At 44.7% G+C, this 121,896-nt stretch overlaps 6 protein-coding genes and 2 non-coding genes across 15 annotated transcripts; 4 read left to right on the plus strand and 4 right to left on the minus strand.

Moving 5' to 3' along the window:
* The first annotated feature begins 6,512 nt into the window (after positions 1-6,512).
* Positions 6,513-38,937, plus strand: TMC2 (transmembrane channel like 2). Of its 2 annotated transcripts, XM_019285363.3 has the most exons (20): positions 6,513-6,791; positions 7,105-7,152; positions 9,092-9,488; positions 10,221-10,373; positions 12,500-12,590; positions 13,516-13,597; positions 13,855-13,961; positions 15,782-15,880; positions 19,106-19,248; positions 20,722-20,869; positions 21,301-21,489; positions 22,968-23,147; positions 23,960-24,112; positions 26,106-26,234; positions 28,402-28,469; positions 28,935-29,174; positions 30,919-31,044; positions 35,451-35,529; positions 37,105-37,225; positions 38,318-38,937. In XM_019285363.3, exons 1-20 carry the CDS (start codon positions 6,746-6,748, stop codon positions 38,569-38,571), a joined length of 2,853 nt encoding a protein of 950 aa, XP_019140908.3. In that variant the 5' UTR covers positions 6,513-6,745; the 3' UTR covers positions 38,572-38,937. The 2 variants fall into 2 exon arrangements, with proteins under 2 accessions (XP_019140908.3, XP_039406103.1); XM_039550169.1 differs by lacking the exons at positions 6,513-6,791; positions 7,105-7,152; positions 9,092-9,488; positions 10,221-10,373 and adding an exon at positions 12,173-12,381.
* A 13,477-nt stretch (positions 38,938-52,414) lies between these two features.
* RPSA (ribosomal protein SA) lies at positions 52,415-57,131 on the minus strand. The gene is made up of 7 exons (XM_039548270.1): positions 57,055-57,131; positions 56,641-56,808; positions 55,506-55,624; positions 54,036-54,281; positions 53,068-53,196; positions 52,654-52,822; positions 52,415-52,559 (listed from the first exon to the last, which is right to left on the minus strand). Exons 1-7 carry the CDS (start codon positions 57,122-57,124, stop codon positions 52,465-52,467), a joined length of 996 nt encoding a protein of 331 aa, XP_039404204.1. The 5' UTR covers positions 57,125-57,131; the 3' UTR covers positions 52,415-52,464.
* On the minus strand, positions 53,707-53,865 carry LOC120409848. The gene has a single exon (XR_005601669.1). It is a non-coding gene; the product is annotated as a small nucleolar RNA SNORA62/SNORA6 family (small nucleolar RNA).
* Positions 54,788-54,949, minus strand: LOC120409837. The gene has a single exon (XR_005601658.1). It is a non-coding gene; the product is annotated as a small nucleolar RNA SNORA62/SNORA6 family (small nucleolar RNA).
* Positions 57,132-57,539: 408 nt separating the features above from the next.
* On the minus strand, positions 57,540-71,007 carry SLC25A38 (solute carrier family 25 member 38). 3 transcript variants are annotated; one of them, XM_019285620.3, is made up of 7 exons: positions 70,885-71,007; positions 68,823-68,944; positions 68,107-68,191; positions 67,421-67,600; positions 66,824-66,992; positions 66,041-66,207; positions 57,540-57,785 (listed from the first exon to the last, which is right to left on the minus strand). In XM_019285620.3, the coding sequence occupies exons 1-7, from the start codon at positions 70,957-70,959 to the stop codon at positions 57,732-57,734; spliced, it is 852 nt and encodes a 283-aa protein (XP_019141165.1). In that variant the 5' UTR covers positions 70,960-71,007; the 3' UTR covers positions 57,540-57,731. The 3 variants fall into 3 exon arrangements, with proteins under 3 accessions (XP_019141165.1, XP_010397116.1, XP_039404205.1); XM_010398814.4 differs by lacking the exon at positions 57,540-57,785 and adding an exon at positions 61,463-65,179 and having other exon boundaries at positions 70,885-71,002; XM_039548271.1 differs by lacking the exons at positions 57,540-57,785; positions 70,885-71,007 and adding exons at positions 61,463-65,179; positions 69,719-69,872.
* Positions 71,008-72,063: 1,056 nt separating this feature from the next.
* Positions 72,064-77,205, plus strand: LOC104688992 (C-C chemokine receptor type 8-like). Of its 2 annotated transcripts, none has more exons than XM_019285615.3 (3): positions 72,064-73,027; positions 73,950-74,018; positions 74,930-77,205. In XM_019285615.3, the coding sequence occupies exons 2-3, from the start codon at positions 73,965-73,967 to the stop codon at positions 76,007-76,009; spliced, it is 1,134 nt and encodes a 377-aa protein (XP_019141160.1). In that variant the 5' UTR covers positions 72,064-73,027; positions 73,950-73,964; the 3' UTR covers positions 76,010-77,205. The 2 variants fall into 2 exon arrangements, with proteins under 2 accessions (XP_019141160.1, XP_010397118.1); XM_010398816.4 differs by lacking the exon at positions 72,064-73,027 and adding an exon at positions 73,439-73,863.
* Positions 77,206-85,603: 8,398 nt separating this feature from the next.
* Positions 85,604-97,691, plus strand: CX3CR1 (C-X3-C motif chemokine receptor 1). 4 transcript variants are annotated; one of them, XM_010398820.4, is made up of 6 exons: positions 85,604-85,856; positions 87,218-87,289; positions 92,336-92,448; positions 94,026-94,103; positions 96,032-96,073; positions 96,188-97,691. In XM_010398820.4, the coding sequence occupies exons 5-6, from the start codon at positions 96,046-96,048 to the stop codon at positions 97,105-97,107; spliced, it is 948 nt and encodes a 315-aa protein (XP_010397122.1). In that variant the 5' UTR covers positions 85,604-85,856; positions 87,218-87,289; positions 92,336-92,448; positions 94,026-94,103; positions 96,032-96,045; the 3' UTR covers positions 97,108-97,691. The 4 variants fall into 4 exon arrangements, with proteins under 4 accessions (XP_010397122.1, XP_010397121.1, XP_010397123.1 ...); XM_010398819.4 differs by having other exon boundaries at positions 96,032-97,691; XM_010398821.4 differs by lacking the exon at positions 94,026-94,103.
* Positions 97,692-107,933: 10,242 nt separating this feature from the next.
* On the plus strand, positions 107,934-111,777 carry LOC104688994 (C-C chemokine receptor type 4). Its single transcript, XM_010398823.4, has 3 exons — positions 107,934-107,991; positions 108,416-108,647; positions 109,906-111,777. The coding sequence occupies exon 3, from the start codon at positions 109,922-109,924 to the stop codon at positions 110,990-110,992; it is 1,071 nt and encodes a 356-aa protein (XP_010397125.2). The 5' UTR covers positions 107,934-107,991; positions 108,416-108,647; positions 109,906-109,921; the 3' UTR covers positions 110,993-111,777.
* Positions 111,778-121,896: the final 10,119 nt, after the last annotated feature.

Below are 121,896 nucleotides of genomic sequence, written 5' to 3' on the forward strand. Positions count from 1 at the left end.
TTCTAGAAAAAAAAGTGATTTTTTTTTTTTCCTCACTGTCTTGGGGTGATCTTATGATGTGTATCCCATATTGCTGCCTATGCCCAGAAATTAATTCCTGTGCCTTTCTATGCCTCTAAACTGAGCCTGAGAGGGGGAAGGAAAAACTGAGCAAAACTTTTTCAAAGCAGTTTGCAGCTTGTTCAAGGTCACACAGAGATAGCAATTGGTTTTCCCCACTGCGGCAGGGGAGGGAGGAAGCACTTGGTTTTGCTGCGCCCAGGACAGTTTTTTTGGCCAGTGGTTCAGCTGCTTTGTTCTCTGGAGAGAGACTGAGAGTTGAACTTTTCCTTCTCTGGAATTCCGGATTTTCTCCCTTTTCTACTGGACTGCCTGATTGCTGTAACATCAGAGCACATCGGGAGGACTTTCCACCAGGCACAGAGGGCCTGGCCCCGGCCCAAGCCCCAGCTCCGAGGAGACCAAAGGGAGGGCTCTAACGCTTTCCCAGGTTTTTCCTCTACAGCGAAAGATTTTACCATTTAACATTATTTTCCTTTCCCGTGTGTTTGTTAAATAAATAGTTTTATCTTCTTCACTTTCCTTCGAGGAAAATTTATTTTTTTTCCCGAACCTGGTGGGGGAGGGGTGGTTGTGCCTTCTCTCAGAGGATATATTTCTAAATTTGGCCAAACCAGAACACCCACAGAAATCATCTCAGATCCAGGACAAAAGAAGAGGAAATCTAGCAGCAGCAACCCCTCCGTGTCTGGAGGGGCTGGACAGGAGCCAACATAAAAGGATCAACTCCTGTGAAGGGTGTTCTTCTCGGGATCTTACCATGCTGTGACCTTCATTTATGTCCTTTCAGGCACCTCCTACAAAGCTGAGGGGACCATGCTGAAATTTTCCTCCATAATAGCAGCAGTATAAGGTAGGAAAGGAGCCAGGCAAAAATGTTCCTCAAAAAAAAAACCCCTCCTACCTTAGAATCTGAGCAAAAAACATGGTCTCTTCTTGGTTTTGCACATACATTCTCTAAGTGACAAGTCTTTTCATATAAATCCTTAATGAAAGAATCATTCTCCATTTAAGTCCTGCATGAGTGTGTTGACTCATTTCATACTTTAGATTAGTCCAGAAGTTTGTTGTTTTAATAATTTTCTGTTCTTGTCCTTGGAAACTTCACGAGAACTTCATTTTTGGATTTAATTTACTCTGCATAAGTGGGGTAATACATTGGCAAAAATCTTGTGTTGCCTCCATTCCCTAAAAGGAGTGTGGGAGTTGGGTAGGGGTGTCTGTATCTGGTTAGAAATCAGAACAGTTTTTCCAATGCCACTTAGTTACTCATGCAGTGCCAGGTTCAAAGGATCATGATGCATGCCATTTTTTGGATGAACAGGAGCCTGTTCTCCTCAAAGCCTGTCCCCATAAATGTCAGCAATGAGGAGGGATGATACAGGGGCAACACACACTATCAGTGGAAGACTATGGAAGACTGAGGTGCTCTGTCCTATGATTGGTCTGACATTCCAAGATATCTCTCTGAGGCAGCACACCGCCAGGCCCTGCCGGTGCACATCCTCTCCCTGTTTTGGTTTAATTATTCCTGGCAGGACACCTGAACTAGCAGTTCTGTGACAGTTCTTCAGCTAAAAGAGGCTAATGGCTAACAGAGCTTGTTGTGTTCCTTCACAGCAAATTCCCGACTGTGTCTTGAGGTTATGAAATATCAGCAGAAAAGTAATAAAAAAGCAATAGTTATGTCCCTGAGGACCTTCTGCTTCACACCCTGGGCTGGGATTACACAGATAAAAGTCATTTTCATGGGCAAAGCACAAGACAACAAGGAACTGACTTGAGCATCCCCAACACCATTTAACCCTACCATTCTCTGGGGGAGCCGGAGGGTTATTTTCAAACTCTGCAAAGAGCTGAAAAATTTCTTTCCCAGATTATGTCAAGATAATGAGGCTTTCTTCCCATGTGTTTGCAGTCAATGCCACAAGTGAGCCCTTACTTACTGAGCATTTCCATGCTGCTCTGTCAGAGTTCACTCCAGATCCTGGTACCGAAGTACAGCATAAAATTACAGCATTGCAGAGATCACGGGAGGGCAAGGATAACCTCTGCATAGATATATGCTCAGGTTAACATGTAGCCCTGGTGGATTTTCATGGTTTTGTAAGAAATTTGTTTTTGTGAAGTTAAACTCTGATATGGTCAAAAGTCAGGCTGGATCACAGCCGAGCTGAATCCAGTTTTACGAAGCATGCCTGAGAGACCTTGGAAAACATGATTATGGTTGGTTTGGGTTTTTTAAAATAATTTCATTTTCTTTAACAGTTCAACAGAACCAAGTAAGCGTTTGGAAGTGATCTCTCACTTTTAAATGTCTCTCTCAAATATAGCATTAAAGTTGGCTCTGGCAATTCACAAGTTTTAAGCCCTCATCAAAATATCCACACACAGGTCAGGTATTAATATTATTGCTTGAAAACCCTCTAAAGTAAAGATTACTTATAGATGAGATGAATATTGAATAAATGTAATCCGTGGATTAATTAGCTAAAGCCCTATGTTAATCAGAAAGCAAGAAAGGGAGAAACACTAGCTCATTAAGCATTTACAAGTATGTTGTATGTGCTTCCAGGATTCAGTTACCCTCTCTCCATAACACAACTGTTTTTTATTTAACACTTGAAAGTGTGTGGGACACCCAATGTCCTCCTATGCTAAAACTGCCAAATTATACAGTGTCAGTCATCATCAGTGTGAGGAGAAAAATAATAAATAGTACACTAAAATATATTTGTGCTACAACTCCATAAATTGCACACACATGACATTTACATAAGTAATAGTTGAATTTGTGGCTGTGCATTACTTATTCACACCTTGTGTGGAATAACGCAAGAGGGAAAAGACTCATCCATTAATCTCCTCCCCCCAATCTATAATCCTAAGAAATCCTAAGCCCCGCAAGACACTTTATCCTCTTAGGGAAATCAGGCTCATAAACTGAGGATGGTGGTGTGCTTGGTGCTGAAGAACTGCTGATGAATTCCTCATTGTATGACTATGCAAGTTCTGGTGAGCCCTGCACGGACCTGTCATCTGTTTGATGGACACACACAGAGACATGGAAAGTCCTCGTGTGCCCCCTCCCTCGCAGCCCATGAGATGCCTTACTGCTCTCCCAGGCCTGCCATGATGGGGTCTTGCTGTAACATTTTTGTGTATATTTTTCCTTTAATGGAGCACCTTCTGCCATCAAAGACAGGTGTCAAAAGAATGTGAAGTACATTTTTCTTACTTCACACACAGCATTTTGCAGAATATCCCACCATAAATTTTTTTCCTCATGAATAATTCAATGTTGCAATATCTTTTCTTCTTTGGCCAATGCTATTCAGTGTCCACAAACTACAAGCAGACTATCACACAGGCAAAACCAGCCCAGAGGTATGGCAAGATCTCCACCAGCCTGATTGTGGGGGGAAGTTACAGACTTCTCTGCACTTACCAAAAAAACAAGGCAAGCAAGGCTGGCAAGACAACCTAGCCCTTTTGCACTTTTTCTTGGTCTCAGCTTTCATGACACCACTTTGTTGTAATGAATCCCACTCCTCTCCTCCCCAGGCTCTGCTGCCCAGCCTTTCTCTGCATCACAGCCTCTAGCACTACCTGGTCCACCCCAAAAGTGATGGTGCTCTGCAAGTCTGCCACATGTTCCCCAAAGGACATGTACAACAAAGAATCAGGATTCCAAGCTTTCTCATCATGCTTGTGTGACTTCACGTCAGCCTCAGGGGGACCATCACTTCCAGAGGAGTCAGACAGAATCAGATGGAGTAGGTTATTTATTTCTCTTGAGACTCTGAGGCAAAGGGAGCAGCATATCATATGCAAAGGGTCTGTTACACCACAGGCTGAGTTGGAAAGATAATGTAGGGATTTCTCCTTAGGGGTAAGTTCTTGGGCAGACACTTTAATAACACTCTTCATTAGGAAAAAATTGCCATGCTCCCTCCTCTCCATGGGATGGAGTCCAATGGAGCCAGAAGCATGAAAAATAAAGGTGAGTGCAAGAGTGAAATGCTGCCATCCAGCCTGTAATAGTATCGTTTTTTCATGGCCAGTCCTACTATCTTTGGCAGTATAGGTACAGAGAAGCAAAGCAACAGCCAAGCAGAGCTTATTGCAAGTATGCTCATCCATACTGATGTGTTGCTTCATGGGAACTATGTAAAACAGCCCCTGTTCCTGCTCTGTCCCATACACTGGCACCCCTCATCTGTCACTCCCACTGTGAGAGGAGTGCAGAGCAGTCTTATCCCCCCATGTGGCAAGGGGTGCCCAGGGCCTCTGTGACTGCTGTGGAAACACCACACCTTGCCCCCACTGCTGTGAATACATTGTGAAATCAAAGAGCAGGTGTTTCAGCTCAGGGCAGGAGACAGAGGTATTACCTGGCCACACGTTCTGGTAGTAAAATGAACTTGCAGTCCCCATCATTTTTCAAAATCATGTACTTGGTACCTATGGGTATGGCAAGTGGCACAAGCAGGCTTGGAGCCTGCAGCTGTCCCAACTCCAGTGCAGATTATGGGTGAATCAGTGGCTCTCTGGTGGGGTAGAAACCAGGACACTCAACTCTGCCAAAGAGATGCTCACATAAGCAGACCTTGAGCATGCAAAAAGCATCTGAGCATGCCTTGGTGGAAAGAAGGGGTAAGGTCCATGAAAGGACAAAGGGTAATGGTTTTAAACTAAAAGAGGGCCAATTTAGCTTGGGTACAAAGAGAAAGATTTTTAACAATGCGGGTGGTAAAACACTGGCACAGGTTGCCTGGAGAGGTGGTGGATGCCTCCTGCCTGGGAACAGTCAAGGTCAGGTTGGACAGGTCTCTGAGTGACCTGGTCTAGTCAAAGATGTCCCTGCTCATGCAGCGGAGTTGGAACAGATGGCCTTTAAAGGTCACTTCTTGCCCAAACCATTCTGTGATTCCATGAAGCAGAAGCAGTGTTATCACTGAGTACAGTATTGGAGGGGTAGAGGGTGAGGTGTGATGAGCATCCACAGCCCTTTTGCCTCCTGCCACAAGATTCTTCAGAAACTTGATCTTCGTTTAACTAGAAGGTCCCTAGATCCTCTGTTTGGGAAAGAGATGCTTGGGGCTGAGGCAACTGAAGTATCCTGCAGAAAATCTGTTCCAGTAGCCTCCAGCAGCTGGAAATTTCTCCTTTTTTCCTCGAGCAGTATTAATTCAATGACCTAGCCATCACACTGGAAACAAGCCACATCAACATATAGAGCTACAGGTGAAACTCATTCACTGGGAAGACCTTCAAAAGGCACTATCACTGTCTTCAGACCCAGTCAAGCTCACTGGTGTAGGGAACACACAGTGAAAATGCCCTGTGCAATGAACTTGTAGGGTTAGAGTTGTTAATAATGTATGGACATATACCATACATTATGTATTAAGCTCAGGAGAGCTGAGCTAAAGTCAAACATAGATCAAACAATCCATGGGATTGGACTTAAAATACTTGAAAGGTGCCCTTGGACCCAAATTCAGTGAGCAAAAAGCAGCAGAGAGAGGTTCAGGCTGGCACCTCCTCAGTCACTACACCTGATCCAAAGCCGGAGTCATCAGCACGCGCCAGTGGCAGTAGCAGCTTCAAGCTGATCTCTACAACATGTCTCTCTTTTGGGAGGAAAGGAAGGAATTAACACTCTCCCTGTTAATCTCTGGAAAAAAGTCATTATGCCAGGTCCTCGAGGGACACCTGTGCAAGCCAAGGGTCTGCAGCACGTGTGTGCTGCAGATGGTGTGAGGGTAAGCTCTCCCTTTGGGAAACCAAGAGAAACCCCTTAGGTTTGCCCTCTGAGGACGCTACAGCTGAGGCAGACAGTGCAGGTTTTACTCTGGAGACCGCGCTCAGACAAACCTATTCTTGGCCCACTGAAAAACAGCAAGCTGCAGCATGCAATACAATACTTTGTGGTACTAAAGGACCTTCCAAATGAGGGTCTCACATTAATTAATTAAGCCTCAGAGCACCTAGAAGGAAAATCTATCCTATTTTACCAGCAAGCGCAATGAGTATGCAAAGGTCACAGAGAATAGAGGAGCAAAGGAAAGAGAGATCCTCGTATCCTGACTCCTGACTCCTTGCTGCATCTATTAGCTCATGAGTCCCCTCCAAGGGACACACATGTAGGACAAAAGGTGACCCACAGCTGTGTCCCAAGGCGCACTGGCTGAGAGATTTAATAAGATGCAGGAGAATGACTAACGGGGTTACACAGATTGACTCAGGTCAGTAAAGAATATGGCATTAAGAAAATTGATCCTTTGAAAGCCTCCAGCCACATGCTTATGTCAGAACCAGACGTGACTTGTCTCTGTGTTTCATACGACACCACCAAGTACCCACCAAAGGGCTTTCCTTCATGTTTAAATAATGAAATGCAATGTAATGCCAACAGGTGCTTTTTTCACAGGGAGAAGGGAGAAGAAGGGAAAGTGTTTGGGTGGGCTGAGGCAGAGCCCAGGTTTTTTCCTGCCTCTCCCACCCCTCCCTGTTCTCATGGCTCATGAGCAAGAGGTCGCTGACAGCTGGACAGGCCCATCTGTCTGCAATGCCGAGGAGACAAGCACATGGGCACTGGAAGAGAGAGTAACCTGTGTATGACTGGGGTGTGTATGCAGCGTAGCGGCTACGGTGTCTGTGCGATAGACGGGAGGCTGCCATGGGGAAGAAAAAGAAAAGTGCTCTACAGGTCATCCTGGAAGATGGTTGGTATCACTGTGAGATTATTTCAGTTTGCATGCTGCCTAATACTTGACTAAACCTCTTGGGGCTTCCCGAGCACACCATTTTGCGTCTCTCAAAAATCATACAATTTCAGTTTGCTTGGGCAGGGAACTTTTGTCAGTCTGCCAGACTGAAGTAAATATTAAGAGCATTGCTGTAGGGAAAGAATATAATGTATAATCAATAAGGGACGTTCTGCCAAGCTCAGCTGGCACTTAAAGGCTAGCTGTGTAAAGCATCACATGTGTAAATTCCAGCAACAAATGCAATTACTCTTTGTTCTTTGTTTTGCAGCTGGAATAGAGTTTGACGGACAAGTTGAAACTGACACAGAGAGTGAAGGTAGGTAGAAGGTAATGTAGAGATTAACAAATGTGGTCTTGTTTGAAATACAAGAGGTGATACCTTTTCTTTTTCTCTCTGACTTGTGACTTGCTCTACGACATGAGCTCTTTCACGAGCTACTTGCAGGCAAGCAGATTTTTCCCTTGAGGTTTGACTTACAATAGTGATATGTATACCACCATTCTTAAGCATTCTGTCCTCTTTTATCCATGTTCCCAGAGTGGGAGGCTGTCAGAGCCCACATCACTTGGGAATCACCCCCTAGTAAATCAGGCACTGCAGTAAAGCACCACCCTGTGCAGGGCTGGGACTGCATTGTGCTATACTCAGGTCCTGTTTGCCCTCCCTGTAATGCTTGCTTAGACCATAATACACTGGGATCTTGATTAATCATAGCCACAAGAAGAAAATAATGAAAATGGATTGAAGGGAGACTTATGACTGTGAGGGAAATCAGGAAAAGGCCATGACAGGACTAAAAACGCCTTTAACTCTGCATGTATACTATAACTAAAGAGAGAGAACTAAGAGGTAAGACCATGACAGCACTGGAGAGGTGATACAAATGTCGCTGTTACTGCAAAAATGGTTCACAATTGTGTCTGTATTACTCACAGAATATGAGAAAGTAAACAGCAAACTACTGGGATTTCATTTTTTTAAAAAAACATCATATCCACCTTTTCCATATAGGCAAAAGAGGCAGTAAGATACTGGTAACAAATAAATGCTTCACATTTAACCTAACACTTGATAGGTTGCAAATAAGAAAAATATTAGATCATTAGCTATCCAAAATGAACATTTTCCCAAAGAGAGGAGGTGGTCCTTTGACCTAGATGATTGACCAAAATTCAGTTTAGATTGACCATTACATAATAACTGAAACCTTCCTAATGGCTCCTGAGAAATAGTTGGAAGCTTCTTCTCATTTCCAGCATCAAATGTGACAGCCACTGCCTACTAATTTTTTGCCACTAACAAGCAGAAACTATCAGCTTGTTATTAATTTCTAGCTTTTCACCAAACCAAAAATGCAAAAGCTCAAATTCTTTTTTGCTTCTGTTTTTCTCCCCTTTTAGGCTCCTCATTTTACACTCTGGATCCCATTCCAGCACAATATTCTTCTTCTGTGACAGTATCTCCAACTCTTTTCTTCAGCTAGAAATTTTGGAAAATTGGAAGCCAGATTACTCTAGAAAACTTTCTATTGATTTTAATAGACTTGGTAGTGAAAGAGGTGGAGAAACTTGGGGGTTTTGAATGTTGTTTTTTTCCTTTTCCATAATATTCTGTAGTTAAATCATGCTCCATTTCAATCCTTTAAGCTGGAAGCACTTCTGGAAAGAAGAGATTTTAGTTTGCAATGCCAGTAAGAATGAAAGATTTCTCAGAAACTACCTGGTATTTTTCTTCTCTGAATGCAGACCATCCAATATAAAAGAAAACTCCAAGAAACAAAACCAGATACTGCCTGTGCTGTACCTTTTCTCTCTATAAATAGAAGAACTCCATTCCCAGCCTTGAAAAGTAAACATCTTTCAAGGACATCACATCAACAAGCAAACTACACATTGTGTAACAGACTGCAATTTCTGTTTCCTTTGTTCTGGTGTGTTTACAGGTCAGAGAGATCTCTGTCTGTACTGTCTGATGGATGGGCTTTTGCATTTGTAACTAATTTCCAGTTTTCTTATGGTCACATACAAGTCACTGATGTGCTCAATTGCACTGTCTTAAATGGGAGTTGCACGACCAAAGAGTTACACCTGGTTCTTGGACAGGGCATAACACAAAGCCCATCAAGATCAACAGGCACATGCTCTTTGAATTTGCCAGGGTGTGAGTCAGGTGTCCTGGCTGCCCGTGCTTTTCTGATGAATCTTTATTCTGCCAGCATGGATTTCCCAATGTAATTGTCTTTTATCACTTGCAGAAGATGAAGTAAAGGACAAGACAACTAACAAACAACCCCTCAGGGAAACTGGCAGAGCAAGCAGACTTCAAAGCAAAAAGCAAGGGAAAGACAAAGAAGAGAAAGAAGAAAAAGAAGAAAAAGAAGACAAAGAAGAAAAAGAAGACAAAGAAGACAGAGAAGAAAATGAGAGCGAAGAGGAAGACAGTGGCAGCCAACAAAACAGAGCTTCTAGGAGAAAAAACTACCAAAGGAAAAACAGAGATGGAAAAAAGGCAAGAGAGGAAGGAAGCCGGAAGAAAGACAGAGGCAAAACGGCTCCGACCAAAGATCAAAAGGAATCAGAAAACAAAGAAAAGAAAACAACCAAGAGAGGGAAGGAGGGGGAGAACAAACAGAAGAAAGACAGGAAAAACAGGTAATTAAACAATCCCTGACTATGGTGCTTTGCTCGGACTTGCAGCTATACTGACATGCCAGTGGCATATGGATCAGAATGGCAAAACCAATAGACTGCAAGTAAGTTCCTGCTCTCCTAAAAGAGACACAGCAGTGGAAAACAGTTTAAAATGCCACACAATACTAAATGTTTCCAAGCCATTAGTATTTCTCAGCCAGGATCAGGTCTATGCATGTAGTGGAGTCGTAGTACCTACAGCCAGGGGTAGAAAAGCATGCCTAAAGAAGGTACCTTGAGAATTTGAGTCTAGACAAGGTTTTTTGGTTGGTTTATGGAAACATTCCAGTTAAAATGGATCCCCTGTGTTTTCATGTCTCTTCCCCTTCCAAATCTTGGTTGTCCCAACCTTCGACTTCTCCCCATATCTCCCATTTTGTTTTGAAGATATGAAAACCATTTCTCTGGAGCCAGCTGTAGCCCTGGTAGCTGTAGGCAATGCTTCTATAGCTGAAGTGTACTCCAAAGCATGACACTGAGTGAATTCTAATGCCTCCTCATCATCCTGGCAGGAAACAGCCCTGCTCTGAGTGCGAAGGGCACTGGCATGGCACTGAGCCAGGGGATGTTGAGGCACTGTACCCAGACTGGAGTAGGATCCCCAGGGCCAGCTGCACTCTGCCTACCCCAAGCAAGGCCTTCCCTCTAACCCCTGTAAGTTTTTCTGTGTCCCTTATTTTGTGTCTCTTCCAGTACTTCTTCTGCTTCCTCCAACTCATCTGACGAGGAGTCACTGTCAGAGGAAGAGCTCGCGATGCTGAAGGAGCAGGTGGAGCAAAAGAAAAAACTGATTTCCACCATGAGGAACAAGCCCTGGAGGATGGTGAAGAAGCTCTCGGTGCTCAGGTACCCATCAAAATGGGTACTCCCACTCCTGAGGTCTCTCCTGGCTTGTGTGTTGTGTGTTGTCAGATGCACTTTGTCTTTCCTTGAAATTACATATTTGCTGCTCCTGTAATACCCCAGTATCAGGAAAAGTGACCGGCAGAACCTGGCCGGCGTGTCTGCGTTCAAACAATCAGAGTTAAAATGTGGAATCTGATTTTCAGCCTCTGTAACCAAAGAACTGACAAAGTGCAAATCTGTTCAACTGATACCCATGGCCAGGTCATCCTACCCTCGTATTTAAAACCAAATGACTCACTACTGTCAGGCTACTTGTTAAAGTAAACTCCGTACCCTGGCTTGCTTATTCATGTCTTTTGTCAGACAGAAATCAGAGCAACACAGTGCCATGTTACTGCACAACCCTGAGATGGGGATGCTTGGAAAAAATGCTGTGTTAATTGCAGAGGTTTATGGAGCAAAGATAATTCTGCCACACAGCCCCTGATGAAGGTGGGAACAGCTCAGGCAGCAGCAGAGACCCCTTAGTGCAGGGCAATGGGGGACAGTGGAGCAGGGCAGACCAGGGAAATCAAAACCAATGGGTCAACAGGGAATGGCTCATAACAAGCCATTCCCATACTGGGGCAATGATTCAGCTCCCAGCTCTACTGGTTAAGGATCCTCTGAAACCCCTTTCTATCAGGAGGCATTTCAAAATAGCATTTCAAAGCATGCACAGACCTACAGCGAGTGGTGATGCCCCTGCTCTGTGTTTGCTGAGAGGTTGCTCAGAGCTGCAGGGACTGTGCTGTGAAGGCTGGCATTCACCATGTGTCTCTGCTCCTCTCTTTTATGCCCTGAAGCCCAAGACCTCTTCCATCTTCCAGTAAAATCAGAAATTGCGAACTCTGACAATTACTTCTGAAAATCTGGGTAATGATCTATAATAGGGAAACTGTATTAAAGCAGCTTTTCCACCTTACAGGCATACTATGAGCCTGAGCTCATAACAAATAAATTCTTACCACCCTAAAATTCCAAATTTTTTCAAGAAAAGAAAAAAAAAAAGAGCAAAGCAGTTATTCCTGATGCACTTTTTCCCTGTGGTGTAGGATCCTGACTAAAATTCTACTTAGGATCATGTTTGATAATGTACCTCCATAGCTTCATCTTATTCCTGAATTATAGCAGTCATTACTACCTACTAATGAACCTAAACAAAACTTTTGCATTGCTTGTGCAGGGGTCTCCAGAAAGGCTCTCAGCATGCTGTACATTCATTAGTTAATTTTGGTTGCATAAACTCAACCCTGAGACAAGAAATTATTAGCCCAGATAAGGGGTATAAAACACAAAGAGAGCAAAACAATGTGTTCAAGACTTAGAAATCTCACTTTAGGGTTTCAAATGAAGTCACAGGTGATTTTCCTAAGATTACAGGCTGAACTAGCCAACTATTTATGCCAAGTGGAAGTTTGTCTTTCCCACAGGCTTAGGATGGCAAAAAACCTCCCAGCTCCTGAAATTTAATCTCTTCTCATTGGCAAGGCCAATATACAATATAATTTTATTCATGAGCTAAGCATACTTAGCATAACAGCATCTACCTAGACTACTTTCTCTATTTCCCTTAGAAATCCTGTTGTAAAACTAATTTCATTTTGCAGCTTGATTTTACTCCTGGCTAGTGTACACTCATTCCTTTGGCACTGAGGTTATTCCCTTGGGGGGTTTTCACATCTCTGATACTTATCTAGGGAGGTGTTCATGGAGGGAAATTCTGCATCCTCTTGGAGCTTATTTCACTAGGCAATGTTATTTTCGTCTTGACCAATGCATCAGGAGAGAGAAATTATAACAAGCATTCAGGCTGGGAGAGCTCTGCAGCGAGAGAAGTGGGCAGGCTTTTAGTTTGCACCCAGGGAGAAGTACGGAGCAAGATGTGGGGCACATCTCTACATGAACATGAGAGCTTTGAGGACCTGGGTGGGTGTCTGAGCTCTACATGGCAGAGAGCAGAGAGCAGGTAAGGAGAGACACCAAGCCCCCACCTTTGTTGCTTCATTGCCACTGGTGCAGGCAGGGGTGAAAAGTTAAGGACCCCCTTGCTATTTTAATAACCTGCTTGTTTGTTTTCCAATTAGGGAGGCACAAGATTTCGTAGAGAAGTTTGAAGGAGCTCTGGGAAAAGGAAAGGGCAAAAAGTTGTATGCATATAAGATGATGATGGCGAAGGTGAGTGCTACAGTGATGTCAGGGAAAGGCTTGGATACTCAGTTACGTATTTAGCACATTTTTAGGTTTATTGACCTTTCTTTGGCAAAAGCAGCACAAGGAAATCAGAATCAAGGTTCCTACCCACATTCAAAAAAATAGTAGCTGACTTCAAATATATGACTATTGCAGAAAGAACAGGGGGAAATTTACCCCAAACTGAACCTCATTGTGACCTTTCCTGAAGCAAGGGAGGGTTTTCAGGAGCAGGGAAAACCATGGCTTTCCGGTTGCGATCTCCAAAACCTTGAGCTGTGAGAAAAGGTATCCCTAAAGGGGAAAGAGGCACTGCCAAACTGTTGCACTACCCTTAGTCCTGTAAAATTTCATCTTCTCCAGTGACAAGGAGATAATAGGGAGAATGATGGCTGTGTTTTGAGACTGAAGTTGGTAGCCAAGTTGCATGTTGTCATGGAGATTATATTCAGAAGTGCAAAATGGAGCCAGACTTGAGATTATGAAATCAGTGGGAGGTTAGCTTCTGGCCTGGTGAGGAAAGATTCCAGCTCAGAGTTTTATCAAATTAAATTTTGTTTTAAATAGAGTTTATTCTGAACCAATTCTTTCAATCCAGAGCCAGGTCTGAATTTACCACCCCTGTATAATCTGATGAATCCATAGCACAACTGCAGATTTCCAAAAGCCTGGAAAGGTTAAAATTCTTAAAACTCAAATCATAAATGTGAACTCTTGGGCATGGGGGGGTTTTGGATTGAAGTGAGTTTCTCAAATAGCCCAAAAGATAAGACCCAGACCAGAGTTCCTGCTTTGGGCTTTACACCCTCACCTAACCATGCTACCAAACTCTGATATTAGAAAGCCCTGCTTCAGAGAAGACCCCCTTTTCACATCTCTCATTGCTCGCTGCAATGTTGTCTTGTTTCAGAAATGGGTGAAATTCAAGAGAGACTTTGAAAATTTTAAAACTCAGTGCATACCCTGGGAGATGAAGATAAAGGAAGTGGAGAGTAAGTTGAAGTTGCTGTGCTGTGGCAGTGTGACATTTTGTAAGATCGCTTTGTCTTCATACAAACAATATTCCAGCTTCCTGGCCATCAGTGCCAAACAAGGAGCACACACCCCTGGCAGCTCCAGGTGTTGCTCTCTCCATCAGTTGTGGACACTGTTGGGAGGCTCATGGGAAATGTGTTGGGGAGGTTAAAGGGTAGCTGAGGACAGTTTAACCCTCCTAAACTCCTAACCATGAAATGTCTTCTGCTTTAAGGTCACTTTGGCTCCTCAGTTGCTTCCTACTTCATATTTCTGCGGTGGATGTATGGAGTAAATCTCGTCCTTTTTGGGTTAATATTTGGACTGGTTATAATTCCAGAGGTAAGTGCTTAGCTCTCCTTTCAGTAGTATCTTGCCCATTGCTTGACACAAACACGGCATTGACAGGACAAAGAAATGTCTTATAACAGGCATTGCTTTAGAAAAAGCCTGAGGACGATTGTTTACAAAGACTTACTGACGCAGGAGCAGAAGTTGCATTGGTATCAGGAGACCTAAAATGTTATCAAAGATCCTGCCCATCCAGCAGATGAAGCTGGGGCTCAACAATCTAATTCAAGGCTAGTTTTACATTTTGACTAAACTGAAAAACGTGACATTCCAAACCTAGACACAAGATCCGGTCTGCAAGAGCCACAAGAAATGGTTTTTGCTCTGAGAATAATTAAATACCCTCACTTTTGGGCCCTCTGAGGGGCATGACCATGGGGCAGCAGCCATGGCACAGCCCTTCAGGGAACCAACAATTTCCCATCACTTTGCCAACTAACATTTGCTTGGGAAATAACCCTATTTTGTACTTCCAATTCATATGATTCACAAGCAATTGTTTTATTTTTAGTTTTTCTATTTCTCACTCTTCTTGGAGAAGGAAAAGGATCTCATAGCCAACTTTATATGTTCGTTTATTGAAGAATTCTTTAATGTAGCCATTAAAGCTCTGGCTGAATTACTCAGTGCAGTATTTAAAGGCTGTGCAATCCACAGACAGTGGCATCTGTTCCATTCAGCGCAGAATTTTATGGAGCAAAAATGCAGTGCAGAATCCCTCCTGAGGACCATGCTTTTGTTCTCTTTAATATGCTTGCTCACAATATTGAAAGGGAAAGCTCAGTTTCCTTCCAGGATGAGGAGACATAACCATTAGCACTGAACAATACAAATGTGTTTGGTTAGGAACTCTGCATATGGCAGGAGCTTTCCTCTCTGAAGTGTGCACACTGTTACTCATTGCCTACTGAGCTGTTACGATACGGGGAGTAGCTGGGCAATAAACATTTAATCATAAATTATTTTGAATGTAATTAGACAGCCCTAAAAAAATAAGTGATAGATGATATGCTAGGACCTTGCTAGGCTATGAATGCTAATGAGATATTTTGGTATAGGCACCAGTCAGCTTGTAAATATAATAACTCTCCATAGCCCTTGGCATTCTCTGTCTGGACTCCAGCTGCTACTCCAGCTGCAAGACCTGCTTTGCATGGTGCCATCAGGACAGGCTGTGCCATGAAAACTATTCTTTGCATCTTTTTGTCATATATTTTTTTCCCCAACCTAATTGCCATTTACCTCACCTTGAGAACATCTTTCAATTCAGAACTGAAAAATACAAATTATATTTCAAGCTTGACCTGGTGCTCTTGACTTCTCTCAGAGGAGGAGCTCTGCATAACTAGATGAAGCTAATCCCTTTACTGCATTAGAACCATGAAGTTCAAGCAAAGAACTCCTTGATAAACTAAGGACATTTCAACTGGAGCTGTTCATGAAAGGATACAGTTTCCCAAAAAATACTTCCTGTGCAATGAATGCGGCCAGGGAAAGGGAAGTCCTCTGGTTATTTGGGTGAAATTAATACTAAATATTAACAATAAATTTTAAAATGTGTATTAATAAATATATGTAATACTAAGTATTAATATATGTAAGTGATACTAAATAATAATAAATGAAATTAATGCTAAGCAGTTTTTAAAAACTGCTGCTCTAGTATTAAGAAATGAAATATATATTGAAATCAACAGAAAAGGAAGACAAACCAAAAGCAAATGAGAACAGACTCGTTAAGAAATAAAACCTGTTAAAAACTCCTTGGTGCTTTATACTACATATGCATCACTGTTATTAATGTTCTCCAGGTCCTGATGGGAATGCCATATGGGAGTATGCCAAGGAAAACTGTACCCCGGGCTGAGCAAGCAACTGCTATGGATTTTTCAGTTCTTTGGGATTTTGAGGTAAGCACACAAGTGTTAATCATAAAAGATCAGTTGAATACCTTCTAAAACCCCTCAGAAGTTAGTGGTGCTACAAGGATGAATTTGTTCCAAGATAAGCCAGCAGAGCACCTATTTCTTCCAGAAGAAGTCTGGGAAGTCTTTGGTTGCAACAAAGCCTTGGCAGGTGCTGAGATTTCTGGCCAAAACAGCATGTACACATGCAGACACCTGCATATGGATTTGAGCCACTTTCATATACAAATGTGCTGGCTGGTATATGTCACATGTGTGTAGACACAAAAGCCATTTTGCTTCCAGCTGGAAAGGCAGCAAGCACCCAGGTGAAAGGCTGGAGCTGCTCCAAACCAGGCAGCCAGAAAGAGACTCCAAGCTGCAGACCCCCTTCACAAGCAGGGAGCACTTTGCCAGACCACTGAAAGTGATTGGGAAGGGGATTGCTCCCCACGTCCCTGCCCTCCCTGAAATATTTACATGAGCCAGAAGCAGGAACCAAAGTTTAGGACTTGCACCCACAGGAAAATCCCAAGTTTCCAGCCATCTCTGGGTGCTTGCCTGCAGCACCCATTCACCTCCCACCCCAGTTACTTTGAAGATTTAAGCCAAAGGGATTAAGTGGTTTTAGATGTTTTTAGCCCAAGAAAAGATATGTGAAAGGGGCGTAGATTTTCTGATGTAACAAATACCTTGGGATCTGACTTTCAAAATTGTTACTTCTGGAAATATTTTTTTAGTGCTTGTCAGCGCTGGCCCACATGCTACGAGCACGGGACCCACTCCTGTAATAAACCCCTTTGCAATTTCCTTAGCTTAAAAAAACCCCAAACAAACACCAACCTAATAAAAAACAAACAAACAAACAAAGCTACTTTGTTGTAAACCAGATTATTTAAACTAATTTATTAATAAGGCTTCAAATACTGGTGTCCAGGAACCTACCAGGGCCAGGCCTTCCTTTACCCTCTCATTGTCTGCTAAGGATCCTGTTAACTCTTCCTCTCCCAGCACTTTCCCCCACTGCCAGAATCCAAAATTCAGAGGTGAATTAGGGACATTTTTAATAGGAGTGTAAGGAATGAAAAGCTCATTTGAGCAGTGCACTGTAAAAATACAACTGGTAGCATTCAAACTCATTAAGCCAGAAGAAAAAAAAAAAGCAAAATAAGATTCCAAAACAAACAAAAAAACCTGACGGAGTGTTGATGAAATGCAGCTGCTGATTTTCTCTGGGAGACCATAAGTAATAGACCTATCAGTAAGGAAACTTGCCTCTGGATGAGGCTGTATTCTCCAGGAAGTGTTTCCTCCCATGAGATGCCAGTCTCCTGCCTCTGGCTTGGTACACACATCTACATTCCCCTGCTGTCACTGAGGTGTTGATCCTCTGAACCCCTCTGCCATACAGGTCCCCATCCAGTACCCATTCCCTTGCTGTCTGACATCAGGGAGCAATCATTCCAGCTTGAGAAGCATCTCCAGGTATGGGGCAACATTGTACACCAATACCCTCTGCAGCCAGGAGATGTTAAACGAAGCCCTTTGCAGAGGTTTGCCCTTTGAAAATGCATAGAGGCTTATTCCAGCATGCTCCACAGGAGAGGTGCAGGGCAGAAATATATATCAGGGTAGGCATAAATGAAGAGTCAATGCTACTATCCTGAAAAATACCTTTCAAGAGAGAGGAGCTGGAGAAATGTATGCTTTGGCAGCAAGGAGGTCACATCATGGATATCTAGAGGAGCAGAAAGGAATAAATCTCAGTTGGACACCAGACACCATGTGTCACAAATGGAGTTTAAAGAATATACAGGATGATGTGAGCAGAGAAACTCCTTTTTCAGTCCTTGGCATCTGATGAATCAAAAAGACAAAGGTTTGGAATTACAACCTGAGAAACAAACTTCACTAGTGCCTTCCACGGACCTTGTATTTTACAAGGCTTTTTTCCACCACACCTCTCCAGCAGACATTGTGTGTAACAGGCTACGAGCCCCAAGCAGCCATGCTGTGGTGTGCCAGCCACAGGCTTGCTGCACTGTTAGAAACACACCCGGAGTGGTCCTGGACCTGCAGCACTGCACTTTGTGAAGGGCAAAAAAGCAGTTCCCATGGCACCTGGGGACACCAAGGCTTTTTATGAGGTTAGGAGTAAAAAGCCTAGAGTTTTGGGAGAGCACAGTTTAACTGATTAACTGAAGGTGGTCAAACGCTTCAAGAAAGGCCCAGAAAGCTCATGAGATCTCCATCCCTAGAGATTTTCAAAGCTCAGCTGGACACAGCACCAAGCCATAACACTTCCTTTTGCAATTGGCTCTGCTTTGAGCAGGGGGCTTGACTAGACAGCCTCCACAAGCCCTTTCACATGTAAACCATGCAGTGTCTCTAAACAAGAGCCATTACACGGGCTCTGGTACGAGCTTCAAGTTATATCTTTTCCAAAGGCTTGATCAGAGGGGAGCATGCTCAACTATCATGGCCAGACTGATTAAGTACACTTAACTTAGGAGCTGAAGGACAAGGGACAAAAAGTAGAGAAGTACAATGTGCAGTGATAGACATCAACTTGGATGAGATATGACAGAAAAACAGGGAGAGATTGCTAATGCAGATTAGGTGATCTGCACGCTCGTTGAGTGCCTAACAGACTGCACAGCAAAAAGTACATTTACTTGAGACAACATGGTTGATACTGTGTCTGAGCTCCGCTTTCCACTGGAAAGTAATGCTTTGATTTCACTCTTTAGTTATATTTGCTCTGCAGGCAGCAGCTGGTAAAAGGAACTAAATCTGCAAGGTACTGAGCATCAGCTGCCTCCTACCTGAAAGGAAAAGTTTCATATCATGGTGGGAAGGCCCTTTGCTACAGCATTTCTACAAGATCTGAGTGTTTGATTATTGTCTTAGAGAAGCAGGTGAGCTACAAGCACAAAGAGAAATAAGGATGTTTTTCTGGGAGGGATGAAAAAGTGATGGATCAAAACTACATCTTAGTTTTAAGCCACTATCCTCTGACATGCTCATGCCATCTTCCCTCTCTTAGGAAGATAAACTCTTAAGAAGACAGCACTCAAAGGTGCCAGGGCAGCAAACAGACAAGAATGAGACCCTAAAAACTTTTCCAAGTTGATTTTCCTTGTTCTAAATCTTCCATTTTCTCTAGAAACCCCTTCCCTGCAGAAGAAAAGCTGCACAGCTCAAACAGGATTGCTTTTGCTTTACCTCCAGGGCTACATCAAATACTCAGCACTCTTTTATGGCTACTACAACAACCAGAGGACAATCGGCTGGTTGAAATACAGGCTGCCAATGGCATATTTCATGGTTGGGATCAGCGTGTTTGGCTACAGCCTGATGGTTGTTATAAGATCGTAAGTGCACCTGACATTGCTCCCTCTGCAAAATCCACCCAGATGTGTCTCACAGATGGGTTCCCCTCCATGGGCACCCAGACTTGGTCCAGCCTTGGCTGGATGGCAGGGGGAATGTAGGCAAAGGGGGGCTGTGTGCCTGCTGTTTTCATGCATGTAGCCTCCCTGTCCACCACCCTGGCTCTGGTGGGCTGGGGGGACTTGAGCACTCCCCTGCCTCGTCTGTGTACTCATGTGCACTATTTTGAACCTCTCCTACTCCAGCCATCTTCTTCCTTCTCCTCCTCTCCAGATCGCTTTAACCCTTCCTCCAACATTACTACAGGGCCATCAAACAGGTAGATTTCGTACATGAAGGAGGATTTTACTTGCAGTAAATTTCAAAGGTTCCTTTTGCATGCTTTCATTGCAAAATAAATATTCCTGAATGCCAACATGGGTCCCACAGATGGTGCAAGGGTTGCAGAAAAGAGCCAAGTGCTACTAGACTGTATTTGTTGAGTCCCTAAACAAATCAGTGCAGTTTAAAAGTGGCCACAATTTCTGTGCCCCTTGTGCACTTTCCCCAAACACCAGTGAGGCTCCCACAGCATCCTCAGGGTACTGAGGTTGCAGCCAAAGCACTTGTCAGTGCTGTAATGGTCTCTGCAAAGCTAAAAATAAAAAAATAAGCTCCTCTATCTCTCCCTGAAGGACACACCATTCTTTCTTTGGAAGAAAGAATAAGCCCATGGATTTGTATTGCTTGCTGAAGCAGGCCATATTGCTGTGCAGCAGAAAGAGCCTCTTGAGCCTTTGGCTGGAGTGGGACATGGGGATTTGCTGTACATTTGCCATGAAACTGAAGCATCTGTTGTCTTGCCTTCCTTGAGGGACTACTGCTAGGAACTCTAGGGGGACTTAGAGAAGGATTTCAGGGATCAAATAATAGAGAGGAAACAGCAGAAGCCATATCTGCTCCTATGCTGATTAAGAAGAATAAGCCTTTTTCTCTCCCTGCATGACTTGCTGCAAGCTCTTTGGCTCCAGCACTGTGCAGCAAGTGAAGTCTCACTAAAGCTTTGTGCTGCAGTGGGTGTAGTGGACAGCACCAGGGAGTTTTGACTAAATTTAACTAACTAAAGGTAGCCATAATCATATACTGCAGCCTAGGACCCGGAAGCACCATAAATAGACTTTCTTCATGCACCAGCTGGAGGAAGCAATCTTTAACATCCTTAATCACCTATGCTAGTTTTTCTCTATATCACTATTTTTAATAGAAGACCTGTGTAGCCCTGAAGACACCATTTGACAGTTCAGTCCTCCTCAGACCTAAAGTCCAATGGCCCATGTCACTCATTCCCAAACCCCAAGAATGGTCACCCCACTCCATCTTACCCACCGGCAATCCCAAGCTTTGCAAAGCTGAAGGATATGAGGTGGCTCTGTGGAACTCTGTCTGACCCTGCCACTGCACACGCCCTTACGCAGGATGGCACGCAATGCCAACGAAAGCACAGCAGATGGGGACGATGACAACTTCATTTTCAGCTGGAAAATGTTCACCAGCTGGGACTACCTCATTGGCAACCCAGAGACAGCAGACAACAAGTTTGCATCCATCACCACCAGCTTCAAGGTAAACTTGAAACTTAGCTTTCCCCTACCTGTTCCTCCCCAGCACCTACAAATGGCAGAGATTTAAGGGGAAATCTGGATACCTGCTCCACATCTCTCCATATGAGCAGGGCATGGTGCTGATCCATGGCAGCTCCAACTTCTGTGACCCACTTCCCCTAAATCCTTTTTTTCAGATGTTAAAAGAATTTGTATTAATTTGGAGTGCAGTTCTCTTGGGATATGTCAGGCTCTTTGCCATTTGATACCTTTCAGTCAAACCAGAACGCCTGTATGAAGCTTAGTTTGAATTTAACCAAAACTACCAAGTTGGATATAGCCAGAGTAGAAGAAGATTGCATTTCATAGGGTGAAAAAAACTTATGATGTCACCTTATGCTTGGTGCTTCAAGATATCCATTCCAATTTCTTGAGAACCCCTGTTTTTTTCAGGAGTCTATTGTAGATGAGCAAGAAAGCAACAAGGATGAGAATATCCACCTGAGGAGGTTCCTGCGGGTTTTGGCCAATGTCCTCATCATATGCTGCTTGTGTGGGAGTGGCTACCTCATTTATTTCGTGGTGAAACGCTCCCAGACATTTTCCAAAATGCAAAACGCTGGGTGGTATGAAAGAAATGAGGTGAGAAAGCTTTGCTTCCAGTTTTCTGCTGGGATAATTTTCTTTGAACATCAGCATAATCATTGCCACAGGTTGAGGACAGCATCCAAGACAGAGGGATTCCCTAGCAGGGCCCAAGAGTCCCCTTCAGTACCTTTGCACTTGTTGTAGCTGCAATGCACATTGATCTCACTGAAAGTTCCTAGGGAAAATTAACAATTCCTGCAGAGAAGGGAAAATATTCTTATAATAAATCACTAGAAAAGTTAATGGCTTTTCAGCACTTTCAACACCAACCACCATCTTAAGTTGTATATTAACACTTACAAACTCAGTTGTACCAGAAAGCTCTCTGGGTGTTAGAAATGTCCATAATTCATAACTCTAAAATCAAATCTTTGTCATCCACCTTGAATTATGGGAATAAAATTTTAGGATGTACAAAAAAATTTCAATTGTCGAAGTTTTCTGTGTCTGATTTTGGAATGAGAAGTTCAAATCTTTAAGCTCTTTCAACCTATGGAAAGGTTTACTTTCAATGTCTACAATATTATCATGTATTTATATTTCAAAGCCAAATTAAATTCAAAGCAATGCATTTTCACAATTCCTTCAGAGAACTTCAGAAAGATGGCACTTGCTTACGAAATGCTTTGATTTATCACTATGGAATTTTCCCAAAGAAAAAAAATCATACTTAAAAAAAAAAGTTTAATGTCTGACCCTTTCCTGGTGATAATGTGAGATCTGAATGAATAAAGTCCTGGGTACTGTTACTTCTCTTGGAAAGAAAAGCACAAAGAAGAGACCTGTGAATCAGAGACTCCCTGCACCTGTACAGACACAGTCCCCCACAGGCCAATGGGACCTGTAGGGCTTTAAAAAAGTTTAGAGCCTGTAAGTCATGCCTGAGCTAACCTTGACTGGCCAATGACCTCGTTGACCACAGTGCAACTTAGTATCTGGCATGAAAAAGAGAAGCAAAAATACCACTAGGACATATTATCTTGAGCTGCAAAACTGAGTTTTTGATGTGTTTCCATTCAAGTCTGTAAATGCCTACTGCAAAAGCAAAGGTGCTGAACGTGGAAAATAAACATTAGCATTGACTAATTATCTTTATGCACACAAGCCAAGACTTGTGCTTCCTCTGAAACTAAAATAAGAACGTTGGAGCTGATGCAAGCACTACTGTAAGGTACTTGAGGAACCTAAATATTCATGAGTCTGGACTGACAGGGAACAAATTCTTTAGAGCTCATCCCTTTGAGATAAGAGCAAAAGTGCTCCTGCAAGAGCAAGTTGTGCAACCCGGCCCTGAAGTCTGACACTGCTGCCTACATGCTAAGCAAAGCCAGAATCTGAGTTTGCTTTGACTCCCTCCCCTTTATAAATCCCTCAGAAATATCCAACCAGTTGCCAGCAGCTCCCACTCTGCTCAAAATGAGATAGTCACTGTTGTTACTATGAGCAGTTATCTCGTTTTCCTCACGTGGCAGGTTGAAATTGTGATGTCCTTGCTGGGCATGTTTTGCCCTCCACTGTTTGAAACCATCGCTGCACTAGAAAATTACCACCCCCGCATTGGGCTGAAATGGCAGCTGGGGCGGATCTTTGCACTCTTCCTGGGGAACCTCTACACATTTCTGTTGGCCTTGATGGATGATGTCAACGAAAAAGTAAGAGCTGAGCCAAAAAGCCACTGTCAAATAGCGTTTCCCAGAGCTGAGGGTGAACACACCCTGTCCCCACAGCCAGAAGGGACAATCACCCTCTTTGCAGCTGGTGTTTTCTCTGTCCCCAGTCCTCTTGAGCAGTGCCCCAGGGAGATTCACCAAATAGAGTCTCTGGCTTCTCCTTACAGCCCTGAAAAGGGCACAGTTTTTGTCTTCCTATAATCACAGCATGTTAGGGTAATTCTATTTTTTTCTCCATCTGACATTGTTTGCAATTTCTATTACTGCAGACCCCAAGGATACAGTTTATAATCCGCTTCCACTGCCTCCCCTCTTTAACATTATCCTGGTAGCGTGTTGTGGGCAGATAACTGCAGGAAAGGATAAATGTCTAACTGATCCACAGAAAAAATTACTCTGTTTTAGGCTGAGAAGAATTAGAGGAATCGAGGTGGTTTGCTCTGCCCTGAAAAATTATGAACTGTGCGAAGGAGGAGGACTGGGTAGAGGCTCCTTCTTCACAAAGTGGTCTTGCAGGAGGTCTGACTCCTCCACGTGCAGGGAGTAGGTTGCTTGCTCCCCAAAAACTCATGGAGCCTTGACCTGCTCTCAGCTGCTGCTGCCCTGCTCCCGGCAAAAGAGGAGTTTCTGTGCTATTGCCAGCACTGTAACTCTGTTGTATGCAGATGTTTATACATGGGGTGGTAACTGGTAAGGAGAAGGGAGGAATTCAGTGTCTTGGATTTCTTCAAACATGTCCACTGGGACTTCTATTTTCTGATGGTTTTGGCTGGGGGGGTGTCTCTTCGTTGCAGCTGGCGGAAGAGGATGTGGTGAAAAACATCACGCACTGGACGTTGCTTGGCCACCACAACTCGTCTGCAGGGAATGACAGCACTGTCACCCCACCTCCCCTTGACCCTGCAGATGTGCCCAGGGGGCCCTGTTGGGAGACAACTGTTGGCATTGTAAGAGATTCATTGCATAGCAAGTCTCTGTGTTGGTTTGGGATGGTCCATTTTTGTTTTTCTCGTTGATGCCTTTAACATTTCCAGGCTTGAAGTTTTCCTCACAAACAGCTCTTTCCCCCACTCTCATACAGCATCACCACGGCAATACAAGTCCTTGGTCATGGTTCTCAAGCCATGGTGGTGAAATCCTCGGCTTCAAGCAACCAGGGCATGCACAGCTGAGGCACTGGCTGTGAAGAGCAGTCTGCAGCCATGCCTGCACCATGTATTTTTCAGATCATGACTGTGCCTTGAAGCAAACCTCTCTTCTCCATTTATTGCTACACCTGTTCCAGAGAGGCTTTGGTGCAGGTGTAAACCCAAACAGAGGACATGCCTCAAGGGAACTCCTGGCAAATCCCAATCCATAATGCATCATGAGGCCATGGGATGAAAGCAGAATTAGGCAAAAGTAACCCCCTTGAAAGACAGGCAGGGTCCTCTGAGTTTCACCACACAAATTCACCCTGCAACATTTACCTTGCACCAAGAAGATCTGTAGCCAGATCTAAGCACAACTTAAAAAGTAAAAGCAATTGTTTACTGACTGAGATAGTTAGGGCTTGCCAAACTACAAGGCTATGCATTGCTGTGCACACCCAAGGGCTCTTCACAAGTCAAGAGGTTCTCAGTTGTGTGGGAAAAGACCAGCTACTGTCACCCCTCAGAAGAGGCTGATCCTTGGTGCAACTGTGCTGTCATTCAGCAGATCTTTGTTTTTCCCCTCCTTAGACTTTAAAAACCTTTCTTGTAAGTGCCTTTCCTTTTGCATCCTTGGGACGTGTCCTGGGGTGACTTTCTGATGCTGTAACCCCTATTGCCTCCTCTACGCCCAAACATGGATCCTGTGCCTTTCTCTACCTTTAAGACAGAGGGGGAAAGCTGGTGGAATTCTTTTGGTGGCCTGTATTCAGAAACAGAGATAACTCACCTGCTGCTACAGAGCCAAGGAAAGCACCTTCCTGCTTTTAGCCAGCTTTCGGCTCTGTTTCTCAGGAGAGAGACAGAGAGTTAAAATTCTTTGCTTTTTAGCTAGCCTGCTGGTTGAGGAAAGAAAAGTTTTTTTCCCTGCGACTTTGGCTTCTTCTTCTTCTCTTCTGGACCTTTCAGCAACACCAGAACATCACCGGGAGGCCCCACACTGCAGCCCAGAGGGGCCCACACCGAACCCCACACCCAGAGAGGGCAGAGCCACACCTACAAAGAACTCTAAATCTTCCTAGGTCTTCTCCTCAGCGAGAGGTCTTATTATTTAACATTATTCGTTCTTTTTTCCGTGCCTGCATGCACTTTGCTTGTTAAAAAATTTGGGGTTTTTTCACTTTTCTCCGAGGAATTTCTTTCCGAACCTGGTGGAGGAGGGGCTGCTGAAATCTACCTTCTATTAGAGGGACGTTAATTTTGAATGTTTTCCCCTAAATTTGTCTCAAACCAGGACAGGATGCCAGTTATTTCCACTCTATGAGTCTTCCTTCTGCCTGCACTTTTATCTTCTTTGTCTTGCATATCTCCTTTCTCTACACTTACACACAGTTCTTGTTTACAACTGAACAATTTTCTTAGGAGTCCACATAAAAGTTACAGAGCTGAGCCATACCAGAACTATGCACAATAAAAACGACTGTGGGCATATGTATATTTTACACCACCCTTACTGCAGCATTAGCATTCTGCTCCCACTTCCTGTGCTGCCACAGCACACAGTGCAGTCAAAAATGCCAGCAGCAGCTATCAGGTCTAACAGCTATAACAGAGCTCGTAGCTCCCAAGCACAGAGGTAAAGCTTAGGCACTGGCCAGTGTTAGAAAACAGGCGGGGATTTTGCTCATGGCATGTTTTTCTGAAGGTTACTGTCATATAAAGACAAATGGCTTAATAAAAAATACAGTCCTGAATGCGCTACTGAAATTATAGGAGTTAAATGGGTTTTTTTCCTTCTTTTAAATTGCAGGAGTTTGTGAGGCTCACTGTGTCTGATATCCTGGTGACCTACATAACCATTCTGGTGGGAGATTTCATCCGAGCTTGCTTTGTCAGATTTGTGAATTACTGTTGGTGCTGGGATCTAGAGGCTGGATTTGTAAGTATCTTATAGCCGAGTCAGTATCTTATAGCCAAGAAGATAAAAGCAAGTTAGGGCCATTTGGTCAAATGCTACAAATGGATTTGTTTTGAATGCTTCCAGTGGTCATCTGGTCTTGCCTGATAATATAATTGGTGTACATAGTCTATGCAGCACTTTTCTGAGTCTATCAGTTCCACCCCAGTAAGAACTCTACAAAAATGCACTTCTCCTCCCCATCTGAGAACTTTAAAACATGAAGCTGACTTTAAAAAGAAATAATCCAGTATTCATTCAGTTGTTATAATCCCAAAACCTTGGGCCCTTCTATATCCCTTTCAAAGCCCCAGACCTTCCTGTTCACTGCCCACCGTTCAGGCAGGAACCTGCTTTTCTCACAGCAGTGTCTTCTGATCACTGCTGGAAGCTGGTGTTTCTTCTGCTGCAGTGGAACAAGGAGCATTTCCTTCCCCTCTCATGTGTGTGTAACACACAACAGCACTGGACTCTTTGGCATTCATAAAGGTTGCATTACCAGAGCAGTCGGTACTGGAGCTGCACAAAACACAGAAGAAAATAATGGAGGGGTTGAGGGAAGTCCATTGATTCACACGAGAGGAGAAGGAACCAGATGGATTCAGATGGAGATGAAAACAACCTTGCAAGATTATGAGTGGATCAGTGCACCCACCACCTAGCTGTCATACTGGGAGAGTTCCCAGGAGTCATCTGGGGAAGAGCAAAGAGGAGGGCTTTGTGCAAGGAAGAGCAGGTAGGGCACAACAGGCATTTTGCTGCTTGTGGACCTCTTTGTGTTTCTTCTGAGGGAGGCAGAGGACATTTCCCAGGGTGGCCTAGGGAAGTCCTCCCAGCAGCCAAGCAGCATGAAATTACTCTCATTGCTTGGGCAAAGAAGGTTTGCTGACAGCCATCTAACCCAACCTCAGCATTGGCACCAGGACAATTTTAGATGTGTTTTTCTAATGCAGATAGTGAGCAAGCTTCTTGTTTAACCCAGCCTTCTCACACAGGAGTACTCAAGGCAGAGGACAGCAGATGCTGAAAGTTGTCTTTTTTTTCATGCAAAAAAGAAGCCAATATTAACCTCTAGCTAAAGATTTAATGTAGAAATGGACCAGAATCAAAAGAACAAAGAGAACAATGTTTACATCCATCCCTTCCCAAAGCTGTGAGCAGTCAGCTAAGCAAGACTCTGACTAGGCTTCCCTTGAGTTTTCATCATAAAGCACAAACATCTTCAACTTTATGAATTGCTGACAGTATTAAGTAAATGCAAATGGCATGAAAAGCACACATACCACGAAGGATATTCCAAAGATACAAGAACATCACTTATCATTTCTTAGAATTCTGTTTTCTGCATTGCAGTTAAAAAAAAAAAGTAGGTTTTTTTCGAGAAAACATAACAAGAAAATCTTTACATGTAGTTTCATCTGCCAAAAATCACCTGAATTTTGTGTGCACAAAAGTAGATATATATAGAAGAAATAGCTTCATCATAGGTAAATCTAACAAAATAATAATTTATAAAACAACGAATACTGCCAATAGATCAGACCAGCCTGTTCTGAACCTGCCACCATTAGCACCCACATCAGATAGGTAAAATACTGCTTTATATGGAACAACCTATCAGCTAGCGCAGAGTAAACTGTCACCTGATACCCATCAGGTCGTATATTCCCTCATATTTCTTTCCCTTTGCCCTCTGTTCCTGTTCTTCAGCAGCTTGGACCCAGGGACATGGACATAATCCAGCGCAGCATTTGCCCACCAGCTCCTAATTATCACTGCTTCAAGAGTCAATATTTTACTAGGGTAGAACTAGTCCATAGCCAGCCAGCAGCTGGAGTTTAAACGTAGTCCCGTGCCGTGCTCACAGCTGGTGTTATATTAACAGGGAGAGCGAAATACAGAGCAGCTCTAAGCACCTTCATATATCTTTCCAATTTTCAGCAAGCCAAGAGAGAAGCAGCAGCCCACAGCACAGTAGCTCCAATTCTGCTTTCCCCACACTGCTGCTGGTCATTCAAGCAGTGTGCACACAGCAGGAGCCCTCCCAGGAATCCCTGCTTGACAGCTTTAAATAAGCGTCATACACCCAGCAGAAAACAATAGCAGGTACCTCTAGCAACAACACACTTTCCTTTCTTTCCCCATACAGCCGTCCTACGCAGAGTTTGACATTAGCGGCAATGTTTTGGGTTTGGTTTTCAACCAGGGAATGATTTGGTAAGATATTTCCTTTTTTTTAGTCCACACACCCCCCTCCCCCCCCATTTTTAGAAAACGTGTTAGTGGAGTTAGAAAGCATCCAAGCCAACTAGATAAACCTTTGAGTTCTGGTTTTTCTGACTAATTGGCTTTCTGTGTTTAACTATAAAAGTGGGTCTCTCTTTGCTGGTTACCTTCACCTGACATTTTTCAAGCCATCTCCAATAAATGTTTGTCACAAACTGAAAAATTTTCTTTGTGACCCCTGAGAGGTCTGGTCCTAAGTGAGGGGGCCATACCATAACCATACCCTATGGATGCAGGTGGCTTCTACTGTGGGAGCAGAGGGGTAGCACCTATCAGCCCACTCACACTTCATTTGTGAACAAACTTGCCGCCAACGAACACCTCTTTTTCTGTTCTTGAAAAGAGTAAACCTTCCAGTCTGTCAAAAAACAGCACCTGTCCTCTTTTCCTTTTCAGGATGGGATCCTTTTATGCACCAGGGCTCGTGGGTATAAACGTGCTGCGCTTATTAACCTCCATGTATTTTCAGTGCTGGGCTGTTATGAGTAGCAATGTCCCTCATGAAAGAGTCTTCAAAGCATCCAAGTCTAACAATTTTTACATGGGACTGCTGCTGCTGATCCTCTTCCTCAGCCTCCTGCCTGTAGCTTACACCATCATGTCCCTGCCTCCCTCCTTTGACTGTGGACCTTTCAGGTACTACCAAAACACCAAAAAGGACATTTTTGTTCTCTGGTACATGGGATTATTTTCCTGTAGTTAGAAGGACTGGACTCCAGCAGAGATGATGAAATGTTTAAATCCTTAGCAATGTGAGGCAAAGGCTCATGTCCAGCTATGGGCTATAAACCATCAGCTGGGAGCATTGAACCTGCTCCTGTCTGCTGCTCTCCTCTGCTACATGATTTCCAGTGTTTTCCCAACACACACTGATGGAAGCACCAGAGAGCAGCAGGGGTGGGACAGCAAGGTGCAGCCCTCAGTAAAAAAACCCAAAAAAACCCAACAGGAGCATCCCTAAGGCTCTTTGGAACATTGTGGAAACAAAATGAGTCCAAAGTCTCCTTCACAGAGACAAGAACTCCCACAGCATGAGAGGCATTTTACATGTTGACTTTAGTTGACAAATACCAGGAAATGGATAGGGGTGAGCCTGTAAAATTCCTCCTTTTTTTTTTTTTTTTTTTTTTGGTGTTTGGGTTTTTTTAAATGTTGCAGGGCTTTTTTTTCTTTTAATTAGGACAGAATCAGCACTGCACAAAGCATTCAGTGGACTGGATTAACATGCCAATAAAGTCTAATTTGATTGAATAACGCCATTTCCTGGGCCTGCTGAATCTGACTCAGCAAGGAGCCAGCTTGGAACACATTGTTCTTGTAGATGCACTGTTTTAGGTTATCTGCTTGCTGACAGTGAATGACATCAGAAAGCTAAAAGACTCAGGGGAAAGGCAAGAGACCAAAATATCCTCAGTTCTATAACAAGGACAGGTGTCAACGAATAATGTCAGAAGATCTGACAAGTAACTTGTTGCACGCACACTATCATTTGAAGATGACTAATATGCAATGTGAAAGAGCTATTTCAATTCCCAATCAACCCTTCAAAAGCCACTCAGCCTGATTCAGACCCTTGGCAGCTCAACTGAAAGCTCAGCTCTCGTGGGCTCCTGGCAGTTGATGTAGTTGGGATACTGTTTATCCAAGTTTTCTTTATTGACTCTCACCATCAAGACAAGAGTTCAACATCATCCTGACTGGAATCCTGCAAGCTCCCAGGAGGCACCAAGCCTCAAAAGGAGGAATAGCACTGGGTTGGATTCCCAGATCCAGAGATGTTGGGGAGAGAAGAAGGTCAATTACGTAATCCAGCCCTTTACAGATTTGTTCTCCTTTCAAACAGAATACTCTCATCTGCTTTATCAGTCTTGTTTGAAATTACTCTTTCACTGAGTCTCCTATTAAGCAATAATCACAGCTTGCTATTTTTGTCATTACTTAGCAGCTCTTCAAGTTGCCTCATTATTTCAGAAAGCCGGAATTTGCATATGGAAAGTCATCTCTACCATGAAAAGGCCAAATTTAACAAGATATCCATCAGAAATGTACAGTTACTAGACCTTGTAGATTTTTATCTATTTCAGAGGCGTAAATAGTCAGGACTCATAAAGGAGTCAAGTGTGGAAATAAACATACTGACTCCAGGAGCAAGTTGGCCTAGCAAAGATTATTTGTATAATCAATAGGAGGAGGCAGGGAGGGAATGAATGGACCAATAGATAATTTAAAATAAAGGCATTTTAAACTCCTTGATGGCCAACAGCAAGCTGATGCTCACTGAAAGAGAGGTGAAACCTTCTGCTTAGCACCATGAGACTAGGAGCCATTTTGTCCCTCCAGGAGACACCTACACTCCTTAACTGGCTGTTTGTCTTTCCAGTGGAAAGAAAAGGATGTATGATGTCATTCAAGAGACCATCGAGCTTGATTTTCCAGTTTTTGTTGCCAAGATCTTCAGCTATGTGGCAAATCCAGGACTGATCATACCTGCAATTCTGCTCATGGTGTAAGTTTTCCTCGCAATATTATGTGCCTGGCTTGGGGGAGAAGGTTGAAAAAAAAATTCTGGGATGCTAGTGAGATTCTGGGATACATCTTCTGCTGAGATAACTGCATGGATTAGAGCAGACACATGCTCCCTAGCCCCCTTACCTTTGCCTAACCCAATTTCACAAAATTTAATTACCTGACCCAATTAAACACAACTTTGTAGATGGAATGCATTGCTGACAGAAGCCTTGTAGATATCAAAGCTGTTGCAGCTTCCATATGAGAAATTTTCTGTAGCCAGCAGGAAATAAATGGACAGTCTCAGCCTGGTGCCTTTTGGAGAAGCAATTCCTGTCACAGCTGGTGGTATTTAGAGCACAGCCAAGACAGGGCATTCAAAAATTACATGTTCCAAAAATACAAAGAGTTGTGAGCTCTGTTTGGGTTTGGGGGGTTTTACTTTTTCATTTTCCAGATAATACATCTGGTATTTGTTTTAGTGCTGTTTGATCATTTCAGCTTTGAAACCAGACTTAAATCCCCAGTACCTCCAGCAGTACTAGGATCAGCTCTCCTTTTTTTTGAAAAGATATTTTTGGCACTGTTCTTGAGGTTTTCCATAGCTATCAAAATGAGTAGGAGACCTGTGGCCAATTCTGTAGGCAGTTCTGAACACTTCAGACTAATCAATGGGAGACAGGGAGAGAGCTGGGGAGCCTGTTACATACAGAGCTTCCTATACTGACTCTTCCTGGGGTATCCACACACATTGGAGATGATCCTCTGGGCTGAGCCAGTACAGCTGCCCTAGGGCACTGTGGTGCTCCATTCTGAATAGCTACATGAAGGTAGTGCCATTAAATTATGTCAATTACAAGTTCCATACAGAATTTCTTATACAAACAACATGAGAAAAATCCTAATTAAACTGAAAATGGCATTTCACCGCTCTACCTGCCTCAAACTACTTACCCATTTTAACCTAAAAAGGATGATCAGTTACTGTAACTTCTACAGGCAGATGCTACATTTGTATGGATCAGATCAGGTGTGTGCAGGAGACAAGAAGCCTCACACCACATCCCCAGCATGGCCAAGCACATTATTGTATATTATTATTATTATATAAACTCTGTTCCTGTGGGCTTCACAGCAGCACTGCCAGATGCCATTGCAAAGACAAAGACCACAGAACAGCCCAAATGGGCCACCTTTACAAAAGGGCTGCAGGCCAGGTTTCTGAGGCTTTGATGCAACATTCAAAAAAGCTGATGGGAGAGAGTAATACCTTTGAAAAGAATGGGGTTTTTTTCCAGTGACAATCTCCTGCTCTTTTCTCCACTGACAGCTGAGACAAGTAACAGCACAAATCCAGTTTACTTGTTGAAGAGACACCTTTTATCACACCTTCTCAGTGCTGGCTACTCGCACACCACAGCCTTACCATCAGTCCATCTCTCCTTGAGACACCATTTTGTCTCTGCCCTGATTCCCCTCTGAGAACTGAGAGATACCTTATGTCCATGTTACCCAAAACATCTTCATTTTCCACGCAAATATACTGCCTGTATGGCCTGTATGTATCACATATTTGATTTCCAGTTGTTCAGCTCCTGAGAGAGTCACAGCCCTAAAGAACTGGCTTCCCCCATGGTGCCTGGACCAGTCAGACCTACGGCCCTTTGGCAGTGCTCTTGCATGCCCCAAGAGCATCAGGTGCCTTGCAGAGGCACTGTTTGTTATCTACATACTCACCTTGCCTGTGATAATCCCAGATACAATCACAGCGACCAAACAAGGTGGTTTCATAATTTTTAGTCCTTTTCTCCTTTTTGGTTGAGTCCCCAGTTTCCTGCCTTGTCTCTGAAAATCCTCAGCTTCTGCTGTGGTGCTGACAGGCAGACAGGGTCAGGCTGGAGCTAGTCCTTGTGCTGATCCCCATCCAGTTTTTCAAGAGATTGAAACCAGGGAAATGCAAAAGCTTTTTTAGTCCTGATGAGCAGAGAGCCAGAAGCTCCCAAAGCAGCAGGCAAGGCAACCTACAATCCAGCCTAAACAAAAATAGCCTCTACAAAGAGCAACAGGTGGATTGTAAATGGATGGTCTGTTGATTTTGTTGCAGCCTCTCAAAAAACCTGTTTTCCACTTCTATGGACTGAATTAAGTCATTTTCTCTAGCCATGAAAACCCCTTCTCTTTTTTCCACGTGCAATCCAAAACACATCTTCTATTTATTTCAGTTCTTAGCTCCTGGTCGCAAACAATGATGGGGTTCAGTGAGTGGCACGAGTGTCAAGCTTACTGTCCTGCTTCTAACTGCCCAAGGACAAGGGAAATAGGGAATAAAGAGAAAGAAGAATGAAAGATATTGTGTCCATGGGCACATAACCTAATCCCACTCAGGCTGAGAGTAGAATTTCAAGTTGTGGCCTGCAGAACTTCCTGGCAGAGGACAGAAGCATTTTACTGCATCAAGAAGGGGGAAAAATTAAAATTTCTATGCAGGCTAGAAAAGGACAGTGACCCACACTCTAACCAGAACTGGAGACACAGTACATCAGAGAAGAGGGGTGCCGTGGTTTAAGCCCAGCTGGAAATTAAGCACTTCCCATCTACTTGCTCAGTCTCCTCTCTCTCTCCCCCACTCTGGTGGAATGGAGAGAAGAATCAAACCAAAACTTGTAGGTTGGGATAAGAGCAGTCTAGTAATCAAAGTAAAATATAGTAATAATGGTAAATGATAATAATAATAGAAAGGGAAAAACAAGTGACACGCAGTTGCTCACCACCCACTGATGGATGCCAGACCCCCCCTTCCCAAAACCAGATTGGCCCCCATTCCAGGTAACTCCCCTGTTTATATACTGGGCATTATGTTCTATGGTGTGGAATATCCCCTGGGTCAGTTCAGGTCACATGTCCCACCTATGCCCCCTCCCAGTTTCTTTTGTGTACCTCCTCACTGGCAGAGCATGAGACAAAAACAAAGGTCCTTGCTGGACTTAGGATAAACAAGAATTAGCAAAACACAGAACACTGGTGTGTTATCAACACCATTCTTATTCACAGCCCTGATTACAAGGTAATATTTTCTAGGCAATGAGCTTGATAACATAGAAGAAATAAAACTATCACATCTTTACAGAAGAACAAAAAGAAAAAACAATTTCCAAGAGGATTTTCAGGACAGAGAGCCTAGATCACCAAGACTGAGTTTTGGGTTAATGTTACACAAAAGGAGGCAAATGTGTTTCCTCTAGACAGACCCCTGTAAAAAGCCTCAAGAAAGGCAATTCTAAGCACTGCTTCCTGATCTGACACCTGGAAACCAACATGCCAGTACATGGTGCCTTGCTGAGCTTAGGGTCAGGCACTCAGTTGATGAAATCCTTGAGTATGGTTTGAGGATGTTGAACGTGGCTGGAGAAACACAGGCAGGTTATGAACTGTTTGGAAACCTTTTTTCTTTCCCTACCTTTTTTTTTCTAAGAAGATTTTCTACTTTATTTTTAAAAAACGCAAACAACTACAGCAGTGAACTGAATGGCTGGTACTTTTCCTGGGAATGGCTTGGAGTTGCTGAACAGATGATGGTTATGATTTAGAAAAATAAAAGCACTCCACAAAAGCAGGAGGAGACATTTTTTTGCTACCAAAATATTACTGGCTGGTGAGTGTCAGAGGTGGTGAGACAGACCCAGACACTTGGGCATGTTTGAAAACACAGCCTCCCTGTGTGCCAGAGGCTGGCAGCCAGCATGCCCTCTCCCATCCCCGCTTGCCTTTCAGTTCCCTCCAGCTTGGCTCAGTTTTCCCCTGGCTTTGGCGTGCCCTTTCTGGAGAAGACAGGATCAAAACAAAAGCCGGTGGCTCTACTCCAATCTGGCTTCTGCTTGCCCTCTGTTCCTGTCTCTGCTCGCTCTCAAGGGCCCTGTCTGGGGACAGAGGATGCAGCTGGTCCTAGAAAAGGGGGAAGGAGGACTGTTCCTTGGGCACTGCTTTTCAAAAGAGGGGTCAAGGCCTTATTCCACCACTATTTCCCTGGTTTCCTAGTTCTTTCCTAAGGTCCCTGTGTTACCTGGTGGCAGTTGCATCTCAAGGCTGGTGCCTGGTTTCACCACGGTTGGTGCAAAGGAAGCAAAGGGAGCCTATGGCCAGCCAAGGTGGACGCACAAGGGCAGGGTGGTCATTTTTCTTCTGTTTGAGCAGAACTGAGCTACTGGATGGGCTCAGCTCATCTCAGCTAACCATACCACAGGCAGCCCAAATTCTTCCTAAACCTTGAGCCTCTAAAAGCAGTTCGGAAAAAGTTGGTGGAAAAACTAGGTATTAGAAGGTAGGCAAAAAATTACACGTTCCCTTCTTGTGAAACTTCCTCTTTCCCCTGATTCTATCACTACAGCACCCTGCTTTCTTTTCCAGCCTCGCCATCTATTACCTGAATGCTGTGTCTGAAGCATATCAGCGAGCCAATGCAGAGTTGAAGAAGAAAATGCAAATGGTAGGTATTGATCTGGCAAAGCTGCCTTTGAAATACCATGCACCTCAATTTTGATGTGTAGCATATGCTTTTAAATCCCTCTTCACTTCTGAACACAAGAAGATGATGTATTTTATGCTTGTTCAGTCCCCTCTGAGGGCATTTAATGTCTAGCTGCACAGAGTGGTCACATCCCATAACAGCCTGCTATTTCATACACCAGAACTACTGTTGGCTTTCCCATAAACTGTGTTTTCCATGTACAAAATTAAGTTACCTCGAAGTTCAGGCAATGCTTTGGTGTCTGAGATTTACCAGGAGCAATGATAAGCCCATGAAAACCACAGCCAGATTTTGTACAAGCTGAAGAGCAAAGAGCCATAATGAACAATATGGCAATTACATTTTTTTTTTTTTACCACTGATTCTCAAAACACCTTACAGAGGAGGCTGTTTCTGCTGTGCACGTGGGAAAAGCAAGATATAGACAGATGCAATGACTTGAACTAGCAAGGTAGGATTTGGGCCTCATGATATCCAGAACTGTGAGAAGTTGCAACATGTAGAGGACCATAACACAAGGGTTCCTGAACTAGGTCTGCCAGAAGGATACCTGCAAAAACAAGGCTCTGCTCAGAGAATGAGTCTTAATGAGAAACAGCAAAGGTGTCCTGGTACCAGGGCTTGTGCTGATCTGGCAACATCAGTTTCCTCCAGAGTTTTCTAGTTGTTGCTTTGTATGACATAGATGTGCCCAAAATATCAAGCCTTGCATCAGGAGAGGATGTGATATCGTCAAAGGACTCATATCAGCCATTTTACTGGCATAAGCCAAGGAAGCAGTCCCACATAAAGCCAAACATCTCATAAAGCAGAGATTGCTGCAACATTAAAAGTGAGGATGTGAGTGCTGAGAAATGGGACTCCATAAATTATATTTAAATGCTCCAATGCAGAGTTAATCACTCATGCACATGTCTTAAACTAAGTGCCTTGGTGCAAGAGCTGAACAAGTGCTACAGCACACTGGGACTTTGGGGCACTTGGTCTATTTCATTGCACAGCCTGGCTGTGATCAGGGCTAAAGGGATCACGCAGCAGGACTCAGCGCTATACAAATGTACAGATTCCTTCTACTATCTGGAAGAAAATCTTTTGCAGCACTAGTTGTATGCAAGTAAAGCCAAAGACAGCCCTACATTCCATCCCTATGCTGCTGTACCTTCTCCTTCTTCCTCTGGCATTTATCCCTGACACCCTCTCTCACAAGAAGCTCATATTTAAAACAAACCAATACACCAGAGAGGGCAGATTGGTAGCTGCAGCAACACACAGACAGCCTAACAGACCTAAACCATGTAATCAGCAAGTGCTTTGCCCTGAGAGGAGCAGAGCCATTGTTTTCCAGTCCTGCCTGGGATGTACTTTCTTTCCCAGAAACACTTGGTCACCGGACCAAGATTCAGCACCTTGAACTTGGTAAAGAGATCCATTCACCCCAACAAACACTTAGCCAGGAAAACATGACACCAGGTCACCATTTCCCAGATTACATCTGCAGTTTTTAACTAAACCAAATGGTTTTCATTGATGCAGCAACGTGAAGAGGAGAAAAACAAGAGAAACAACAAAGCCAGTACCAACCCTATGCTGCAAGATCTGGAGGATTTACTTACACCAAGTATGAAGACTGAAAGTCCCCCTAAACAAGCAGAAGGTAAAAATTAAACAATCTCCCCATAACACTTCTGAAAAGGCTCATTTAGCCACCAAAGTGACTGGGTAGGATTGAGAAACTGGAGGGATACACCTTAGCAAGGGATTGGATGAGTATAATTAGCACAGATTTTGTCCTCTCACATAAGTCCACCTGCCAATGGAAACCCAGGAAGGGCACACTTTTAGACTAGATTATATCTCACACAGGCTTGTTACAGTGGGAATTGTAATCCAAAATTATGGTTCACCCCCCAACTATTAGCCATGCTGGTCATGAAACCAGCAATTTATTCTGGGAGCAACATTTAAATTCCAGTGTTGTTTCTGGGCTGATGAGCTGAGTCAGACTTTTCCTTCCTGAGTTGAGCTTTTCATTGGAAAATTCATCATGAATGAGGCTGAAACTTTTCACAGGATTGGGTTAGGTCTTAGGGTAAATAAATGCATCATGTAAGCTCTGCTGTGGGGGTCCATGACTGGGCAGAAAGAAGCAGGAGGAGGCATTAGCACTCAGGATCTGGGTATTTTCAAAGAAAATGGATCCTTCAGGCTTGATCTCAACCAGCCACTTCCTGACTGCTAGAGCTTCCATCTCTCATTTGTGAAAATCACTTGAAAGATTTTGATTTTATCTTGGTACAGGTGAGAAAAACAGACCAGTGCCACCGTAGCCCCTTTGAATTTAGATGGGCTGAGATGAACTGGAAGGTTCAGAGTAACCCAATACAGATTCCCTCCAAAGCAGACCCAAGGCATTCATTTTATCGGAAATAGTGCTGGCAGTGTTTTGAGTGCACTGAAAATAAAGACTAAAATCAGCAATTACCCGTGACCACCCCATGCCTGGCTAGTAGGATTATCATGTCTTATAAATGCATCAGTAAGAACCTGACAAGAGGGATTGGGCAGCAGAGACATGTACTGGCTGTTGAGTGGGGGCAGAACAGTCTTAGTCCTGGTTTCTTCACTCAGATGCTCAAACACAAATCCTCAGACACTGGTTATTGCACAGAGAAACAGCAGCCGCCGGGGAGAGGATGAAAGGCAGTGTTTGCTCCCAAGAAAATAACATTCATAATCTTTGCTCTAGACAAGAAAATAGAGTCTCTGAATGGAACCAGCCCGGTCAGGAAACCAGGCAGAGGAGAAGTCCTGGATGGCAGCCCCATGGCCGGTGGGAGAGGAGCAGCGTTCACCCCACCATCACAAGTGTTTGTGACACAGCCACGGACACTGGGTGTTCGGGCACCCTACCCTGGCCAGCCCAGGCCATGGGGGTACCCACTGGGACCAGTTCCTGGAAGAGGGAGAGGGCAGCCATGCTACCCACGGGCTGCTCGATAACCTCAGTGAAGTTTCTCCTGTTTGACATTAGAATACATGAACTGTTGTAGTTTTCGTAGGAAACGATTCCTGCATGTTGGACATCCACTCGTGGTGGTGTGTATCTATCCAACACTCTCTAATATAAATTTGTTTAGACACTTAGTAGTACTTCAGAGTTGTAACCCCAAAGGCTGTGCTGATTTTTGTCAGAAGGGAAATGGGAGGCAGTCAGAACAAAAATCAGCCATGATATTGCTGAACTGCTTCACACAGGACACAGCCCTCTGGCCACTAACAGCAGTGACCTTGCTCTGTGGAGCAAGTGCTTGCCAGTCCTTTCAAAGGCTTCTTTAATTAATAAAAGTGGTGTGAGTTTACCTGTCATTTAAACAGAGGTTTCTTGTGGTTTTTTTCTGTTGTTCCTCTGCCTGAAGAATTTAGTATTCTTTAAAAAAATGAGTGTTCCTGCTCAGCCACAAGGCAGCTGCTACTAGGAGTAGAGGATTCCTACCAGAGGAGATTTCGTCAGCTGCATTTTGTCCCTTATGACAGTCTACCTCCTCCAAACTTCCACCTTTTTGTTTCAATCTCACCACTGCTTTCTCTAGGTTCCCACTTTTCTCCTCCTTTCACAGTCTGTTGACAGCAGCTTGCACCATTATTTCAATCCCTGGATATGATTCCTAGCCTAGCAACACCATGCAGCACAACTGAGAGACTAACACTGCCTTGGCCTAGTTTCTGATTATAACCAGTTAGAAATTCCTGGTGCAATTTAAGAACAGTATCATCCTGATCTACAGGACTTCCCAGGATTCTGTGACAGACCTTCTCTGGGTTGACCTGCTCTTTTACACTGACAGTTTCTTCCTGTTGTTGACATAAACCCATCCTGGTCAGCTTAGATCTGGTGTTCAGATACGTTGTTCTTCATAAAAATGTCTATAAAAAAATAAAATTTTTCAAATCCATAACCCTAGATAGTAACAGTTCTGCTAAACCTGGAATATTTGGATTTAAAAAGGTCCTCACTTTGAATTTTTTTCTACTAAATTCCATAAATCTTGTGGAATGCTGTTCAGGACAAGAAACTCAATAACTTATTTCTCCTCTATGTCTTGACAGCACAGAGCATTTGACCTTCAGCCTGGGAATGCCCACCTCTCAGGAGCTGGGAAAAGCAGTCAGGTCAGACATGAAGCAGACTGGAAAAAGGCTTCAGTCTTTCAGGTCTAATACAACAAAAAGTTTTAGACATCTGCTTTTTCACAGAAATTAGGAGCTTAAATATTGTTCTGTGCTTACTTGAAAATAGAGACCTAGCTCATTTGTTGATGTCTGTACTTTATAATAGAGACCAGAGCCCTAGAGAGTGCTTATAGGAGATGCAAGCAAGAGACAAATAAAAGGAGAGTTTGGAATTTCTTCAAAAATTAAATCATTGCACTTTGTTTTCAAATACAGAGAAGTCAATGGATTGTTTCTAGAAATAGCTGTTCCTGGTGCACAGCTCAAAATCAATTTGGCTGTTCCCAGAACACTGCTATGGTCAGGGTTGGTCGTTCTCCCAGGGAGCCTCCATGTGAGAAGCTGTTCATCAGATTTTTTTCCTGGGCTTGGAAGGACGTTTCTCTTTGATGGGTCCCACAGATAAGGTCTTGCCTTGCCTCTTTGCCGTGAGAGTTGCTGATGCAACATGGCTGTGGTGAGCGCTTTGCAGAGATACCCAGTCACTGAACTGGACAAAAGTCAGACAAGAGAAGGTCCTTTCCAGGAGATAGAAGCTGTGGTCCCCCATCTTTCTTTTCAGGTGTCAGACTGATCAGAAAGTGCTGGGGGAAGGTGCTGCCAGCCTGCTAACCCAGCAGGATATCACAGAAACAACACAGTGCCCTGATTTCAGCACAGCTTGTCTGCCTTGCAGATTTTGCTATCTTAGGGAATGGTTGCATATCAAGGAAGAGGGGTCTCCTCCTCTTCACTCCTCAGCTCACACTGAAACACAATTTGGAATGGGGAGAATGTGGGTTCAGATCTCACTCACCTCTGCTAGAAAACAGAAAGAGGCTGGAAACGTGCGTGTGCATGCATCTGTGCACACAAATAAAGGCAACGAGAGATATGAAGGAGCCATAAAGAACTCCAGACAGGTTTTGAAAGCCAGAGAAGCAGAGACAGACTTAGGCCAGATGAGTAACTATTACAGGATTTGGATACTCTCTGCATCAGGCCCCTGAATCAGACCTGCAATAATATGGAGCATTCCAAAGCACTTTGTCATCTCTGGAGCTCACAACTGCCCATTAGCTAATTACTCTGTCATGGCTTGTTTATCTCTTATTATAATATGTTCAGTTCACCCATTGATCAATGTCTTTTGCAAGCTCAGAGACTCTAGGATACCAGGGCCATAGTATCAGCCTGACAATTCCTGCAGACCAGCGGCAACTCTCTTCCCTGCCTTCAATCCACAATGGGGTCCTCTGTCAGAGCGCAGCAGTTGTGAAAGGTGTAAAAATGCCAACCCTCACTCCTCATACTGACTGAAATGATTGTCCCTGTCTTGGAGTTTTGAGTCCATTTACCAGTTCTTCATGTGCAGCTGAAGGTTAAACGCCACAAACTCACTGGAATATTCAGTAGTGTTTGGTTTCATCCCTGTTTCTCCATTCTTAGAAACAGCAAAAAGCCCTTGTCTAAGCATTGATTTCCAACCCCCTAACATTTGTTGAAAGACTATGTCCATCTCAATCTTTCTCCAGGGATCAGTCTAACTTCAAGGGGAAAGAAAAAAAAAAGATAAAAGCTCAGTGGTAAGTACTGGGAGCCTCCTAGTAACATCTCACACAGCTTATAGCTTGCATTCATAGATGACTAGAAGAACCCTCTGCATTGCAAATTTTTCACATCTTGTACTGCCACTAGCTCAAACACTGCATCCAAAAGGTTTTGATAAAAAAAACAAGGAAATTTCTAAGCTTAATTATTTTATTATTCTACTCATCAGAGGTTTGGTTTTAAACAGGGAGCTCTCCTGGGCATCAGTTTTTAGTTTTCATGGCCAGGCAGAGCATCTGCTCAGTGTTACTGATGAACAGGAATCTCAGCAAAATAAAAAAAAATAAAAGGACAATTTTGCAAAACGTGGCTAAACATGAGCTGTGAAGAGGATAACAACATGCACTCTTCTCTTAGGGTAGAAAACATAACTCAGACATTTCTATCACAATGTGCTCAGCTGTACACAGGACAAGCTGCTTTCTGTACTCTCAATGAACAGAAAACAGTAGACACCATTAAACAGGTTTGCTCAGAAACCCAGGAAAGAATGCAAAGCATACACTGGTTTTGTATTCAGTACCAAGGCACCCTGGCTTCTCCAAAGCAGAAAAAAAAGCTTTTTGCTGCAGAAGGACTGTAAGTCCTTTTCAAAAGGGAACCTTGAAACACCTGAACTTGTATTTTCAGGTAGCTTATATGAAGCTTTCCAAGGAGAGAAAGGGAAACAAGCACTGAATGCCACCACTACTGACAGCAATCTTTTTCCTGATAACCTCACTTTTTCCAAACAAGCAGTCAAGATCATCTTGAGCTTTCATCCTCTGATCCTATAGCTAACCCTGCACTATGGCAAAGCCCTTTATCACACATTCTGAACCTCCACAGAAATAAAATTGTCACCTTGCCTGAAAATGTGAGCTGCAGAGGTCCTGTGTGTCATCCACCTCTTTTCTTCTTTGGAACCTTTCTCTGATCATGGACAGGGGAGAGGGTTTTCTTGTACCAGTTAACAGCTCTGGGGATGGATTTTTAGTTTCTTTCAGGGTGCTAAGGAGGGTTGTCAGCTGCACATCTAAGCTAAAGAAACCTCTCACCTACAGGCAGGCTCCAGACACCACAAGAGCCACTGCAGGGACAAGGGTCACAAGCTGCACTGGCACCAGCACCTGCTGAGAAACTTCCTCTGACAAATCCAGGCAAGGAAGACAACCAAAAACCACTTCCCGACACACAGAAAAAATTCTTGGCGATGGAGACTGGGATTTTATCAGTTTATCCTGTCCCACAAGCTTGAGGAGCCCCATGAGCTCCTGCCTGGCTGGGCAGGAGCTCTGTCAGTGCCAGTCTGGGAATGTCCACCTTCAAGGAGCTGAGCAAAGGAGTCTGGCTAGGTCAGACATGAGGCAGATTCAAAAAGGATTCCCCTTTAAAGGTCTAACCCAAGAAAAACACTTGAGTATCTGTTGCCTCACAGGAATTAGGAGCTTAAATACTGTGTTGTGCTTATTCATGGAGACCTAGCTCTTTTCTTGATTTCTTTGGCTTATAAAAGAGACCAGAATGTTAAATTGCTTCCAGGAAATACAAGCAAGAGACAGATAAAAGGAGACTTCAGAATTTCTTCAAAAATCAGGTGATTGTGTTTTGCTTTCAAGTACAGAGAAGCCAATGGGTCATTTCTAGAAACAGCTGCACCGCTCAAAGGTGGACATTCACAGACCAGCACTGGCAGAAGCCCAGCGAGGCAGGGCCTCTGACAGTGTCAGGAGCATCAGAGTGGCTTCTGTGCTGGTGAAGATGTGCTAAGAATCAACGTAATGTCCTGTGGGCCCTTGAGTTGACCTCAGCAGGCTGTGGGTACAGCAGGTCTGCCATCTTCCTGCACCCCAGCATGTTCTGACCCCTCTCTGCAGCCATGTATCAGCGCTTTTGCTGCCACTCAAGCAGGTCAAACAGGGACCTTGGAGCCTGACCCCCCTACCTCTCTAAACCACATCTCTTCAAAGCAGCAATGTCCTGGTAAGAAAAAAATGAAGTGCTTGCCAAAAGATTTTAAAAGAGAGATTTCCCCCATTTTGATTCATGCTGCATGCAATGTTATCAGCTCTTCAGCCTGACAGCCGTGGGGATTTTTTTCCTCTCTGTCATGGTTTTCTTTCCATTTGCCTGAGCCCTGAGGCAGCAGCTTGTCCTTTGGCAGGTGGCAGCCTGGCTTCATCTGCAGCCAAGGCTTTATCACTCCCAAATGCTCAGATTCAGTTTTCCCCTGGGGAAAAAAGTGACTCTGAAACCCCAGGTTTTCTAGGTCCTGGCCCGTTTCTCACACAATGTAGTCATCAATGCTGAATCAGAATTCAGCCTTGTGTTTTAAACGGACTATACCAACACAATGCTGTGTTGAGCTAATGGAGGGAGGCTTGGCTTTGCTGCAGTCACAGCACCCAACTCCCTGGGGTTCCATTCCATTCAGACATCTACAAACATCCAAACTCACTTGTGAGCATTGTCTCTAAATCTTAAATTGGTACCACATCCTCCATGACCTCAGCAAACAGAAGTCACCAAGCTCCCACATGTCTGTGTTTCAGGCACTGAGATCAAGATGAGTGGATTTTTAAAATGTTTCAGAATTGGTATTATTTTCTGCACCACTCCTTCATGATTGACAGAAAAACCAGAGAGCACTGAAGCACAGAGATTTCTCTGCAGCTGGTGCTCCAAGCACGCAGGTGGAGGGAGGAGAGCCGACAGGGAGGGAGGGAGGGAGGGAAGGAGGGAGGGATGGATGGAGGGATGGATGCCATTTCCCAGCATCAAGCAGAGGCTTCATGTGCATCAGCCTCAAACCCCCCGGAAAGACCAAATGGACAAAAGTCACCTGAAGGTAGCAGAGAAGCCAAGGGGAGGAAAAGGACAACCACTGAGAGTCTTCTCCACCTCCTGGGGACCAGACCCAGGCAGGAGAGCAACAGTGGGACGCAAGAAGCCCCAGTGCTGAGCTCAGCTGTGCTCCCTGGAGGCTCATGCCCAAGGCAACGAGAGTGGGATTTAGCATCCTTTAACCCAGCTCACAGAGCTGGGAAATCAAGAGGGTAAGAAATTCAACAGCCCTGCACCTGTCTTAGGGCCAGCGTGGGGGTAAGGGCACACTGTACCCAACACTGCTGTACAAGGCAGTGAAAAAGCTTTTCAAGGAAACAGCTGCAGGATATAAAAGCAGGAGAGCTTCTCCATTAGGAACTGAGCAATGCTTGCACAAGCTGCCAATGTCATCCCTTTCCTGGCAATGTGGGAGGGAGAAAAAATAACTTCAGCTCAGTTGAAAATAAAATGAAAACAACCATAGAGGCGCAGCCCTGTTACCTGGACTGCTTGAGGACAGACAAACCATCACAGCCATCGAGTGTACAGATAAGGTTAGTAGGAGGTGGAACATTATTTTAATGGCATTACTAACTCATTTTTCCAGGGAAGAGCAGCTGCAGAAACATCCCAAGCAGCTGTGCCCTCCTCCTTCCTCCATTCTCTCTCCCTCCCTCATAGCAAAGTTGTTTGGAGGAGCCAAGGCTTTTCCTACAAAAGCCTCCAGATCCAAACCTTCATCTAATTAAGAAACATTTCACACATATGGGACTTCTGGGTTTTTTTGGATAGCAGCAGCAGTAAATAATTCAGTGCCTTGGCAGATGTTCAGGATCTTCAGAATATGAAGGCTATTATCAGATTTATTTTAATAATGTACCTGGAGGGCTCAGGACCAGGAAGAGAGGAAAAAATGCCACCACCATAATAAAAATCATGCCTTCTTCATTAGCCAGAGCACTTTGCTACAGCAGCTTGGACAGAGCAGCACAAACACTGCCTGAACATCAACGGAGCTTCACTGCCACCACAGCAGCACCGCTGTGGCTTGCAGGTCCCCCAGCTCCATCAGCAGCTGCTGCAGCATGGAAACAGCTCCAAGGCCAGGGCTGCAGGGCTTTTGCAGAGGGCCCTGACAAACTCAGCTTCTGCTCCTCAAGACGCCCAGCAGTTTTTGGAGGAAAAGGCTGCCGCAGCATTTTGATACTGCATTTGCAAATGTAACAAATGAGCCGCTGGCAAGGTTTTCTTCACAAGCAGCTCCAGCTCTGCCTGGGGAACTCTCTGCAGCTTCTGCTCAACTTTCCACACCTCTGTCTTCATGCCCACATAGTATGGGGTTGTGCCACAGCATCAGAGAGCCAGCAGTGGGTAAACATCTGGCTTAGCACTGCCCTGAGCACTGACCTGTGGACAAAAGCAATTCCCTTGAGCAGAAAGGGTGGAAATCTGTTGTAACCCATCTCTGGGGAAAGTCCAGTGTCACTCACATGCCCTTTCAGCACTTTATGTCCTCCCAAATGCCTGTGCCAGTAACTTGGAGGGTACATAGCTTTTAATGGTCTTTGGCTGGCTCTGAGGAGCTGAACTAGTTGTGCTGGAACAGGACAAGTCACCGCTGGGTCTGCAACACTACCATGGTGCCAGTGAAGCCAAGTAGTGTATCTGAACTGGTGATCCATCAAACAGCCCAAACCACCCCATTGTTCGGGATGAACCAGACATACATTGCTCACAGTACTCCTCCAACCCAAAGTCCAGGAGAAAAAACAAATCTCCACCTAAAATAAAGGGTTTCCTCTTTCCTGCCACCACCAGACTTTGAATTCAGAGGAAAGAACATAGAAGGCAAGGCAGAGCCTCTGAAAGTAACATCTGTTTAAACTACTTGTGAGACTACTCTTCCACCCAGCCACAGGTGAGAAGGGAGCCTCTGGGCAGTTTTGGGGGCTCCACAACACCCAGATGCATCCTAGACAGCGTCCCTTAAATCTCACCTAACCAGGAAGATGTGCCAAGCACACGTTTGCCACAGGGGTCCCTATAGTACCAGCAGTATATTGCATGAGCAGCTCCAGCAGCTGCTGAGCTCACCCCAGCCTTGGAGAGCAACAGGGCAGCTGCTCTGTGCCTGATGCCCACCCTGCTCCCCTCGGGCTTACACTGCCCCATGGGAGGCACTCACTGCTCCCCTCCGTATTTTGTGTTGCAATTACCAGCAGAAGAGCAGTGCCTACCAAATGGACACTAGAAGGGAAGGTCAATCCACTGTTCTTGTAATGGTAGAAGATTTAAAATAAAATTTGAAGAAATGCAGAAGCTTGACACTTACCTTAACAGAGCAAGCTCCATCCCTCGGATCCTAGGAGAGTAGAGACAGCACAGGCCACAAAAGAATGGCTTCACAGAGCACTCAACCCACTGGGGCACTACTCAAGAGTTGATAACTTGGCATATTTTAAATCACAAGTCTCAGATTTGACATTTTATGAAGTTCCTTCTTCTATATTCAAGGTATGGTTTGAGAAATCCCAGTTCTCATTTTGAAACAATAAACACAGACATGTAGCTTTCACAGAACAAAAATAAAATTTAAAACAAGAAGTAGGGGCAGCATAGGAGTCAAGGAGGAATCCAAGACACACTTAGGGAAACGAAGTATGACTTGAATTTTATCCCAAACTTTTTCAAAGGGCTGAACCCTTGAAATCAGAAAAACTAATTGCTAGACTTCTCAGCCCTTCTGAGAGAGATGATGGAGAACCACTGGCTGCTTACAGCAGACAAAGTGGGTTTGCCTCACAAAGCCGAGAAGAAAAGACAACAGCACATTCACTCCTGCCCCACACCTGCCCTTGTGAGAAAATGGTAGGAGACACTTCAACCCATGGCACCTGGGGCTCATAAAACCCTACTCAGCTGGCAGCAGGAATGTGGCTTAAAGGAGCCTTCAGAAAAGACGCTGCAGAGAGGGAAGTGGTGCTGCCTTTTTTTTTTTTTTTTTTTTTTTTTAATCTTTCCACTCAAATTAGAGCCTCTAACAGCAAAATAACAAGTGGGGGGAAATGGCACACAGTTGATTCCCTCTCTGCATGTGCTGCTTAATTTTTTCATACATAAACAAAGCCAACAGGTGCAGTGAATTGTATACCTGGGAGCTTTGGGAGTACTAGGGAGAAGACAAGTCATTCTAGAAAATGCTGGAAGCAATAAACCAAACAGAAAAGATGAGTTAGAAAGGTTCCAACACGGACTTTCTTCAATTAGGAGCACTTGCAGCCAGCAGCATCCCACACTTGCTCCCTTCGGGAAATTAAAATCAAGATCAAGGTTTGCAGCTGAGCATGGAGGCAACAAGTTTAACATTCAGACACTTATAGAAAAATAGTAGGATTTTGGTTGATTGGGGTTTTTTTAAGTATCTTATGGTCCCTGTGAGACGGCACCATTCTGGTACAGGAAGTCAAAATGCCAGGCCAGGGGCAGCTTTGTACCTTCCCTCCCCGGGTGTCGGCTCTGTCCGGCTCTCCTGCCACGCTGCCAGCGGCGGCCGAGATAAGGACAAACCAGGAATAACAGCCCCATCTACTGGAGACTGAGAAGCGATCCGCACACTCGTATTTTGCAGTTCTGCAACGCACCCCCATCCTAACACCTGCCAGGTGGGAGCGATGCTCGGGTGTTTGCCTGCTCCCGGAAAGCCACTTCTGTCGCCATGCCAGCGTCTGAGTGGCAAAGGCTGGTGTGGTTGTCCTGACCTAGTTCAGACCCAAAAGGCAAACATCCAGACCATCTCCTCCACTCTGAGCATCCCCTGGGCTCTCCAGAGGTAAGGTTGCAAACATTCTGGACCCAGTTCCTTGGGCAATGCTAACAAATTCAACACTCCAAGTGAGAACTTGAGCTTTACAGCAGCTTTCCAGGCTGTACGGCCGCACCCTGACATCCCCAGCTGCAGCACAGGAGGGAACAGTGCCAGCACTCCTGTTACGGCAAAAGCCTGCCCCAATCTTAGACACAACTGTCCTCGTGGCAGAGCAGCTCTGAGATTTGAGTCGTGCCACACCTCTCATGCTGAGCTCCCTGCTTTGCAAAACCCTAAATCTGACCCTGACCCACATACGCAATGGAACAGTGTATAGTCCCATTGAGCACCCAAAATGTTGTTTCAGTCCTCAGCATCCACCTCTGGCCCATGCAATACACCCTGTTCTCCCCCTCTGAGCTGCTAAACCCCAAGCCCCATACTACAGGTAGTGGGCACAGGCCATCCCTGTGCACTGTGGTACCCCCCTGTCCTGCCCAAGTCACCAGCTGTGACTGTACCAAAATGAGGAGTGAGCTGTGTTACTCAACCCAAGGAACCCTTCCGCATGTGGTGCAATGGCATTTAGCGTGAAGACTAAGGTTTTCTACCAAAGCAGGTTTTTCTGGCCCTCAAAGCATGGTTAGGGAGCCATAACTTCAAAGGATGCATCCTGCATCCGTTTAGAATTTATTTTATTCATGCTTGAACAGAACTAATAAAAGCAATCTTGTAGCCAGTGAAACAAACACTGACAGAAATATTTAGGACTCTGTCACATGAGAAGACACATCAGTTGAACTCAAGTCTTTATTAACACTTTATAAACTGAAGATTTAAGCAGCAGCCCAGAAGAGACATGTTCTTTCAGCTACAGAGATAACAATCAAAAAGGTATCTTCACTATGTAGTTTTGTTCATCATTGACTACTGAGTGTAAATAAAGTATAAATAAAAATGACATGCTTAAGTTGGACAGCAGAAAAATGGTAGTGAGTGCTCTTAAAATCACAAGTACTAAAAAACCAAAGGAAAACAGGTTCAGAAATCAGTGCCCCACAAAGCAAGGAACTGAGAAAATCAGTGTTGTGACATAGCAACTCTACCCATGCCCAAGGTGTTTATCAGTCTGCCTCTTTGCAGGGCTGATAATCAATAAAGTTCTTTACTCCCAGTGCAACACACAACTGTAACACTGTTCTACCTTTACCTGCCATACAGACTCGATGCAGAGGAGGTTTTCACCAGCTCTGAGGCTTTGTGGTTTTCACAAGCTCTAGGCTGCAAGGGCTGGGAGCTGGCAGTGCCAAGCATTAGCTGGAGGAAAGACAATGCCTGAAATGCTGGCTGATGTCTCTTTGGAAGCTGCAGGGCAGGGGGGAGATGCTCCAGCAACACCTTGGTCCTCTAGCAATAATGAGATAAATCTGGAATCTTTCTTTTTGCTCCCTCTGCCAGGACATACATGCTCAAGATACTTCATCTGTCCAAAGAAGGTTCAAGAGACACAGCTTTGGAGAGTGCTGCATTCATGACAGTTGCAAATTTGCCATGTGCGTTACTCCACGGAGTCTATCTCCATCAAGATGCTATTAATCCAAGGAAGAAAAAAAAATTTATATTACATGATCCACTCCAACTAGATGCTCATAGTCCTGGGTGGGGAGGAAGCCTCCTAAGAGGAGCAGTGAGGTGAATTCATCAATCACACACACTTTAGTTTCCTTTCCATGCTTACTTACATGGTGCACGGACTTCAATAAACAGGCTCACAATATGAGTACACCATACTCCTGAAAGTCAGCATCAAACATACCATAGCCTTGTTCAGTTTTACAAAGCAAAACAGACTACAGATGCAATGAGGGGAACATTTTTGCAGCCTGGATTTAAGCAGAGAGATGAATCTCTTTAACTGTGCATAAAACCCTTTGCTTCCTACAAAAGAAAAGCCTTGGTATAATCCTACAGTAATACATGGATACTAAAAATATTGTGATTATTTGGGCAAAGAAGTGGGCAAAGAAGTGACTGGAGTGGGAAAGGAACATCTGTGAATGGTGGCATATAAATTAGGGAGGGAACTAGAGAGCACGTGTGTGAGAGATTCATGGATCACACAGTAGCACATTGGCAAGGCCTCCAACAGCTCATTTCTCCAGAGGGGTTATACGATGCTCAGCAACACCAGCCAGCTCCTGTTGAGACCAACTCTGGAAGAAGGCTATCCTAAGCACACCTAGCTCCATTTAACCCAGCTCCATCAACCCAAATCAACCACAAAGAGAAGGTCACAGAGAAAGGAAACACTACCATGACCCTCAGTGGAAATTGTCACTATACAGAGACCTCTGCCTAAGCCATTTTGGGTCAAATCAGATGAATTCAGAACAACACAGTTACAAGTTCCCTGCTGGCTTTATTCAACATCAACACTGCACTTGCCAGAAAAGAAAATGCAATAATAAACAAGCCAGTGTCTCTAGGATTTGCTCCTGCCTCCTCTACCTGCTCCTCTACACTGCCTCAATAGATTACATCTGCCAGGTATTTGCCACAGGGGAAGCTCTCAGATGTAGGATCTTCTGCTATGTCTCTGCTGCTGTCTCCACTCATGTGCTGAGACCTTTCCTTCCCTGGGCCGCTGAGGATCACAGCCTTCCTGCAATGCATCCTCTGCTGTCACAGCCAAGGCTGCCTCCTTCTCTGAAAGGCTGCTATTCATCCCCTCTCCAGTGCTGCAGGCAAACGAGCTCTCCCACTCTACCCCAGTTAATTAACCCAACACGGTGATTCTGAACCCACATGCAGCGATCTGCCTCCTGACCAAGCTGTGCACATCCACCTGCCACTGCCAGTCCTCAGTTCTAAGACCAACAATCATGAAAGTCGAAGTGATACTTAAGGAAATACTTAAATGAAAACAGCCACATTCCAGAAACACTCCAGGAATATTTCAGTAGCAAGTACTCAGAAGTGATCGACTTAAAACAGCACCATCACCCACACAGGAGCTGTCTGATGACTTCTACACACTCGTTAGCAGGAACACATTCGCATGAAGAAGTTACACAACAGATGAAGAAAAGGGACAATGGTGAAACAGTAGGAGCAGAGATTCAGTGTACGGGTAAGACTGTGCTCTGAGTTTGCAAATTTTTAATGTGGCAGAGTGAATACAAAGTCCAGGCCAACAAACCTTTTGGGATAATCTCAGATCTGGGGAGTCAATCAGCAGGTGCTGTACAGGCTGTCCTCAATCCAGCTACAACACCCAACCTTAGTCCCAAAATGACCAGGCTCTCAATCCACCCAACACACAAGTGACAGACCTCAGGTGGCAGGAAGGAGCCTCCCCCCGAAGGGTGCTGGAAAGTAAAGTACTGGAGGATGTGCCACAAGCACACATCTGAGGGACACGGTGCACAAACAGAACAGGGAGGGCTCTTTCAGGAACAAATGAAGTGCTCACCTGCCTCTTGGCTAAATACTGTTCATTATCAACAAAATCTTTAGTCACCTTGCATGTAATAGGTAAAGACAAGAAGAAGAAAGATCAGTCTCCTTTGGACAGATACTGTGCAGTAATATGCATAACTTGCTTTAGGCTTTTTTTACTGCTAATATGCACTATTACAGCAAAATGAAATGAGCACATGTCAAGAGAAAAGATTCTTTTACAGGTTGATTGGCAGTGCTGAAGGTACAAAAAGGAGAATCTGCAACTACACAAATATGGAAAAAAGGATCCAATCTGAGCAATCTTCACCTCCAACAAACAAAACCTCATTTCTCATGGTGAAGGGTTTACCTTCCATTACTGCCAATAATCACAGCAATATAATCCTCAAGAATTGAAGCAGATGAATTAATATGGTGTTTTTTTTCTTGAAGATTCCTGCAGTACTTTTGAAGAAGTAATTGATAATACTGATGCTAAAGCTAGGACTCCAACAGAGGAGCAGCTGCCACTCAAGGGCTCTGTTCTCCACACTGTGCAGTCAGGCCACCTCCCACACCTGGTCACCAGAACACCCTGCAAAGGTGTGAAACCCCAAGGAGAATGACAAGAACAGCCCATTTGGGTGGGCCCAGTGGGGCTGCTAAAAAAAAAAGAAATCAACCAAAAGCAAACTGCTTTGCTCCATGTCACCACCTCCCCTCCGGAGAGTACACACACTGCCAGCTCCTCACCTGGGCGGAGCCAGGGAAGCAGGGAAATGTGAAACCAGCCCCAGACACTGACACAGACAGGAGGGGCAGCCCAGTGAGCTGCTGCAGGCAGGGACAAAGCCCACAGCCCCCAGCTCCATTCAGCAGGGTGTAACAGACACCCTGCTCTTGGCTGAGGACTGTGCCCCATGCTACCCATGCACCACCAGCCAACAACTCTACAAACGCAGTACCAGCACAGCGTGTACTAAACCAGCCTTTATTTCTCTCACAGTACAGCAGGGCTGAAGTTAAGACCATTCTGTGGCAGTGCCAACCCACTCAGTAGCCTGGGCTGTGGGAGCTGCTGACCAGTCCTCGGTGGCAGGCTGGGCACTCCAGTCCTCTGCAATCACAAAGACAACAATACTTAGTGCTCCCCAGCTCCCTCCACCCACAATACCCCTCACCCCCTCCCACAGACACCTCCCCAAACTGACCTGTAGGAAACTGCTGGATGGGCACAGACGGGACCTGCACTCCCTCAGACCAATCTGCAACCTCAGGCTGAGGAGGAGCAGTGAATTCAGGTGCTGGAGCTGTCCATTCAGTCTGGAATTCCTCCTTCGTCACTGCTTTCTCGGCAGCCGCCTGCTCCTCCTTTTCAATCTGCAATGCAAGAGCCCAGCCTGAGTCTCCCAGGAACACAACCCAGAACACAACCCTTACTATCAAATATCAGGCAACAGGCACCAACTTGCAGTACAATTAACCAGCCACCACATTAAAGTGTGAAGTGCAATCATTACATTGGCAAAACCTGTCCTCGACAGCAGACACACAGGACCATGGGATAGGAGCACAAGCAAAACATCTCAGAGAGAGAGACACACTTCCTGCCATGAGGCTCCTACCTCCTCGGGATCCCTGTAGAAGTACAAGTCAGGCATGACTTCCCAAGGGTGCTCACGGGAGATGGTGCCACGCATGCGCAGCACCTCCCGAGCCAGCATCCACCACATCAGACCCACTGAGTGGGCTCCCTGGAACAGAAAAAAGTAGCTAAGAGTTGCTGTAACTAAACTTTTGCAGAAAGAGCAAAAGACTCATCTGCACGCAATCCAAGGTTCTTGCTTGGTGAAGTACATTACTTGCCAATGCCAAACTTATGTACTTGGGCTCAAAAAAAGGGCAACTTTTCAAGTTCCCACTGGCATTTTCATAAGTCATGGCGCCATTACAACATGGCCTGAAGTAACTCTCCTGTTATGGAGTTTCATGTGGCTCACCACTCTCACGTGAATCTCATCCAAAAGACAGGGATAATGCTCACCACATACTCAAGAATGAAGAAATCGAAAACTTGACCGAATAAACAAAGCTTACACACATCCTCACGTGTGGCTTACACTAGTTTTGGTGACTGACATCTAGATAAAGATCAAAGATAGCTTCTCATCTTCCTAGACTTTACCTTTCAGGTGATTTCTGGCAAGGTAATGTTTCAGAGCAGTCTCTCCCTCAGCTCACTTTATCTTTCATGCATATTCATGATCTGTGGCAAGAAGGACTATCAAACTCCACTCATTGGGCCACAAAGACCCTCATGGCGTCAGCGAAAAATCCTGCCAGGTTACTATAGCACACGTCCTACACTTGAGAGTTCCTTGGCCAGAAACCAGCCTCAGCTCCAAGCTCCAACTGTGTGCAGTTTATTTTCTCCTCCCCACCCGCCTGCCAGTTTGCAGGAGACATTAGTTAGCTCATCCCCCAAGGAAACTGGTGAGATACAAGCCAACCCTCACTTGCAGAAAGTATGCATCTTGGAAGCCCACGGCATGCTCTGGAGGAAGCTGCCTGGAATGCCAGAATGAAGTGTTACCTTGTTATTGCAGGGAATAGCGATATCCACGTAGCGCAGCGGGGAGTCGGTGTTGCACAGGGCGATGGTGGGGATGTTGACATAGGATGCCTCTGTCAGCGGCTGGTGATCAGCCCGGGGATCTGTAACCACCAGGAGCCGTGGCTCACGGAAAGCCGCCTGGATCTGGTTTGTGAAGGTGCCAGGGGTGAAACGCCCGGCAATAGGAGTAGCCCCAGTGGCAGCAGCAAACTTCAGAACCGCACGCTGCAAAAGGGACATGGCAAAGGTGAAGCAGAAGTGCATTTCAACCAAGCCAGAAAACTGCATTTCAACCAGGTCACTGTCAGTGAACATGCACGAAATTTAACTGAACTATTTGTGTCAATTCCTGTGAAATCAGGGCTCACCACCTCAGAAGGAGACCAAATAAAAATGTTACTGAAAAGAGCTACACCATGAGTTTAAAAGATCATATCCACCAGCAAAGCGGGAAGTCACGATATGGAAAAAGGCCTTCTCTTCCCCTAAAGTTATTGGCAAGCTCTACTTTAAACTCTCATAATCAGATCGTGAAAAGGGGAATAAAACAAAAAGCTTACGAAAAAAGCAAAGCACATTTTCTTCCACTATTTCTACATCCTTTCATTATCCAGGAACTTGAAGGAACTACAGGAAAAAACTCAGCAGTAAATACACACAAATTGTAGCTGTGTCCATTGAAATTGCAGTTGGCAGTTCTTATTCAATTACAACAGCTTTTAACTTCTCAGGCATGTGGCAGGGCCTACTATCAAACTCCAATCCTAGAGGGAGTCCCTCCCTCTCCTGGCGTTAGCGAAAACCCTGCCATCCTTTGCTGTCGCACACTTCCGACACTTGAGAGCTCATCGGCCAGAAACTGACCTCAGCATCAAGCTTTAATAGCGTGCACATCAAGCCCACGGGAAACCAAATTTCCTTTCAGAAACCCACCCCTGAATCTCCCTAAACATTTGTGGCCCCACCTGCAATTACCTAAAGAAACTAAGCTCAAAAACTCCAGTGACTAGCAAGATTTAAAGGTTATCACCTTCTACAACAGAATGTTTTTGCTAAAAATTTAGAGTTAAAATTACAAATATACCTTCCTCAGTAACAGAGAAAATTTCTTCTTTGACAACTTTTCTATCACGTGCTTACTGCCCCCAAAAATTCAGTGCCAATGACACACAGTATTTCAGGGAAGAAGGGGCCACCAGGGGACTGACTACTAATATGACAGAAATCCAACAGGAAGAAGGATATGGAAGAAAAACAAGTCCTCAAACACCCTGAAATGGGGAGTAGGTTTTAAGCTGCCAAGTGCAACACAAAAACCATGTTTACAGAAAGCATTCCTATAGTTAAAACTGGTGTTATTGCCTATTATCGCCAAGCTGTCACTGGCAGGCAACGATGCATGGCAGGGGAGTCCTGCTGCCAAGACTGCAGGCTTCCTGATGTCCATACCTGTCCAGTGTTCCTGGAAGAAATGACGCTCACATCAGCTGGGTTCTCAATGGCAACAATGGCACGAGCTGCCAGGAGCAGCTTTTCCCAGGTCCTTTTCAGATTGATGATGTAAATACCTGTTGGCAACAAAAGGCTTTAGAGGACCCACCAAATACAAGATGCTAAAACAGGATAGCACTCTTCTGCTATTAAACCTGTCACATGGCTGTGGTTACTCCAAAATTCATAGAATCATCATCAAAGTTGGAAGAGACCTTTAAGATCATCCCATCCAACCGCTCACCCAGCAGGGTCACTGTAACCACTAAACCATAACACCCAGAACCATATCCAGGTCCCTCTTAAAGGTGACTGGGCAACCTATTCCACTGTCTGATCACCCAAGCAGTGATTTTTTTTTATTATCTAATCTGAAACTTCTTTGTCTCATCTTAAGGCCATTTCCTCAGGTCCTCTGACTGCTGGCAGGTAAAAGAGCCTGGCCCCTCCTTTCAGGAAGTTGTAGAGAACGATAAGGTCCCCTCTAAGCTTCTTCTTCCCAAGACTAAACAAAGCTCCTTCAGTCATTCCTCACGAGGTTTTCCAGACCTTTTAAAAGCTTTGCTGCCCTTCTCTGTACATGCTCCAGCACCTCAATGTCCCATATGAAATGACATTCTAGCCTCATTCTAGCTAGTGGAAAGCTACTCCAAGGAAAATCGTCCCCTTATGGTTTTAAGGTCACACATTCCAGCATCTGCCACCAAGAACCTACACGTGGTATGAGCTTTAACCTTTTTTTTTTTAAAAAGAGGGCAGCTTAGATTGAAGACCAATGCAAACAAGGAGGAATCATTACTAAGATATTAAAACCATTTTGTTAATTTAGTCAAGAACTAGCAAAATTGCCCAAACCAGCTGTGAGTGATTTACCAAATTCCACAATCAAGATAGTCAAGAACTAGGAGAATTGTTCCAAAATCTGTATTTCATTCTACTTCTCTGAGTTAACACTGTTTGGTCATCAAAGGCATCTGCTCCTTTCAGGCCATGGAGAAGCCATGCTAAAGAGCACAAGCACTTTCCTGCTCCCCCCAGCTGTGCCCACAAGATCACAGCTGCCCAACCCGGGCCACCTCTCCCGCCTATTTACCATCGCTCTTCCTTTTGTAGATGTACTGCTCCATCTGGAAGTCGAGGTTGGTACCTCCCAGGTGGGTCCCGGCAGCGAGGAATTTGAGGACATCCTCCTCCTTCATCTGCAGGACATCGAGGCCTCCGGACATTGTGGGGTTTCCCTTTGGAAGCAACGACAGGGAACCTGCGGGCACAGGGACCCGGCTCAGCCCGGGGGGGACGCGCCACGAGGCCCAGCCGCCCCGGCCGCCATCTTGGGCCGCCTCCCGCGCTACACCCGGCAGGCCTCGGCCTTCCCCGCCGCCTGGCCAGGCCAGGCCCGGCCGCCGGCGGCGCAGCGGGGCGGGGCAGAACCCGCCCGGCGTTACCGCAGGGCCGGGAACGCTCCCCCGGCCATCCCCGCGCCCCCCGCCCCGCGGCCCCGACTCACGCTGACAACGCCGTGTGGAGGCCCGGGCGGCGCGGAGCCGAGAGGAAGCGCGGCCCCGCCCGACGCCCATATATAGCCTCGCCAGCCAATAGGCGCCTCCGGGGCGGGGCTGCGCTCCAGCGGCGCCTCCCCGCGGTCCCCGCGCCGAGCGCCCCTTGCCGACACGGGTTCGGAAAGACATTTGTGGGAATTGTAGGATTCGCGGGATTACGAATACAGAGGAGGGCAACAGAGCTGGTGAAGGGTCTGGAGTGTAAGTTCTATGAGGAGCGGCTGAGGGAGCTGGGGGTGTTTGGCCTGGAAAGAGGAGGCTCGGGGCGGCCCTTATGGCTCTCTGCAACTGCCTGGAAGGAGGGGGTAGCCAGGTGGGGGTCGGCACCTTCTCCCAGGAAACCAGCAACAGGACAAGAGGACACAGCCTCAACTTACACCAGGGGAGGTTTAGGTTGGACATCAGGCGGAATTTCTTCCCAGAAGGGGTGATTAGACATTGGAATGGGCTGCCCAGAGAGGTGGTGGAGTCGCTGTCCCGGGAGGTGTTTAAGGAAAGACTGGACGATGCACTCAGTGTCGCGGTCCGGTTGACAGGGTGGTGTTTGGTGATGGCTTGGACTCCACGATCTCATTGGTCTTTTCCAAGCGAACTGATTCTGTGGTTCCGTCACTCTGGGGCTGCTTCAGAGCATCCTGTGGTTTGTGCTCCAAGCAACATCAAGGCTGGTTTTGAGGTCCTGAAGCAAAAAGAAAGCAAATATTTATTTTAAACATTTTACAATTCCATTTTCCTGCTGAAAGTGAAATATCTGTTCTCAGGGGGCTGATTAATTATTTGATGAATTATATCTAGCCTCTAAATTGCCTGCTGTGAGGGGGAAGCTTCTAAAGAGCTGTAGCATCCTTCCCTGCACCCACATTGCCCTTCCCTGCAGAGGCACTGCTCTGGCACCACGCGGGAGAGCTTGGGAAGTCAAGGCTGTCCCCTGTCCTTTGCAGAAATGACAATAAAACCAGCTGAAATTGGCACTAAACTTACACATCCTTGTTCTGCAGTAGACACTCTTGTGGTGCTTGCCCCTTTTTTTGTGCATGTTGTTTGGTTTGGGGTTTTTTGTTGTTGTTTGCTTTTAAGAAACAACAGAAAATGATGTGATTTAAGAATCTTCATCTTTCTCATCTTCCTTGTCCTATTCTGGAAGCAGACACAGGCCTGAGAATTGAATTTCTTGGAAAAAAAGAAAAGTAGTGATACTTACTTTACTATGCTTGCTATCATCAAGATCTGGATACATTTCTGGACAGATTTCTGAACTGTGCAAACACTATTGCCAGTGCCTTCTGCAAGTGATAATTCATCTTCACATCTTTCTAACAACAGTGCTCCTTTAGTTTTCTCTCCTCTATTTTAATCTCACATAAGCACAGCAGTGTGCTGGGCCTGGACTCTCCTGCAGCCCCTTTTCGATATCTGAGCCCTGAGTTACTCTGGGGGATGATTGCTTAAGCAGCAAGTTACAACAACATCTCATGTATGTCCTTTGTCTCCTGGTAAATGGCTCCCTATTCTTCTTTTCTGCATGCTCATTAGATGGTGTTAATTAGCAAGATTACCAGATCAGTGTAAGAGAGTAATTCAAACATTTGTCACATGGTGGTGACAAAGTAGGTAAAATGAAGCTCAGCAACAGGTTAGTGAGCTCTCAGCAAGAGCATGAACTATTACTGTCTGAGAGATTATAGACATGTGTGGCACTTTGATAAGTGCACTGTGGACAGTGAGAGCTGACCTGATGGGGCTATGTACAGCCTAAGGAGATGGGAGCCATGTGAATATTAGCTTGGGAGGGAAGAGGAGGGGTGGTGGTGATGTTACTGCACTGTGTGCAGTGGATTTAATCTGGAGAGCTCTTCTTCACAGTTGAAACCCAACTGTATTAAAAATGTATTTGAACATAATGATTGGAAATTAGGTAATGAATATTGCAGGAAATATGATGTTATCAAAAGAGTGCCACTGGTAAGCATTATAGACTCCTCTGGCATCTCTAATACTTAATTTATTTCTTATTGTTACTCTTTGGGCCCTCTCTGGTTGACCGTGAGGCCCAAAGCCCATGAGAGGGCTTGGAAAAGTTGTGATGAAGCTTGACAGTAAAGTATTTCTAATTATTTCCTTAAATTACCTGAAAGCTTGCTTTATTTTTTCTCTGTGGGCTGAGACAGTTCAAAATAACTCAGTTACTAATGGACATGTCCCTCAGGTGAAAGTGTATCTATCTTATCATATGTTTTAAACAAGGTTTCCCTGGTCTAAAGTTCACACTGAAATCTGTTACACAATTACATGCAGAGCTGCAGGCAGTCCCTGGGAACAGCCTTTCTCTGCAGCAAGCAAACCCAGGGAAAGGGGGTTTGAGCCACTGGTTCTCCTGCAGTGCCAAGGAGACTTGGGGCCCGCGGGTGCAGAGAGAAGCATCACGGAGTTACCACCAGTCTTTGGGTGGTGCATTGAGAACCTCGAGCAGGTGCCTGGGGTGGTCACAAAGCCCCAGAAAGAGCATCTCCCAGAGAGCCAGCCCAGGCTGCAGCAGAGAGCAGCAGCCCTTGCCAGAAGCCTCTGAGGAGGGGGCTGTACCAGGACCCCCAGTCCTGGGAGAGAGGGCTCTTCACACAGCTGCAGAGGAGGTTCTGTGCTGCCAGAACAGCTCCTGTGATTAAGAGGTTGAGTTGTGTGTCTGGGTAAGAGGCTCAGGCAAAAAGCTGTTTGGGCAGTATCTTCCCCACCGAACATGACAGTGGGTGTCACCCAAGAGATTGTGTGGCACCCCTGGAGGAGGCAAAGAAGAACTATGAAGATCAACCAACCTTCAGTGAAACTGCACTAACGTTACTGTGCTTCCCTGTAAATTCCATTTTGGCTTGTGTTTCAAGGGTTTGTTATTACTTCTTGCATGTTTTGGGAAAACATACTTTGGCAAATCTCTTCCCTTCTTATTTCTACTTCTACAAAGTTAGAATTGTCTAACACCTGTTACAAAACTTGCAGAGGTTTCTTTTTAACCTCTTACTGGGATTTTGTAATTTTTACTAAAACTCCTTAATGCATTATGATAAAAACTCCTAAAGCATTTTACAGTGGTAAAATCGCAAATTAAGAAACAGTGCAATGTGGAAAATCAGCTTGCTATTTTGAAACAAGCACCAAAGCCAGAAGGCAAAAGCATATTCAAGAGCTGCACAGGGAGTTTGCAAAAGTACATATATATATATATGTGTGTGTGTGTGTCTGTGTGGGATGAAGAATCTTTTCTGCTCAATTCTGGTGTCAGTGCTTATATATGGCACATAACTCATTAAAAATTTAAAAAGCAAGCAAGGTGTTTGCCCATTTTTAATGTGAAAGGGAGATCTGTATCTCAATGGTTTTCTTACAACCACAGTGCCTTTAAACTTTCAATCTTCCCCACGTTCTACCAGCCAGAAAGGTTAGGGAGCTTGTCTGCTATCTCTTCTCACAGCTGGGGCAGCTGTCAGCAGCATAGACAGCAACACCCTCTACACAGGAGGTGGTTCTCCAGGGCAGCAGGAGAGCTCTGGGGAGCCCTGTCTGCAGGAGTAGGCACTACCCCAGGCCTAACTTGCTATCAGGAACCTGCACAAGCAATTCAGGTTCAGCTGGCACAAGGCTGCACCTCAGGATGGTCTGGTAGGTCTGTTATGCACAGATAACCCTCCATGAAAATTGCTCCGTGTGAGAATGTATCGCCTAAGCAAGAAAAGAGAAGAGGTGTGGGATCTTCACATCTGGAAGATGCACATTTCAGTATCAACAACAATGTTTTCCTTAGCACAGCCTGCCTGCTACTGAATCCCAGGACCATACTGTGACAGCAAGAGATCCCAGCAATCCAGCATCCCCTTGTATTATGCCTTGCAGGAGACTGTCTCCCAGGCACAATTTCTGGTCCCCTGCTGAGATCAGATTGCCTGAGTAGCAAAAACCTGATCAGCAGGAGACTAAAAACAGTCTCTCTGCAGAGAGCTTAAAACCCCACTGTCCTGAAGGCAGGTATTTCACCAGCTAGTACAGGGATTCAACTTCCATCTGTCTTTACACACAGCAGGCAGGCAGCAGAAGCTGTACAAAACATAACATTCCCCATTGCTGTGTGTTTTTTCCATTTAAGCTAAGTTGATTTAGGTTTTACTAGCATAACCTATGCATATTAAACACCACAGAAGAAGAGAATATTCCTTGCCTTTTTTGGACTCTGAATACATGCAACAGTCCTGTCCTCTTGGGAAACTCCTTTTGCCTTCTTAAGCCTCTATCCCATCCAATCCCTCATGCATTTGATTGGTTTGGGGCTTGTTTGTTTTCTTTTAAAGAAACACTGAAGAGATTATATCCTTCATTTTGCAACCAGTTTTTAATAGAAACATATAATACATCTTCTCACATAAATATTTTATATAGACACATAAGCACTCACAATACTCAAAGCTATGCAATGTTCCGAAGCTCCAGTTCTCTTTAAAACTGTGAGGAAAAAAAACCCCAAACAAATCATCACACAGGAAGAATGGAAACATGAAGTTTCTAAAGCATGAATAATCAGACTGTTTCTCTTGTGTCCTTACAACTCACTTAAATACTGCCTGCCTCAACATGCCAGCCAGCTGTGTTCTTAGCCACAGCTGCAGGGGCAAGCAGAGACCATGCATGTTCCCCAACAGTGCATTGCCAGCAACAGAGATCAGTCCAAGAGGGATCCAGCTGTGATTCTGAAGTGCACAGAGGGATCACACCACTGTCTCTGGAATCCAACCTAAGATGGCTTTTGAAATTATTATCTGACAAGATTGTTAGTGTTGAATTGCTGGCACGATGGAGGTAGGTGATTAAGCATCTCTGTCCAGATCTTTTATTTGATTGACTTTACCTTTAGGCTGTACAGTGACCATTTGTTGTTAAGCAGAAGCATTAAAACTCAAGGAGAATACATCTAAACTTCAAGTCCACACACTTGACTGTCTTGACTTTCTATAGCTATCAAGGAGTAACTTCAATAAATTAATTCAGAAACAGAATGTTTTTGAAGAAGGGAAAAGGTGAAGGACTGTAAGGATCAGAGCTGAGAAACAGTCTTGTGCCTGACTATGTGATAAAGCTTTCAGAACAGAGTGAAGCAGAACTTCAGGCTTTCCCTTCCCCCATGTATGACACTGGACAAAAGACATAACAAAGAAAAACAAGTTTGCACCACAGAATTCATTCTCCCCATTCATAACTCACAGGTAGATAAGCTTCTGGATTTGCAGCACCAACGGTAGATGAAACACAGTGCAGTTTAGATTTTCGATATCTTAAACTCAGAGGAGCCCAGATTAATCCACAAGCCAAAAACCATATAGTTTTTCACTCTAGTCCAATAACAAAGAACCAAAGCAGAACGGAACAACTTTCCCAAAGAAAAAGCTAACACTGCTTTAGGCCTGATTCCAGATTTAAAACAAACAAACAAACAACCCACAGTAGGCTTTTAAACATTAGCACAGGGGAATAAATTCTCTACTTCTTCCTTTGTTACTTGACCAGGCAGGAGTACAGGGACATAAAAGCCACCAAAGTGTTCCTGAATTTCAGGTTTCTGATGAGGACCTTACTTAATTCCAGATTAGTTGTCATTCTTTACTTGCCTGCCTCATTTTTAAGAGCTTCTGTTTGCACAGGTTGCACATTGCTTTGCCATTGCTAAAACAGGAACAAAATACATGTAAAGCACTTTGCAGGTGACTCCACACACTGCCCTTCACGACCACAGCCCAGGACGATCAAGACATCCAAGTCACATGCCAGATTTAGAAAGCCCCAAATAAATTCAGGCTCCCACCACAATGTTGGTTTGATCCCATGCATAGGGGAATAAAGGACAAATGAGGTAACTCATCTAACTGCCACCTTATTCCACCAGGTCAGCAATCCTAGACTTGGTTCTCCCGCTCTCCGTGCCAGTAGTGCTCGGGATAACAAACAAGCAGGATGTGCAGTTACCACGGTGTCATGCACTCTCACAAGTTCAGGTCACTAAGGGTAGAAGGAACAGCAAAAGGAAGGAACAGGTGCTCACATTTAGGATTTAGCAAATAACGTGCCACATGCCTGATTTGATGCAGTGCTCTACCGCTAACACATGTGCACATGGAACCCTCTACCACCATTCCTGGAGACTCCTGCACTGCAGAGCACCAGCCTCCCCTCACAGACGGGCTGAGTCTGAAAACAGGGAGCACTTTCCTAGCCTCCAGCCTGTCCTCTTACACTTCACTCAACTTTTACATCAGTCATCAAGCCTTCTTGGAGTTGAAATCTGGTAGAGAACACCTTAACAACCCACATCCCCTCTACTCTTATGCTTGGGAAGTTGCCAGGGCAGGCAGTGATTGTCCGAAATACACTCTAAAATTTATGAACAACAGGTAGGTAGCACTGTTTGTTCATACAGCTACAGTATCATGTCTTCATATTTAGAGACAAGTGCTCTGGTTCTAAAGTGAATTTCAATATCCCTAGATATTTAAGAAAATAAAAGCCAAAGCTAAGATTTCTGCAGGGCACACTACAGAACAGGATGCACACTTCCACGCCAGCTTCATGGCTATGCTAACAGAGATGCAAGGGACCCAACCCACCACAGAGGCACAAGTGAAGAGGGGAGCAGGCTGTACCTAGCACATACTGTGAGGCCTGTGTAACACAGTAGGAAAGAGTAAGAAGGCACAGAGGATGAAAAGTGTGTATCTATCTCTAAGCCTAAACTCAGGGATACTCGAACATGGACTACCTGATAAGAGAAAAGCATCAGCCAGGAAAATGTGAAGGGTCTGTAAGAAAATTAAAGTTCCCCACCAAGCACCCATAGTGCTCAAACTTCGGAGAAAGCTTACAGAAATAACAACCTTTTCTTTCCACACCAAAACATACTCCACATGCAATCAGCAGCTGTTTTAAGAGAAATCTGAAGTGCCAGTATCTATACCTGTTTCCATTATACATTTATCCATTATGAGCCATGGCCCTAAAAGCTACATCTAAGGACCAGTTCACACTGAGGGTGTTGATCAGGGATTAACAAATAAGGAATAGGAAGCAAATAAGTCTCTATGACAACTGCATTAAAAAAAACCTAACAAAACCCACTTGAGTGTTCCTGCTATAGTATGACCAGCAGCAATTTTTTTTTCAGAGAACAAGGAGAACTTTGGTAGCAATCAATTTTAAAGTGCCTTATGCTTCTTAATTCCTGCACGAACCCTCCTGTAGAGGCAGAAAGACATTTCAAGAGTGCTAAGATGCTCAATCAAATAACACATAACACAGCAAGGACGTTTTAGTTACTCTCTCTGCAATCAGACACGGTACAAAAGTGATGGCAGAAACCATGTTTCTAGTTTTTCTTCTGCACTTCACTCCTCTTTCATCCACTCTGGCAATATAAGCACTACAAGACACATCCAGTCTCCCACCAGGGCCTGGAGTGCTCCCCTGTGAGAACAAAGCATATGGGGAAGGAGGATCTATATCAGATGGTGGTCACTGTGGCCTTTCTGGCCACACCAGCAAGGAACAGGCTGGCAAGTTGTGCCATCACTGTTTTTTCCTCAAACACTTCTCCTCTAGCACTGTTTCATTGCATAAAAGTGGTGAGCACAGAGTTATTTTTAAAAGGGGCTTCTCAGCATAGTTACCAGGCTGTGAAAACCCTGCCATTTCCCATGGCAGTCTGCAAGTGCAGTCCTTCTGGAATGCATTGATCGAATAACGCAAAGATCCGATCCTTCCTTTCCTCCACTTGCCAAAAGGCCTAATCCCCTGTCTCAGAAGGGCTTTCTTCCTCCTGGCTGAGCAAGGCTTATTCCTCTGTGGAACTGGGAATTTCCCAGTGCCAGCTGATCACAGCAAGCGGGAGAAGGAGTGAAGCTGGTCCTTTCTCGTGCAGCTCAGTCAGGACTTCAAGCCCATTTTTTCCATCATCTGTTCATACACCGTCCATGCCATCGCTGCCATCAGAGTGCGCCTGAGGGCTCGGGGCACACCGCCTCGGAAAAAGCCAACCAGCCCGAAGTCCTGCATCAGGAGATAAACAGCAATTCATCAATCTGCCTATAAGGTTTTAATTTCTCTTTGTTTATTACATGGAAGAGCACAGGATGTACAGACCCACCTCAGCCTCTGAAAGACCTGGGCTTAAATAGCATTTAGTGTTCAGGAAGAATCTGTAGCACTGCACGATTGCAGGGCTACCCAAGAAAGCAGGAAGAGCAGTGAGTGGAAAAACGAAGGCCAGGATGGACACAATAGGTGAGGAAAGCCACACTCAAGTCCAACAAAGATAAGACAAAGGTGTAATCTTTTCCAGACACTTCAGGAAAATGACTAGTCTTTGAGCTTCATATTTACAAAAGTCTCTTAGCAATTCTGTAAAAACTGAGATTTCTAAGTACTGAAGTAAAAAAACATTCTGATTTGAGAAAAAAAAAGATACATTAAAATGCATACACAAACAAACAGATTCCTGCTTAGGAATAGAGTTCAATAAGGAAAAAAAGTGAACCTGCCAAGGTCTGTCCTTCTGACAGCAAGAAGGAAAAGGTGGGCTTTGAGTTCTTCTCCATCCCGTTTCTGGGATAAAGACCTGGACATTTATTTCTCTTCTGATGTCTAAAGAGCAAACAATTATTTTGTAGCAGATTTGGACCTGAAACCAGCATTTCACACTGCACATTATAGTCTTGGTCTACCACAGCACAACCCCCTTCATCATCTTGAAAATGCTAACACTGAATAGTCCAACTGCAAGAGCAGATGAAGCACTGACACTTGTTCACCTCCTTTAAAAGACAACAACTTCCCTAGCATAGCTGTGCTTTGAGCAAGGGGACCAGAATTGAGGGTGTGGTTGTGCATGTCAGAAGGGATTCACCTCACCTTGTAGATGAAGGCAATGGCCTGGCTTGTCCTGTGGTACTTCTGGGGTGACAGCTGCATGTGTGTTTTGATGACATCAGCAGGCTGCGTTGCCAGAGAGGCCAAGATTCCTGCAAAGATCCCACAGCCAAAATTCAGCAAGGGCACAAGCACTGGATCCAGCTGGTCTGCAACAGAGAAAAGGGAATGCACTCAGACACCATTCAGGCCAGGAACACTCATGCTGTGTGACAAAGTGAAAGCTATTGAATGATTAAATCAACATCAGAGTCTAAGAGAAGTTAAAATCTATGCAGCTAGAGAAACCTTTCAAGGGTAAAAGTGGCTACTAGTCAAAGGTTGGCATTATTAAAAAGCCTCACTTACTGGGGAAATGAGTTTGACAAAAAATCAGAAAAGAAAAAATTGTACAAATGTTGCCCCAGTGAGTCCTAATATCAGAAAAGCCCCAGTTTAGTGGAAACTGAGCAGTATGCAAGACAAACAGAAGCAGCAAGCAATGCTGAAGACACCCTGCCTCCAGTTGTTCACTTACCCACTTATGCATCAGTCCTCATAAGGACAATCAACCAATTTAGGGCCAGTCTCCATTTCTGCACTGACCTCAGCTACACGTCTACAGTTCTCCACAGGCAAATGTGAGTGTGTCACCTAAAGCCCTACAGGAGACTAATTTAACTGCTGAGGTGGAGGGCAGTAAACAGAGCATGCAGGCTGTCAGCTGCAGAGCAAGATCTGAGAAGAGGAACATTTTCCATTCCAGCCTCCAACATTCATGCTCACCCTGAGGTGTGAGGTTTTTGGTCTGTGTGTAGAACATCAGGTAGATGCCAGAGAAGGGCGCATCCCGCAGCAGCGTTGCCGTGAGCCCACTGAACATGCCACGAGCCCCTTCCGTCTGATAGATGTTCTTCAGGGCTCCATACACACTCCCGTAGCCAAATCTTCCACTCTGCAAGGGCAGACAAAGGTCAGATATCCACATGTCCAGGAGCCCTACACACCCCCTGAGGATATAACATCCAAACAAATGGTAGTGTGAACTTAATGTGATGCCCAATGGCAACACAGAGGACAACCCAATGCAAAATTGGGTTTCACCTACCTCAGCCTTTAAAAGAATCCTTCAGGAAGGTAACATATGAAAGATGCTACACAAACATTGTATACAACTGAAACTTAACAAATCTCAGGGCGAATCCTATCTCATCTTCTTGACTAAATATCATTTCCTGCAGAATATGTGAACTGAGATGAAATCAGGACTACATCCCTGTCTGTATACAAGTGGTAGCAACCTTCTCCAGGCAAAAGGATTTATTTTGCATCACAAGGAAGGTGTGTGACACCATTAACAGGGGACTAATTGGAATGTCATACCTCATATCGGGTTTTCACTACAGTCACCGGCAACATGCAAATCCCAGAAACGGCACGAGCGGTGGCACCCAGAAAGACAGACTCCAGGGCTGTGGGTGAACGGTCCACAAGAAACTTTTGCTTCATCATGTACAAAGTGCTGAAGTAAATCCCAACCCCAGGAATACATCTTGCAAAGGACTTCAGGAGAAACAGAAGCAGATGAAGAAAGAAAAAGTTTACATAAGACAAAATATACTACAGAACATTTCTGAGACTGTTAAACTTGACAGGAAGCTTTGTAGAAGACAAAAATATCACTAAAGCTAACATGCCGAAGAAAGAAAATAAGGTAGAAATCATTTATGACACTGACAGATAAATGACTCAAATGATGTCAGGATTTAATGCATTCCTCAATTGCAGTTTTTTAGGAACAAGATATTCCAAACCAAAATGAAGTTCATGCAGTTGCCACCCCACATTTGCAAAAGTATTCAAGTGTTCAGCTGCTTAGGACTGCCATAACCAAATCAGTAAAATTCACAACATTAACTCCTTAAAATAGGATGTAATCTAAATCATGTGGTTTCATTCATAATTGTACAAGAATTGGCTATTTAAATTCAGGCACACATAATTAACAATAAACACTAAGTTTATTTATCTACTTATTTTTAGAAGTCAGCATTAAAACAGCCACTTACTGGAGAGACACCTTTCCAGAGCCCCAGAATACTCTCAGTACGAACAACCCTAAAGAGCAGCGTTACCATCCCAGCACGACCAGACCTGAAAGAAAGACAAGACAGGAACTGCAGAAATTACCTTCTTCTGCTCCTTGGCAGATGAACTCCACAGCCACCCCTTTCATTCATAACTCTGTGCATTGACCCAGCACCTCCAAGGTGCTCTTTCTCATCTCAGTCTGCTTTTCTTGGTCACTCTTTCCAGTGCTCCTCCATCACCTTCTCTTTCTCACAACTTGTAACACATTAGAGCCCTCTCCCATGAACATTTTTAGTTGCTCATTCCCTTTGTTAGAAGCAGCAGATTGTAGGTTGAATACACCAAGCTGCATGCATGAAAAATTATCTGACAACCATACAGGATTTTTTTCAGGCAGACGATACCCCATGAAACTGCACAGTAGCCACTCCAGCAAACACCAGTCCACCAGAGGAGGACAAATGTTGAGGTTACAAGTTATTCCAGTAGCATTCACAGCCACAGACATTTTCTCTTTTCTGGAGCAAAATATCAATCCTTCTCCATGATATAAAAACATAATTCCTCTTTTAGAAAGACTGATTTCCCAAATTACAGCTCTGAACTCCAAACCCCAGCCAGCAAATAAGGCAGAAGCCCAAATGGTAGAGCACCTCCAGGCCCCCCCCCCACACACACATCCCTGCCCTCTCACCCATTCACAGCAGGCTGCAGAGTTTGCAGGCGCGTTTTCAGCAGGTCAAGGGGTTGGAAGAGGAGCGTGGAACAAGTGCCACTGATGGAGCCGCACACAAAGGCCTTTAGGACTGGATGCATCTGGAAGAGGAAGAATAGGACTTTAAATGGCCATTTAATTAAGAATGGCACAAGAGGAAATATTTCAGCTGATATATCATGCTATAGGAAACGGAGGTGAGCTGACCCCAGATGCTAAGGACAGCTGCTTAGTGCACAGGAAGCTTTTCCAGACCTTCTCTGAGACTGATCAAGTTTTATTTGTGGTTTTGGTCCCTCCGCTTTTTCTGGGAGATTGTTCCAGAATCTCCTTGAAATTTGGTGGTTGGAAAGAGTTTTCTGAACATCAAATGTACTAGCAGCCATTTGGTTACCCTTTGCGATGGCAAAGGCAATAGGTGGTCCCTTCCCATCACCTACCTGTACCTTTTCCCCAGTCCCATTCACCTCTGCTGGCAGCACCTCCCACCCTGCACACGAAGGTCTCCCCACTGCCACGGGCACTGCCAGGGAAAGCTGCCCCGACCCAAACCGGCCCAAGCGCACCCACAGCACGGCACGGCCTGCTCAGCTGAGGCTGCCTTTCCTATTCACAGCGGCTGCCGCCGCCGGGCACTTCTCCGGAAATAATAAGGCAGGAGGCACAAAGCCCATGGCAGGACGAAGACTTTTTGGTGTTTCGAGAGGTTTATCTTTATTATTACAAACAGATAACGGTGTTTGCTAATGGAGAACAAGTTTCTGTGCCCCTCGGCGCAGCAGAATCACGACAGATTAGAAAGCACAGACAGATTAGAAGCCTGCGGGGCACACTCCAAGCCAGCAATGGTCCCCCCGAGCTCCGCCCGGACCCACCGTCGTCCCCCCCGTCTCCCCCGCTGCCCCGAGGCCGCGGGAACACGACGCAGCAGTGTAAGAGGCGCAGCGAGTCCCCCTCGCCTCCCACCGGGGCGCTGCCCCCGGGCTCCCCTCGGCAGAGCGAGCGAGGAGGGCCCGGCGCAGCGGCCCGGTGCGGCGCGGCCGTACCTCCGCCTCTCGGCCCGGCATCCCAGCGCCCCCGCAGCCCCAGAGCGCGGCGGGCGGCGGCGAGGCCCAGCCCCGAGCCGGCCCCGCTCCGGAGCACCGCCCGCCCCGCCCGGCGCATGCGGCCGCTCGTAACCCTTTGCCCGCCGCGGCCTTGCTGTGCCGAGGCAGCCCGGCGCGGTGCCGGGGCGAGCGGCGGCCACCCGCCCCCAGCCGGCTCCCCTCCAGCCGCCTCTGCCCCCGCATCGCGTGTTTGCCACGGCTTTTCGCCGTTCTACGTGGAATCGTAGAATGTTAAGGCGTTGAAATGGACCTTTAACGTTCAGCTAGGTCCAACCCCGCTCCTACGGGCAGGGTCACCTCTCGCTAGACCACATTGCTCAAAGCTCCACCCAGTGTAGCTCTGAACACTGCCACGGATGGGGCATCCACAGCTTCACTGGACAGCCTGTTCCAGTGTCTCACCACCCTCGCAGGAAAAAAAATCTTCCTAATATCTAACCTAAATTTCCTCTCTTTCAATTTATGCCTATTACTCCCTGTCCTATCAGTGCAGTTCGTGATGAAGAGTCCCTCTCCGGCTTCCCTGTACGCCCCCTCCAGATACTGGAAGGCTGCTATGAGATGTCCCCACAACCTTCTCTTCTCCAGGCTGAAGAACCCCAATGCTCTCAGCCTGTCTTCATAGGGCAGGTGCTCCAGTCCTCTGATCAACTTTGTGGCCTCATCTGAACTTGCCCCAACAGTTCCGTGTCCTGAAGTTGGGGGCGCCAGAATTGTACTCATTTCCAGCAACTGTACTCTATATTCCTGTGCTGTATGCTGTATCCAGCAACTGAGCCCCAGCGCTGTCAGACATGAGCAGTGGGAAGGCTCGGTTCATAACTGACAGCTTTCATGTCTTCCCTCAGTTCACACCTCCCACTTCCCCACAAAACCAGCTTCTTATGGACACCGTGCTGTTCAGAAACTTGAGATGCTCACTGACACCTCCTTACCGCCATCGCTAGTGTTTCCACTTGCTCATCCACATCCTGGGCCCAGAGCAGAGGAAGGCTGGCTTTCCAGAGCATTGAAGACGGGAGGCGCCAAAATGAAGCGTTTCAGTATTAGACCTGTGCCAGCCCTGAGACTGTGGCTTCACTGTGCCTGCAGAGCCAGACACTGTTTATCGACAACAAAACCGGCCGGAGGACCTGGGAGGAGCATGCGATGGTTTTGGCAAGCTGCTTTTCTAAGAATTTGCCTACTTGCCATGCCCTGGCCACGTAAGGAATGACACGTCCAGAACGTCATGCTCCAGCTGTTCCTAGAAGGAAAACCCTGTGTGCAGCAGTAGCCATTATGCACAAACCACTTCCTCTCCTGTGCTTGCTTTGCCTTGTGGCAGTCCCTGAAGAAAGAGAGAATTTTCTTCTCTGGGAAAATGTAACACACAGGCTAGCAAAAGCACTTCATTACAGACTCCCTCTTCCCTTTGGTAAGTCCTCTCTTGTTACACGGTTCCCTCCTCATGTGAGTGACTGCCTTTTATTTCATTAACTGACTTTGCCTGCTAGCTCATGGAAAAGAGGATCAGCTTGTCCCCTTCCCTGCTGGTGCTTTTTTCCCTGCCTCACATCTTGCTCCACTGTGGACCAACACAGGGACAGCACGCATCGTCACAGATGGCACAGGAATCTCTGCTCCATTGCCTGGAGCCTCTCCTTCCCCTCCATCCTGCACTGACTGTGCAGGGCGTTTCTCTCACATATTCTCACTCTCTCACAGCTGCTGTTGCGCAGTGTTTCTGAATCACAGAGGCACTACCAATGGGCTCAGCTTTGGCCAGTGGCAGGGCCATCTAGGAGTCAGCTGGAACTGGCTACCACCACCAACAGGGGCAGATTCTGGCATCTTCTCACATAAGACAGCCCTGCAGTCCCCTTGCTACCAAAACCTTGCCATGTACACCTAATGCATCATCATCTGTTATACAATTGATTATATAAGGAAGCTGTCTGGGATATATATGTCATTTTGAAAAAGCCCCCTTGGCTGTTTCTTTTGGCGTGTTTCTGGTTGTACTGGATGGGACTGGATAAGTAGGTTGTTTAGAGGAGTAAGCTTAACCCTAGTAAGGCTGACAGACTCAAGTGGTGCATTTGAAATATTTCTGTATGGAGCTGCGGGTGGTGTAGCTGGATCCTCTCCCTCCGTGCCTTTGGGTAGAGCAATAATAGACTCTTTTCTGGTTTTCTGAAGCAAAATATGGACTGCAGTGATATTGGCCAAATGGCATGCATCCCAAGAAAGAGCTCATCCAGCATGAAACCCTGTCAGCAACACCAGTCTCCAGGCTCTCATCTTGCTGTGGAAGCGTTTTCTCCCTTAAATAAGCTTCGTGATGAATGAGGAGGTGAAACAGCACCCCTGATCACACACATCTCTGCAGGGATCTGCCGCCCTTCTGCAGGAATGCCCAGCAGAGGGAGCCGCGTCCCATCGTGTCGCTGTCCTGGAGCAATGTTATTTTGCTCTGACAGCCTGTCTTTCTATTTAGGAGATGAGAGATTAGAGGCACAGAACTGCCAAATTCCCATTTGGTAGACACATCTTTTTCCACATTGAATAATTCCTGGTTGTATTCTTTGCCACTTTAACAGAGTTGTGAGTGCATTTAAAACCTGCATAAGGGCAGGGGAGATCCCACTTCAACACTACCAGCAACTGCCAGTAACACTGCCTGTGACAAAAGAGTTTGTTTCTGCTTTTAATTCCTAGTTTCAGGTATTGTAAGAGTTAATACCCAGCAGAGCTTGGCTGTCATGGCTTGACTCACACATAAAACTTTGACCTAATGTCACACTGCCCACTGCAGCCAAGGAAAGTCATCCACTGCCACACATGCAGTAGTTGCAGATTTTCTTGGTTCACAGATATATGTCCCTCTGCCTTTGGAGCGATGATGTGTGAAGGTGGACATCCAAAGGGTTTGAGAAAGACAACAGACCATTCCACATTGGGATCTCCAGCAGCACATCTATGGACTGATGCCCAGTGAGGTGCTGTTTGCTCAAAAACGAACAAAAAGGCGATGTGACTTGCCTGAACTTCAGTAATGGCACCAAGCTCTAGTGAGGAGCAGCAGTATTTAAGGAGGTAACACACACTTCAAATGTTGCCTGTTGCTCAGTAGTGCTGCTCTTTCCTGTGTATCTTGTGTTGTGGGGAAGATCGGAGACAGCTGTGGGATGGAAGCTGTGTTAGGTCTGGATGAAGTCACAGTAGGTATGTGGCAGAATTGGTGGGAATTCAGTGCTATTCAGGGCTTTATTTCAGTGTTAGTCTGTGAGAGCATCCTGCAGTGTGAGCAGTCTGGGAAGAAAAGTTCAAATGTACTTGGCAGTGTTAGGATCACAGTTGGACTCAATGATCTTAAATGCCTTTTCCAACCTAAATGGCTATGATTCTATGATAACTTCCCTTAGGTATTCCTGTCTGTGCTGGGTGGGTGCGGGGGGAAGGTGCCTTCCAAGGAAAATGAAATGTTAAAGCAGACATGGTGCCCTTTGCCATTGCTGGCTATTAGCAGCATTGGACCATTCCCCTCAGCCATCTTCACCAGAAGTCCTTGGAGCAGAGCAGAGACAGCACTACTTTCTCTCTCCTAGACACAGGAAGTGCAGAGCAGGGACAACAGGTGGGACAGGGCATGGAGGTGGGAGAGGTAGGAGACAGGAACACTTCAAAGACGTGGAGGAAGTTGCAGATCTCTTCCACTGAAGAATGTAAGTGCTAAAAATGAAAACCTTCTGATCATATAGAAGATAAGGCTGACATTTCCGTTCTGTAGGTGTTAAGTGCAGAGGCTGAACTCACTGGCTTGGGGTTTCACGCTTCTTTAATGTAGTACAGGTCAGGAAAAACTGTTTTAGGACTGTGCACTGCCACAGTGAGGACCTTGCCTGTGACTTGGCATTGCAGCATAAGCTGAGGTAAATATTGCCGGCCTATATATGCAAAGGTATGCCTGCTTCTTAAAAATATGTGATATAAACACAGTTTTTTTGCACTCTTTCAGACACAGTGTTGGATTATGGAGCAGAATTTGACATACCTGCTGGGCAGTGGTGGCTCTGAGGACATGTTGGTGAGTCACTCCCTGCCGGGTTGCTCTCCTGCAAGCTGAGGACAGTAGCACATCTTAGGGGTCCAGTTTTTCCTATGGCGACCCAGTACTGGGGGAGATGATGGGGGTTTAGAAGAAATCAGTGTGATTGTTGTTCCCTGGGAAGAAACCAAAACACAGGGCAAAAATACCTTTAGCTGATGAGACTGTGCTTGTGGAAGAAGACTGCCCTTGAGGGCACAGGTAGTGCTAGGAGTGTCCTATGGAGGACATCCTGACTGGGATGCTGCTATCCATCTTCTTTAATTGTTTGCTGTCACAGGTACTGCCCAGGGATGTGGTGGTTGCTGCTGGGGGGTGGGCGAGCTGCAGGGAGCTGGTGAGCAGGAAGGGGGCATGTCGCTGCTGCTGATGCATCCCATTTCTGGCACTCAGACTCCTAACTGGAAAAAAAGCTTTTAGGAGATGAGCGTTAGCATGTCAGTTTCTCCCTGGGCCCTGCTCCCTTTTTCCTTTCAGAAGGAAACATAATATAGGACCCCTAAACCCACATCAGGGGCTCTCGGCCTCCTGGCCATTCCCATGTTGCTGCTGTTTTGAGGATGCTTCCTGTCTCTGGCCCCAGTACCCCACCTGGACTCGGCCATGGGCCATGGCCTCACATGGAGCCAGCGGGAGGATGCTGGTAACCTCTACCACCACAGCTGCATTTTCCTTGATCTCCTCTGCCCCTCGGATGCAAGGATCTCATCCTGGGTCTTGCAAGGGATGGCCAGTCACTCGTGATCCTTCCTCGTTTGCATTCTGTACCACAGCTCTGGCACATGTTTTTTGTCCTCATGCAGCTTGGTGTGTGCTGACTCGTGCCTGGTATATTTACTAAGAAAGTAACGTGCAATTTGGGTCATATGAATTTCATTATCCTTGAACAGGTGAGTTACACATCACCAACACCTAACTCCTCTGCAGCCTATGAATATGCCTTCGACTACTCAGAACTACACATCATCTGTCATCCTGAAAGTGTTCCAGCATTTGCACCTACCTTATTTCCAGTGCTGTACTCCCTACTGTTTGTGACAGGCTTGATGGGAAATGCTTTGGTTGTTTGGATTCTGACAGTCTGCATGAAAATCAAGACCATGACTGACGTGTATCTGCTGAATCTGACAGTCTCCGACCTCCTCTTGGTATTCTCCCTGCCTTTCTTGGTTCAGTACTCCATCATGAGCCAGTGGATTTTTGGAAATGCACTGTGTAAAATCATCAGCTCAATTTACTTCATTGGTTTCTACAGCAATGTCTTTTTCATAACCATCATGAGCATCGACAGGTACTTGGCCATAGTCCACTCTCTCCATGTTCAAGGGATTCGGACAACTGCCCTTGGAGTTATCACCAGTCTGGCCGTTTGGGCAGTTGCCATTTTAGCATCAATGACAGACTTAATATTTTTCAAGGAAGTGAATGACAATGACCAGATTAAGTGCCTCCGTCACTACCCTGATGGCAACTATGCCTGGAAGACTTTCAGTAATTTTGAAGTCAACATCCTGGGGTGGCTAATCCCTGTTGGTGTCCTCATTTTCTGCTACCACAACATCTTGAAATACCTGCAGAAGTGCCATACCAAGAGCAAGTACAAAGCAATAAAACTGGTTTTTATTGTTGTCATTGTGTTCTTCCTCTCCTGGACCCCCGTCAACATTGTGCTTTTTTTGGACTCTCTGAGGAACATGTCCATCATCAACGACTGCCAGACAGGCCAAAGGCTAGACCTAGCCATGGAGCTGACTGAGGCACTCTCCTTGGTCCATTGCTGCCTCAACCCAGTCATCTACGCTTTTGTGGGTGAGAAGTTCAAGAAGCATCTCCGTGAAGCTTTCAAGAAATCTGCATGTTTTCTGTCGAACTGCAAAGACTACAGGGCTTTCAGTGGGCACAGCCTGGACAGGCACTCCTCTCTGCACACAAAGTCCTCACAGTTGTCTTCTGTTGGTACTGTCTTGTAGAACTACAAGTCCAAAACTATCCTCCTGGACAGGTGACCTAAAGTTGAGAAATCCTCATCTGGGCATCCACAGCCATGGACTGTTTGAACAACATTTTTGGACATGAAAAGTGGAAGCAGCTGCTTGATTTTGCTTTTATCATGGTTGCTTTTGGTGTACTCACTATTTAGAGTCTTTTGTTAGCATCATCTTCCCTTTCCCTCAGCACATCCTGCCTTGCTTGCTTTGTGAAATTACCAGCAGACTCCCATACTGCCTGAGCAGCATGGAGAGATACCTTAGAAACATACCTTCCCCCCTTCAGACCCAGTACTGAAAAGAACCGTTTATGTTTCCAAACCCTGGACACTTGGCCACTCCTTCCCTCACCTCAGCAGAGTGTGTTGGCTTTGTGAGCAGGGATAGGACTCGCTGTAGGAGTGGCAACCTGCACTTTGGAGGGAAATGGTGCCCAAGTTTAAGATGTCATACCAGGGCCTGGCTCCCAGTTGACAGATCCGAACAACACTTCCAGCCCCAAAAGTGCTTAGTGAGTGAGTAATTGGATAAGTAACCAAGAAATAAGTGCTGTCCATGTGTTTTGGTGAAAGCAACGTGGATTAATATCTAGGTATGATCCTGATTCCCTGTCTGCTACCAGGGCCTGCAGCTTCTTGGCTGGAAGGGTTTGAAGCTGTAGCTTAGAAATGATGCTGTGGGTGTCAAGGAAAAACACCTGCAGGAATGAATGAGTGCTGTAGGAATGGATGGAGAAATTGTTACCAGGAAAAAGGCTGAAGAGTGGAAAAAACAGTGGGTGTGAGCTGTCACACGTCCCCATGAGGGGACTTTTTGAACATTTTTGAACTTTTTGAACTGGCAACTGGTGTGCCAGTGTGGTCACTGCTCTTGAGCAGGTGACTGGGGTTGACATTACAGTTATTGTTCCAACTTGGAATGACTGATTTTATATATGTGAATGGCTACCCATTCGTATAGATATATCTCTATGTATTATATATAGAGAGGTATGTACATATACAGGCATATCTATACTTGCATATGTGTGTATGTATACACAAATACACACACATATACCCATACATATACATATATACACTTTTATGTGTACAAATGTTGTTAGATAAATGCAATGAAGCTTTTCGTTCTGTTCTATCTGTCCCTACAAGATATCATCGTATTTTAAGTTTTATAATAAAGATACTGTGTGCAGTGTAATTGCACCATCTTTACACTTGAGAAACCTGTTTCATCATTATTTGTGTCAGCATCTGCATTTTATTCTGTCCTGGGCAGATCTATGAAGCTGATAATCCCTCCAGCTGCCTCTTCCCTGCCTCCTCTTCAGTTCAGCTGCTGCCTGGGTCCCAGCAGCAGGGTCACAACCTGGCACAGCAGTACAGTTTCTACCTTTCAGGTGTCTTATTGCCAGCCAGGCTTTTTTTGGATATGCAAACCCTCAGGTGCTCTAGAAGGGGATTCACAAAAATTCAGGACAAAGCCAAAGGGTGGTGGGCAAGAGGATGGCACCAACTCTCTCCCCTGCAGATTCACAGCATGAACCCTCCAGATCACAATTCACTCAGCTGAAGCACAAGAGATGGGAATGATTTCTGCAGCCTCACAGCCTCATCCTGCACCCATTGTGTGAGTGCTTTGGGACAGGTGCTGGAGCCCATTCGCCCAAACTGGCAAGATGATGATGGCCTTTCTCTGGCTGGTGAGCATCTCTGCTAGGGAATATCTCCCTCTTCTCAGAGGTTTCATTGATTGTTGTTGTGTTGCAGTTGGAGTGAGGCTGCAACCCAGGGCTTCCCCACAAGGGCTGTGACCCAGTGACATGAGGATAGCTTGAACATGCAGAGCCCTCTCTGCAAAGTTTTTCACTTCTCTAGCTCTCACTGGAGGACATCCTGCCCTGGTGTTGCCTCAACACCACATGCAAACCTTTCTAGCAAGGAGGCAGGAGATGCTTTCTGCAGTTTAAAGGGTTTTTCTGCCAGAGGCAGCTGGCTTCCATTTTATCAGCAACACCAGGACCTCTGAGCTGGACCTCAACTTCTCCTCACTGCCCAGCTGCTTTAAGCTGCTATTGCTGCCTTCCTGTGCAAATGAAGAAGGTGAGACCCACATCCGGACAGTGTTTGGCTAGCAAGAGCTGCCCTATGTTGCTCTGGGTGGCCAGAAGCATCCCTGTAGGTCACAGAGCTCCTCTGCTTTCTGAAGGGATGAGCCTAGAGCAGTCTGCTGCCCTTCCAGTGCCTGTGAGGGCATTGAGAGCAGAAGACATCTTCCTGTATCTGTGCAAGCTGACAGAGAGCTTGTGGAAAGTGCCAAATTTTAGGGTTTTCCAAAGAGCAGGGAGCACAAGAAGCTGAGGCTAAAACACTCTGCACATCCCCAGTGCCTGTTCACGTACTTGCATAAAAAGTACCCACCACAGCTCTTATATTGTTCCTGTTCAAATCTGCTGCTTATCTTTAAATCCTGATCTTGTTTTTTCTTTTTGCTGAGATGATGCAAGTTAAAGAGGATTTAGGATGATGTTGGCACATGAAACAGTCACTTTGTTCTGGCTTCAGCACGTCATCTTAAAACAGACATCAGAGTAACTGTTGACCACGTTCAAGCTTAAACCTAAAATGCATACTTATTTTTGATTTATTGGTGTTACTTGTACCAGAGGCTCCCTTCTACAGAGGGTCTGTTAGAAAGATGGAGACTTTGTCTGATGCCCCTCATGATGTTCTGAATGTCTGGATAGAAAAGCCTTGACAGGCTGGAGCGTTGCAGTGGCAGCAGGGGGGCTCGTCACCTGCCACACTGTGCAAGCCTGTGCAGCAATTGTATGGGTATGTTTAAGGACCATGCTGTTGAGCTACACCAGCAAAACGTGGGATGTATGAGGACATGTTAGTTTATGGTCTTGCTAGATTTCTCAGAAAATAATGTGAAGTGGGACCTAGCAGATTGTTCCTCATCTCAGCACGGAGCTGCAGGACTGCCACTTGAGCACAGGGAATGATAGTGTCTTGTCCCAAAACAGTATGCCTGAGTAAGAAACTAGTCCATATTTGGCTTTTTCTGGAATTATGCTGAAGCCTTCTTCCCAAGGCAACATGGAGACAAACTTATTAAATCCTTGACAGAATCTCTGGCCTTCAGGTCACTTGTTCAGGCCGGTGCATGCAGTCTGGGGATGAGGATAGGACTGATTCAGTGCTTTCTGGAGGAGCCCTGTCAGCCAGCAGCACAACTCCGCCTCTTTCTGCTGCGGCAACATCCAGCTACACCTGGAGGTCAGAAACAGACAAAACTTTAAGGAGAGGAAAAAGAAAATTTAATGAAGGGTATTTGTATCCCACTCTTCTCTTAGCTGAAGGATGCTCCTGTGCAGGGATGGGTCTACATTAGCATACACAAAACTCCCCAAGCCCAACTCTCCAAGTTAATTGTATCATGTCCAGGAGAATCCTGTTTTATTTTCAGCCTCTTGAAAACACTTATTATATATACATACATATGTATACCAGTTATGAAGCAGCATAGAAATTATTAACTGTGCCGGAAGAGGATCCAGAAAGGAACATGACAGAAAAAAATAAACATGACTTTAGGTATTCTGTCTGGATGTAAAAATAGTTTGGGAAATTGAAAGGTAATTATAACCTTAGTCTGAATATGTCAGGTTTAACTGTAATGTGTGGGCTGATATTCATATTTGGTTAAAATACCTCAATGTTAATGACCCTTAAAGGCAGCAAGTAATACCAGGCAAAGCAAAGCTGCCACTGTAGTGCGTCAATTTTGACGCACGGTTTCTGAGCAGCGTGCTTCTGCTCTACGTAAATCTGTGTTTCTGCTGACTTGCCTGAAATGCTAAAATGTACAGAGAAAGGTCACAGAAATCCCCACCTCAGAATAGCACAGATTTGGGTTCCTACAGCCTCTGCTGACGCATGTGTCTGCTGGGGCCTCATTCTGACCCAGCGTTGCTCTCCGGCCTGGCAGGTATCCCTGCGGGTCTGTGTGCTTTCCAGCAGTCAGTGCAGCCAGTGTAATGCTGGTGTCAGCAGCTGGGTCAGACTTTACACATCGGACAAGCTCTATGAAAGAGAAAAGTACCACCACTCAAACCACAGTGTCTGCTGTCACCCCAGCAAACAGTTTTTCCTCAATATACTCCGGTATCCAGGCAGACTTCCCACTAACATTAATCAATGTGCAACATGTACATGTGGGTCTGCCTTGGCAAGACATTCATCCCTTTCTTCACCTGGCACCCTTGGATGATGTGCAGTCTCTGTGATCCTCCACATGCCTGAGTTCAGAGAAGGTGCGAACACGTGTGCAGAATGTGAGGATGGACAAAACACGAACTGCCAGGACACTGAAAAATATTGATTGTCCTCAGTGTTTGACTCAGCACAAATCTTGGCTGCAGCACTCAGCAAGGTAAAGAGATCTGTGTAGCAAGAAACACTTGCAAACCAGCTGCCAAAAGGCAGTGCCTTTCCTATACAACGAGTAGAGAAAATGGGTCTTGTTCCCTAATGCTCAGGTATTCAGCTGGGCTGAGAGCAAGGAGCAATGCTGGGTGGTTTCCTTGGGTATTTTGTCCATGCTCAGTGCAAGGCAGGCAGCACTTCCACTCTCCTCTCTCACAATGTCTCTGTACCCGTGCACATCTTGCACCACCATCCCTGCACATCTCAGTGTCCCCAGCACCACACTGTCCCGACGTGTGCTCAGCTGCAGCCCTGCAGAGAGAGGGGTGGTGCTGGTGCAAATGTACCCAACAGCTTCAGCTCTCATAAGCAGCACAAGGGAGAGAAGGGGGAGGGGGAGGAGGGAAGGAGGGGGGAAAGGCATTTCTTTATTCAGCATTTTGAATAGCAGCTTGCTGGAGTGTGGCTATGCAGCCATTCCTCCTGCCTGGATGAGCCTGGGAAGGAAGGGATATGATTGCCCAGACAAAGGCTTCTTCCTGTCTTTCTTGGGTCGTGCTGTTATTGCTGGAGCTGACCTCACAAGCAGTGCAGCCTCACGATGCGCTCTGAGTGATCAGTGTAACTCAGGTACAGCCTGAAACAGGCAGATCCGAGCAGCTCACAGGCACATCACCTGTCCCAGGGGAGAACACCTCTGCAGGAGACCTGGCTGAGCCTCTGCCATCTCTGCAGGGCAGGACAGCACCATCTCAGTGTGGCAGCTGGAACTCAGGAACACAGATGTGGTCACCAAGGCATGAGTGAGCCTAAGCACTGAACTGTTTCAATGCCCTTATCACTTCCATGTCATTTTTAATGTGGGAAAAATGTTCCTCTTTCTTTTTGATATCTCTTTGAGCCACACTCCTTCTGCTTGTAGAAAGTGTGCAAACCTTCATCCTTCTGTGACTCTTTCCTTCACCAGCCCTCAGGATGAAACATTTCCATCTCTAGACATAACTTCTCTCTTCCTCACTCTGAGTAATTTTTGCCTCCCACCTTTTTAATGAAGAATAAATACATCTCCCACTGGTGGCTGGAAAGGCACCAGAGCTCAGTTGTCTTCTTACATCTCTGCAGAACAGTAACATGAAGGGATGAGGCTTCCTCTGATGGGTTTTCTCTCAAAAGAGAGACACAGAAATTACTTCTGTGAAGGCTTGTGTGTGTCTCTGTGTGAGCAGCTGGTGCTCACATCTGCACCAAAAGCTGCCGGGTGGGCTCTGCTGCAGGACAGCATGGGAGGAACAGGACACTGATGTGACAGGGATGCACCTCCAGAAGTGCCTCTGCCCAACTGACAGAAAAGACGAGAGTTTTGGAGAAATTAAAAGAAAAAGTGTCCAGCAGGGGTCAGTGCAGTCACGGCTATGGTGTGTGTCCTGCTGCCGAGCCATGCAGGGCAGCTCTGCGCCACAGAGCTCCTCCCGTGGGACTCAGGGGCTCCATCCTGGGAGGATGGAGTAGCTACCCCCAGGCCATTAGTGTTCCCCATGGGCCCTGCGGAAGGGACTCCAGTGAAACTCTTGAGAACCAAGAGAGCTTCTTTTTGTAGAAAATCACCACCATCAGGCTTTCCCCCATGGCAGCAAAAGCAAAGTGTGCTGGGGAGAGCAGCATTTTGATCCTTTAGGTCAGACATTTCTTTACCAAATGCTTTAGTCCACAAAGCTTGAACTTGCCAGCACTGCTGTGCCAAAGTCTGCCTCCCCAAGCTGACCTGGCAGCCCAGCCACAGAGCAGGAGGAGATGCCAGTGGTGTTGAAGTACCCCTGGTCTCCCGAGATAATGAGAGAAATGAGTTTTCAAATTTGTAAGGCAACTCAGAAGGAGATGCAATAAAAAACCCAGGGTGTTTGCCCCTCTTTACCCACAGTGTTGCTACACACACATCCTTTACTCTTGATTTCTTCCTGTAAAACCATTGTGTGCCTCCCAGCGGGGAAGGCAGCACACTCCACCTAGCCCTTCCCAGGAAAAGTCTCTCTGGTTACAAGGGATGCAATGTCTTCATTTTAGCTTGCAGAAACAAAAGATGTTTTCCTCCATCATGTGTTGACCAGAATGAAAGTCTTCCAGCAGCTTCCTCAGACTTTTTTATTCCTGAGATATATCCTCAATGCCAGAGTGTGAGCAGAGGCTGAAGATGGAGAGCAGAGGTATTGTGGATGTGGCAGTTGTCTTTCAGGTGGTATTGGTTTCACACCTGTCTGTATTGCACTACAAGTGCACACCATGATAATGAGCAATAACTCTTATCTGGGGTTATCACTCACAGCAGAATGCAGCAGAAAGCCTTTTCTGTCTCCTGGGGAAACCTGCTGAGGATCTCTGTGAGTCAGCTTGATTTGGTTTCTCTTTAATTGAAGTTTCCAGATACAACCTGTGTGGGTATCCCTTTTGACAAACCTCATTTCTTTTTGAGGGTAATAGCCTGCTCTGTGCTCAGTTCCAGTTAAATTCTGGACAGTACAGGAGGAAGAAGTTGATGACCACCTTAAGGGAAACCCTGTTGCTAGGAGGCTCTTTCTACCTGGAGGCAAGCAATGGCTGGGGACAGCCTGTCCTGCTGTTACGTGTGAGAAGTCCTGACCCTTCTTCTTGAGGATTTTGCCTGCAAAGAGCTACACCAGAGGTACTGTGCTGAGTACTGGTGACCCAGGAGTGGCTGCCCACCGGGGTGAGGGCAGCCGTTTCTGTCTGGGTTCTGCCCACACCTTACAGGTCAGCAGCAAACTAGCTCAGCATGTGCAGGTCCCAGTGGGGAAGCTCCTACTGGATTATCTGTGCCCTCTTTAACAAGGCTGAGGGAGGTGGGGGTTGGAGGGACACAGCCCCTCATCATCCCCATGAGGACATGGGAGACAAATTTAGATTTGGGTGTCTGTAGCAGATAAGTAAAACCTTGCAAAATGAGGGCTTTGTTACCCTTGTGAAATCATGGCTCACTCCTGTTACTTCAGCTAAGCAGAAAAGGACTCTGGGAATGACTCAGCTGAATTAGAGGTAGAAAACAAGTTATGTAACCTTTGCATGTTCACATCGTGGTTTATGGTGGTTGGTTGAATTACGTTTGTTGTGCTTCACAAGAATACGACTGATAAAGGGCTAATTGCTTAAAAAGGCCTGTTTTTTGCAATAAAGCAATTCCTCTTTGCACCTGCCTGGGGAGTTCGTGTCGTTTCGCATCGTTGCTGGTGTCCTCCAAACAACAGCACATCTGCAGACAGGGCAGTGCTGCTCTGATAATATCAGACTGGCATCAAGGAAGCCTTCATTCAACTTCCTGAATCTCATGGTTGTCACACAATGAGAATGTTTCCTTAGTACCATCTACCAGAAATTATCTTTCTGAAAGTTAGAAGTTTGTAATTTTGGCAGTCATAGATCCTACTTTCAGGGTGTGGGAAGAAACCAGCCATTAGCCTTCTGATGTTGTCCTGAAAACAGTGCAAAGTGATTTGCATCTATTTTTAAAGAATGGCAGAATGGGTCTACCAGCACTTGTCAGAGAAAAAGGTGAGTTTTGAAAATCTGCTGCTCTGGCCCTTTATAATTCCCTAACCTTTAAACTTTATTTCCACTAGTGTATCTTTTCTGTCCCTGGTTAACACCTATCCAGGAGTCAGTTCCCTGATTATTTCCACAGGTTCTTCTCCTGGCCCACCTGGCTCACATAATTTGTATGATTTGGCTGATGTTGGAGGCCCATGGTTTGACCTTAATTACATTGCTGTGTAGCTGTTGGGAATGTAAAATTTGCTAGATAAAGCATAATACAGTAAAAAAACCCCGAAATGTAATCGGCAGAAATACCAGAACTGAACTTATACAAAGGTGTTTGCCTGGCAACTTGCTAACCAATGCACAAGCAATAGCTCAGGCAACCTGAGAGATATTCTTCACCCCCAAAATCCCACCAAGGTCAGCCTGCCTGAAGACAGCACAGCTCTGCCTTTGGGGAGAAGACATTTTAATCTCCCTTGACATTTGAGGCAGGGGCAGTACCTGGGGGTATTTCCAGGACCACATTCCTTGTGTGCTGAGGGCCTTGGTATTGGTACAGCAGCCAACCACACGCGGTGTCTGTTTCTCGTAACACACCCCACTGCACAGCCTCCTGCCTGGTTCCACCCCAGAGGAACAGCTTTTTGTGCCCCAGTGGTGCCTGGCAATGTGCTTCACAGCATCCCAGTGATGCTGCTCTCATAATGCAACCCTGAGCAGGATGCTCTGGTCAGGGGCCAAGAAGGGTTCTTGATTAATAAACATCCCAATATTTTAAACCCTCAAACTCCACTGGTTCTGGGCTGCAGAGAGACATTACACATAAAATCTTGTTTACAGGCAAAGAGGAGGCACAGTATATGTATAGGTAGAGGCAGGAGTTTATTGTGAGTGCAATGGCGTTCTCAAGGCTCCAACTGTTATCAGTTTAGATCTGCTGGGTGCAGAAAAACAGGAACACTATTGCAGTTTCAATTTTTGCACACACATAGTTTCTGGTGTTATGCTCACCCTTTCCCTGCTCCTTTGGGTCCTAAGGCTGGTGGTTTCACCTGGTTGGTTGTGGTGAAGTGAGGTGTCAGAGAAAGCTGTCAGCATCTCCAGTCCTTCCCTGGGATGAATGCAATGTTCACCCTGGTTTTCCATCTGTCTTTTTGTAGGATCTGCTTTGGATCCTTTTTATATGTTTTCCAACATGCTTCTATAGCTTCTTCTCTCTTCTCTGGTCTATACACAGCCTACTATAGGTGGTGCCCTTTATGTATGTTAGATATTGATTTTGGTCTCTCTGTTACCACTAAACCCAGTTTTGCCAGCTCCAGATCTGCATCTTTTAGCTGACCATCAGTGAGTTGTGTACAGCTGTGGGGCTCCCCAGTGCCAGCCTGTGCCCCATCCTCTACCATCCCATACCTGTACTCCTCTGTGCTGCTTCCTGCGTCCCCCCTGCTCAAGGTCCCTGCTATTGTGCCAAACTTGTATTTCTACACACCGTACTGTGTCTGAGTGAAAAATGTCTCATTCTGCATAGAAAGGGAGGAACTGAGGGGGTGACAGCTTTGACATGCTGAGTATGAAGCACGTCAGGCATTTCTGTCTTCCGTGCAAGTCCTGTCCTCTGTAAGCCCTTCTGTCCCTCTGAGTGGCTGCCTCCTACTTCAAAATTTCACAAGCAAGCCAGCAGAACCCAAGCACAGCACATCAATACTATCTCAGCCCCAAAGAAGCTCAGCCCAGGAAGCCAACACGTTCACATAGGCATGAGGATTAGAGAAGAGGAAACATACATTTAAATCCAAACAGGCTCAGCTTGAGGGAAACATTGGTTTTCAATGCAGTTATGAATTAAGGTAAGAGACAATTATATTTTCCCTCTAATTTGACAGAGCAAGACGAACGAAATGGTGTCTTATGAACTTAAAGAAATTCTTCACTGCTTACTGCTTGAAATCTAAATTATATATAATTTGAAATATATAATTATATCTAAATGATATGTAATAATATAAATTATATATAATTTAATATATATATTATAATATATAATACACTTAATATATATAATGATATATAAAATATAATATATATTTGTGGGTACTGTTTACAAATTGTGAAAGTAGAAAGGGAAGCATTTTTTGCTAATAAAGTGAACCAGGACAGATAAATTTTACTCTGTCACTAATTATTTGTGGCATCTTGTGGTAAGAGGAATATTCACCATGGATAGAAATGCTCAAGGTTAGCAGATGCTGATATATGACTAGTGTGCAACATTAACCCAGAAGGACAGACCAAGAAGATACAGCCCTTCTACTTCATTAGAAGTTTTTTGTTCAATGTCTGCAGGGATTTCACAACTCACCGGCATTGCTTGCTTCTAGTTTTGGTCAGTGAACCAACATCCAAAACATCACTGACACTGAAAGACAGCCCAAAAAGCAGAAAATCTGGTAGAGCCAATAGAAAGCATGTGATACAGACAGATCAGCAAGAGAGCAATGGAAATTACAGACGTTTGAAAAGCCTTAAATTTCTGTATAACATACCTGATTTTTCTGTGACTCACCTTTCCACAGGAAAGATGTTATATAAAGATGTATGCCGGTTTGGGTGAGACATTTGTGTAACTCAGTGGTGGCCACCCACTCAGTACTTGTGTGATATAAACACAGATCCAGAACAGTGGTTCCCAAAATCTGGTCTGTCGGGGCAAGCCCTGTGTGCAGGCAGTGCAGCCAGAGGCAGTGAACTGGATGACAGGATAAAAGACAGCAACTGTGATGAATTTAAAGGGTTTGGGCAGTGCAGAAAAAGTCCAAAAGGGAGAAGAAAAGGCTAAAATTTGACAAAAAACAACACATAGTACATTGAGAATAAATCCCATAGAAAACCTGATCTTCCCAGGAAGGAGCTGGCAACTCCAGAAGTTAAATCTCATCCATACACAGTCAGAAAGGGGTAATGTGCTCTGCTCTCTGAAACAATGGAGAAGATGACTTAAAAGAGCTCCCACTGATAGAGAGCCCTCTCAGATTTCTCAGAGATGCTGAGGCAATATGAAATTATTAATCACAAAAAGGGGTTTGAGGCAGGAAGCAAATAGATGCCACAATAAAGGCAGTGAGGGGACAGAGCCCGTAGTAACCATAAACAAGTACAAACAGTGCTCTTAGCTACAAATAATCATCTGTTTTTACTGTCCCTTCAACAGAAAATACAAAAGAAATTGGAATGCTGCTTCAGAAGGGAAGGCCTGGGAAAAAAAAATACTGAGGAAGAGCAGGTAAGAAAAACACTGGCAAAATGGTCAGCTAGGCATAAAAAAAAAGATACAGAGTTCCTGAGAAACTGTGCAAGCAGAAAGGGTAATTAGGGGAACTGACAGGCTAGATAAAATACCTGTGAAATAAAAAAACCTGATCCTGGCAGTCACCATCCAGTCACCATCATCAGGTGACAACCCCAAACACCCTATTCCCTGTGGGCAGCTCTTGGGAGGGCCCCTGCTCCCTCCCTCAGCTCTGCCACTGCTTCCCCAGTAGCTGAGTTAAAGTGCTCCCCAGCCTCTGCAAGGACCAAAATAAATACTGCTCTGCAACAATACTCACCATTTACCTAATTTCCCACCCCCTGGCTGGTCCTGGGAGCAGGACACTGCTGGGAAACCATCTCAGGCTGCAGAAGCTCTGCAGAGCTCCCTTACTTCTGGTCATAGGATCAGGACCACTCTGAGAGACATGGATGCAAATTTTAGAACCATTTCAGTGATTTTTGAACCTCAGTTTTAAGATGCAGGGGAGATGTGGGAGTCCGAGTCATACTGTCAGATCATCTTTCCTAAAGGCATTAAGTAATTTCTGAAACAGATTCATGTGCTCAAGAGACTTGGTCATGCCCTGAAACCTGAACCTATTCCCTGCTCCATTAAGTGTGCAGGCACCAAGGCTCCTGCATGTCCACCCTGTCTGCTTCAGAGGGGCTTTGTCCTCCCCAGTGCCAAGGGAAGGAGCTGAAACCATGAAACCTTCAGCTTTTGCTATAAATACACCAGCAACCACAGCAGTGAGCTGCCCGGGGTTTGGCAGGGCTTTCCGTGGCCCCAGCAAACCACACACGGCTGGGATGCAGCTGTCCCTTCCAACTGGCTCACAGCAAGTCTTCTTGGTGGGGCAGCAAAACCAGCACGTGGAGGGATGCTGCTGGGGGCAGGATGTGCCCAGGCCATCTGAGTTCAGTCCCCTGTGCCTGCTTCGCAATGATGGTAGCACAAACAGCCTGACTGAGGCCACCAGCCTGGCCAGTGCACTGAGGGGCCAAGGGCGAGGTCTTGTTCAAAATAACACCTCTGTTGTTGCTCTGAAAGATGGGTGATGAAGCCCTTGACATTGGCAGAGACAGCTGGAAGTCCGTGTTTTTGTGTTTTCTTTATGAATCGTGACTACACCTAATTTTGATGCGATGGGCTAATAGAAATCTTGTGCTCTGATTACTTGCTGTGCTGCAGTTACCTCCAGGTGAGCATGGAACATCACTGAGAAAGCACTTTCCAAAGCTATAATGCCCTAGGCAAAGGCGAGAGAGACCCTAGGGATTTTGGACTCTAAATTCTCTCCTCCTGCCTTCCAGGATCAAAGTCTGATCTTTTCAAATGTATTTTTTCACCAAAAACTATTGGTTTAAATTTGTAGATTTACATGCTTCTCGTCTTCAGCTAGTGGTGTCTGCTTCTAATTTAGTTGGTAATATTGGTGTAAAAACTGTAGAATTGGATCAGGGAAGTGGCATTTTTTAATATCTTTGACCTAAATACTGTTGTAAAGGGATCAAAAGCCTCGGCAAGATTCAGTCTTGTCTTTATCAGCAGTGATTTTATCGGCTTCCATTTATGAGTCATTTACTTAAAACACCCTAAGTGGCCTAATCCTTTGAAGCCTCAGCATCATATTTCTGCACCTTCAACTTCACCTTGAATTGGAAAATTCAATAATGAAGCATCCCAGAGAACTACTTGCTTTTAAAAAACTTATCCTCACATTACTGGGGGAAGCCTCCATAAATTAAATCACGCAAATTGAAAAGCAATCATTGGGTTTTCAGAATTCTTATGGGCCACAGAAATAGTCCAGTTGATCTGAGAATAAATGACAGAAGAAGGAAGAAACACCAAAGAAAGGAATTTCCTCACCTTAAAGTCATTGAGGAAGAACTGGAGGGGCAGGGAGCATGTGGGATTTCACCACACTCACGCAGAAGCTAGAGAGGATTAAAAAAAGAACTGGTTAGGTGGGAAAACACACAGGATTCAACAGGGGGGCTGTTTGGTGACATCTCCAAACTGTGATGCTTCCTTTCCACAGCCATCATTATGGCCTCAGTGCTAGCAGCTACTCCATACTCTTCACAGGAGACTGCTTCCTTCCAGGGGTCACATCCCAGGATTTGAGCTAGCTAGTGTGGGGGAGAGGGCAGTTTAGCTTTTTCCGTCATTTATTACTGAAGAGAGTCATGGTTGTTGAGAGAAGTGCCCCAACCTGGTCTGCCTCCCTGCCTATCAAGGGCTGTAGGGTCTAACCTAGCACCCTCCAGCTGAGATTCTCCACTATGTCTGGCCTAAATCCATTTCCCAGACCAATACCTTCTCTCAAAGTGAGACCCTCAGACATGCAAAAATGTCCTTTTCCTACCTGAAATCTGTTCCAGTCATTAGGCTTTCATTGTTAAAAATGTTCATCTTACTCCTGTCTTGCATGTTTCTAGTTTGAATTTCCCTGCATCACTGTAACGGGCAGCTAATCCCACTCAAATAATTAGCAAGATTATTAACACAAGCAAAAGTGAAATCAAGTGTTACAAATTACGTCTACAGCCCCTGTATCAAGCTCTGCAATGGTAAAGTCATTTGTTCCTTCCCATCTGGCAGCTCTTTTAACATCTGAGGGTTGCATCAGCTTTTCTTGCAGTCAAGTTTCCTTTCAGATATGCCCCCGCTCTTGAGACATGGCCCACATTGTTTAACTCCCAAGTGTGTCATTTTGGTTACATGTGGGTACATTAGAGCCAATGTGAATCACCCAGAAGCCCTAGATTACCCAGATTGTCTGAATCACTCTCCAGTCCTGGAACCCTTTTATCACATGCCCCTGCCAGCTCTCATTGCCAATCTGCTTTCAGAGCAATGATAAAAATACCGAAGAGTTTTTGGCTTTCAACTTGTCATTTCCACAAACATTTTACAAGCAATATTCCTAGTTCGGCAAGGCTTCCTCCACAGACGTCTGTCTTTTGAGATCTGATGTCTAACCAGTCCAAATCCCATTGCAATGCTTCTTTGGCCTTGCTTTGGGCTGGAGACATGTGTTAAACAAATCACTGCAAATCAGAGTTCCAACTCTTCCCACACAGCCCCCTTTTTCAACCTTGCAATCCCATCAGATGCCCAAGCTAAAGCTCCTCTTCTATAAAGCCACACAGATTGGCCTCAGCTGTGCTCTGCCCCTTAACAGTTTAAATTCATTTTGCCTGGGTTAAAGGTTGGCTTAGATCAGCCCTTTCACCTTCCTTCCCATTTTCAAAGGTCGGCATGTAGAGGAGGAACAGGGAGAACATCTTCCCCACTTCAGGACTGAATAAAAGACTGACATTTAAGATTTAAAGTAACTGCATCTGCTGGGACGGGCTTGCTTTTGGCCCTGGCTATCTAACATGATCCCAAGCAACTCCAGAGGCCATTGTCTATGAATGGAACCACCCTGCTCTGAAAAACAAACTAAGTGAATTACACGAACTAGGTGGGTGTAGGACTAGCAACTGGGCCCCATCTCTGGTTAATGTACCACCCATAAGTCTAAGTTTTGGGTGGTGTATCATCTAAACTGTGGGTAGAGGTGTCCACGGCACTGATGATTTTGTGGTTGGAGGTGTCTGTGACACTCCGATGATTGTGTGGTAGATGCTTGGCCAGGCTGTTTAAGTTTTACCCATTGTGCCATCTCCTTCTAGTTCCCACCCAGTTCTGGTTATTTTCTTTAATCTCTTTCTTTTGTGTGTTAGAAGTGCCACCATAGCTACAACATTTCATTTGGAGGTGCCTGAGGTCATCCCTATGCTCTTTCTGAGAAGCACCAGCTGGAAAGAAGCAGATGGGTGTAGCTGCAAATGAAAAAAGCAAGGGCATTTATACTTGGGTAGGGTGATGGCAGCTCAGATCTAAGGGTGCCAAAGGGATATACATGCACCTCTAGGGTTGCACAGGGGTTCCCACAAAGCCTACAGCTTCCCAGGGCCAGGTGATTCATCAGGCCATTCAGTGTGCACTGAAAGCATGTTTTGCCAGCATGAGAAAAGAGTGTAAGCAGTGCTCAGAAATGCTGACTAAGGTGTGAAAACCTTTCTGAGGCTGAAATACGTTTATTAGCATACTGTGCAAATCTGAAGCGTAACCCTCTGGCAGACTGGATTTGGTTGGTTTTTTCACTTCTTTTAATTTGGTAGGAGAGGCATCACAGGGAGGCAAACTGCTTGAAGATCTCCCTCTTTTTGGCAGTAAAGCCTGTAACATGGCACTTGGCTGAAGTGCCAGGGATGACACCTGGAAAGATCAGATGCATAAACAGGATTTCCTTTTGTGTCACCCAGCCTGATGCGAGTGTTGTTTGAAGATTGAAAAGCAACTTCTGTTCTTTAGAGGAGTTTGCAGACTTCTCACAATTTCACTTCCCTGTGTATTACATGGGGTGCACATGGTGGTTTGGGAATAGCTGGGTTGAGAAACAGGGGTCTTGGTCTTGCAGACTATGGTCTTTGAGATAGCTATAAATGTGATTAAGAGCAGAAGTGTTTGTGAAGAGTAGGGTGCAAAATCGATGGGGAAATCCAGAGAGAGAGAAAAGTGGTCAAGCAGTTCCATGAGAAGCAGAAGTGAATCTACTATTTCCTGTAGTCAGCAAGGGAAAATATCTGGTGGAGAAACCTCAAAGCCTTGCAGTCCTACTCCTATGTCCTCTACACTCTTCAGTTCACTCTGTCCCTTAGGTGAACATTTATTGTAAGTATAAAAGAGAAAATTGGATTGAAGCTGACAGTGAGAAGCTGCACTGGACTTTTAGTGGCTGACAGAGAGGCTGGCAGGAAAGGATGGAGGATGGCCAGATCTAAGTTTCTCTCTTTAAGGTGCAATATCATCTCAACACATCCCTATCTAGCATGGGCTGGGTTTTGGGAGCCTTTTGGAGTTTGCAGCCCACCTACTGAGTATCATCAGTTTAAACTGAGCAAAGTGGTGTCAGAGGAGCTAAATATTCTAACAGTACTGGCGGCATTGTCCTTGCAGGATGAGTGGTGGTGGAAGATTATGAGTGTGTGACTGCTGATATATGAAATCCAGGAGCTAGAGAGAGACCAAGCCGCAGACTGCCAGCAGATTCAAAGGCTAGTATCATTTTGGTAAGTGCAGTTCTTGCTTGCCCCTGGACATGCTATACACAATCTTACCCTTCTCGTTGTTGTAGGTACCACAGACTCCTCAAGCACCCATCTGAGGGTAAAGGAAATAATTTGTTACTGTAGAAATAAATGATCCTCATCAGTGAGCTAGAGGAGGTTACCTGACTGAAATGGCATTTCAGGAAATATCCCAGCACAAGCAATGTTTCTCTTTACTTCACTAAGTCCAGGAGTTTCTCCTACACACCTGTGTAGATGTTCTCCAGTGAAGAAGGTGGCCATTCCCATGCCCAGCTCTCTCTCCAGGCAATGCCAGTGCTGAAATCTGTGCAGGGGTCTGCCAGATCTGAGGGCTAAGCCCTGGTGGGAGCTGCATTTCCTCACATATGTGATATCCTCTCTGTCCAATAGAGCACAGTGACTTCTACAGACACATATGGAAATTCTCCAGATGGACAAGCTGCCTTTCTAGATACTAATTAAGGGAGCAAGCATGTTAAAAACCAGCATAGCAAGAGGTTCTTAGAGAGGAGAGTGAAGCAATGTGCATTCCCTCTCTGCAGAGCAGGGATTTCACACAGCCCAGACAGTCAAGGCAAGCACCACCGAACAGCCCTCTCTGGATGACAGCACAATTAGCAAAGCTGTTAAGGGGATAAGAGCAGGCTTCAATCAATTTTTCCCCTCTGTCTGATGAGACTTCTGGCTGTCACACCAGGAATGACATGTATGAAACAGGAGCTTCCACGGCTGAGAAGAAGCTGGGACACTTTGCAGAAACAGCATGACCTCTGTCTGGCATTGCCACAGAGTCACAAGGATAGGACAGGACTTCTGGAGGTCTCTTGTTCAAACCCATGCACCGAGCAGGGCCAGCTGAGTTTCAAGCATCTCCAGGGATTAGAACCCACAACCCCCCTGGAGCCCTGTCCTGGTGTTTGAGCATCATCATGGCAAAAATTTGTTTTCAGTACATTAAGCAGTGATTTCCCACAGCTATTGTTAATTATTCCCCTGAGGAAAGTTGTCTACTTCACCTTTACACCTTCTCCCTAAATCTCTCTTGAGACATCTCTTGTTGAGGCTGACCAAACCCAGTGTCTTCTCACAGACCAGGTGTTCCTGCTCCAGTCAGTCACTTTTGTAGCCCTCAGCTACCTCTGCATGAGTGAAGAAGCAGCTGTGGAGCACATGAGCCTGCAGAGAAAGGCTGAGGCTCTGGCGCTGCACAGATGGATGCAGTAACAGAGAGGCAAAGGAGCTGGGGAGCTGACAGTGACACATATTCGGCACAAGAGACTTGGTGTGCCCTGGCGCTTCTGCTGCATACATTTAGTTTCAGAAAGGAAGAAAGAAATCAGGATGGGAAGGCAGAAAATGATGGGTTATTGAGGTTATGTATGATGTCTCCTGCTCATATATGTATCACTCAACACGGCAGATAAAGAGATGGCAACTCTTTATCTCGCCAGTAGAAAATAAGTAGAAAATAAGTATCTTGTTTGCAATTGCTGTCAGCTTCTGCCCCAGCACCTCAGCTTTTCCTGTTTGTGTCCCTTTAACTCTGCCGGTGTCAGATCCCTCGTCTCCAGAGGCTGGAGAATTGAACTGGGCTGACGGGGCTGGACGGACTGAAGGCGGACTCGGCTCCCAAGGCAAGTGGACAAATACTGCAAGAGCCGCTCTGCCCATGGGTGTGGCTGCCTGCTGCAAACAGCTTTCCCCACACGGTGCCCATGCCCCAGAGCTACCAGTGCTGAGGCAGCCCTTTCTAGCACACTTTTCCTGCGCAAACCACAAACATATTTTCTGGTCTGAGAGCACTTCTCATCAGGGTTTGAATTTTCAGAATAAAAAGTTATTTTAAAATTAAGAGCATGCATTTCAAACTAGCACAAAAAAATAACCCTCTTTAAGATATTTCTACAAAATAAGAGGCCAGAGCTTCACAGCCAACACCACAAACAATACTCTGGCAATGAAGCATTAGGAGAAAATGTTGCTATGGTCACAATAGCAAGATTGTTGTAGTTACCACCGTGTCACAGGAAACTGTCTCACACTTGAGGACATCTTTATTTCATGTTTAATCTTGCATGGCTTATTTTAAACAGAAGGTATAAAAACTATTGCTGTTGGTGAAATGTGGACCTGCAGGCTGGGATTCCAATCACTTAGCTCTAAGTGTCAGGAGTCAGGGTAGCTATACACCATCAGCGCCTACCACTGAGCAGTGTGTCCATGCTTGCCTTATATTTGGAAAAAGAAGTTTCATCAGTGTGGTCAGCAGTCTGCAAAGCAGTCTGTCTTGTCTGAAAGCAGATTTGGCCTGACCTGCATTGGATGAGATGCACTGCTGTTTGTTGGCTGTACTGACTACACCACCCACTAACAGGAGATGTGAACATCTCTATTAGAGACAGCCTATGGTCACTGAACTGAGTCACTTCTGTACAGGCAGCAGGGGATTCCTGCAAGAAGACGGTGACACTGTGACAGTGATAACTGCCAAGGGGTAGTTACTAGTTGCAGTTTTGTTAGCACTGACCTTTTCTTTCAGTCTCACCTTTAACAGGCTGGTTTGGCCGTGTTATCATCTCCATGGGCTTCTGCACAGTGTATCACACTCAATTTCTTTCATCTCCTCCAGCAAGAGCAAGCAATGGATACTTACAAGCTCTTTATCCAGCCAGGGAGCAGACTGAATGCAGCAACACCTGCACTCCTATAAGATTTTTGATTCCTTGCAAACAGAAATCTTTGCGGAGACTTGAACACTACATCCCAAAGGAGAGCAGATGAATTGACAGGTGCTCTGAGGTTTTGGGTGTGCAGACCAGTGAGGCCAGAGGTCACACACCTGCACCCCATACTCTCTTTGGATTCAGTCGAGGTGTATTCCTGGCTCCAGCCTCACAGCCAAAGCAGGAGCAGTCACGAGATGCTTTGTTGCTTGAGGAAAAGGGCCAATATAGTTTCTCTTCTTTTGATCATAGGAAGATTTTTAGAAAAGCCTCATCGAAGATACGCTCACTGCCAGCAGTGTCCCAGTGCAGACTTGCTCCTCTCATGTCAGCAAGCATCAGCTCAGGCCTGGCCAAACTGGGCGTCTTGCCACCCTTCCAGCCCAGGGTTAGCGTGTGGGGGAGATGCGGCTGTTGGTGTTGACAGGCACTGAATCTGTTCAACTGTTACTTGTGAAGTATCGTTTCCTGCCGAACACTGCCCCACAGGCTGGCAGAGCGTCTGCATTGCTCATGGTGCATGTACCACCTGCACAGATCTCAGCTTGCTGCTGCTCCTGCTGCACTGCAGTAAGCAGGGGCTTATGTGACAGCCCTTGAAATTCTCATTAATTTTTTTCTTATCCTAAAGAGTTAATTTTCAGTGAAGTACACGTGACAGCAGAGTCTGGGCTTTTGTCATAACGTAACTACCATCACCTCCACTGTAATACAACCCTCACTCAAATAAATAGTGACAAAATCCCAAAGCATGCTTGGTGCAGTCCCTCAGTATTTTACCACAGCACACATAAGATCACTCTAATGTTTTATTTTTACTCTTTCCATTTTGCCTCTAGCCAGCAAATTCATCATGACGGAAGCATATGCAGAAACAACAGGTGAATACGCTTACGATGAATACGCTTTCTCCTGCAATAAAATCGACATCCAAGAGTTTGGGAGAATATTTCTGCCAATATTTTACATTGTGGTTTTTGCTCTCGGCCTCACAGGGAATCTAATGGTGGTTTTTGCCATAGTGAAAGGCAATCAAAAAAGCATCACTGACATCTATCTCCTGAACTTGGCCGTCTCTGACCTTCTCTTTGTGATCTCCCTCCCATTCTGGGCGTCCAACACGGTCCGTGGATGGACCCTTGGGACTATTGCGTGTAAAGCTGTTTCCTCTCTGTACTACATCGGTTTCTTTGGGGGCATGTTCTTTATCACTGTTATCAGTGTTGACAGGTACTTGGCCATCGTCCGGGCAACTTATTCTCTGAAATCCAGAACAATAAAACATGGCTTCCTTGTAGCCTGCGGAGTGTGGGCAGTAGTGTTTTTAGTGTCAGTGCCACATTTTGTGTTCTCTCAGCTCGTAGAAAATGACTGCATTGCTGTCGTCCCACAGAAGCTGGAGAACATCTGGCCAGTGTTCTGCAATATGGAGCTGAACATTATTGGCTTTTTCATCCCAGTCTGTATCATATTCTATTGCTACTGTGGGATCATCAAAACCCTCCTGTCCTGCAAAAATCAGAAAAAAGCACGAGCCATAAAACTGATCTTGGTTGTGGTGATGGTGTTTTTTCTGTTTTGGTCCCCCTACCATGTACTGATTTTTCTAGATACTTTATATCACTATGATTTATTCACAAATTGCAACCAAATTAAGTCACTGGACTATGCAATGCACCTGACTGAAACCATTGCATTCAGTCACTGTTGTCTCAATCCTCTTATCTATGCCTTTGCTGGGGAAAAATTCAGGAAATACCTTTATCAAGTCTGCTTGAAGTACTGTCCATTCCTGTGTTTCTGTGGGCCCTGCAGTCGCTACCAGGTCACCCATTCAGTTAGTTATGCAGAAAGTGTGGTGAACAGCAACATAACCCTGAACACCAGCGACCAGGATGGTTCTGTCTTCGTCTAAAAGGCTCTGGGAAGGAGAAATGTATCAATATGTGTGTCCTGCAGGGATAGCAACTGCTGAGGGGTTGCCATTATCCGTATGAAGAGCCTTAATGGTTGCACTGAATTACTGACATGCCTCTTGCTAAGCATTAAATATTCTAAAACAGTAAAGATTTTAAAAACAAAAGCAGTACAATATGTCAGTGTTGAACATGGAATTGGATCAAGAGTAAGGAAGAGGGAAAGTAGAAAGAAAAGGAGTGCTCCGTGCCTAGAAAAGGAGGTGGAGAAGAATTTAAGGATAGGGAAGCTTTTGAACAGTTCCACCACTGCAACTTGTGCATGTGTCAGTGTACGTGCATGTGATACTGATGTACATAGACCTAAACTCATTTTTAAGGGAGGAGAAATCTCTTTAATGAATGGTGACTGACTTTTAGGAAAGGGTAATATTTTTGATAGTAAAGGGGTGTATTTTTGATGCTATATATCCATAAGGAAGTAATTTTGTGGTTATTGACTGCAACAAATGTTTTAACTGCGCATTCATATGTCATAAAGTCCCACTGTTTAACAATAAAAAGGAGTTCTTTCTGAACATGCGTTTAGTGTCACCAGTGCACCCTGTGTTTACAGCATGCAATAAATCGAGCAAGGATCTCTAATTTATGTTCAAGGATTAGAGATATGCCAGTGGGTGTATCTCCCGATTTCCATGGGCTTGGCCTCAGCCAAATGCCAGAGCTCGGTGGAGTCCTTCACTCAGCACATCCCCGAGGGCTCTGACCAGTGGACATCAGCACCCTCTGGAACAAGGGGAGTTAGAAGTATGGGTATCCCTGTGCTTGGCCCAAGCATAGCACGATCAAGCTGAGCATGGTCTGTGCCTCACCCCCATGCCCTGCTTGCTACATGTTGTAAATCCCAGCCATGTCTACACTGTCACAGACAACAGCTTTGGGGACACAATGACCACTTGCCCCTGCTGGTTACCACAGCCTTCCTCAAGCTTTGGGGCTTCTCCCACCACAGCTGATTTCCCCAGGGAAAACTTCAGCTGTACCCAGACTTAAAGCATCCCAGAGGACGCATTTCCCACATGCACTTCACAGCCTCCAAATATCCTTTTTACTCGTGCAGTAACAATGCACTGGGGGAGAAAAATGTCCATCAGACAACTGAGTCTTTTACCTGGGCATCCCTGTCATCATCTGCTGTAAAACAAAGGAGAATTTGTTGGCACTGTGGACTAGAGTTAGGTGAAGGGAAAAAGGACTGTTGCCAATAATGAAGCTGAGATCACCTTACAAGAAAAATCAAGGACCAATCTTACAAAATAAGTCCATGAGAGTGCAACCCTATTTCTATACACTGAAGAAACTGATAATATCTCAAATCAAAGTAACTCTCTCACTTCTGAACTAACACAACAAAGTTGTTTCAGAGTGTCAGGGGGAGGAGTAGGGCCTTTCCTTGTGGACCCTAGTACCATCTTGTTTCTAAAAAAACGTGGAGGAGAGTGTGTCCATTAAGCAATTTTCCAATGGCAATAATTACACAAACATTCCATTTTTTGCTACTGAACACTCATCACCCTCTACACTAAAAAAAAAACCAACCAAACCCCCTTTTCATAAAACGCTTTGTATTTGGTGGAAATATATTCTCTATGTTAATTTTGTAATTTTCAGCTATAAGTGGACTTCCACACTCCAGACTTGCTGTCTAAGTGTAGCACGAGTGTCACTTGAAATTAAATTATTTTTTAAAATTCAGTCTGCCTAATCAAGTGGCAACTTTGTTTGTCCCTACCCCCAAGAAAGTGGTATTTTAAGAAGTGGTATTTTTGCAATGTTTTTTTAAAGAAATGTCAAGATGTGCAGACAGAAAGAGGAAGGTTCTGAGACTAAACAAGAAGTTATCTGCATGAAGTCAGCCTGAAGATGGTGGATTGCCAAACTGAGCAAGGCAATTGCGCTTGGTTTATTTAACTTCCCTTAGATTTTCCAGACAATGGTGAGTTACTGAGTGGGAAGAGTAAAAAGCTCCTTTAAATATGATCCGTGTGCTGTCTTCAGAATGAAAGGTGGAAACTCAGAGCCTTATGCCCGCTCTCTAGGAATGAGGAGCCTTTTGCTGCTTCTCCCCAGGGGTTCCCCAGCAATCCTACCCGTCACAGTACAGTGCATCCCTCTCCTTCCAGGTGCATCTCCCTCTGGCAGGGCAGACTTGCTACTGTGAGTCAGACTGCCTCGACAGCCCTGGGTCCCCTGCAAGCTGCAAAAATCCTTCACTTCCAAGCTGTCTTGGGGTGACTTTATGATGTGTATCCCATATCGCTGCCTATGCCCAGAAATTAATTATTGGCCTTTCTATGCCTCTAAACTGAGCCTGAGAGGGGGAAGAAAAAAACTGAGCAAAACTTTCTCAAAGCAGTTTGCAACTTGTTCAAGGTCACATAAAGATAGCAGGTTTTTTTTTTCCCAGCTGGGGCAGGGGAGGGAGGAAGCACCCGGCTTGCGGCTTTCCAGTCAGCTTTTGGCCAGTTTTTCCAGTTTCTTGTTCTCCAGAGAGAGGCTGAGAGTTGAACTTTTCCTTCTCTGGAATTCCGGATTTTCTCCCTTTTCTACTGGACTGCCTGATTGCTGTAACATCAGAGCACATCAGGAGGACTTTCCACCAGGCACAGAGGGCCTGGCCCCGGCCCAAGCCCCAGCTCCGAGGAGACCAAAGGGAGGACTCTAATGCTTTCCCAGGTTTTTTCCTCTACAGCAAAAGATTTTACCATTTAACATTATTTTCCTTTCCCGTGTGTTTGTTAAATAAATAGTTTTATCTTCACTTTCCTTCGAGGAAAATTTTTTTTTTTTCCCGAACCTGGTGGGGGAGGGCTGGTTGTGCCTTCTCTCAGAGGATATATATTTCTAAATTTGGCCAAACCGGAACACAAGCCAAGGGCCCCTCCTGACAACCTGTGCTCCAGTCTTCTCTGCCACACTGTGCAATGGAATACTTTCAAGGATTGCCAGCATGACATTATCAGGTTTTATGCCATGTATTTGCAAGTTATTATATAAAGTTTGCCATTTATTTTCATGGTTTTATTGCCCAATATTTGAGCATTTGTATGAGATTAAAAGCTTCGGGAGCTTCTAGGCGTTGGGCTCTGCAACAAACCGCTGGTTTATGCAGGTTCCTCCTCATAGGAGCAGTGCTAAATCTTTGAAAACCCAAGTGAAAACCAAAATCACCATTTTCCTTTTTTTTTTTTTTTTTTTGTATTAGCTGGAAGAGTATTCTTGTAACTTAAAAAACTTCTATTCTTTAAAAAACTTTGGCCTCCATGGGACATACCAGTGCTCTGAAAGCAGCAAGTAACAAACTTTGCCAGGTCTGGGTTCAGCTGCAAGCTGAGACCGGCATTGCTGCCCTTTGCTGCACTGCACCATTCAAGCCTGACTGAGAGCCCATTGATGTCTCTTTAAGAACTGCACTTCCAGTTAATTGTATTTGGTTGTGCAAAAAGGAGGGGAGGAAACCTCTGGGTTTGGGGGGGTGGGTGTTAGGCTTTGGGCTTTTGAGGGGTGATGAGCTATCTTTGCATCTTTATTTTTCATCATGATCAACTTTTTTTCCTGTTTGACAATCACACTGACATTTACCATAAATCTTTTTCCAGCTGGGTTACAGTTTGAGGAACTAATAAAACCTGAATCCAAATTTCCTTGGCAGGTTCACGACTGTATTTCATGTTCTACTTAAAAATAGAATGAACAAGACACATTCAGCCAAACTGCTTGCAGGGAGATACATGGACATCAGTATTTTTTAGGTGCCACTGTGAATCTGTCTCAATCAAATATTACATCACAGCTCCAAAATAATAGGATTTACATTTCTTCTTGTTTTTTGTTTTGTTTTTTTTTTTAACCACTCTGGTTTCTTGGGTTTTTTAACAAAAAACTTGTACAAAAAGCTTAGAAATGCAGCAAGTCAAAGCATCACATTGGCCTAGGAAATTGCTCAGCAGTGAAAGCTGTCATTTTCAACACTGGCATCAGAAGGAGCCAGTCGCTACCCACATATTTCCTTTGGATTCAGCATTTGCTGGGAGTGGATTTGAAGTCCTCGCCCAGGGCAGTCTGAAGTTTTAATGATGTTCTTCACAGAGAAACTATTAATTAAGTAATGGGTTATGGGTTAAGTACTGTCATTTCCATTTTGTCTCTGTGATCTTTGTGAAGTCCCTCACTGAGATCTTGTGAGTGATACAAAGCCCTTGTCTTAGCAGGACCACAAGGGAAAAAGTCTGATCCATGCAAACCCCAAGTCCTGCTATCACTAAAAATCAAATGAGAATTTTTCAAAGAAAATCTGAAGTTGCACTATCTCTACCCACTGTTGCTTTTTCAGGTCCTAGGTGGTAAATTCTTTCTGCTGCAGTTATAGCCCAAGCATGATGCCGTGCTTTGCCAAGGGCCATTGACACACCACTTCTAAAATAGCCACTGAATGAAATATTTTCTGTATTAAGAACATACATAGTCCTGCTCGAAGTTTTACTGTTTGCACTTCAGTTTCCTAACTCTGTAGGACACCTGAAATTCTAATGAAAACCTGAGCCATCCAGAGTTATTAGTTTGAAATTCAAGTTCAGTAGTCAAAGCAAAAATTGAGAACAATTTCTAACTATTAAAGATTGTTTTCTGACACTTACTACATTCAGTTTCTGTTGAAGTTGGCAGTAATTCTGCTGCCACTGTTAAGCAGAACTTCCTAATTTACTTGGTAGCAACTCTAAGAACTTGGTTTTCACCATACACACCCAAATTTGAGACCTGCATTTTACAGGGCAAGTGTTAACACATTGTTTTCAGTATGGGGGAAAAAAAGTCCACCGACTGTTCCTGTCTGATTTTGCTTGTTGCACTAATACTCGACACAAAAATGTTAATATATTGCATTTTTCATTCCTCTCCCTAAAGAAATACTGTAAAATAACCCCCATTGGACATGAGGAAAATGGTTTGTTTGTGAAGAACAGTTTGCATTTACCAAATTTCTGACCATGATATTTCAATCAGGAAGACGTACATGAGCTTTATATCACTGAAGGCAGAGGGTAGTGAATGGGATAGAGAATGAGAGCAAGGACTCTGGCACTGCTGTTTCACTATACAGGGGATATTATCCACTTTCCAGCTGCAGCTGTCACTGGAACAGTCTGTTTCCCACCCCACTCATATTAAGTCTCTGATCCATTGCATGCATCTGTCACTGCTCCATATCCAGCTGCAGCACAACAGTTCCACAACACATAGGTCCAATATGCCAGGATAGTGCAGGCAGCTGAGAAGCTGCATTTTGCCCACGAGGAGTTCGCGTTTAGCCCATAAATTTGCTACATTAAAATTAAAGCCAGCGGCACCGAGAGGCAGAGAAATGGCAGCAGAGATTGCAGCGGCCCGTACGGGCAGAGCACGATGGAGGACACCGACAAAGCTGAGGCAGCGCAGGGGCGGTGGCTCCACGCACCTCTGACAGACAGTTCCCCCTGGTGTCAGACACGACCTACTGCTCCCACGTGGAATCTCCTGTGCCCCGGACCAGGACGGTTCCTTACAGATAGGAGCTCCTTGAAACCCTGAGCTGCAGCAACAATTATTTTTCCAGTCTCCAACCAGGCAGGAGCAAACCAGAAGGAAATGGTAAATCTGAAACGCACCTGGAGCAGGTTGTTGAACCACCTTTGTTCACGGCCCTTCGCCACCCACTTTGCCCCAGGCAATTGCTGAGCAACAGAGATCCCAGTTTGGCCGTAGCTGGAGCACAAAGCAAGGGGGAACATTTCCCACCGGAAGGGCCTCAACCAGCAGTGCTGATGGCCTGTAACCAGGCAGGGATGGGGAACTGGTTAAGCGTGCACAGGAATTGCCTTTTCAGCACCTCCTACGGACATCATGCTAGGCCTTCTGGTACAGATGAAGGAGCTTCAGCTCACATCTTCTTTGCCCTGGAAGGAAGGTGTCTGAGGAGACTCAAAGCTGGGTTTGCCTGTTTTGGGAATGGCAGTATCAGAGCTGACTAAAATTGGACCAGGTCATAACCCCCAAGTGGCTTCAGAGTCCCTTTGCAATGAATCTTTGCTTTATTGTAGTCCCTCTCCTCCTCGGAGTCCTGTTTAGAAATTAGGTATCCTCATACTGTGATCAGCTTTTTGTTGTTGCTTTTTTCCAAGGGAGCCCTCATTAAGGCTCACCCTCAGTTGGTTTCTTGTTCAGCTCCTTTTTCTTGGTCCTGTTGCTGAGCCTTGCTCTCCAGATCCTCCTGGTAGTTCAGGTTTCAGGGGGCTACAGTGAAGGGATGGTCAAAATACCAGTTATCGTAAAAACAATACAGAATGCACAGGCCAGGGTTTACAGATCAGGTCAGATTCAGAAGGGGCAGTGGTAGACAGTAGTATGCATCTTTTTGCACAAGGCCAACAGCACCGGGAGCCAAGTATTTCCAGAGTCACCACACCCTCTCACTATCCCTGTAATCAGCCTTGCCCCCGCAGGACCCTCTGCTCTAAGCTCGCTCCTTCATTCCTTCTGCCCATCTTTAGCGTCAATGCTTTCTTTGCATTTCCACCAGAAGGTGGCATTATTAAACCCTGTTGGACTTGAAAGTCATTCATGGTTAAAGCAGGGCACCCCAGCCAAACAAGTGGAGTCACTGATTAAAAAAGACAGAGTGTAAAAAATATATTTATGAAAAGTAAGAAAAAATTAGTCACTACATTCTGCTGATGGAAGAAACATCAATTTCTCAGAGGTTTCATTTATTTGCTTGTGAGCAAATGTAAGTCTGTAGATGTAAAATTAACTACAGGCAGTTTCACCAACAATTCACATAACACATCAGAATAGCCTGTGAATCACAAAGATGAAAGAGATGCTCCAATGAAGACCCTTTACTGTCTTTGTTGTATTTAATAAACCTTAAAAGCATTTAATAAGCTTTTAAAGGCTACCAGCAACACAAAGCACACAGAATCCAAAGCCTTTTTGCCACATTGTCATCATTCCTCTGTATCTAAACTCATCACAATAAACATCAAAAAAAGTGGCCTGAGAACACTTCTGCTATTCACCACTGCCTTGTCTTTTTTTTTTTTCTTCAGAAAAAACGTCCTTTAAGAGGACCTCATAGTGATGGTTGGGTGATGGCTGGGACATTTAGGAAAAACAAAAAATTAAATCTCAGGTATCAACGGCTCCTCAGAGTGGAAACAGCCCAAACTTCTCACCTACCTGTAGAAACAGCTTGGTAACATTTAACAGATCGCTGAGCATCACAAGGAAAGCTCCCTGCTGTGCCATTTCACACTTAAGAAGAGTAAAACTCATGTTTTTTGCATTAGTGATTTTTATTTTTAGTAAAATTAGGCATATAAAATGACTGTTTCTGTCATTTTTGAGGTGAGAATTTTCAGTTCTTTTTTTTAATGAGGAGTTCTGTCTATAGCAGTTTTGCAAGCACGGCATGTGGAAAGAAAGGAAATTAGACCGAGGAGAAGGATGACTGACACCATTCACAGAATCACCAGTGGATACAAACAGTAGAATGCGCAGGGCTGGTCCCCTGAAAGCAAAAAAGATGAGGGGAATTGCAGCTTAGTGTTGAGCAAGCAAAATATGTTTTTGGCTTAAATCATTTCCTTGTCAGCACAAACAGCTATCTTAGCCAAAGGGAATACATGCTTTCAAAAAGATTGAATAAATGGTGAATGAATCACCTGAGAAACAGTGTACACAGGGGTTGTCTCTAAAACGGGGAAATCACTCACTTCCCTTCTTAAGTTCTCTCTCAGAATGATGCAGTTTTAGTCATGTACAGGAAATTTGGAATGCATTAAAAATTACAAAGAAAGGAACTGTACAATTAGCTGGTAGAACAAACACTTTGCTAACAAGGAAGTATGGGAGCTAGAGGCGTGCAAACTGCAATCCAAATTCACCTGAACTGCAAAAGAAGAATCACACAAGGCCTGACCATGCATGAAGGACTTGGCCACCTGATGGAGAGAATGCTTTGATGAGAAAGGTAAATGTTCGCCCATCTGTGGCAGCATGGATCCCGCCCTGATCCACACAATCAATCAAAATACTCATTCTTGCAATTAGTGGTCCCTTTTTATTTACTGTCATCTGCTTCTCTCCTGGGCAAGCGTCTTCCAAAGGAGGACTTGTCTGAATCATCTGTCCCTGGCCAGCATTGAGATCAGACAGAATGGATGGTGCACTGTCATACCAGTAGTGAGTATCTCACAGCCTAGTGGGTTAGGTAAATGTCTATCTCCAGTCCTTCCCTGGGCAAGAGTCCTATGCCTCCTGTAAAATGGCAAATTAATCATAAGACTTCCCATAAAAGATGGGAGTGGCTGAAATAATCTTTTGGTGAAAAGCAAAGTTTTTTATGGTATAGGTTGTTCCGCATTTTGCTTTTATTAAAATTTATATTAATATTGTATTGTATCCTGCTGTATTTAATGTGCCCCCCCCCAAACACCATCCCATATAAAAGGTTAATCTCCTTCCAGTCAGGCTAATCAGGTTTGGTCCACCCCTGTGCACTCATGATATATTTGGTCAGTGCCACATATCCTGATACCATTTAGTAAAGAAGTAAGATGACTTCTTTTCTTCTTCGCTTCCCCTGCAAAACCATTAGTTTTACAGCAGCACCACTGAGAAGCCTTCCCCCTTTCCCCTTAATCTTGCCATCTCCTGCCATTCTCCTTTTCTTAGTCTCTGCCAGGTTCTCCAAGAAGCAGCTGAAAAAGACAGGCTGCCATGTCAGAAGGGGACCTCAGAGCTCCCCTACTGCAGACTATAGTTACACTCAGTCCCTTCCACTGTTCTTTCTCTCCAAGCAATTGCAGGACCTGCACTCACACCACCTTCCCTCTATTTTCTGCACTGTCTCATTTGCCCTTATTTTTTCCTGTTTTCACCACAGTTTTCCTTGCAGGCTCTCCCAGGAACCCTGTTCATTGGTAAACCATCAGAAGGTATTTCAGGATTTATTCACATCCTCTTGATTTTCACGAACTGGCAGTTATATTTTTTTAATCTTCATTTTCTGGAGTTCACGCATCACAAGTTTTCGGTATCTGTAGCCATAAACATTATTCTCTTTTTGTGGCTGAGCATTCCTCTTCCTGCAGAAACACTCTTGCTCAGTCTCCTTACAAAGACAGACCTTCCCCTTTGGTGATTTAGTATGAAGTGCACTGATATTATGGCAGGTGCATTTGCTACTTGAAAGCCTTCCAAAGAAGGACTGGGCAAGAGGCACTGTGCCAGGTAGGTGCTTTCTTCAGGCCAGTGCCATAGGGATCATACTAAACTGGAATTCATATGGCTGCAGACTTTTTCCCTGCTAACAGTATGACTGAAAGATCAGAAGCATATGTGAAGTGTGGCCTGTGTGCTAAGGACAGGTCTCGAAATGTTGCTGATGGTGGTCAACACATCTCGCAAAATGTTGCTGCTGATAGGAAATCATTCCTTAGCCAAACGGAGTTCTTACAGGGTCCGAGAGATATAATATCTGGATTCAGTTCTATTCACCTCTTCATCTGGAAATCAAGAAAAATCGCCACTGATGAAATTCAAAGAAGATACCGGGTTTGATAGAGCTGAAAATAATGAGTGGGACAAGATAAGCATGCAGATGCATGGTAGTTTATTGAGGAGAAAAAAATTACAGCCAGAACTAAGAAACATCAATGCCTAAGAGAGCATTGTCAAGAGCAAGAGGTGTTTTTTCCTGAAAAGCATCTACTTAAAGAAATTTCATTGTTATTGTGGGTAAAAAGCTGAACTTGTGGGCCTAGTGCAACAAGATGTCAAAGAAGAGATTAATGGGGCCCTTACGCAGACAAAAGAACATTAAGAGGAACAGCTTCGAGTTTCTGTGAGCAGAGCTGATGAAACAGGTACAACACTGTTGTCTGCTTATCTGATGTCCACATCCTTTAAGGACTGCTAGTAAGCTGAAGAGAAAATGTAGATGATCTGCAGAGCAATAACTTGCACTGAAGGAACATCTCCCACAGACTGATTTAAAAATTTCCACAGATGCATCTTGTGAAAGATGACTGACAGGGTCCTTCCCATACAATTGTTTTATTCTGGCAAAACCTGAAACCAGTAGACCCCACATGTCCCGCTGTCTTCACATCAAGCTTTTCAGCCAAACATAAGTTATTGGGCAGTGTAACAGTGCTTCTGACATGATGAGACATGAGATAGCAGCAAATAGCATAACTGAACAAAAGCTATACCTGTGTCTGGAAAAACACCAGAGAGTGAACAAGAAAACATACAATTTCTTGTGGACAGATATGTCTGAATCTTCCTGTTCTCACTACCATCTTCTGTAGATTTCTTGTTTCTGCTTCTTGTCCTGTCTCTTCAGTTTCTCCTGATCACAAGAAAGCAGGCTTCTCTGTTGAGAAATGGCTTGTACTTCTGCTTGGCTGGCCTTTTTTGGGAAACAGAGGAGACCAGCACCTGCCAGCTGCCAGCACAGCTGTTGTGCTGGCAGGACTCACAACCATCCCACTTGACTAGCACATGTTCTCTGTGCTCTCTTCTCCCTTCTCAGGATCCCGCAAAAGACAAATAAGGCCCACCTCACTCTCAAGAGAAATTCATAGAAGCTGTTGATCTTCCTAATGTGACAGCCACGGTAAACCTCAGCACGTTGCATGCTCTGCCCTTAGACCACACGCGCGTGCGCACATCCTACTTCTTATTCGATGTTCTGACCACTGTTACATTTTGTGCTGGTCAGTGGTAGGAGGTGGATTTGCTGCATATAAAACCTGCCATGGAAAACATCAAGCAAAAAGGTAGTGTGAATGAACATGCCTTCATTTCTTTTTTTAGTAAGAGAAGTAGGAGTTAGGATGATCAAACAACAGTGAGCCTTCCCTACACTAAATCTATAGTTTTTTCTTCTACAATTACATAGTGCAACTTGCAAAATCAGTTATCTGTCAGAGAAGGACTAGAAACACACTTCCCACACACCTACCAAGTGCTTGCCTCCTCTCTGCTCACTACAGATGATTCTTTGATTATTTTTTTCTGAGATTAAGAAAAGAACGAGGTTTCAGTTGAATGAGAGATGAGTGACATCTATGCTTAGTGACATCAGTTTTAATGATTGTTGGATGAGATGAAGCTGCTTTAACTCAGTAATCAGTCTCCCAGTGGAAACTGTGTTTTTTTTAAACATTATAAGACGTGTTTAATTCTATTTCTGACTTAAAGGGACTGTCTCTGATGAGCACTGAGGAGAGAAGTACTTGTGATATAATCTAAGGAAGTCGAAGCTTCCGCTAAGAGACACAGCTACCTAGTGGCATCTGCTTTTTGCAGCTGGTGGATATTGCTGTGTGGGTAGCACATCTCTGGCAGAGCTACCTGATGAGAAGCAAGTGATTCTGCACCTTTAGAGCAAAGAAGCTTCTTCACATCATCTGGGAAGAAAGGAGGAGAAAAGGTAAAATTCTTAAAATGCAATTCCTCAGACATTTGTGTATCATGTATACTCATGATATGTGTGAATGTAATGCTTTTCCATTTACCTTTTATAGCTGCTCAGGTAATTTTTTAGGCAGTTTTTAAGAATTCTTGCATCATCAGAAGTGGGTGTATTCTGTGAGCATATATGCTTTTAAGAATTCAAAGATATGCTGAACCTAGATTAGATTCAGGTATGTCTGGGTGCAGTTGCTGCAAAGCTGTCATTTCTACACCATTGGTGTCAAATGGTTTTGTCCTTGTGGCTTGTAAATAATATTAAATTCCTCTCTCTGTAGAATGGAACAGAACTGTGGGCTGGAAAGGTGTCATGCTTGGGACTACATACAGTAGGTCTCAGATTAATGATAGTCTATTTTTGCTGTTATGTAGCAGCAACACACATGGCAAAGACAAGTAAAGCAATGAAACTCACTTCTCTTCTGCTTTCCATTCACAAAATAAAGACAAAGGGGAAGAACATAGCTCAGGCTTAGAGTTCTGGTATGCTAGGCTAAAAAAACGCCACTTGTTATGTGAGCAATACACACAAGTAAGAACAGAACTCAGAATTTCTGGTATGTTAGGCTAAAAGAATGATGTTGTGATGTGAATAACACACAGATTCATAAGTCAGCAATATATTTTCCCTGTGTCCAGCTTACATCACTTAAAACTCTGTATCTGCCTGTTAGAAAAGAACATGAAAAATTCCTGTTATTCATTTAGCCACCGAAAATAGCACTTACTGAAACCTCATGGCAGCTTTCAGTAAATGTTATTTCATAAGAAAAGTCTGATGCATGTTTATCACTGTCTTCTTATGGTGGGTGGCATATGCCTGATGGGAAAGGTGGATGAGTGAAATTCTGAACTGCTATGAACAGTGGCTTTGCTTTTTACTTTGCTCTACACGGGGCTTAACCATCTCTGATTTGACACCTGTGGCCCACATCTTTCATTCCTGTTTGCTTTCCTCTCATCCATTTGAACATCCATTTGTGCTTGACGTGCAAGTTGCACCATAGTGCAAGGACTAAGTACATGCATGCTAAGGACAGTACTTTGTTCAAGTGTGCACATGCACCCATCCCATAATGCTTACATAATGTCTGAGAACCTGCAGTGAGTCGTGTGCTGAGCTGTGAGTCAGTCACTCGTGATTCAGGTCTGTGGAGTAACCACATGGTCTTCACGCACTGAAAGTCACTGACATTTTTATACTCCTCTCTTCTCAGAACTGGGGAAAAAAACATGAGTTCTTCAAGTACAGAGTCCCTTGAACTCTCAACCTTTTATGACTATTACGATAATTACAACGATGCTCCAAAACCATGCAGTAAGGAAAGCGTCAGGAAGTTTGCAGCCTCCTTCCTACCTGTTCTGTATTCCCTGGTATTCCTGGTCGGGCTCGTTGGAAACATTCTGGTCATCGTGGTCCTCTTCAAATACAAGAGGCTGAAGAGCATGACTGATGTGTACCTGCTAAACCTCGCCATCTCAGATTTGCTCTTCGTTTTATCCTTGCCGTTCTGGTCTTATTTCACACTAGACCAATGGGTTTTTGGAACTCCCTGGTGTAAAATCATTTCATGGATCTACCTGGTTGGGTTTTACAGTGGGATATTTTTCATTATGCTTATGAGCATAGACAGATACCTGGCAATTGTTCGTGCAGTGTTTTCCTTGAAAGCAAGGACTGCCTTCCATGGCTTGATTACTAGCCTTGTTGTATGGCTAGTAGCTCTTTCAGCCTCAGTTCCCGAGCTTGTATTTAGAGAGTCTTTTAATGAACATAATTATACAACCTGCAAGCCGAGATTTCCAGGCAATTTCACAACATGGAAGCTTTTTTCCACTTTGGAAATCAACATTTTAGGGCTCCTAATCCCTTTTATAATTATGACATTTTGCTACTCCATGATCATTAAAACATTAGTTCACTGTAGAAATGACAAAAAGAATAAGGCCGTGAAGATGATTTTTGCTGTCATGGTTGTGTTTTTCTTTTTTTGGACCCCCTACAACATTGTTATTTTCCTACAACTGCTGGAGTTTATGGGAGTCATTAGAGACTGTCAAGTGAGCAGGAGTCTCGACTATGCTTTCCAGGTAACAGAAATCCTCGGCCTTTTTCACTGTTGCCTCAATCCAGTCATCTACTTCTTCATGGGGGAAAAATTTAAGAAGTACCTGAAGATGCTCTTTAAGAACTGGCAGTTACCTGGGTATTTTTGCAAGTGGTGTGGAGTTCACATCACCTACCACACTGAATCTACCAGCTCATTCCACACACAGTCAACAGGAGACCAAGACGCTCTGTAAAGTGTTTCAGACCGGCCACTGAACTCAGCAGCAAGCAAAATGACAACAGCAGGAACTTTGAAAAGCTAAGCAAATGCAGATACATTTAACAATAAGCTAGTGCCAGATAATTACTCACTTCAGCTTTATTTGTGCTCCTAGACTTTCTGAGTGTTATGACAGAAGGTGTCCCAAATGTGGAACATGGGAGACGGACACGCAAGGTTTCTCTGCTGTGATTACAAATCACTGCTCAGCTCTGTGCAAAGCACTGCACTGCGTGGCTTCTTTTTCACCAGCATCAAGACATTGGCCTGCATGGAGGGGCAGAGGTAAGACAGCAGCTTGTCATCAGCACATGCACTTGGAAAACATACTCCTGTATTCAAGAAGGATGATTATTACCGTATTTTTTTACTCTGCAGTTGATCTGTGTAGGACTTGTTCACTCGTAACTGAGGTAGCTATCAGCAGTACTTGCTACTGTTAAATGTTTCCTTTCAAGGGGGATGATATACCCTCTGTCATTAAGAAAAAGGAGAAAATATATTCTCTCTGTGCACAAAGACACAAGGAAAAGCCATTACTTTGAGTTGTAGGTGCGTTTTCTCTCAGGTTGACATATATGCCTATATGTAGGTGTATATATAGGCATTTTGAAATACTTTATCACTGTAATTCAGGATAGCAATTCTGTATTTTAATTAACATAGAAAGTGTTTTGAATATTTTTGAATAAAAGTGTTTAAAAAAACCCTTATTTTCCAGCATGTGTGAATAAATTTGAAGCATCTTGGTTAAAAGCATGTATTTTAAAGTGAATGTTCTTTGTTCCAAAAGTACTTAACTCCAAGACTCAATTTTCATTCATTGAAGATGTATCTGGCAAAACAAAAGAAAGTAACAACAGAGATTGTGTAGAAAGGGTCTGTCATAACTTAGAAACCACACAAAGAATCCCTGCATTTGATAACAGCAAAATGCAAACAGTGCAACCCCAGTAGTTGCTCACAGGATATTAATTACTCAGAGATCTGTAACAGGAAGGAAACTCACACAGCAGTGTTTAGATTTTGGCTCAAGAATAATTTTAAAAGGCAAAAAATCAGTAATGTGGCAGCAGACAAATTAGGAGTTGAAAAATATGTATTAGAAGATATTTCTGGTGTGTCTTTTTGCTGGACAACAACCATTCGGATTACTTATTATAAGCCAGATGACTTATTTTCTTACACTGTCAGTAATAAAGTGCCTGCTCAACATTCAGCCAAGGCTCCAAAGAGCAAACAAGGTGTTAAAACACATCAGGAAAGGGCTGAAGAAGAAAAGTAAAAATATTGTAGTGCCATTGTATTCATCACTAAATAAGAGACATAAGTGGAAGCTCATCTCCATGTGACCTCTCTCATGATACAAGGCTGAAAATGAAATGCAGTACACTTAAATCCCACACACATATGTATCAATCATAATTAAATTTGTGAATGCACTACCATTAGCATTTTGCTGAGGATGACAAGCAAGGATCTGCATTAATGCAGATAATAGGAATAGCTGTGGAAGATATTACTTGAAGTAAGAAAGAGCCTTCATTTCCAAGAAAAAGACTGTAAATTCTTGGTACTCAAGACCTTAGAAGCCACTGCATAAATCACTTGGGAAAAACTGATGGAAAGAGTGGGTTAAGCTATCCATCACCTATTTTGAAGAGGAAAAGGAAGACAAATTTCAAGTGTGAGGTGCTTCAAATTCTCACTGAAGCTATCATAATGTCCCAAGGTGGCACAGCATATCATCCTCACAGATGGTGATGCTGATAGCAGAGGCGCTGTGAACTGCTGAGCTATGACTTGTCTGGGGCACAGACTAGCCTGGAAGCCAGAGAGCTTCCACTGCAACTTCTTTTTTCTTGGTCCTGCTCTGTGATCCCTCTAGTCATCAAGAATAAATGGGTCCTTGATTTCCAGACTACGGGAAAGGCTGCCTGTGCTGGCCTGGCAAAAACGATGCTCAGCAAGGAACAAGCAAGCTGTAGGCTCTTGACAGCCATGATGTTAAGAGAGGTCCAGGGCTAAGAGTGGTGTCAGGGAATGGCTTGCAGGCCGGTCCAGGTCTGGGCACACTCTGTGGTGAGGGAGGATGCTCACCACGTGGCATTAAAGATGTGCACCCAGCGGCTGTGCAGCAATGACACAAACAGAGCCAGTGTAAAGCTGCTCTCCCACACAAAACTCAAATGTGCCTCATGTCACTGCTCAGCTTTGTGCCCCACAGCCTGTGCATGGTTGCCCTTGGTGCAGATGGTGTCTGGTGCTGCCAAAGCTCCTCCCCGGTGAATGTTGTCTTGTTCCTCTGCGCCAAATAACCTCTTCCAGTTCTCCCAGTAATATTCACATCTACTCAATGCATGTGTTGGATGAGCAACTGAGCTGAAAGTTGTGCCCTGAGCAGCTTTGCTGAGTTGGGTGCAAAGAGGAGCTCATATTAAATTGATGGGCTCAGGAGTTCAGGTCCTGGAGCTCGAGCTCACTGAACCTGGGTTGCTTCCCTCTCTGTCACCAGAACAAAACCCCCTCCCCCATGCACCAAGCTGCAGTGGACAATGCCAGTCTTCTTTTGAGAGAGGGCTTTGAAATCTGCTGATGAGAAAGGATGAGATAATAGTATTAATACAGACAAAAATAAAGTAGGGATTTTCAAAATGTCAGTTGACAAAGGTGTTATTTTAGCTGAACAAGAGTTTCCAGTGATGAAGAATATTCATACAAACCCACTGAACCATGAAAGAGAATGGACAGACATTTGAGTGAAGCAAAGTTGACTCATCCTTAAACCCACATTTTTCCATCAAGGTTCCACAGAAGGCCAGCCTGCATCCTCTCTTCAGTTACGCTAAGCAGCCATAGAAAGGTAGATGAAGGGGGAAATCAGCTAATTAGATCAAAAACAAATAATAATGAAAAGATAACAAGTTGATTGGTCAGTTTTCATAGTGTGCTTAGGCCACACTACAGTCACTCCCTAAACAACACTTGAGTTACACATTTACTCTGGAGGACAGCTTCCCCCCTTTTAATTGTGCAGAAGCAGCATCGTGGTCAGCAGCCTGCCCCCAGTCAACCTGCTCCTCTCAGTCTGAGAGCCAGTGAGGAATTGCAATTCTCCTTCCTAGACTGCAACTGCTTGTCACTGTCCCAGCAGCAGCTCTGCACACCCGCTCTGGAGTACAATTCCACAGGCACCACAGTGCTCCTCTGTTACCAGGATGCTTCTAAACTGCCAGCAGGGATCTACATTACACATTTTCCTCCAGGAGCTCTTAAATCTTTGCAGTTTTAGCCAACATCTCTCTCTTAACACAGCCACAGATTAAGCCAACTTAATCACATCCTGCCTCTTATGCCAACATCTCTATCTGACTTGCTTTACAGTTAGAAATCAAGGACCATTTAGTAATGTCAAACAAAATGATCATTAAAATAGTGCCTAAGGCAATGCCTCCTGAAAGTTCAATTTTGCTACTCCAGTCATGAAAGGAGGAGACTGGAAATGATCTAATAGTGGTGAGATTTGTAGCATTTGTATAACTGATAAGACCATACAAAGGAGAAGTAGTGGTGGTTATATCTGCAACCATCTTGCTGTGACACAGCAATGACTTATGTAGGTGCCAAAGGCAATCATGGAGAAGTCACTCTTACAGCAGCAAGCACTACCACTGAGGAGACACCAAGTTAGAAGCTCCCAGGATGATTTTCTTTTTCACAGTCACCCAGCAGCAACATCCATCGCACAAACTAACAAAATGCCATCTAACGGGACAATCATTGAGTCAAAGCCACTTCTCACAGAAATGAAGCTCAAAAATGAAGAAGCTCTTTATCTGTTCCAGGCCAACAAAATCAAGTCCTCTGTGTAAATGCAGCCCAAATACATGATGGATCAATGGATCACACTCCTTTCGTTTTTGTGCTGGGTTTTGGCTTTTTTTTTCTTTTAATTTTTGAGTCATCTTTGAAGGGTTGAAGTTTTTTTCTGGGTTTTAATTTCTTGTTTCAAAACAAGTAACAGCACACATCCAGTATGACTGCACATTGCAAGCTTTTTGTGAATTCAAGTGTTGCAAAATAAAACTACTAAGGCACTAAGAATTTTTTTTTAATTCCCAGAAGATGTTTGTTTGCTTGCATTTAACAAAAATGGGAACTAATCAAGAATCTGATCTGCAAGAATCTGATCTTTTTCCACAGATATGAGACACTCATAAAAAATACTCTTAGTGATGCTAGGAACATGTAAGAAAACAGAAACTGAATGAAGATTGACGTTACTAGATGTCCTCTTCTTCTCAAGAGAGACCAGTGGCATTTAATCAGCATTTTCCAAGAAGGTCCAAGCAGGCAAGTTCAGGAAGAGACTTTTGCACCTGGGACAGTGATTGGAACAACGGGTGGACATCCCTGCATGAAAAGTGTATTTGTCTCTTTTGCACAGGAACTTTGCACTCCTTAAAGTACCTCCATAGAAGTACTGTGATTTGGGCAGGACAATGGAAGAGAGGGGCCCTCCCTAGCATTTAACCTGTCACAATTACTCACAAACAAAGAGAGCAGTACTGGCTTGTAGTAACCTTAATCAAGTGAGGGAAGACCACAACACTCTTGCTCATAATTGGTAAACTGAAATTTGACCACAGGCAAGACCATGACTGCAGACTGAGTGACTTCCTTTTCTGCTATCAAAGTATGTGGGAAAGCTGCAAAAAGCTCATAGAAGGAAGATAAGGATGGATTTTGCTGTTGCTTATGCCTTTTTTGCTCATTTACAAGCACTGGGAATGGAAAGAAAATCTGTCTAGTTGATTGCAGGGAGCAACGACATGTTCTGCAGGTCCTGCAGACAAACAGCACTGAGAAGCTGCAGAGAACCTGTCTCCCCTTGCTATCAAGAATCTTGTTTAAACTTTCTACAACAGTGAAACCCATAGTATGAGGTGTCACACAAAACTCTGCAGTCCTACAGAGAAGGGGCTGAAGAGTTTACAAAAGGAAAGAAAAAGCAACTTTGGATTCTGGCTGTTTTCTCCTCAGTTCTGCTTTATCAGCCCATCCTTGCATAATGCAGATCACTACTTGCTTCCTTTCCTCAGAAGTACTAGGGAACTTCCAAAATCTCCCATGGGGAGGTTGGTGCCTGTCTGCTCCTGCTCTGGCTTTTTGCATGTATGTGTATGCAACCACCCTCTCTCCACAGTCACACGGAGTCAATCCATTCACTTCCTCACTTGCTTAAGCTCACGTTCTCCACATGCAGAGGTCACGCAGTGGGATGCCTGTCTTGTCACAGCACCGCAGAATGTTTTGCTTTTGACAAGGCAGTTTCATGAAGATGTCCCTGCTCATTGCAGGGGAGTTTGACTGGATGACCTTTTAAGGTCCCTTCCAACCCAAACACTTCTATGATTCTATGAAAATCTGGAAAGAGCAGATTTTTGGCAGCAGGTTTGGTGGCTAACGATCAACACCTTTTAACCCAATGCTTTCATCTGCATTTCATTTCATCTTCAGATTAAAACTATTTTAGAGTAAGCCAAGCCTATTTGTCAACATTACTCAAATAAAGTATTTCATTAATACTGCTCTGAATTCTTACTATAATTTTATTCTGATGGGGGAAATAATTTCAGAAGTCCTCATGTAACCAAAAACTGTAGAAAAAATTCAAGGATTTGTCTTATTTAGAACACTTAAATAGCTTTAATAATCTACCACATTGCTCAATAAGTAGCTTGTTACACATATCCATAGGAATTTACCAGAATTTAGGAAAAAAGCTAGCACTAGAAGCAAAATTTCAGTGAAGTGGTGAGTGCTAAAGACTATTAGACGAAGATAGGATTTTTTTTCCGTGCTTTTTTTTTTTTACATCTACTGCCTATAGTGAATAGACTGGTATTTTATAGACTCTATCAACATGAAATTGTGAATAAAATTTAAACAATCAAACATCATATCAGTATTTACGAAAGGTCAATTCTTAAGTGATAATTATTTAACAATTTGCATCAGAGACTGAGAAAGCAAGGTTAGTACTTGATACACAAGATTCTGCCAAATTATAGTTTGCCTTTTTTTTTTTAATTCCAGGAATGGGTTTGCACAGAGGCTGAGAAACTACTAATAGTGTCATAAACGGCGGGGAAAAAAATAAGCCCACCTTTTCTCTAAGGTAATTCACAAAGAAGACCCCAGTCATAATATGACACAACTGAATGTGGCCTGAATTTTCAGGAGGGCACATGCCAAATTCTTGAATTGTCATACCAACATAATTCAGTGGGTATATATAGGCTTCCAGGTTCCTGGAAAAATGTAAAAAAAGCCCTAGAATTGTCAACTAATTGTACAGAAATAGCTGCAGAAGAGCTGATACTGCCCAACAATGGAGCAAATAGGTAGCTAGTATCAATGTTTATTTTAGGGACCCCTAAAAAAGTCTGCCATGTTTCTAGACCTGAGGCCATACAATTCCACAAAGTTACTGCTTTGGCAAAAGCAAAATGAAACACAGTAAAAAAAATAAATTAAAAAAAAAAATCAGTGATATCCTTCATAGCAAAACCCACAGCTGCCTGGTCAGGGAATGGCACGAGCTGTGAGTGCACTCCAACAAGAGCAGCAGCTGAGGAGCTGGTAGGTGAGACCTTGAGACCTCGTCTGGACTCACCAGCCAGATGTGATATTTGAATGAAAGTGTGTTGTTTCTCCTTTGTGACTGCAAATGCAGAGAGTCCCTCACAGACAAACTGTGGTGCGTGGGGGCAGAATCTAACTGGACCCAGTTGTGTTTGTACAGATAATGGTCATGTTTAGAAAAAACTTCATGTTTTACTAACACTGCCTTACTAAATGGCCTCCACTGTCTGCACTGGCTTCCTTATCGTAGTGGTGCAGACTTAAACCAGGCAGAAGTATCCCAACCATGCCCATCAGTACCTATCAATCTGAGTCAATAAACCCAAACCAGACTGTAATACGCTTGTCCTCTACTTCTCCCTGAAAACAAACAAACAAAAGCTGTTTTTAAACAGCTTCGACCTTTAGCTTTGACAGGGATGTCGGTCAATTTGACTCCTGCATTTGCCACATAGAAATCAAAACTCTGCCCTCCTTTGTAAAACAAGGCATTTTGCAGATGAAAAGTACTACAATTAAATAGTAGTATAGAAACAAAAATCTGTGTATTAATGGCTAGATTCCTTGCTTTGTCTCAAGACATCAAGAACCGTGCACTCTCATTTACTCATAGCCAAGGAAGTTTTATCTCCATCCACAGAAGATGAAAACAACTTCATAATGCATTATTCTAAACACAAGTCTTTGGTTTTCATCCCAAAAAGGGCTTTTCATCCCCTTCTCAGTCAATGGGTGATTTTCCTGAATCGTGAAGGTTTGAAGACTGAACCCCTACCCCTTTTAAACTTGTTTGCCCGATTTACTTGAGGTTTTGGCACTTGTAATCTGCAGGGGGTTTCACAAATTTGCATGAACACACTAAAACAGGTAACAGGAAAAAACAAAGTACTTCGCAAGAAAGAACAGGAACATTCTTTCCAAGCCAGCATCACAATTTCACATCAAAAGGTCTACAGCCTGACAATAAATGAGCAGTCTTCCAAATCAGAATACACTATGGAGTACCAACCAAGGCTGTTGAACAGAGCTTATACTTTTAAATTATTTCAATTGCTGTATTCCAGTTTGTCTTGCAGAGTGTGACCTTCAGAGTTTTGGGGTATTATTTTTGCAAACTGAGTCATGGCAAGCGAGCAGCTGAATCAGCAGTCAAAGCTGAGTCTCTTCTACTGAAAAGAGCTTAAAAGCACTGAAATTTGTACCAAAAAAAAGAGTTCACCTTAAAGTTTCAGGTGCTGAAACTCAAAAAGAGATGATCAGATATGCTCTACTTCAAAAGAAGACACAGGGCTAGATGGACCTTAGGCAAGCTCACTGCTGTTATTCTTACATGAAAAAGTAAAGTTCCATTAAATGAGAAAAAAAGAACGAAAATTATGAGCTGAGCCCTCAAGCTGGGCCCTTTCAAAGCCCTCAGCCTCTGAGACAAGAGTACTCGTGTGCTGTGCCAAATCTTTAACAAACTCAGAGAGAGGAGAAACCTTGGGAATCTCTGAATGTTCTTTCCTTGTTCTGTCCTTGCAGGACAAGTACAACAGCATGGTACCTACAGTAACAGGAGAAACAGCTTTCATGCAAGTCAAATATGCTACTACTGTGATCTCTTTTCAGCATGTTTGAAGAGACTGAGTTTTTCAGAATTTTGAAAAAAAACCCAAAACCACAACAAAAAGCCGTCTGGCTGATTTCAGCATAGGTAGCTTCTACTCTTGCATCTAAATTAGTGGCATCTGTCCAAGTCCTCCTTATTTCCTAGGACTGGTGAACAAGCTTAATTTTGGGTTGGTAAGGGTATGTGGTCCCTCCTATCACAATAAAAGACATTAAGAGGAGCACAAAATTTGGCTAATCCATACCTTTTTATTTTTTTTCCATCACCTCTGAAGCCTTTGAATCAAAGCAAACAGATCTGAGAGGTTAGACTAGAAAAAGTTAAAAATGGGCAGCTTGCTGCTAGTTGTTTCTGCTAAATTTTCTTCTATTTCAACACGAGCTAGATGGACTCAGTGCTTTAAAAAAAGTCATGTCTGAAAGTGTCTCTGTTTGGCTGCAGTCAGAAGACACACATTGTCTTAACTTCAGCTTTTGAAGTAGATACTGCTCTGGGTCAAAGGACCAGCAAAGCAACACAGATGGGGATATAGGGTAGCAGAAGGCACCACTTAGACAGTATTTTGCAGGAAATCATGCTAACACTTCATGAGTTCAGTATCAGGTTCTTGGGTTCTTCACACACAGGATCTACCTATTCATTATTAGTACAGACCACATCCTAAAACTGAGGGGAAAAAAGCAAAACAGCTTAAAAGAACATATGTAAAGGGTATGCAGGATCCAAACTCATCTCACAGAGTTTAAAGTTGCATTGGTTTGTCACTGCCTGGTTTTTTGTAGCGAGGGGGCCACAGAGGTGGCTCCTGTGAGAAGGTGCTGAAAGCTTCCATCATGTCCAACCCCTGAAAGATGGACATGCTGCTGGCCAAGGCTGGGTCAATTAGAGATGCTGGTAACAGCTCTGTGATGACATATTTAAGAAGAAAATCAAAACAAAGTGAGGTGCACTGTTACTTCCAGCTAGAGAAGAGGAGGAGGTGAGAACATGTGAGGGAAAACAACATGGAGACACCAAGGTCAGTGAAGAAGGAGGGGGGGAGGTGCTCCAGGTTGCCGGAGCCGAGGTTCCTCTGCAGGCCGTGGTGCAGCCCATGGTGAAGCAGCTGTGCCCCTGCAGCCCGTGGGGATCCACGGGGGATGCAGAGATCCACCCGCAGCCTGTGGGGATCCATGGGGGATGCAGAGATCCACCCGCAGCCCGTGGGGAGGTGTCCATGCCAGAGCAAGTGGATGCCTGGAGGAGGCTGTGATCCAGTGGGAGACCCAGTGGAGAGAGTGGGCCCTGCTTCCAGGCTGGAGCAGCCTGTCCTTGGAGGGCTGCACCCCGTGGAAAGAGAGAGCCACGGCACAGCAGTTTTGGGAGGGCTGTGTGCCTGTGGCAGGGGCTCACGTGGCAGCACTTTTTGCAGGACTGCTGCTCATGAGATTTGGAGCCACACTGGAGAAGCTCATGGAGAACTGTCTTGCGTGGGAGGGACCCCATGGCCTCACAGGGGAAGGACTCCTCTCCCTGAGCAGTGGAAGAAGAACTCAGGTGATGAACTGACCAAAACCCCCATGCCCTGTCTCCCTGTGCTGTTGGTGGGAAGGAAGGAGAGTTTGGGGGGAAAAAGGTGTTTTTAAGGGCTTATTTCACTTCTCATTATCCTCCTCTGATTTTGTTAGTAATAAACTCACTTTGTACCTCTAAGCTAGCCTGTTTTGCCCTTGGAGTGTTTTCTTCTGGTCCTTACCTCAACTCATGAAGCCTTCGCTAAATTTTTCTCTCCTCTGTCCAGCTGTGGCAGGGGAGGGTGAACGAGTGACTTTTGTGCCTGGCATTTGGCCAGTGTCAAACCATGACAAAAGTCTTCCAGGAAGCCTTGATGGTACAGCAGAGTGTTTCAACATCCAGAAATAGAACTTAACATGGAGGAGACAAGAAAAGAGGGCAAATTTTTCTTCTGCAGAGTTTCTATCTTATTCCATTTCTGTTTGCTGTGAAAAGAGCAACCAACATTTTCAGCAAACAGGAGAAAGGTCTAAAGCTCAGCAACAGGCACGGCATGAGGAAGGTTAGGAGCCAGCTATCGGTTTCTTTTTCCTCCTTTTCCCCAACAGTTCTACCTGTGCTTTGGACAACCCCTTCACCCATAGCACAGGAACAAGACCAGATCCTGCAGCCACAAGACACATGAGCAGTTCACCTTCTCTCAAGTAGCTTTGGACAGTGCTACTGGACAAGTCTGCAGCCAGGGCAGACTTCTGGCCAAATTTAGACTAGAGATCCATAAAGAGTGTTCACTCTGTACACCTGACCAAGGCTGGTGGAACTTGAGAAAAGGAATCTCTGAATGAAATTGGAAAGGCAGGAGACACGCAAAAGCAAGCTGGAAGTGCAGGCATCTTCATCTTGCAAACTAGCAACAGATAGGTGGAAGGGTTGGAAATCCACTCCATTTTAGACAAACAAAGACATATTTTGGAAGGAATTTTTTTTAGTTTCTCTACACATAAGACTTCCGTACTGTGAGAGGAAGAACCAGCAAGACTTCAGGAAGAATGAAACAGGAAATAGGTAAGAATTTCTTAGCTACAGCATCAGAGGGATGAGTTGCTAGGCATCTGCCCACACTG

The sequence above is a fragment of the Corvus cornix genome, chromosome 2, assembly GCF_000738735.6.
Source record: "Corvus cornix cornix isolate S_Up_H32 chromosome 2, ASM73873v5, whole genome shotgun sequence".
In the NCBI taxonomy this organism is placed as follows: Eukaryota; Metazoa; Chordata; class Aves; order Passeriformes; family Corvidae; genus Corvus; species Corvus cornix.

Bases quoted from the DNA above. Each gene is read 5' to 3' on its own strand.
- TMC2 (XM_019285363.3), top strand. From the start codon at position 6,746: ATGGGGAAGAAAAAGAAAAGTGCTCTACAGGTCATCCTGGAAGATG. The intron at 12,591-13,515 runs GTGAGTGCTACA...GTCTTGTTTCAG, and splicing joins ATAAGATGATGATGGCGAAG to AAATGGGTGAAATTCAAGAG. The intron at 26,235-28,401 runs GTAAGTATCTTA...TTCCCCATACAG, and splicing joins GGGATCTAGAGGCTGGATTT to CCGTCCTACGCAGAGTTTGA.
- RPSA (XM_039548270.1), bottom strand. From the start codon at position 57,124: ATGGGCGTCGGGCGGGGCCGCGCTTCCTCTCGGCTCCGCGCCGCCCGG. The intron at 56,809-57,054 runs GTGAGTCGGGGC...CTGTGCCCGCAG, and splicing joins CTCCACACGGCGTTGTCAGC to GTTCCCTGTCGTTGCTTCCA. The intron at 52,560-52,653 runs GTCAGTTTGGGG...TTGTGATTGCAG, and splicing joins CATCCAGCAGTTTCCTACAG to AGGACTGGAGTGCCCAGCCT.
- SLC25A38 (XM_010398814.4), bottom strand. From the start codon at position 70,959: ATGCTCTGGAAAGCCAGCCTTCCTCTGCTCTGGGCCCAGGATGTGGAT. The intron at 68,192-68,822 runs GTGAGAGGGCAG...TCTTTCTTTCAG, and splicing joins CTGCAGCCTGCTGTGAATGG to GTCTGGTCGTGCTGGGATGG. The intron at 66,208-66,823 runs GTGAGCATGAAT...TCTCTGTTGCAG, and splicing joins CAAAAACCTCACACCTCAGG to ACCAGCTGGATCCAGTGCTT.
- LOC104688992 (XM_019285615.3), top strand. From the start codon at position 73,965: ATGGAGCAGAATTTGACATACCTGCTGGGCAGTGGTGGCTCTGAGGAC. The intron at 74,019-74,929 runs GTGAGTCACTCC...ATCCTTGAACAG, and splicing joins GTGGCTCTGAGGACATGTTG to GTGAGTTACACATCACCAAC.
- CX3CR1 (XM_010398819.4), top strand. From the start codon at position 96,046: ATGACGGAAGCATATGCAGAAACAACAGGTGAATACGCTTACGATGAA.
- LOC104688994 (XM_010398823.4), top strand. From the start codon at position 109,922: ATGAGTTCTTCAAGTACAGAGTCCCTTGAACTCTCAACCTTTTATGAC.